We start from the raw sequence: 144,179 nt of genomic DNA, 5'->3' as shown, positions 1-144,179 counted from the left end.
CCAACATACCCAGATAATCTGGAAGCTCTCCCAACGTCAGCAGTCCTCCCCTTAATCCTACTTCCTTCGTCTCTCACCTTCCATTCACAGACCACTTCCTTCTAAGGGGTGGGTTGTTGTTGTTTTTTCTAATATATTTTTTAAGATTTTACTTATTTGAGAGAGAGAGCAAGCTTGAGCAAGGTGGGGGAGGAGCAGAGGGAGAGGGAGAAGCAGACTCCACACTGAGCAGGGAACCTGATGCGGGGAGATCCCAGAACTTGGAGATCACAACCCAAGCCGGAGACAGATGCCCAACCGACTGAGCCACCCAGGTGCCCCTAAGAGTTGTTAGGCTTAGTGTTTCCTCTTCCTCACCTCCTACTCCTGGTTAACCAACCACCATCTAGCCTCCAGATTCACTACTGCAAAAAACTTGCCTTTTCCAAGTTACCAGTTACATCCTTGGTGCTCAATCTAAGAGACATTTACAGGCACACCTTGCTTTACTGTCCTTCTCCTTCCTGCACATTGCAGATGATGTGTTTTTTTACGGACTGAAGGTTTGTGGCAACCCTGTGTGGAGCAAGTCTGTTGGCACCATTTTTCCAACAGCATTTTCTCACTTTGGGTCTCTGTGTCATATTTTGTTTCAAAATATGTTTCAAACTTTTTTTATTATTATTGTATTTGTTATGGTAATCTGTGATCAGTGATTATGACTTGCTGAAAGCTCAGGTAATGGTTAGCATTTTTTTTTAAGAGAGAGAGAGTACTCATGTAAGAGCAGGAGCAGCGGGGAGGGACAGAGGGAAAGGGAGAGAGACGATCGGAGGCAGGCTCTAAGCCCAGCACAGAGACAGCCCGATGTGGGGCTCGATCCCACAACCTCGAGACCATGACCTGAGCCGAAATCAGTAGTCGGATGCTAAACCAGCTGAGCCACCCGGGCACCCCAGTGGTTAGCATTTTTTAGCCATAAAGTATTCCTTAGTTAAAGTATGGGGGCTTTAGACATAATGCTGTTGCACACTTTGCAGGCTACATATGGGGTAAACACCACTTTTATACGCACTGGGAAACTAAAAATTCATTTCACTTGCTTTATTGCAGGATTCGCTTTACTGAGGTGTTCTGGAACCCATCCTGCAATATCTCTGAGATATGCCTATACAGTCCTTTCCTTACTTGACCCTTGAATGTCATTTAACAACACTGGCAAATCCTTACTCCCTAAAACACTTTACCTGCTTCCATTACTACACTTACTTCTCTTTAATTATTTTCAAACAAAAGATCTCACATATTTATTACTGAACCAGCCTTCTAATACAGAGGCATAGAAACAAAGAGAAAAAAGCCATTTTCCCAATGAGACTTATCTGACTGCCCAGCTAGTAGTAGTATTTTCAGCTTGATACAGAGAGATAGATGCTCGTGACCTTAATATAGCATAAATATTTAGGCAGTTCTTATAAACCCAGTTGGGTTCTTCTCCAATGTCTCCTCTTGGAGTCATACCAAATTTTCTTACCAGGTTTCATGTGAATCCATTGCAGAATACACAATCCTGTTTTTGTTTCTTGGCCAGAAACCCTGGATCCTGAAAGTCTTGTGAGAAGACATGGCAAGGAATAGAGTCAACCCTCTTTTTTTTTTACCCCCTACTCTTCTGACTGGAATTTGTGAATCTCCTTTGTGATTCTTTTGATTTTTTGCTTCGTTTTTAGGTTTTTTGTTTTGTTTTGTGTTTTAACATTAAGTGGTGTTCTTCAGGAATCAGGTTTTTCTTTAACTCTATATACTCACTGTCTCTATTTTCTTATTCAGTCTCATGGCCCTATTTATTAGCTATGTTGTTGATAACTATGAAATGAGTATATCAAGGCCGCAGCTCTTTCCTAAGCTTTCGGCCAATGTATGCAGCTGCCAGCTGAACACCTACTTTTGAATGTTTATCAATCACTTTAGATATGGAATATAACAAAGTGAAATCGTCTACGTACGCCCAAGCCTGCCCTCCTTATTCCTGTCACTCAGAGATAGAGTGTCCAGTCCTTGTTTACCTAAGATGCTTCCAATTCAACACTTGTCCTTTCATAATTCGTATAAGTGCTGCCTTTATAAAGTGACCCAATTAGTGCTGCACTTGAAAACTCGCATTAGAACTTCATTTGGGCACCAGTTTATGCAAATAACTCTTTAAAGAGGAGGATAGAAAGAGAATATTTTCTTTCATGAGGAGGATTTTTAAAACACATCGTATACTTTGCAACACGCTGGAGAAAACTAAAAACAAAGCAAAAATTAAAAGCAGTCTGAAGTCTGATAATAAAGGAAATAACCAGAAGGCATTAAGAAAATGGCGAAATAAGATAACAAAAGAGAGATTCAGCATATAGCATAAATGGAAACTGTTTAAACTTCTCTGTTAGAAGGCAGAGACTTTGGGGCCTCTGGGTGACTCAGTCGGTTAAGCATCTGCCTTCAGCTCAGGTCATGATCCCAGGGTCCTGGGTCGAACCCCACCTTGGTCTCCCTGCTCAGCGGGAAGCCTGCTTCTCCCTCTCCCACTCCCCCTGCTTGTGTTCCCTCTCTCCCTGCCTCTCTCTCTGTCAAATAAATAAATAAAAATATTTTTTAAAAATTAAAAAAAATAAATAAAAGGCAGAGACTTTTAGGTTGAGTCCGAAAGGAGTAACGTCAATTGCTGTTCATCCAAAATGTGACAAAGAAAATAAATAATAAAAAGCAAGGCAAAAATAAGCCAAATAAATGAAGCAAAAAAAAATTAGGGACTGCATGGTAATATCATGATGAGGATATGCATTCAAGGAGAAAGAAAACATAAAATAAGTATTCTTCCAATTTTCGATCAAGGGTACAATTTCAAACAGAAAATAAACTTATGATTTTGTATATGTCAAATAATTCTTTCAAATACAAGCAAAAAAATAATAATAAAGAAGAAATTGAACAAAGACGTGGAGGGAGAACTTAACACAGCTCTCCCAGTATTCCAAGGTATTCCCTGAATCTGTGTGACAGACAGGTGTTTTAAAAATCATGATTATTAATTCTTACCAAAATGTGCTTTAGAAGAATATTCTTATCCAGCATCATACAATGCATACTGTCTTTATGTAGAGTCTGCCAATAAGGATACTTCGCGGTTAAAATGAAATTTTTTTCTTTGTGCAAAAAAAACCCAGGTTTTTTTGCACAAAAACTGTACATTCATTCTATCTACCCCATGGTGACTTTTGTTTTCATTTGGGTATATTCTTGATTATTTACATATGTGTTTACATTCACATTTATTAATTTTTAAAATGAAATTGAAACTACATTCTATATACATATCTGCTTTTTTTCACCTAATACTACTTTTCCTTTTTCCAATTTATGAATATACCATTATTTATTTAAAGATACTTCTGTTTTTGAGCACCAAAGTTGTTTAAAATGTCCTATAGTATTAAAAATAAAAACTAAAAAAAAAAAAAAAAACTAAATGGAGCACCCTTTTTCAAAGATCTTTTTCACCTCTCTGATTCTCTGATTATGTTTTTTGGCTAGACTCTAATAATTGGAATTTTGAAGCAAAAGTTATTGATATTTTAAAGGCTCTTTAACACTGGCTATTATCTTAAAAAATAAAAATGTCAATTTATTAGGCAAAAGTGTTATCCATTTATTTACATTTATTTATATCTGTAGTTGAATAATTTTTCATATTCATTAGCTGTTATTTTAGGCTTTTATTAATTGATCATGTCCTTTGCTATTTTTTGTTTGTGTCTTTAATAAATATCCAATTAAGTATCCTTTTAAAATTAAGGATAGTAACGCTTTATCATCTGTGTCAAAATATTGTTTCATTTGGTCTTGCATTTTTGTTAATGGTGTCTTTTAAGGTAAATAATGTTTACTTCTTATACATAAGAAGTAAATCCATTAATCTTTTACTTTATGTTTTTCCCAGACCTTTAGTAATTGAAAACGTCCTCTTTCTTCCTAAATTAGATAAATATTCACGTGTATTTTCCTCTGATAATTTTTTGTTCTCCTATAATGTAATTCAGGATCTAACTTCTTCCTGATAACCTATTGTCCCAGCACCATTTATGAAGCAGTAATAAAAATTCACAGGATTTTGTTTGTAGAGAAGCCTAAAGATACCACCAAACAGACAGACAAAAAAGCCTGTTAGAACTGATAAATGAATTCAGTGAAGTTGCAGGATACAAAATCAATGTATAAAATTCAGTCATGTTTCTATATGCTAATAACAAACGTCTCCAAAAAGAAAATTAAGAAAACAATCCCATTTACAGTAGCATCAAAATAATAAAATACTGATGAATAAACTTAACCAAGGAGGTGATAGACTTGTACACTGGTATTGATGAAAATATTGATGAAAGAAATTAAAGAAGACACAAATAAATGGAAAGATATACCATGTTAATGGATCAGAATAATTACTACTGTTGAAATGTTCATACTTCCCAAAGTGACTTACAGATTCAATGCAGTCCCTGTCAAATTCCCAGTAGCATTTTTTACAGAAGAAAAGAAATTCTAAAATTTATATGGAACCACAAAAGTCCCAGAATAGCCAGAGCAATCTTGAAAAAGGAAAACGAAGCTGGAGGCATCACACTTCCTAATATCAAATTATATCACAAAGCTGCAGTAATTAAGCCACTGCAGTACTGGCATAAAAACAGACATATAGACCAATGGAACAGAATAGCCCATAAGTAAACTCATGCATATAGGGTGTCTTAGTCCATTAGAGCTACTATAACAGAATACCATAGACTAGGTGGTTTATCAACAACAGGAGTTTATTTCTCATGGTTCTGGAGGCTGAAAAGTCTAAGATGAAGGCATCATCAGATTCAGTGTCTGGTGAGGGCCTGCTTCCTGGTTCATAACTGTTTTCTGGCTATAACCTCACATGGTGTAAGGGGCAAGGGAGCTTTCTGGAATCTATTTTATAAGGGTACTAATCCCATTCATTAGGGCTCTGCACTCACGATGTAATCACCTCCCAAAGGCTCTAGCTCCAGATACCATCATCACACTGGGTTTCAACATGTGAATCTTGCCGGGGGGGGGGGGGAACACAAAACATTTAGTCCATAGCATATGGTCAACTTATCTTTGACAAGATGCTAAGAATACACAGTGGTGAAGGATAGTCTCTTCAGCAAATAGTGTTGGCAAAACTGGATATCCACATGGAAAAGAATGAATCTGGACCCTTATTTTACAACGTACACAGAAGTCAACTCAAAATGAAATACAGATAAAAACATAAGACCTGAAACTATAAAAGTCCAAGAAGAAAACACTGGTCTTAGCAATGATTTCTTGGATATGAACATTTAGCAAAAGCACAAGCAATCAAAGCAAAAATAGGCAAATGGGACTACATCAAACAAAAAAGATTCTCCACACTAAAGGAAACAATCAGCTGAGTAGAAAGTCAACCTACAGAATGGAAAAAATATTTGCAAACCATATATCTGATTAGGAATTAATATCCAGGGGCGCCTGGGTGGCACAGCGGTTAAGCATCTGCCTTTGGCTCAGGGCGTGATCCCGGCGATCTGGGATCGAGCCCCACATCAGGCTCTTCTGCTATGAGCCTGCTTCTTCCTCTCCCACTCCCCCTGCTTGTGTTCCCTCTCTCGCTGGCTATCTCTATCTCTGTCGAATAAATAAATAAAATCTTTAAAAAAAAAAAAAAGGAATTAATATCCAGAATATACAAGGAATTCCTACAACTCAATAGCAAATAAACAAACAAACAACCAAAGTGGCAAAGGACGTGAACGGACATTTCTTCAGAAAAGACATACAAATGGCCAACAGGCATACGAAAAGATGCTTAACATCACTAATCATCAGGGAAATGCAAATCAAAACCACAATAAGATGTCCTTTCACACTTATTAGATTGGCCATTTTGACAAAAAGCAAAATATAACTAGTGTTGGTGAGGATGTAGAGAAATTTGAATCTCGTGAATTGGTGGGAATGTAAAATAGTGCAGCCACCATGGAAAACAGTATGGAGGTTCCTCAAAAACTTAAAAATGAACTACTATCTGATCCGGCAATCCCACTTCTAGGTATATAACCCAAAAGAATTGAAGTTGAGATGACAAAGAGATATCTGCACCCCCATGTTCTTTGTAGCATGATTTACAATAACCAAGATGTGGAAACAACCTAAATGTTCATTGATGAATGAATGATAAGGAAAACATAGATGTACATACAGTTGAATCCTATTCTGCCTTAGAAGGAAATCCTGCCATATTAAGAATGAGCCTGGAGAACATTATGCTAAGTGAAGTGAAATAAGCCAGTCACAGAAGGACAAATATGGCATGATTGCACTTATATGAGGTATCTAAAATAGTCAAATTCATAGAAACAAAATGGAATGGTGGCTCTGAAGGGCTGGAGGTAGGGGGAACTCAAGAGTTGTTCAATTGGTATAAACTTGTAGTTTTACAAGATGAATAAGTTTTTAGAGATCTGCTATCGTTAACAATTCTGTGTTGTTCTCTTAAAATTTGCTAAGAGGGTAGATCTCATATTAAGTGTTCTTACCGTAGTAAGTAAATAAAATCCATGGATTCAAAATTCTATATTTTTTATATACTAAATTCATATATATCCTATGATCTCATTTTGGGCAGAGGGGAGAAATGTTTGTTTCATATTATTTTTATGTCTAATTTTTGCTACAGCTCTTTGGGAGTTTTTAGGCAAAAAGAGCTCACCATTTAAGAGTACCACTTCCCTAGGATGACAGTCTTCTTTATTAATTTTCTTAAGGTACATCATACACATCGTGCTATGATATGGTAATGTTCCATTTAATATAGTGGTTCAACCTATACAAGTTTTAGTGTAAACAAAACGAATGAGAAAAATGAGGCTATGTTCTTTGATGAAAAAATTGTGAGTAACTGTGAGGTATGGTTATGTAATTTTTTACTATGAGAGGCACACCAATGTATTTTTCCATGTTTAATTCATCAGATCTACTGGGCATCTTCTTTGTGTGTGAAATATTATTGAAGACCAGGGATAACAAAAGAGAATGAAAGGGTGTCCCTAAAGCAATCGTTGGACTCCTTGACTTGGCACTAGCATGAGTTTGTCCATGAATCCAGAGTGTCCAATACATCTGGCAACCAAGGGAAAGCTTTACTGTCCGATCAAAATGTTAGTGCAAATGAGTAAATCGAGATTTTACCAAACAGGATTATTATAGTCAATGAACAATATGTTCCTTGACTTTCTGAGGTTGACTTAACCAAATCTGTCATGGGACATTCTCTCCTCTTGAGTCTTCTTTTATTCTAAAGACCAGGTTACAATTCTTAAAGAAAGAGAGAGTGGATGCCATGAATCCAAGGCCCTTGTGAATCCGTTATGTTCTTTGCATCTCTTTTCAGAGAAGATATATTGAGGTACTGTTTAAATGCTCTGTGGGTGTTAACACATAAAATTATCCTAACAACCATATGAAATTGTATTACTATTTGAAATTTATGGATGAAGAACCCAAGGCATAGAGAGATTAGATGATTAATCTACCAAAGCTAGGAAGTAAGAAAAGGTTTGAACTGGGCAGTCTTTGTTTTTCTCTTTAATTCAGAGCTCTCTACCCACCCTCCCCATATTAATGTTGGTTTTGTTTATAGTCCTAGCCATGGTCTTCCATGGCATGTGCTAGAGAGAATGTGAGTGACTTGGCTATGCTACGAAGACTAACATTGATTTTAGCACAAATTTTTACCCGAATTTGTAGGGCTTTCCTCTCTTTTTCCCCCACCAAGTTCTCAAGCTGAGTTTAACCCACTAAGATTAAATATTAACTTTTAGGTCAGCACCACCATGCGTCACAGGCCAGAGTCTAAATATCAGGGAACTTTAGTCTCTTCCTGTGTCTGCTCTCACATGGGCAGAGAAAGACAGAAATGCAGCCTCGGGTATTTCTCTACAAATGGATAGATGGTTGTGCCACTTTATTCCCCATTTGATACGATCAGATCGTGCCTTTGTAGAGATGTGGGTAATGCATACTAATTTTTAATGATCAGAATAATCAGAGGAATTCCACAGTTGGTCATCAGATCTCTATGGGTTTGTTTTCACAAGTACAGAAACATGTTCAAAGAAAAAATGCACACGTAGGGGTCAAGGGATCTTAGAAATTATTTAATGCAAGCCTTTCAATTTATAAAAAAGGAAAATGAACACCCAAAATATTATTTACCAAAATCACATAGATACTATTTTGAAAAATCACTCACATGTTCACTGTCTATATACTTAAAATTATTTTTTTTAATTTTTTGTCAAAGCTATATAGTAGGGTACAGTGAAAGGAGCTGCTATTCTACAAGGGTTCTCAAGGGAAAGAACAGGTCCCAGTTCTCCGGTTCCTCAGTTCCTCTTCCCCAAAGAAACCACTTTCAACTCTTAGCCTGGAATTATGTCCACATATCTTAATGGCAAGGAAGTGTTGCCACCTCCTGATGTTTTTAGTTTGGGGCATCGTACATTGACGTTCCCCTACAGAAGATGAGGTCTTGGCTCTTTATTCTTCTTATCCACACCATGCACAATCCATTTCTATCCTCACAATATAGTTATATATTGGTTTTGATTAGAAAAATAGTCAAGGTTTTGGGTTGCCTGGGTGGCTCAGTCAGTTGAGTGTCTGACTCTTGATTTCAGCTCAGGTCTTGATCTCAGGGTCGTGAGTTCAAGCCCCGCATTGGACTCCATGCTGGGCACGGCGCCTACTCTAAAAAAAAAAAAAAAGAAAGAAAAACATTCAAGGTTTACTTTGTGCGGTTGACCTTTGAACAACATGAGTTTGAATTATGCATGTCTACTTGTATGCAGGGGTTTTTTTGACAAGTACACTACTGTAAATGTATTTTCTCTTCGCGTTGATTTTCTTAATAACATTTTCTTTTCTCTAGCCTACTTTATTGTAAGAATACACTATACAATGCATGTAACATATGTGACATGTGGTAATCAACTGTTTAAGTTATCAGTGAGGCTTCGAGTCAACAGTAAGCTATTAGTAATTAAGTTTTGGGGGAGTCAAAACTTATACGTGGATTTTCAACTGCACGGGGGGCCAATGCCTCTGAACACTGTATTGTTCAAGGGTCGGCTGTTTATGCTCTTCAGAAATGGGGCCTATACTAAACTATATTTTTTCTTGCACAACTTATCCCAAGAGTTAATAATTTTCTTTTTACTTATTTATTTTTGTATGTTTGTTTCTCTTGAGTGTGTGTTTTTTACACTTAACTATTCATCCAACACTAAAATATTTACTAGTTGTCTAAATATTCTCTCAGGATGTTTCATGATTCTGTCAGTTTTATGTCAGGTGTTATATCACTTCAACTGAGGTGTTTATGTTTTTAATTTCTAAGAGGTTTTCTGGTTTTGTTTTCTGAGTGCCCTTTTCTTACGGCATCATTTTCTTGCTTCATGATACAGTGTATTCTCTCATGTCCGTAAGGGGTTTTTTTCCCCCAAGATTGATTGACTGATTTTAGAGAGCAGTGCAAGCGGAGGAGGGAGGAGGGTAGAGAGGGAGAGAGAGAATCCTCAAGCAGACTCCCCACTGAGCACAGAGCCTAACACAGGACTTGATCCCAAGGCCTGAGCTGAAATCAGGAGTCGTACACCCAACCAACTGAGCCACCCAGGGGCAACCTGCATGAGGTTTTTAAAAACAATTTTTGAAATTTTCTTTTTCCTCCATAGTTCCTGATCCCTCTAGATTGTTTCTGGTTTTCCCCAGCTATTTGATAATCATTGGTGTCCTTCTCATATGTAAGAGCAGAAAACTGAAAACTGATTTGAACATGAAGGCGATGAGGCGGGGGAGGGAGTGCTCGTTGATGGTGACTTGTAATAATCTGGCCAGGCCAGTTGTTGGGAAACTTCTAGTGTCAGGATCTTTAGGGCTTTCCTCATGGATTAGTCACATCCTCTAAGAAAACTCCTCCAAGCTCTTGCCTGGAGGGTAAGAGCCTGTCTGCCAGTGTGTGTTTGGGCGATGAGAGTGGGACATAGACCAGAGGAATCTTATCTTAATGTAGTATCCCACCCTGAACATTGCCTGGCACGTGCCCCAATTCAGAGACCTTCTGGCTTTGCCCGCACCGCAGGATAAACTTCCAGGCTCCTACTGACAGAGTAGGTGTTGTCACCCAGGAGACAGAGGGTGTCACTGCTTCCTAAACATAGTTCAACCACTACTGCCATTCTGGCCTTAGCCTCCCTGTCTGCCTGAGACACCTGCCGCCACCAATCGCTGAGCCTTTTGAGGACCATGCAGTGTAAATTGGCAGGGCACATCTGGCCCACTTCCAGTTTCTGGCCCAGCTGTCTCAGGTCCACTGAGTGACTGGTCACTATTCACCTGCTTTCTAGCTTGCAAAATGCTGTTATTGTCACCTCTCCTGATTCTATTATTAAAAAGATATATCTATCTCTCTCTCTCTATATATATATATATATATATACATATATATAATTATTTTAGGTTTTTTTAAAGATTTTATTTATTTATTTGACAGAGAGAGAAAGCAAGAGAGCACAAGCAGAGGTGGGGCAGGAAGAGAAGGAGAAGCAGGCTCCCCGCTGAGCAGGGACCCTGACGCCAAACTCCATCCTAGGATCCTAGGATCATGACCTGAGCTGAAGGCAGATGCTTAACCGACTGAGCCGCCCAGGCGCCCCAAATTATTTTAGTTTTAATAAGAGTCAGGAGTAGACTAAAATTGATGAGTACGTTTAATCCACTGTCTTTACCTGATGTTCTACCAGTACATATTCAAATAAAGATAGTAGGGCGCCTGGGTGGCTCAGTCAGTGGAGCTTCTGACTCTTGATTTCAGCTCAGGTCATGATCTCCGGGTGGTGAGATCGAGCCCTGAGTCTGGCTCTGTGCTCAGCAGGGAGTCTGTTCAGAATTCTCTCTCTCCCTCTCCATCTCTTTCTTTCTCTCAAATAAATAAATCTTTAAAATAAATAAATAAAGATAGTATTTACCAGCGTATTAACCACACAGAGGTCCAAGAACATGTAACTATCCACTCTCATTAGGGATGAATTACAGGAATTAAAAAATTAAAAAAAGTTTTTAATTGTTTATCAGAAAAAAACCTAATTTACTTGTGACCATAAATTTTTCTTCTCTCTCACTTCTTAACATATGAGTTGAACAGTCATCCTGGGCTTCATCAACAAATACTTCCTTGCGTATCTGTGGTCCGTGGCACCGGAGCAGATTCTGACCCTCTGTCTTTCCCCTCGCGCTCTACCGAGAGCGATTTATCACGACATGAGTGATTACAGTGTGAGACTGTGTTTCATTTATAAAATGGCTTGGGAATTTTTACAGGTGAGAGAAACTATTCCTTTAACTACAGATCGTGTCAAGAAAGTGATGACTGGCATCTGTCGCCTGCCAGAGTCACTTTATAATTTTTTCTGTTTCCTCAGTGGGGTACAACTGGCATTTTGAACAAGGGAATTTGCTGTTGTGTTGGACAAGCCCGAGCATTACAGTTTGGTTACACATAAGCATTAAATGCCGTTAGTGTCCTGTCATTGAGACACTAAGATACGAATCCCCTCACACATTTCCAGATGTTCTTCCCATATTCCCAAGTGTCCCCCGTGGGCCAGTAACCTCTCTCCCCAGAAAATCACTGATTTCTCGTTATGTTTTAATGGATCTCATTATGTTTTACAACTAAGATCACAAAAACTCTGAGAGGTTAAGTAAGTTCCTTATGTTCACCATAAGCCAGCACCTGATTTGAAAAGTCTGATTCCAAAGCTTGCTCTGCCTGTCTGCTCCCAGTTGCTGAGGGAGTGCACACAGGTTGTACAAGTCAGCTTGGCCTCCATAACAAAAGATCAGAGACTGGGTGGCTTAAAATATAGTAATTTGGGGACTCCTGAGTGGCTCGGTTGGTTGAATGTCTTCCTTCAGCTTGGGTCACAATCTCAGGGTCCTGGGATGGAGTCCTGTGTCGGGCTCCCTGCTCAGCGGGGAGTCTGCTTCTCCCTCTCCCTGCCGCTCCCCCTGCTTGTGCGCTCTCTCTCTGTCAAATAAGTAAATATAATCTTTAAAAAAAAAAAAAAAAAGAAATTTGTGTTCTCAAATTTTTAGAGCCTAGAAAGTCCAAGGAAATGGATCCCAGTGAGGTTCAGTTTCTGGCGAAAGCCTTATTCCTTGGCTTGTAGACGGCCATTGTGTTGCTCTGTCCTCATGTGGCCTTAATCTTTGTGCATGGAGAGTGAGACAGCAAGAGCCCACTGGTGTCTCTTCTTATAAGGGCACAAATCCTGTCAGACCAGCACCCCACCCTTATGAGCTCATTTAACCATAATTGCTTTCTTAGATGCTCCTTCTCCAAATAGAGCAAACTGGGGGGTTTAGGGCTTCAACGTGTGAATTTAGAGCTCACACACACGTTCCGTCCATAACAGAATTTGAGGACTGAGAACACATACACGACTGGCTGGAATCCAGTCCTGTCATTTGTATTCATCGTTTACTTGTTTGTTCAAAGGAAGTTTTTGAGTACAGACTCTGGGTCCTTGTGACAAGATCTCTGATGAAGTGAGCACATGGTACCATGGAAGCCAGAGGAAGAGTGATCTAAATCCTTGCTCCTCTGAGTGGGTCTGTGGACTAGTCGCAGTGGTATCACTTGAGAGCTTGTTGAAAAGAGAATTTGGGCCCAACCCTAAACTTTTAGAATCAGAACTTGCATATTAACAAGATGCCCGAGAGATTCTTGAACACATTCCAGTTTGGGAAGCAGTGATCTAAATCAGTGTTTTCAGTGTTTGGACCATGCAACGTATCAGTAAAAAGTCTGGCACATGTGTATGTTTGTATAATACACATACGCTATACTGATATTTTTTAAACAATGTTATACACTGAGGAGACATTTTTAAAAGATGAGATAAACAATGATCAATAGGAGCTGTAATGTTTTTCTCCCAATCCCCAGTGTTTTACCTTAGTAACTCGCAGAAGTACTACGAGCACCCCATCTGGACACCCACTGGCCTAAATCATACCAGCAGCTCACATGGCTCAGTCCTGTGTCAGTCCCACTGGCCAGACACACATGGATACTCTCATGACACACTGTAGTGGAATGAACAATTCACAAGGTGTCCTATATTTAAGATCCTCTCCTCACATGCTTAGCAAATATTTGTTGACAAATCTAACAGATCATTACATTTTGACTTTCTAGAAATTAATTTAAGGAACCATGATAGCCAGTGTTCCTTGTGGGAAATGGGTACTTTTTTGCCTACAAGAGGATAAATCGGTAATGACTTTTAATAGGCTAATGTAAAAAATTGTCCAGAGCTTCCCATTCTAAGAATTATAATCTAGCTATTAAAAATTATAAAGTGCTTGTTTTATATGTTCTGATATGGAAAATAGTCATGATATCATTTTAAGTAGATAAAAAGGCCAGACGTAACTACAGTCAACGATGACCGTCTTTGAATGGTATTTATGACGCTTTAGCTTCATCTGGATTTTCTAATTCTTTTGCAAGGACTGTATTATTTGTGTAATAAAACAATCGCTATCAGTGACCTCACTGGCACAACTTTACCCTTGTGTGCCCAACAGGCACAAAGAACCGTCCATTCTTTGCATTGTCATTGGAGTTTGCAGTCTTCATGTAAGACCATCTTAGTCTTTTGGGGCTGCTGGAAGAGGATACCGTACACTGAACAGCCCATAAGGAACACACATGTATTTCTCAAAGTTCTAGACGCTGAGAAGTCTAAGATCCGGGCACCAGGAGATTTGGGTCTGGTGCAGGTCTACTTCCTGGTTCACAGATGGCCATGTTTTCCCCATGACCCCACCTGGCAGAAGGGGGGAGGGAGCCCTCTAGGACCTATGTTATACAGACTCTATCTTGATGACCTCATCACCTCTCAGAGGTCCCACCTCCAAATACCATCACATGGGGGTTTAGGTTTCCACATATGAATTTGCGGGGGCAGGGGAGGGGGCAAAAATATTCCAAACGTTCTGTGTAGAGTTAAGACCAACGGGAGGGTTATATGCTGTCTATGTTTTCCTCCACGAGTAAACAGAAATTGCACACTCGTGTGTTACATGCATGTGTCTTGGTTGGGGCTGCTACAACAGATCACCATAGACTGGGTGGCTTCAACAACGAAAAGTTTTGTTTTCGTTGTTCCAGAGGCTGGATGGGCAAGATCAGGATCCCAGCTTGGTCAGATTCCTGGGGAGGGTCCTCTTCTGGGTTCTGTGCTCACATGGCGTTTCTTTGCTTCCTGCGCAACTTGTCTCTTCCTTTTGTAAGGGCACTACTAACCCTTTCCTGCAGCCTCACTCTTCAGGACTTTATCTAAACCTAATCACCTCCAAAGAGGCCCCACCTCCAGATACCATGGAGGTGGGGATTAGGGCTTCAACCTGTGAACTTGGGACACAAATATTTAGCCCTTAGCACTTCCCTCACAGGTAAATTAGCATTTACATTTCCAAAAGAGAAAGTGGCAAAAGGAGTAACCAGTCAAGTAACAAGCGACTGGTTGTTTAAAATCGACAGCATGAGGCCATTTGAGAACAGGAAGTGCATTCTTAATGTGTTGGCTGTTAATTACGGTGTAAGTTCTCCCCAAAGTAGTGGTTTCAAACAACGGTCGACGTCATCTCGGACAGTCTCTGTGGGTGAGGAATGGAGAGTGGCCCCGGGTGGCCTTTTTGGCTCAGGATATCCATAAGGTTGCAGTCGGTCATCAGCTGTGGCTTCAGTCACTGAGGCTTGACTGGGACTGGTGCACACACTGCCCACTGCCAAGGGGGCTCAAGTCGGTTCCTCCCCCAAGGGGCCTCTCCGCTGCTCGTGTCCTCAGAGCAGAGCAGCTGGTTTCCCTCAGACTGAGCAACGTGAGAGAGCATCCCAGAAACTGTCATGCTCTTCTTAACCTAGACTTGACTTACCCACCCACTGCCATTCCTGCCATATTGCTTTGGCCACACAGGCCAGCCCTGGTTCAGTGTGGGAAGGGGACCATGCAGGGGTGTGAATCGGGAGGCAAGGACCACGGGGGGCCAGCAGGGAGACTGGTTACCACACCTAAGAACCGTCCTGCTGTCGTTTCTCACCTTCTATGGCTTAGTGAAGAGAGGGCTTTTTTATGAAATGGAGGGTAACTAGGTACCCTCTTGTTAAGTGTGTCTAAGGCAAGTGATGAGTGATGTTGAGAGAGGCCAAAGCCGTTGTCACTCTTGGAGAGTCCAAGAGGTGTGAAGCAGCAGAATTTGGTTCCAGAAGGGTAAAGAGGGATGCTGGGTACTAGAAAAGAGAAGAGAAGGTAGAGGCCAGAGGACTCCAGCCTCTCTGATGATTCAAGGCATCCAGATTTAAGATGGAGTAATTATAGGTGCCAAATTAACAATTCCAAAATTTGTTCAATCCAAAAACACTAAAATTGGACAATAAATAGAGGTTATGCATTTCAGCTCTGCAAACATTTGTATATTGCCTTTAGGACAGGAAAATGCGACAGTAATGGGACAGCAATGGGATAGTAATGCAGAGGAGGGAAACTAGCAATGAGTAGCTAACTGGGGTGTGTACACAATTGTTTTTAGTTTCTATAGTATCCCTGGGAGGTAAGTGTTGTTAATGTCATTTGGTGGGAGTAAAATTGAACCCAAAGGATTTATGGTCAGCCACATAGCCAGTTAGTAGGGGCCAAAATTGCACTTCACTTTAAAATAGGTCTTCCCAACATTGAAAAATCAAACTAAATTAGATCAAATATAGGTAATAACAGCCACAGGAAAGCTGAAAGTGGGTGAGAATTAGCCACTCTCCAACATCATCCCTGCCAAGACCTAATGAGAGCAAGTCTCAGACCAAAGTCCCCACACACGTATTTTTAAACCACGTTTACTAGCAAGCCAGCACAGAACAATACATCAATCCATTTTGTAAACTTGAAATCCCAGTGCTCTAATTTTTCAGGTTCTCCTCCCACCAACCTGCAGAAAAAATCCTTGAGTCAGACCTGACAGTATTCCAGACATAGTATTCTGTTACTCTTGGAGTCAGCATCAGACACCAGAAATCAGGTAATCCACTGGCCGGCTACTGGACCAGGAATCCAGCTTCAGGCAACACGCTCAAGGGTGTAGACTGCTAGCTTCGCTAAACTCGCACTCCCTGTTCACACAGGGCCAGGGAACACCACCTGCAAACCTCAAACCCCACAGATAGCGTCTCTTTCTCACATTGAATTTCCTGATCAGTAAGCCATGAATTTCACCAGTGAAAACCCACTTACGCCTATTCACGAATTAGTATCTTAGTCATTTGGTGTAGTCTTCCTGATTAGATACCAGTTGATCACCCCTGGAGTGTAAAATTCTTACTACCCCTAGGGTTGAATAAGCTAAACATTTATATCATACTGTTTACGGTGAAGTTAACTATAGACATCAAAGCAAAAGAGACCCGTAAACTCTTAGCCAGAGTGGCCGCAGGCAGAGCTGAGTTGAGGACTGACCCCTACTATCACATCGGTATCCGGGGCCATATTTGACGTACAGTTACCTTCACGTTGCTTTCATGTGTTGGATTTGGCTTCTTAATCACATTATGAAATTCTTGGAAAGAGTAGGTCGTACATACACATTTTTATTTTTCCACCGTGGCTACCACGGTGCTAGATACATATAGGTATGTGTGGGTGTAGAATAAATACTTTTTAATGATTAGAATCTATGGCAATATCTTTTAAAATATTTGGGCCTGAGGATTCTGTATTTGCTTTGAAATTCTAAGGTGCCTCAAAGGACTAAAAGACCTAATGACATTTAAAACACTGCCTGGCTCCCTTGAAATCATTCCGTGCAATTTAGGTTTGCAATGAGTAATGGAAATGTTCTATACATTTTGCATGGTTTTCTTTTTATGTCAGTTCGCAGCCTGGGTTCCAAGATATATTAAGCTTCATCAGGCGATAAGCATCATGTATGAATCATAATTTATACATATGAATGGTAATATTTGGTTTCGCTTCAGAATTTTTTTAATCCAGTTTGTCCTTTACCACCAAATTTAATCATGTCGGTTATCAACGCCAGGGAGACAGAAGTTAGGACTCGGTTTGTTTTTATTCCAAGTACTGCTTGAATGCTAATAGTTGAAAAGCACTGTAATATTTGACCCCAGAGAGCTTCGACTAAAGGGATTTCCTGTTTTCACTCCTGTCCCCAGCAAGGGGAGGTACATAGGTCCTTGTATTTAATTTGTAATCACCACACCTGGGAGCAGTTAGTGCTGAGTGTTTGGCTTTGTTAAGCAATAGCCCTGAGCCCCACAGCCAACCTGAAGCCACACCCCAGCCTAGGGGCTCAGGGCTGGATTTGCTGTTTGGTTTTTAACCATTGCACAACTGTGTAAAGTCCTAGGGCCCTGCTGGGATTTTAGCCTAGGGATGTCAGTTTTGGGGGCGCCTCTGGCATAAAGAAAGGAAAGGATCCGCAGAACAGCCCCAGTATAGGTCTGATGAGGTCGGAAGACTGGCAAGGTAAGAAAATGCTTCAGAAAACACACACAGGTTTTTGCAATTGCTCAGAGAGAGGAAGCAGCCCATATTGATTACTGAAGCGCTCTCCTACGCAGGAAAGCTGCCCATTAGTTTGGGGAAGGAAGAGTTTGAAATTGAATTAGCAAGACTGATCCCATAAATGTACTTTGCGTTCCTTCCAAAGTCACATAAAACCATACAGCAGTACATTTTCAAATTTAAAAATACCGTAGTTGAAGGAGCTGTTGTCATGAATAGTTTTAGCCCTAGTGTGCGAACTCCACCAGGAGAGAAAAACTTCCTACTTTGCTCCAGTTTAAGTTTGCACATAGAAATACACACACATGTACACACACTCATTTTAGGATTATTAATTTCAAAAATTCGGTGTAGGTAATCTGGTTCAGTGCTCATGGTTTGAGATCTTAATTCTAACATATTTGGCTTATCATATTTGGTTTACATTTGGTTTATCATATTTTGAAATTTTTTTTCCACGTAGAATGTTTTCTACCCAGGAACCTAGCTTGAGTTTTTATGAAACGGGACGATTTAGCAGCTTCAGATGGAAATCTCTGAGTTTGACTAATGCTGAACTTAACAATATGTTACCTGAAGTCCGTATACCTTACAGTGTTTCTAGGCTACGTTCTCTGATTTCCCCAGAAACCTGTTATCAAACTGCCTTCAGTAATGTGCCACCTAAATATATTTATTGTAAAGAGTCATCTTTTTAATTATTTTTTAATATTTCTAGCTTTGAGACTCAATATGTACCCTTCCTATGTATTTCCTCCCCAGCCATATGATGATGTATTATTGATACCATAAATATCTTATATCGGAAGGCAGTGCTGACTCTGGTCGCTGTATTATACCTTCTGAGCTCGAAACACTTAGTATTCGCCGAAATTGCCTGTGAGTTGTCAATTAATCCTGTCCCTGAAATCCAGAATAAAGAATAGGGTTTATAAGTGTACATAAATAACAGGACAAGTGAGATTTTAGAATCTCTGACTTCCTTGAGATTTGATCTGGTTAAAAACTATCCCAAGTGGGCCTGTTCTTTTTATTCTTTTTTTTTTTTTTAAGAGTTTATTTATTTATTTATTTGAGAGAGAGACAGCCAGCGAGAGAGAGGGAACACAAGCAGTGGGAGTGGGAGAGGAAGAAGCAGGCTCCCAGCGGAGGAGCCTGATATGGGGCTCGATCCCAGAACACCGGGATCACGCCCTGAGCCGAAGGCAGACCCTTAACGACTGTGCCACTCAGGCGCCCCTGTTCTTTTTATTCTTGGAAAACAATAACATCTTCTAGAGAGGGGGGGAAAAATGGAGCCAATTCAACCTGCTTACCCAACCATGTAGAAGACTGGAGGAAGCTGGCCTCTTCCTATGTGTTTTGTCTGTGCCCTGCCCCCCCAAACCCTCCCCACACACCCCCCACCGTTAACCTTAAGCTGATTTTGAAAGGAGGGAAGAGTGCAGTCTGCTACACCCAACAGTTGCCCTTTGGTGTATCCCACCCCCGCCCCAATGTGCTACATCCATTCCACGCACTAAATCCTTTAGTTCATTAGTACAACCACCCGGTAAGATAGGTATTCTCACCCCGAGTCTGTATATTTAAAATGTAACGTAAGCCTTTTTATATTTGTATTGTTTCACTTGGCTTTTTACATGTCTGCGTGAAGGGGGGAAAAACCCAAAGAGGTAAAGAAAGGATCTGAAAAGGCTGGAATCTCAAAAGTCATGATGAATGGTCTAGGGCACCATATTTTTCAAAGTGCCAAAAACTCCTTAAAAGATTTTATCTTTTATCTAAACAGGACGCTCCCCAAGAACTGCTGTCTCTGTTGATGTCACAGGAGACAAGTGAGTCGTCCTAACTTCTAGCCCATGATTCTGACCTAAAATATTGACTGTCAGAAGTTACCCTTTGGGGCCGCCTAGGTGGCTCAGTTGGTTAAGCGCCTGCCTTGTCTGCCTTCGGCTCAGGTCATGATTGCGGGGGTCCTGGGATGGAGCCCCACATAGGGCTCCCGGCTCAGTGGGGAGTCTGCTTCTCCCTCTCCCTCTGCCTCTGCCCCTCCCCCTGCTCAGGCTTAGGCTCTCGCGCTCTCTCTCAAATAAATAAAATGTTTAAAAAAATAAAAAAGAAGTTACCCTTTGGGTTCTTTGGGTCCTTGCTGAAACTCTCTGGTGACAAATTTGCCTTCACTTTTTTCGGTGTTTCCAGAGAAGAGGAGGAAGTGGTGATTCTTGGGAGCTGGGTGACAATCTTCCACAGACTCAAGAAATCTGGCCATGGCTGGTCTTGTTCTCCAACTCCCTTTTCCCTGAATCCCATTTGAAAATTGCTTCTCCGTTGGGAAGGAAGCAGCTTGCCTGATGGACCCAGGTGTGTCCAGAAAAGGAATCTTTTATAGTGATTCTGCTCTGGTCTTAATGATCAGCGCGTAGTTACCCCACATCTGCTGTCCTTGAGGCATTATTCAGGGGTTTTGGTGCATTCTCTCGCTAATCCTGACAGCAGCCCTAGGCACTGTGCTGTCCCCATTCCACAGGTGGGGAAACTGAGTACTGTCTCAAAGGCACATCACTTTCTTGAAGTCATTTCCTCTCTTACTCAGTGTTAATATTCTGCTGGGAACTTAAGCAGACATCCACCTCTTGAGACTGATTAACTCACAGCAGGGGAAGTTGGGTCTTGGGGTGACTGTTAAATGGAGGTTAGTGGTGTGTGGCTGAGGGAAAATTGTCTGAGAAATGCATTTGCCCTTCCGGCCCAGAACCCCGAAACCTTGTGCTGGAGCCAGCTGGGGCTGGCTGTCGAGTTTGGGAAGTTCAGAAATTTTGTGAGACGATATTAAACATTAAGGTGTATTAAAGTATAATTAACTTATATTGAAGACAAAATTAACAAGGACTCAAAGCTCATCACTTCCAAATTATTTTACTGTTTTCTGTGCTGTGGAGGATATTAATTGAGACTTCTCTTGGGTCTGTGTGGTAGAAATACTGTAAAATGGCGTACAGCTTACATCGCTTTCCAGCTCTGTGTTCACTGACTTCACATTGTGTCTTGAAATCAGCCACAGGAGTATCTACACCGCGGAGATTAGCAAATACTGTCAGTCAGGGCTCAACGTAGTGTTTTGTTGCTTGACTACACTTAAGAATGTGGTAAAGAAAAGGTTAACTCAAACGAAGTGTGGAACTTCACTGAGTCTGTAGCTGTTACATGGGAATAACACAAAAAATCCTGAAGACATCTTTCGTCCGATATTCAAAACCTATCTGATTCAGAAAAAGAATTTGCTCGTGTCATTAACAAACAAGTGACATTCCCACACATGTGTTCCATGTTTCACTTTTGTCTAACTGGTCAACTTAAATAATTCTGTCAACTAACATTCATATGAGAACTATACTCGTCAGTTGTAACCATAGGTTAACTACTGATAGAAGAGTCTGGCAAAACTCCCTTAAAGCATTCTGCGAAAACCAATTGCCTACAAAGAAGTTATAATAGAAAGTACTATAGAACCGGTTCTCGAATACTTGCGAGCATCCCACTGCCTGTGGGGCATCACTGGTCTGCACACTTGGCACCTGCCAGAACACCTCCCAGAACCGCAGAGCAAAATTCATGCCTCCCCCCGGAGCACTGACACCCTTTTGGACATGATTGAAATAGTTACACAGCTTTTTATACTGCTGTTAAAAAAGAGAAGCTAACAAGCACACCGACTCCTTCTGGTATTGAATTTTCTGCATCTATCTACCCGCAAAAGAGAAGAATGTCAGGAATTCTTTAAACTACCGCAAACCAGGTCACAGATAAGTGTCTCCTGAAATGGGGTGCATTTTGTCACTGAGGGTACATGTACCTTTTCTTGCTAATGAAGATGATAGGACCCATTCCCAGCTATCTCTGGCTGAAGCAGTAGGATTTTTACCCCCGAAGACCATAAGCTAGTAGACATTGCATGTTAGTGTACCACACTAAGGAAACAGTAAGGATGGAAAAACCAAGAATTGAAACTGGTCTCACATTGACATCGTTGAGTGAATTAAAAGTAGGTTAAGAGCTTATCAGTTTCTGGTTTTGTTGTACTTCTACCCTGTACCACTTTCTAGAAATACTCCAGAAATCTGTGGATTGTCATGCATATTTTTATATTCTCATTTACTTAAATCTACTTTAATTGGTTTTGGACCATTTCCACAAACTGGGTTTCTGCCTGACATTCCACAATGGTCTAGAAGATGGGACTGTCCTGTCGATTTTAGCTTATAAATAAGTGAATTTTCTTTGACCAAACCATATTTTCTTTGAGCAAACTGTAATATGCAAAATTTTGAGAATTACCATCCTTTTCACCTTACTATTATGAACATCTAATTTTTGTTAATGAAAAAAAAATGAAGGAAGGTAGGTAGAAAGGAGGAAAGGAAGGAAAAAATAAAAAAACAACAACTAGGGACCCTTCCAATATTTTGTGGAAAATTTCTTGTATAGGATTAGCAATGCTGAAGTAGAAGGGATAAAAATAACTGGGCAATGTAAATACGACTTAGGTTTGAACGGTCATCTTAATGGAGACAGATCCCGTCTGCAGAGTTCTTGGTTCGCTTAGAAAAGTAGGTGGGTTGCCAAGTAATGGTGGGAAATACTTACAGTGCACATTTTCCTGGTGACTATTAGGCAGGATTTTTTTTTCTGGTTTTATTAAGAATACATCAGGTTCTTTATTTTCTTGGGATGTCTGTTTTACCTAATTCATCAGAAATGATGCTGAGAAGAAACCCTGACAAAGTTTTTGTCTCTTGGGATTTTGTTGGTTGAAGCAATGTGGATGTTTGTTTGTTTGTTTGTTTGTTTGTTTTGGTGACATTGAAGGAAGCAAGATGAAGTCCATACAGAAGTAACAATCTTTCTTTTTTTAACTTTTGAAACTCACTGCTGCAAGAAACATACAACTTAAATCCAAGGTCATTGGCTGCAGTCTGTTCAGAATAGATAGATGACACTTGTCCTAGAGGATGAATGAACCCCCCTGGTGATATGAAATCATGAAGAATTTAAGTCACAAGAGCCCATGTCCAGGAAGATCCTGGGCATCCGTTGTAGTGTGACCACAGTTGAGACCTTGACCAGAGTCAGGTGTCTCTTCGTAACCTTGAAGCCCTTCTCTGAACTCTGCTTTCTTTCATCTGACCATACTGTCCTGAATCTAATAGGATGAGGCCAGATTTTTAGGTTCAGTCATTTAACAAATTGAGTACCTACTACCTTATGGAATTTACATTCTAGCATAGAACAGCCGAGAAGCCAGTGAAAACCCGTTCCTTTATTCATCTAAAATCAATCGAATGCCTGTTGTATGTCAGGCACTCTTCCACAGACCAAGGATTCAGCTGTGAAAAATCCAGTCTTGTGTCAGTGGTACAGAGCCTGCAGTGAGAGTTAAAAACCAGAGCCTCTAATCCAGCCTGGAGGGATCCAGGATGCTTTCCTTTCTGGAAGAGGCCGAGCTGGAGTGAGAAGTCAAAGTCAGTCAGGTAATACAAAGAGGACTTTGCAGGGAAGAGAGAGCTCATATGTAGTCTTAGTAAAAACTCCCACAGTGGACGGGACGTCGGGTGGCTCAGACGGTTCGGTGTCGCCTTTGGCTCAGGTCACGGTGCAGGGGTCCTGGGATCGAGTCCTGCATGGGGGGGGGGTCTCCGCTCAGCGCTCCCCCTGCTTGTGTGCTCACTCTCTCGCTCTCTCTCTGACAAATAAATAAATAAAATCTTTAAAAAACAAAACCAAAAAACCCAACTCCCACAGTGTAAAAATCTGAGCTGTTTTTTAAGTAATTGAGGATTTCTTCTCATTGACCTGGGTAACCACCGTTGTTTAGGGGATTTCTGCACATGGGGTGGGGAGCCACAGAGATGCCAAGAGCAGAACAGGCAAGAACAGGAAGTGGAAAAGGGACAGGAAATGGGTTTCGGTGTCCCTTTCCCCTTCCCTCAGGCTCTTCCCTTAAATACCCTCTCACCTCTGTCCACCTCTGCTTGTTTTCCTAATCTTCTCTCAGGTCTGCCACAGTTAAGGGGTGTTTGGTCCAAAGGTCAGTAAATCACTGTTTTTGATTCCACATTTACCGTGAGCTAAAAATCACTATTTTAGGGCAGGTGCTTTTCCTCACAACAGTCCTGAGAAATAGGAAAGGGGTATCATCATCATCGTCGTCATTGTCACCGCTTTATAGGTGAGGAAATTGGTTTCCTCTCCATGAGTGACTTAGCCATGTCCACAGTTAAACATGGCGGTGCAACATATCCTGGAACTCTGGGTTCCAGGCTATAGAGTGTGGCAGCTTCAGGATCTGTCAAAGCTCGAGTCCTGGCACTGTCACTTGCTGGCCAGGTAGTATAAGGCAAGTTCCTTAACCTCTTTAACTTCCACTTTTTCCCTTATTATTAAATGGGCTTTAAAATAGTATTACCTCCTAGGATTATTATAAGGGTAAAAAGAGATAAGGTACATAAAGTGCTTGACAGATAGTAAGCACTCAATAAATATTATTATTATTCTATTATAATTACTAGGCACTAAATCGGATTCTGTGATGACAAAACTGAGTAACATAGCACCAGCCAGCCAGACAGACAGCGGCATAACTGACCGCATGGCTATGGGATAGACTTGGAGTGAGCAGTTGGCACGATGCATTGATGTGGTCTCACTGAGAGTTGGGGACAAAGGGTCCAAAAGTCCCCACACCGCAGATCACAATGAGACTTTGACCTTGGAGAAAGAATTTCACTCACCTTGAAAGGGTGAGCCCAACCAAAAAGATGTATTAGTTATCTATTGCTAGGTAACAAATCACCCCAAAATTAGCACTTCAAAACAAGAAACATTTGTTATCTTACAGTCTCTGCGGGTCGGGTCGGGAACCCAGGCATTGCCTAAGCGGGCGTCTCTGGCTCAAGGTTTGTCATGAGGTTGTAGCAAGCTGCCGGACAGGGCTGTGGTCATCTCCGGGCCGGACTGGAGCTGGGGAATCCGCTTCCAGGCTCACGCAGGTGCCTGTTGGCAGGCCTCCAAAGATCCACTTCCAAGTTCACTCACATGGTTGCTGGCATCCTTTGGTTCCGCCTCACGGACTCTGTTTATCCTGTGGGGCTGGAGTCAGCGCTTTTTCTGGGGAGGGCCAGATAGTAAATATGTAGGGCTTTGCAGGTCAAACAACGTCTGTTGCAAACATCAGCTTTCTTCTGTGTAGCACAAGACGGCCCTAGACAACTCGTAAGTGAACGGGCATAGCTGGAGTCCAGTAAAATTTAGTTTACCAGCAAAAGGTGGCCTAATCCCTGCTCCAGATCTCTACAAGGACAGCAGCATGGTTTAGCAAAACTTAGCTTCTCCAGGCTTCAGTTCCCAATCTGTAATACGTGTGGGTTAGATTAGTATTTTCTCGGGGACTTCTCACCCCACAAATGCTGTGATTTTAACGTTAATCTTTATCCAGAGCCACTTCCTAGCCATTTGTTTGTTCCCTCTCTCTCTCTCTCTCTCTCTGCTAAAACTAATAGCTTAACCAGAGTGTCAAAATCCTTTACAAATCTCCATTTAGAATGAAAGAAGTTTAAGGGACAACTTCACTGACATGTTCAAGTTCCTCCTATGAAAGCCTGTATTCTCAGTGACTCATGGTGTGACAGGCCAGCTTTGGGGCAGAGGGTGATGGACTCTGGGCAGCGGGTTCTTGCCTGCCTACAGGAGAAAGAAGAGGCCCAGAAGCTGGAGGACCAGTCACATCGTAATAATAGCTACTGGGGATTGATTGCTTACCTGTGCCCATTTAAAGTGTGTCATCCATAAGATACCAGCTCTTAAGGTTCTTAAAATACAGATACTTAAGGAATCACAAGTAGTGGAGTCTCTACAAGAGGTGAGAGGTGACCCCCACCCCCAAGAATTTCCCTTAAAGTAATTGCTCAGAAATCTGTCCCTAATATTTACTTTTCCATTACACTTAATGGTGGACATACAACCTGGCTTTTGTAGAATTATAGGATCAGATCGGGGTCTCTCAGACATTGAAAGAGTCCTGGATTACTTTTTTGGTTTTTTCGGAAGCTCTCAATATATTAAAGTAGTAAAATAGTGACAAAACAGGATTACAAAAATTAATGTTTTAAATGCTTGCATGTGCTAATGTGCGGTATTGCACACATGCATTAAGGTGATAGAATTTTCCCATTCTTAAGATAAAATATTCGTTCGTGGGGAGCTCCAGGAGATCTGTTATGGAAAAAGGAGACTGAAGTTCAAAGCTGCGTGATGAGTATTGTCTTCTTTCAATCCTGTCAGTACAGATCTGGGCATGGACTTGGAGACACTTGTCAAGAGTCTACATCTGAGGCCCCTCATGAATGGGAAGCCCAAGGAAATTGGCCTCCTGTATCCCATATTCCCTGCCTGCGCCCACAGTGCGAGGCTTGGTTGCATCCATCCCGTCATGTGAAAGACTCCATGGTGTCAATGAAAAAAACTTAACCTCTGAATCCTTGCCTCACCATGTGCTGGTTGTGAAACCTTATGTGAGTGAGTTAAGTTTGCTGTTCATAAAATGGAGCTAGTAATGCCTGTGTCAGAGCTGCTGGAAGAAAACGAGGTAGTGGGTGTATCATATCAAACACGTAATGGATGCTCAAGCGTCAGGTAGCATCATTACCTTGCATGCGCGCGCACACACGCACACACGCACTTTCATGCATCTGATCCATCCAGAGCCCCACATTTGGGTTTTGAAAATCCATTGATTTCAAACACTGCCTGCCAGGGCCCAGGGAAGAGTGTTGTGGCGACCACTGCCCCCGAGCTCCCATTGACGCAGGAACTGACAGCTCTAGGCTGGGGTGACCTGGCCCCAGGCTCTGCCTCCCTCCCGTCCTCCCCTGCTCCCCTGCTCCCCTCACCTGCCCCTGGTAAATGAACATGTGTGAGACAGTTTGCACATCTGAGACAAGTTTTTATGCCACAAATGTGAGAAAATTGAGACAGAATAGGACTCTACAAATAGCAAACATCATCTCCAAAGGGCATCAGAGCACCTGCCTACAGATTTACAGGATGACTGTGAGCCATGGTGGGGCCCCTGCTGCTAAGAGAGCCATACCTTCCTCCCTCCTCCGGAAGAGCTTGTGTGCAGAGAAAGAGAGAAGAGATTCAGTTAGTAGAAGTTAGACTCCGATCTGATTCCCTGGGGTCTGTTGTGTGCAGTGCTGTTGGGGAAGGAGGATTCCTGCCTGGGACCCGTCTGTGCTGGGCTGAGTTTTCTTGCTCTTTTCCTGGACTTGTGAGTCTGAATAGTAGTGATGCCTTGTGGAGCCAGCGTTTCCTGGTTCACAATGGAGACACAGTTTCCTGGCTGGCCTCTCACAGCTGGGTCCTATGGGGTCATCTTTGCTTCACATCAGAAGAAAATTTTAAAAACGAAAGGCAAAGAAAATCAAAATCATCTCACACATTATAATTACATCATGTTTATTTTAAACTTGGAAACTGCAAGGAGGGTGACTTGACCACAAATGGGAAGTTCCAGAAATGTTAAGTGTTGGAGAAGAACGGTTAAGTAACTGGCTGAGGGTCACTCTCCGAAGGATTCACACTGTTTAAAACAATCATTATGGACCTTATGTGTTGTCATGGGAAAGGCTAGAAACAAAATGTTCAGTGAAAAACAGGGCGTGAAGTTATTTATATATTGTGTAAAATCAGTATGTAGATGGACATAAACTAAAATCCTGGGGGAGAAAGTGAACACATAACACAGGGTTAGGTTGCTATGATAATTGCTGACATTTTTTGCACTCTTTTCCCAAATTTTGTGCTTTTATGTCTGTATATCGTATCTATTTTTATATATGTGCATTATATGAATATGTGTACATACGAACTATGTATCTTTTATTTTTTATTTTTTTTTAAAGATTTTATTTATTTATTTGACAGAGATAGAGACAGCCAGTGAGAGAGGGAGCACAAGCAGGGGGAGTGGGAGAGGAAGAAACAGGCTTCCAACAGAGGAGCCGGATGCGGGGCTAGATCCTAGAATGCCAGGATCACGCCCTGAGCCGAAGGCAGACGCTTAATGACTGAGCCACCCAGGCGCCCCTACATATCATTTTTTAATGAAAAACTTCTTTAAGCATTTGGAAAAGATTGGAGATATTTGTGAGCAGAACAGATGCAAAAGAAAAAAAGTTTTGATACTTAATAGTACTTAGAATTTGTACCAAGGACTAAGCTTTAAAATCCGTCAATAGATGAGTTAATTTTACACTCTATACTGTAGATGATTGCGCTTTCCTGAGGTAACTCGGATCTCTCTTTTTTCTGTAGAGATTCTAGATATAAATCATGGTTTTGGTGTGGGGTGGTTTTTCTTTTTTGGTTTTTTTTGGGGGGAGGGGTTTTTTGGTTATTTGTTTCTGTTTTCTTTTTGTTTTTCTGTTTTGTTTTGGTTTTGGTTTTGGTTTTTTTTGGTTTAAATGGCATTCCTCTTTGATCAGTGCTTCGCACAAGAAGAAGATATTTCCTTGTGCGAAGTCCTGGTTAACTTCTCATAACCTCAGACAACAAAGGGCCCCTGTGTGAGGACGCAGAAAATTCCTCTGGAACACAGGGAAGGCCCCCAGCTGAATTGCATCCAAGGAAGATGTTGCAAAGCTTGCAAAGCTTGTTCGAAGAAAGGAGCCCAGCTGGAGATCTTTTCTTTCTATTCAGATATTGGCCCTGCCTGGGGGTGGGGGTGGGGAAAACCCTTAAAAGAAACCCCGAAAACAGGCCTGAATGCACTTACAAATTACCAGGAAAAGTTAATTCTTGCAACCAGTGTTGGTGCCAACTCAGGCTTATCATATTTAGAGTTTAACTCCACTTGGAAAGAAACTTTGGTTTTCTCCTCATGGAAGTTAAAGAAGATAGGAGGGACGGACTGTCCACCACGTAGTATAAGCTCTGAGCGAAGACCGTCTGCGGCTAAGAGACGGCCTGGCTCAGCTCACCTCAGCCACCTCTGCTCTGGGTCCACCCTCGAGCCCAACACGCTGCCCCCGCCTGTTACTATGAACTGCAGGTCTCATCAAGGGGGGCCCTTAGCGTGGCATTCAGTCCCTCCCCACAGACCTGCATCCATATGTCCCACCATGCTGTCTGTCCAGCACCCACAAGCCTTCCCCTCTACCTCCCTCACATCCTTCCCCTTCTCCAGACCACTGGGTCTGGCATGTCCTGGGCTTTCGATAAGTGTCAGTGCCCTTCCCCCTTCTTCTCTTTGCCCCCCTTGAACAGAAATTCCCCTTCCTGTTATAGGTACTTCCATTCCTGATCAATGATAGATCCTTTAACAAAAGCCAGAAAACAGGGTAGTGATGCGATGAAAGAGCCAGCCCTCTCCTCCAGTGCGGGGGGGCAGGGGGGGCAGCCTCTTCAGCAGCCTACCTATTGCCTTTTGGAGATTAAGAACAATGAGAAGAATGGCGACTGCCATCTTTGTGCTTCTGCCGCTTGTGTATCCCAATCCACGACCCACACTTTCTCTACGCTGCTCCTCGCATCTAAAAAAAACAAAGGCCCAGAGAGGTTGAGAGACTTGCTTGAGGCCACAGAGCTAACAAGTAGTGGTGCCAAAATTCAAACTCGGGAGTTTCTGCATTCTCCAGAACTTTTTCCTCCTTCCACTATGCAGAAGTGTTTTCCCAAAGACTCACAGAGTCTGGTCACCAGCAGCATTTGCTCCCAACATCCGTGCGTGGTCAAATAGGATCAGGGGACGTAAGAAATGTCCTTTACTAGCTCCCTGGGTGGCTCCAGTTGAAAACTAAATTTCTAACAGAGTAAAAATTCCTTTCCATGTTCAGGTAACTTAGTTGGTTAAACATCAAGCTCTGCAAAGCTTTATTTACTAATAGACCCATGGAATGTGATTCCCTTCAGGGGTTTCGTGTACTTGAAAACACTGTAAAAATCACCATTTAAGAACCTCTGGATCAGCACCATCCAATAGAACTTTCTGCCATGGGGAACACGTTTTATGTCTACATTGCCCAATATGGTAGCTTTTGAGCACTTAAAACATGGCTGGCTGGTGTAACCGAGGAGTTGAACTTTTAATGTATTTAATTTTAAGTAATTTAGCCACAGGGGGCCAGTAGTTACCATATTGTACGCAAAGCTCCAGAATATTCTGAATGGCTGGTCCCCACATTTTCATAATACTTTGCCTGTAAGTTCTGTCATATCACTGGGTCATGATTATTAGTGTTTTGCCCACCTGACTAGGTTAGAAGCTTTATGTCTTATCCCATCTGCTGTGATCATCTGCTAGCACATGGCCTGGCCCACAGTGCTGGATGTTGAATAATTAATGTAGGTTAAGTACATGGATCTGACTCCACTTTCTCAAAAGCATCGTTGTTACTTCTTGCTATCAGCTTACCCTTTCTTGAGATTTTGCTCTTATGACTAGTTTGATTCCCACATCTTCAAATGAAGCCCAGACTGCTCACTTGTGACCACATTTTTCTTTCCTCCAAGGAAAACCCTCTTTTTTTTTTTTTTTGGAAAAATCACTTTTTTAGCTGATTATTTGGGGTATTTGCCTCTGTTTCTCTAAATGAATGCTTCTATTACCATGTCTTGGTTTTCTTTTCTGTTTTAGACATTATCTTCCATTATGGAAGTGGATTTAGCTTCCATCCCCTGCCCCACGGCACCTAAGAAATGTTCCCAATCCCCACTGTGTACCTCCTCCAGTTTTAGTTTGGTGAATCTCTAGTATCTACTAGAACTCTGTAAATGCTGTTCACAGCCAGTCCAGGTATAGAATTACCGTTCCCTTCCCACATAGCTTTTTCTCTGGAGTCATAAATGGCTCATTTTTTCAGTATTTTGCATACTTCACTGATTCAACCCCCGAATTCTTTTCTTACTGTATGTATCTGTTCCTTGGGTTCCGGAACCCAAAGTGATTCTATCGATTTCCTCTCTTAAAACTGCCTGGAGCCTTCTTGCCTTGTCCAGTCTGAACAAGCTGTCCTTGTGTCTGTGTCCACTGCTGGCATTCTGGGATCTCGGCCACCATTGTCCTGGGGGACACATTTGTCCTTCTCCTGTGCTTAATGTCCTCTTTCCTATATCCCTTGCCTCCCCTCTTAGTTTACTACTTCATTTGTTACATTTTCTAATAGCTTCATTCCCAGAAGGGGAAGGAGTGTGAATGGTACATTTTTTGAGACCTTTCATATCTGAAAATATCTTTATCCTACCCTCTCATTTAATTGGTCGTTTGGCCTGGTTTAGAATGGTGTGTGTGTGTGTGTGTGTGTGTGTGTGTGTGTGTTTTTAAGGAGTCTAAAACCATTCTGATCCCCAACTCTTTAGATATGATCTGGTTTTCTCTTTCTAGAAGCCTATATAGGATCCCAGTTCTGAAATATCACAACGGTGTGGCTTGATGTTGAGTCTGGTTTTGATTGTGTTGGGCGCTTGGTGAGTGCTGTCATCTAGAAACTCGTGTCCTTCAATTATGTGACGTTTTCTCAAATTACTTTGTTGATGAATTCCCTCCCTCCTTTTATTTGTTCTTTCTTTTTGGAGCTCCTGTTACTTGGATGTTGGACCTCCTGAACTGGTCCTCTAATTTTCTTTTGTCTTTTCTATTTGATTTTCTATAACTTTATCTGTTTTGCTACTTTATATGAGATTTCCTCATCTTTTTCTTCCAGATTCTCTATCGAAATATTCATCTTTTTTTTTTTTTAAGATTTATTTATTTATTTGAAAGAGAGAAAGAGAGAGTCTGGGGTGGGGGAGAGGGACAGAGAGAGAGGGAGAGAGAGAGAATCTCAAGCAGACTCCCTGCTGAGTGCGGAACCCAACGTCAAGGGGCTCGATCTCACCACCCTGAGATCATGACCTGAGCCAAAATCGAGAGTCAAACACTTAACCAACTGGGCCGCCCAGGCGCCCCTGTTGTCTTGTTTTAACTTCCAATTTGGTTTTCTTCTCCCTACTTCTAGTTTTAAGTGCTTTTTTGTTGGTTCATTGGCAGGTTGGGTGCTTTCAGTCTGTCTTTCCTGTTAGAGACTTTCCTCAGATGTCTGGAGGACAGCTAGACGGTGAGTGCCAGCATTCCCGGAGCCGAGCAGGGTAGCAGGCTGAGGCTCTCTGTGCTGCATGTGCACACGTTCACTTAAGCCCCAGTTTTGGATTCAGCACCCCTGCCCGCTGCTGTGTGTTCTCTACTATGTTCCTAGTCCAGAAACCCTGCTCTACCCTTTCCAGACACTGAACTTACATTCTTCGGATGAGAGAGAGTGGAAACCACCCCAAGAGCTGGGCAGGCAGAAAGAGATTTAGGAACCTAACTACTTCTTACACACCTTCCAAATCATTCTGATTCTCGCCCTCCCCTCTTCGTCCCTACTATCCAAAGCCTTTAAGGATTCTGCTAAATTGGGCTGGTTCCTGGCTTCGCACACTGCTGATTTCCACACTGCTGACGTCACATCCGTGGGCTTTCTGTTTTTATTGACTGTTGCGCTCCCTGGGAGCATATGTAGCGTCTTCTTGTTTTGTCACGGGAGGTGGCTGGCTGTGCTTGTCCTGCCTGCACCTTTCTCTTACCATCTCCCCACCCATCACTTCAACTCAGTCAGCTAAATGGTGAACTCGGGCTCTCTCAACTACTGCAGCTGCTTCTCTTTCCACCTGCCCTATTTGTGGAACCACCATTCCTCCCATTTGTCGGCCTCCAAGCATAGGAATAATTTCACTAATTCCTTCTTTTGTTACACAAATCCTTTTGTCACACAAATCCAGATCATGGAGATCTGGCTTTTTTTTTTTTTTCCATAAAACTCAGTACATATCTGTGGAAGTCCCACTTTGTATTCCTTTTTGAAAAAACAAAGACAATGTGATCATTGGACTCAAGGAGCTTCCAGTGAGTGGCAGGGAGAAAAACAGAAACTGACTGGTAGATGATGATAATGGTGATGATGGTGATGGTGGTGATGATGATGGTGATGATGATGATGGTGATGATGATGGTGGTGATGATGGTGATGGTGACGATGGTGATGATGGTGTTGATGATGGTGATGATGGTGATGGTGATGATGGTGGCTATGATGATGATGGTGGTGATGATGGTGGTGATGGTGATGGTGATGATGGTGGTGATGGTGATGATGATGATGGTGGTGATGGTGATGAGGGTGATGGTGATGATGGTGGCTATGATGATGATGGTCGTGATGATGATGGTGATGGTGATGGTGATGATGGTGGTGATGGTGATGATGGTGATGATGATGATGGTGGTGATGGTGATGAGGGTGATGATGGTGGCTATGATGATGATGGTGGTGATGATGATGGTGATGATGGTGATGGTGATGATGGTGGTGATGATGATGGTGGTGATGATGATGATGATAATGATGGTGATGGTGATGGTGATGATGATGATGGTGATGGTGACAATGACAATGAATGAAAAATCATAGCTAACGTTAAGATTACAGTTTGTGCAACACTGTACTCCATACTCTACTATGTTCTTTTTTTAAAAAAAAGATTTATTTGAGAGAGAGAGCATGTGCGTGCACAAGCAGGGGGAGGGGCAGGCAGAGGCAGAAGGAGAAGCAGGCTCCCCGCTGAGCAGGGAGCATGATGCGGGGCTCTATCCCAGGACCTGGGATTATGACCTGAGTGGAAGGCAGATGTTCAACTGACTGAGCCACCCAGGCGCCCCTATATTCTACTATGTTCTTTCACTTAACCCTAACTACTCTCTGAAAAAGGTACTATCATAATTGTTATTTTACACATAACAAAACGGATAGTGAGGCAACATAACTTTCCCAAGACACTATATATAGTAAGTGTATAAACCAAATTGCTAAGAGAAACCAGGGCCAGTAGAAATCAATGCCTAACTCAAAAACCAAGGAAACCTTGAAAAAATAGTTTTCCAAATTTGCTCTTTGCTTTGGATTTCTCTTTGACACCACCACACCAGGCTCTTTTCTTCTCGTCACTTAATTCAAAGGATCAATTCTTAGCAAGTCTCTCCGTACATAACTCTTGTAATTTTCCCCATTTGCTGCTAGCTGGTGAGGCTTTCTAATATATTGCTACCATCCTGCCATTTGCTGCTCGAGAACCTACTCCCATCCCCAATCATGTCACATTTGGCCTTCTGTGCCTACTTTCAAGGGCACCAGTAACCTCATCACATATGCCATTTCCATCCCCAAACCCACAGCATGGGCCTTTCCATTGTCTTTGTACAAGTCATATTCTTTCCTACCCTTTTGTTTTTATTAAAACTGTCCTTTCTAATTTCTACCACCTCTCATGTCCCTATTTTTCCATAAAGCATTTCCTGGCATCTCAACTACACTGGGATTGCTGCTTCTCCTAAACTCCCATGATACGTAGAACTGAGTAGCTTTACTAATCACTGGGTCCTCACCATGTACAGCCCAGTGTAATGTCAATGCTATCTTGCCCAGCAAATAAATTAGTCACGTACCTATGGCACCAGCAAGGCAGGTGTCCCAAAATATTTTCTTTTGAAAGAATTTATTTCAAAAACTCATTCTGGGGGAAAAACAGAATTTCTTTGAAGTGTCTTATTTATGGTTGTTGTTTTTGTTTTGATAGATGGTCTTTATATAAGTGCTTAGAGGTGATAAAATTTTTACTCCATCTCTGGATATTCTCAGTTTTCATCTTAGAAGGTTCTTGGGTAAATGGACCATGTCTTATACTCATAAAATATTCATATAATTGAGTCTAAGGCTGACACTCATTTAACATAGGATATTATTGGTAAAGTGTATGCGTACTATATTCCCGAGATAACAAACAATAATTAAAATACCATATTTCATTGAATATTAGATGTCATAGATTATAATATGTACTATTATTTTATATACCACAAAAATAGAAAATAATGCCACCAATTTAACCATAATGTGCCAGTGATTGTAAGATGCATTTCAGTTTTAGAAGTGTTAAAAGGCAGGGTATCAGGGTGGCTCAGTGGGCCAAACAGACAGCTCTTGATTTCAGCTCAGGTCATGATCTCAGGGTCCTGGGATGGAGCCCCACGTCGGGCTCCCTGCTCAGCGGAGAGTCTGCTTCTCCCTCACCCTCTGCCCCTCCCCCTGCTCTCACACTCTCTCAAATAAATAAATAAATCTTTTTTAAAAAAGTGTTAAAAAGCAAATGAATACATGTACGTCTTAGATTTGATTAAATATGTACACTGTTTAATAATACATTGGCATTAAGCGTCTTAAAGTTTTCAATGATACTTATAACTCGCACTGTTAAAAGATATGCCATGTACCATCTATGTGCAAGTCACTGTGTCAGAGGATGCCACATGTGGCTAAACAATGACAAAGGCATGACCCCTCCCTACTACAAGTTTACAGTCTAATGGAGGGAACGTTGCATAAGTGAATCACTATAATCCAGGGCAAATAGTGATCAGAGCCATCCAAGAAGTTAAACATTCTATAGAGATGAAAAGAATGAAGTAATTACCTTTAATGGGGATTTTTAAAATAAACCTTTATGGAGGAGATGGTACCTGCAATGAGGTGTGAAGGGTCAGAATTTTGCAGATTATTAATGGGCAGAGAGGCATACCAACTGGGAGAAATAATATGTGCAAAGGCATAGAAACAGGAAAATATAAGCAAGTTTAGAAAGAGCAAAAAATCCAGATGGTCTGGAAGTAGGAGTAGCTGGGGAAGTTGCAGAAATAATCCAGCAGAGCCACTGGTGCCATATTGTGGAAGGCCCTGGGTGCCTAGCTGAGGTCATTAAAGACTGGGTAGGCAATGCAGAACCACTGCAGGCCTCTGAACAAGAGGATGGCTTGTTGAGAGCTGTTATGCGTGGCTGGCTCCATCTCATTCTGTGGATCCCAGTCTAAATGCTCCGTCTTCAAGGTTCATTCCCCACTCTTCATAGGTTCTCACCTGAAACTCCAAACTGCCACATCCAGCTGGTTTCCTATGAGGCACTTGACACTTGGCAAGTCCACCAACCACATGGCAAGTTCCACGTTCTTTAAACACCAAGCAATCCAGAATATTCCCTCTTTTGCGTATAGGGCTATGATTTTATAAGGGGACAACACAGTGTCCCATTCACTGCAGTTTCCTGGTGCCTGGCACACAGTAGGAATTCAATTATTTGTTCACTAAATAAGACTCCATCCTTTCCCATCTCCTCTTTGTCCTGTTCTCTCTACCTGCAAGGCCCTCCCACCACATCTCACCATCATTATGTTTCCATCTACCATGGTTTCTCTCAAATTCCAGTGAATGCCTGCTTCAGGTGCTGCTGGCCCCGGTTGTACAACCCCCTAGCCCTTTAGTGTGTGTGCCTCTGATGGCATAATTTGTACCCTGCATAATATTTTAGTGATTTGTAAACTCCTGATATCTCCTTGCCCTCCACAACCAGATGGCTAGCTCCCCAAGGGCTTGCCTTTCTCGTGTCTTCCTTACCAAGTAATATTTGAGTTGAATTAGGAACACTGTGGTAAAAAATTAAGAATAATAGAAGCATGGGGTGCCTGGGTGTCTCAGTCAGTTAAGTGTCTGCCTTCGGCTCGGGTCATGATCCCAGGGTACTGGGTTTGAGCCCCGCATTGGGGCTCCCTGCTCGGTGGGGAGTTTGCTTCTTCCTCTGCCCGTCCCCCTGCTCGTGTTCTTCCTCTCTCAAAAAAATAAATAAAATCTGAAAAACAATAATAATAATAGAATCATGTGACATTTGGGCAATGTATTCGATTTTAACAAATTATTAAGCAATAAGAAATAATACTGAGTGAAAACACATTGCTGACAAGAAAATGAAAATGAATTACCAAAAGGATATAAACATTCTGATATTATATGACAAATTTGAGGCAGAATTCATGATCTCAAGAAGTGATTTACTTGGGAATGGACTAAGAGCATTTCTTTGAAAAAGTTGTGTCCATATATAAGTGAATTATTCTAATAATCACAGAAAAGTTGGTAAAAATCTGAACATTAGCTTTACTTTCTCAAATCTCACATATCATTAGTTTTACTAGGCAAAACTATTTTCTAAATTATGAATTTTATTAAAATATTGTACATGTATTCATTGAAATTTGGACTGTTTGATATATCTCCTGGAAGCAGATTCCTTGAATTATTTTTCTGTTTACTTGAAACTTCACCCATCAGAGAAGAGGCGTATGGTCATGTGATGTTTATTAAATAACAACTGTAGTTTTCTGTTATTGAACAATTACAGCATGCCCAGCATGTGATAGACTGCTTACGTGTTGCGCCATTTAAATTTCACTACAACATTATTTTATAGAAGAAAACACTAAAATTTGGCTGGATTGTTAATTGATTGCTGATAGTCAGCAGCTGGGCTGCAGACCCAGGCCTGGTGGGTTTCAAGACTCTGTGTTCCTGAGCCAGGAACTCCATTCCCCCACAGCGCTGCCTAGCCCCCCCTCGGGACACGCTGTCTGCTGTCACTTTCAAGGTGTGGCTTGGCTGGGAACAGGAGGCAACTTGCAGACTCAATTTGCAACTTTTTTTGTTGTTGCAGGAAGAGAAGTTAAACTTGGAGAGAAACCTAATGGACAATCTCCACAACAGGTAAGCTATTTTCTTTTCTTCTTCATGCTTTGGGAAAAAGGTCTCTTCTTTCCGTTTTCCATTAAATTTTCCACTACTCAGTCTTTCACTACAGTTTTTATTACCAGAAACATTAAAGCCAGTAAACCAAGCAATCCCTAAAGTCTGTTTCTTTCTGGCTTCATTCGGGTTTGAGTAGAATGTCGTTATTTCCTTTTTACTTGTGTTGTTTCGGTATACAATTCTAGAGCATGTGAAACGAGCATGACCCAACTAAGTCTTCACACTGAAAGATTTACAATATGAGGAACTGAAACAAGGTGGCGGAACATCGCCTTGTTTGAGCTTAGCTAGAAACATGCCCATCAGACAACTCAAACGTATTGCCACTCAGCCCGTGTCCACAAGTGGCTGAAAAAGCACAGTGAGTACTCATTTGGGGATTGCAGATAAATTTTAGCAAGTTAGATGAGTTAAAGCAAATATGGAATCCACAAATAATGGGGATCAATTAGACCCATAAAGCAAGTAGATTCCCAGGTACCTGGGAAGCTCTGTGTAAGTTTGATATTTTTATCATCATCATCATTATTATGTGTTATTAAATATCCTGAGGGCATTGGGCACCTTTGAAAAGCTTTATAGGCAGGGAGAGTGATATGATTCAGATTTGTGTCCTAAAAAGATCACGTGACTTCTGTATGGCCAATGTCTCGGGTGGATAATGTTGTGGGCAGGGCAGGGCAGTGCACATGGAGAGAAGAGGGTGGGTCTAAGAGAGACAGTGTAAGAGGCAGCATTCCTGCATTCATGTTGCATTCCCCCTGGAATGTGGTTCAGAACTCCACCAGCACCATTATCTGCTCCCCTTTGCCCACAAGCCTTTCTTAGTCTTCCCAAGATTACTAAGGGGCTCCTTATGTAACAACGGGTGACGCATTTTAATCGTGTTAACACGAGTCATCTGCTTGTATGGTTTTTTTTCTTTAAGATTTTATTTATTTATTTGACAGAGAGCACGAGCAGGGGGATCAAAAGGCAGAGGGAGAGGGAGAAGCAGACTCCCCACAGAGCAGGGAGCCCAACATGGGGCTCGCTCCCAGGACCCTGGGATCATGACCTGAGCCGAAGGCAGATGCTTAACCGACTGAGCCGCCCAGGCGTCCCCTAAATCACGTGGTCTTAATAGGAACGCTGAGAGATTACATGTTACTGTGTTCCCCATCTGATGGCTGGCAAACTGAGAAGTTAACGGGCTCACTGGAGATCACCCAGCTTTGAACAGGCCAATCCAGATTTTGACTCCAGAGCCCATTCCCATAATTGCAACACTAGACTGTCTTCTACATACTAGATTTTCAGGTGTCTTCCTCCTCTTCTCCTAGACCTCCCATTGATTTTATACATGTTCTTTGGCCAGTCCTTCTGGTAATGTGGCCAGAAAAATCAAAGCGATCATGTGCTAATGCCAAGGGCATCTCTCATTTTTCTAAGCAGATACCCCACTAAAGATGGGCGATGCTGAGCTTCCTATGCAGCTTGAACCAAAGTCAGTAGGTGAGCCCAGCAAACTGAGTCGAGATGAGTTTTGTCCAATGATACTGTTACCGTGGTGGTCAAGACTGTGCCAGAAGGGGGTCCCCTGAGCGCTCGTGAGAAAAACAACTACACGCGTTAAGTAAAAACACATCATCTTCATTTCAGATTTTAAAAATCTTCTCGAATAAGCTCTATTCCTATTATTTGAAGGTGCTCCAGAATGCACCTGTTCAGATTCTTGGAAAGTAAAAGCCATTCAGAAGGTCATGGTTTCCCCCTCATCTTCAGTTGGGTCTGAATCTTGGTGCCGTGGTGATTATCCCTGAACAGCACTCTTGCTTTGGTTTTCAGAGGCATGGTCTGTTGGTTCGTCAACCAACAAGATTCTACCCAAGGAGCAGAATTTGGGGGAAACATCTAATTCCACATCATTGATGAAAATCTGTTATTTTAAATGAGATTATGTAGATATTAGTTGGGATCTGTATATGGTCCCGGTCACTTTCTCCTCCGAGCTGTCTGTGATAACGTGCATTGACTTCTTCAAGATATACTTCGGAAGCACTTTGATAAGCACGGGGGTGGGGGGGTATCTGGATTACCAACGCTTAGAGTTTTAGATGTTTGTCTTAAGCTGTTGACTTGGAGCCTCACCGAAGCATTTAGGGGCATATTACAAATCAGCTTCCTGACACTATATTGATGATGGGGAAAGGGTCCGTACGGCCGGTGCCTATACTGATAATAGGGAACAACTTCCTTATTTTACACCCGTGAAGAACATCTAGAAGTGTACTTATTAACCACCATCACCCACACCCATCGACGATGTTGAGTCTTTCCGTGAGATTACTAAAAATAGCAGGAAGGGCCTTGTGCCCCTCTTCCTTGTCCAGCGGCAGTTTTCGAATACGCCCTGTATAGATGCAAGGGGGGCTCAAGAGCTTGGAAGGGAAGATAGAGACTTGTAAGGAAGTTACATTGTACAGGAAACAGACTGATTTGTGGTGAGAAAGGGAAGAGAACTTGATGGAGATGATGGAGGGGCTTCAGTCCCTTCCCCAACCATTGACATCCCCCATGACGGGCCCTGTGTCAGGTGTGCAGCAAGCAACAGCATGCGCTTTGGAAAGTACCGGTTTTTGCGGAGTCTGATCCTGTCGCCGTGTAGTCTTCTGTAGCTTAGCTGGAAAGCCTTTGACCAGGATGCTGTTTGTGTTAGGCTAGGGCCAGTCACAACCAGGAACCTCTCCTTTCAGACAGAGGGAAGTTAGAGTCAGTGCTGGGAAACCAACTGGTGAGGCCACACAGCGATGGTCAAGGCAGGAAGACAGGAGCACCGTAGGGGGAGGGGCAGAACCGGATGCTGGGGCAGTAGCTGAACCATGGAGGGCTGAGCTGTTTGCATCCAGGACTGTGAAGGAGATGCGGCCAGTGCCAGGATGGACAGGATACTGTCCAAGCAGAGAGAGAGAGAAAGGGAGAAATAGCCTGGCTTCTCCCATCTTCCCCCTCTGCTCTTCTACCAGCACCTTCCATGGGTGGGACCCACCCAGATCCAGAGGGCAGGGACTCCTGAGCATCGCAGTGCCCTGGGACCCGGAGCCAGCAGCAGTTGGCAGGCACGGATCTCACAGCAGACAGGCAGTGGACCAGCCCACCGTCGTAGATTTGTGCCAGTTATTTCCCAATTAGTGAACCTTAGGTGGTTCAAATTGATCCCATATTTCTAGACACTTGGTTATTTTAACTTTTCCCTGTTAACAACCCCATAGAGAAGGATAATAGACCGAATATAATTTTAGAAAGTGTTTAAAAGAAAATCCTGGAAAACAAGGTTTTTAGAAACTTAAGAAGATTGGAAAACTGCCCCAGTTGGGGATGGGATTAGGAACAGTGATGACAGGTATGAGTTTTGACCAAAATTAAGAGGCCTGGACTGCCTCGGTATCCTTACAGCAGTAAAGCAGCCGTTCTCGAAGTGCGGTCCCCAGAAAGGAACATCAGCATCACCTGGGTGCTTGTTAGAAATGCAAGGTATCCGGCCCCATCCAGGCCCAGGAGCCCTCTGCTGCCCGGTGTCCACCAGGATCCCCACACACACCCCAGCCTTGATTCTGTAATGAATAACATCGCATCTGTTCCAAACAGAAGCCTGCTCTTAGGAGTTTATACCCCAGAGGATAAAGGCAGAGCTACTCAAACTTTTCCCCTACAGCAGTTCCCACCAAGGGTACGGGAGGATGGGGGACTGGTGAGGGATCTAGAGGGGTGACCCAGGCTAACAGACGTGAAACTTCTGTATGCCTTCTGTTTAATTCCAATAATTCATGCAGTTTTTGCCTTTTCAAACACACAATATTCTGAATTTATTTTGTTTTTCTTTTTTTTTTTTAAGATTTTATTTATTTATCTGAGAGAGAGATTGAGAACAAGTGGGGGGGGGGGAGCAGAGGGAGAAGCAGGCTCAGGGAGCCCGACTCGGGACTCAATCCCAGGACCCTGGGATAATGACCCGGGGCCAAAGGCAGACACTTCACTGACTGAGCCACCGAGGTGCCCCTCAATTTATTTTTAAATAAAAATAATGAGCTTCTTCCCCCTAAATGTTCAAATTGATCCATGTGTTACTTTGTGGCTTATCTTCGCTTCCTAGTTCATGGCCACGTACCCTCATCTGAAAGACAGATCCCCAAGACCAGCTCACACATGGGCTAGCCCGCAGGATCTGGGGGGAGCACGGGATGGCCACGGCGGAGAGGTGGCCACGTGGACAGCCCAGCAGCATCATATCTAACCTGGGGGTGTTTGAAGGAACTCCACTCCACAGGCTCCTTCCTTCCTGGCCACTTCCACAGAATTATTGTGCAGACGTACAGGTGGGAGGGAACAACCCAGACTCTCTGATCTGGGCGTCTGACGAGCAGTCACTCTGTCAACAGTGGTCTCTGTATGATTGCGGGAGCCTTTTGACCCCACCATGATGTGGCCAGAATAAAGCTCGTGCAGGGCCAGGGTTGGAGGAGGCCCTGCCATATGGTGGTGCCACGGTCACCGAGACTTAAAGGTGACGGTCCACGATCTGAAATATTTACCACATCACCTACTCCCTAACTTTGCCACGCGTCAAAGCACCTACAGTATTTATGCCCTAAACCTTGTCTCGGGGTCCTTTCCCATACCGTCCCTCCCTCTATAATGTAGATTAAACAACCGCTATGTACTGCCATCTGGTGGTCACAGAAGCAAGCACACCAATAAAATTCTGTTCGAGCCCAAATTAAGAGGATCCAGAGTTCCTTTTGCAAAAGCTACTGGATCCCCCAGCTGCTGCTTGCTGTGTAATCCAGAACCTACCCAGACAGACGCCAGGAAATGTTAATAATAATGAAAATTAGAACAACAGCATTAATAATAGCTACACTGTACCACTGTCTAACTTACATCCATTTACTTATCTATAAAACAGTGGTTCGCGCCTTAAAGGATTGTTTCAAAGTTGAAATTCATGAGTACATTAAATTTCTTAAAACAGTTCTTGATGCATAGTAAACACGAAATGTTACTACCTATTATAAGTATTAATAAGTATTGGCAGTATGCCGCACACTGTGGTAAATGCCGTACGAACTTCTAGATCATTTAATGTTCAAAACAGTCCTGGTGAGGGGAACAGTTATCCGTCCCATGTTGCAGATTCGTCAGCTGAAGGTTGAAAAAGCTAAAAAATTTGCCTCGAGGTCACAAAGCTAATAAGTGGGGGAGGGAGAATTGAAACCGGCCACTCGGAGCCTAGATTGTTCCTTTAACCACCAGGCTGAAATGCCGGTGTGGTGTGATGAATCGTCCCAAATGCTTATCTAAATCCCGTCCCGCCCCACACAGAGACCCTACCACCACCACCACACACACATTCAAGACGACAAGTTCTCTCAGGGAGCACCCGGGTGCCATTGTTTCCCCAGAACCTGGTCCGGTGTCTGGTATGCACTAGGGATTCGTTGGAGAGCCGTGGAATCAGTGGAGACACCGTGTGATGACTGTGACCATTCATGAAACATCTGTCTTAAGGACAGCAGACTAATGACCACATCCGAAAAGAAGAAATGGTGCCAGATTTTGAATAGAAGGAAGGGCCGTAGAAATGTGTTTTTTTTTTTCCAAAAATTGTTTTTTTAGATTTTTTTTTAATTTTATTTATTTGACAGAGAGAGAGAGACAGCCAGTGAGGGAACACAAGCAGGGGGAGTAGGAGAGGAAGAAGCAGGCTCCCAGCGGAGGAGCCTGACGTGGGGCTCGACCCCAGAACGCCGGGATCAGGCCCTGAGCCGGAGGCAGATGCTTAACGACTGTGCTACCCAGGCGCCCCCGTAGAAAGGTTTTTAAGATCTATCAGAGAGATTGCGATTTGCCAGTCTATGGACTACAAGGAGAGAAGAACAGAGTGACGTTCTCGCTGTTGGACAAGTCTTGTTTTCCCACATTTCACACGGACACCAAGGATCCTGTGGCCCCGGCAGCAGTAAAGCTACGGGACCAGGATGTGGCTTGTTCCTCAGAGTTCATGCAGTGGACAAACCACAGCAGTGTAGACACCCTCCTCGGGTGAATGTACCGGCAAAGACAGCCTTGGGAAAGGCCAAGGAGGCAGCCCTCTCAATAATAAGATTGGAGTGAACAGCCTTTCATCAAGAAATACCCGTTTCAACACTGACAGTCATCCTCAGAGACTGACTGATTCCTTGGCTCCTGAGAACTTAACCTCCAGCCCCGTAGCCCACACGTCCCCCTCCCCCATTCCATTCCAGGGGGGAAGGGGGTCCAGCCGCACACCTCCTCCAGCCTCACAGGGTGATCTCTGAGATGTGAGTCCTCACCCCTCCCAGGAGGCTTTGCTGTTACACAGCCTCTCTCCCCTGGGACTCCCTGGAAAGAGGCTGAGGAGACCTCTGCCAGAGAGCCGCACACATGAGGGAATGAGCCAGAGAACTTGGGGCCTGAGGGAGGACCAGGAGGGGAAGCTTATTGTATTCGGTCAGGATCATGGGCTGGGGCGAGTGTAGACCCGGGACCCAAACACACCTCAGCAGTATGGCCCTGGTGTAGTTTACAAGCCATTGAGAGAAACCTCGCCTGCACCAGCATCCTCCTGGTGCCTGCCTTGCCTCAGTATTCAAGGGGGACAACTGTGTGTACACCGAGTCGAGGAGGGGGTCATGAGGGAAGTCCCCTTTCTTCCCTGAGTCACCTTTTAGGGTATCAGATTTGGAGGAGAGCTTTGAGGTCGTGGGCTCCTTTTGCAGATAAAGAAACTGAGGGAATCGGGAGACCACAAAGTTTCCCACGTCTGTGCAATTGGTGATGGAGCTGTTGCTCACACGTCACTTGGCCTGGCTGGTTCCCCCCAGACACCAGATGACACTTCCAGTTTGAGGCGCAGAACTCCCCCTGAACTAGGACTGTCGTTTCAACCATTGTTCTTCCCAAAATATGTCACAAAACACAAGTCTTGTTGGTTGTTAGTAAGTCTTTTATGGGGGGGAAATTCTGTCATCAAGTAATTTTGGGAAATACTGAAGTCAACAAGGTGAAATAGTTCTTTTTCATAACCACGAATGTGTTCATCTTTAATCTTTTTTTTAAAGATTTTGTTTATTTGAGGGGGGAACGAGTGGGGAGAGGGAAAGAGGGAGAGGGAGAGGGAGAAGAAGGCTCCCCACTGAGCAGGGAGCCCTAGGCAGGACTCGATCCCAGGACCCTGGGATCATGACCTAAAGGCAGACGCTTAACCAACTGGGCCACCCAGGTGCCCTTCATCTTTAATCTTTAATCTCTACTGTTCCCAAACCTATCTGACCAGGGACCCCTTTCTGAGGAGAAAAACCTACCAACACGTCTTTGCACATAAATATCCCACCAAACCCAGTTCTGGGTGACACTAACATATGTCATAGCACGTCAGCTATTGAAGATTTTATTTATTTATTTGAGAGAGAGAGAAGGAGGGGGAGGAAGGGGAAGAGAGAATCTCTAGCAGACTCCACACTGAAGGCCGAGCCCAACTCACGGTTTGATCTCACGACCCTGAGATCACGACCTGAGCCGAAACCAAGAGGCAGACGCTTAAGGGACCGAGCCGCCCAGGCGCCCCGCACATCAACTATTGAGAATGTATAAAATAGGCTGTTTGATGGTGCTAAGACAGGTCCTCATATAGTCTTTCAGGTTCTCCAAAATCAGCCAAGCTCAGCGTCTTCAGGAGAAAAGGAAACACGCCAAGAGTTTTCAAAGGCTGTCCAGAAAGGAGGAAATGGATTGTGTCATCTTAGAGTTTAGCTTCTTGTCCCTTTTCTGTTGTGAATTCAGTCGAAGTTGGGTAGGCCGTCTCTTATTTATCCCGTAAAGCACCTAGCAGTTTCTTCAGCACCTGGCAGTTATTTTCCTTCATTCCTCTTGAGCCCAGGAACTCAGTACCCAGAAAAGACTCACTAAATATTTGTCAGCTTCACCTGCTGCCTGGGCTGCGTGAAATCCCGACTGTTTCGTAGACACTGGCAAGTTGGTGTTTCAAAAACGGAGCTGGAAATTTAAGCGTTTAATTTTGTGTCTCCCTCCCAAGCATCCCAACTTCGATCAACTCAGACCATGTCCCCGCAGCTGCCACTCCCACCTGTGGACTAGAACCCTCGCAGTAGAACACCCTTGACCCTGGGAATGGCCCAAAGGAGGCTTTGCTGCTTGCCAAGCCGTGAGGGCGGAACCGAGTCCCACCCATCTCTCAGCTCCTGCGCCTGGCTCTTTGTTCTGGACCAGTGGGTAGTATGGTCTTGGAAAGAAGCAGGCCCCATGTTGGAATAACTTAGAAAATCTACTCATCCTTTATTCACTCACAGCGATCCTGCACCAGTCATTCCTTCATTTGAATAGCAAGTACGAAGAGCCCCCTGTGCGCTGGGCGCTGCCGTGAGTCAGGCATTGCCTGCCAGGAGCTTGGGATGGGAAGGGGAGGCAGACAGCTGAGGACACCAAAGCATTAGTCCCCTTGAAGACAGGGCAGTGGAGGACCAGAACCATCCCTTCGTGGCCTTCGGCATTCCGGTGCCTGGGACTGGCTATTCAGGAAAGGTCTTCAGAACGTACTCGGAATAACTAAATCCAGAAAATATCGGTGGACTTTTGGGGAGCTCCTTTCCAAAACCTTTTCCCCTGTGCTTCCTCATAGGGAATATCTTAATATCAGTGATGTCCCGTCGGTGTTTGGTTCTAGGCCAGAGATACGCAGAACAAGAGCTGACATTAGATTGGTGCTTTTTTTTTTTAATTTCCCACTTTTTTTCTTTTAACTTTTCATTTTGACATTACATCAGGTTTACTGAAAAGCTGTCAGAAAAGTACAAAGAACCTTCATATACCGTTCCACTCACAGTCCCCAAAAGTTAATTTTTACCACATTCGCTTTATCCTCTCTTTCTCTACGCACACACACACCAATTTTCTTTCTGAATCATTTTAATAAAGTACAGATACCATGCCCCCTCCTCCTTAATACTTCCCTGTGTGTTTCCTAAGAACAAGGACGTTCTCTTATATACCCCAGTGCACTGATCAAAGTCAGGAAATTAACATTGACTTAATACTGTTACCTAATCTGTAGGCCTTATTCAGATTTCAACAGTTGGGTCAATCATGACCTTTTAGCAAAAAGCGTATGCATTTCATTTGGCCATCGTATCTCCTTAGTCTTCTTTAATCCAGAATGGCTCCTCAGTCTGTCTGTGTTTTTCGCACTAGCACGTTTTTTCAAGAGTACACACCAGCTGTTTTGCAGAATATCCCTCCATTTGGGTTTGAGAGATGTGGCTTCACTCTTCCAGCCAGGTTACATTCTGTTGGCAGGAAAACCAGAGAAGTGATGCTGCGTTCTCAGTGCGTCCCATGGGGGGCCCCTGGGGCTGGTTAGTCTCGTTGATTGTGGGCAGTGTTCCCTTTGGTTATCGGAGGCAGGTGCAGCGTGCCCGGTTTCTCCACTGCCCAGATACTGTTTTAGCCTTCAGCATGTGGCGGGAAGATGCTTAGACTAACCATTCTGTTCTCCTCAAACTCTTGCCCACTAGTCTCAGCACCCATTGATGATTCTTGCTTGACTCAGTTACTGTTACGATACACTGTTGTGGTCCCATTATTCCTCGCGTGCGCACGCGCGCGCGTGTGTGTGTGTGTGTGTGTTAGCTGGCTGTCTACTTGTAAGGCAGAACTTTCCCTTTTTAAATTTCCATCAGTGTGGATTCATAGGTCCTCGTTTTATGCAGTGGGTTATAATCCTTAATATCGGTAGTATTTATTATGATACTCCAGTTGTTCCAGATTTCAACAGTTGGGTCAGTAGAACCTTGCAAGCTGGTTTCTCTGTCCTTTGACCTGCCTCTGTCACTCTTAAGGACCGTCACTCTTCCATGGCAGCCTTTGGCAGCCGGGTGGAGCCTCTTTCTGTATCTCAACTTCCAGATGAATACTCAGTGTGTCTGCTGGTTAGAAAACGGACTCCCATGGTCTTGCCATCTCCCCCCACCCCCACCATGCCCCCACTCGTGGAACAGGATTTTCCAGCCAGAAGACTTGACTAGTAACTGACAGAGCGTTAGCGTGTCCATCCTCAAACACAGGACTGTTTAACTTCAACACAGAACACAGGGCAGAGTCAACCCCCAGCACAGGACTCCGGGAGCGGGCGGGCGCCTGCGGTGGGTGGACATACCATCCTAATGGTATTTGCTTTTCCCCTGTGCAAACCAGCTGATGGTTGCAAAGGATTTGCCCTTTGCTTCTCTGTTGCTTTTTTATACTCCAAAGAGAAAGCAAATTTCGATTCTACTAAGTAATAAAAGGTACCTGACAACGGAGTTCTCGCCTTCCAGCTAGCTCTTGGGGGTGGGGGACAGAAAGCAGGTAGACTGCCCATTTGGAACTCAGTCTCACTTCAAAAGAGCACATATTCTGCCCCAGCCCCGCCCCCTGACCCCCATTTCCATGCGTCACACCGGGCAAGGAATATTGCCTTTTCTGTCCTGGAAATGGGAGAGCTCCTCGCTCAAAGCCAGATGTGGATGTGGAAGGGACATAGGAAAAGAGAAAGAAATCGGATTTGTCATTAGGAATCTTCACATAAGGAAGGAAATTGTAGATAAGGGCAGGCAGGGGTTGGGTGTAAATACATTAGTCCCCACCCTTTCCGTCCGCGGTCACACAGCCTTGGACGCAGGAGTTGCCTCAGTGAGGGAAGGAATGCCGCTGGGCAGGGAAAGCCCCGGGCAGGTGCGAGAAGGCCGAGCCCTGACCAGGAAGAGGCTGTGTCCGCTGGCCGGAGAGGCTCGGAGCATGGCCCTCAGGTAGGAGACCAGGGCCGGAGGAAACCCATGCGGTGTGCCCCGAAGGCCAGCGGTGGGGGGGAGCAGCCAAGCTAGACACTTGCTCTTGAAAGGGGAAAACCATCAAAACATCCTTCACGTTCCATGACTTTGAAGAAAAATAGAGATCCTGTGGTTTTCCTAGGGGAGGAGGGGCACCTGAAAGCCGCAGGTGACTTGTAAATTCTAGAGTGGCTCTCCAGCTGGCCTCTTAAATCTCAGCAGCCACTGCATTTCCGTGTCAGCGGCTCACGGGCCCAGGCCGGGGCCGCAGAGGCTGGGGGCTGCGGCCTGGCCAGGCGTCCCCACGGTCGGCCTGGGTTAGCCTCTGAGACCTGAGAACACAAGGTGTGGCTCAAGGCCTGACCCTTCCTCACCTCCTCCCTTCTCTCCTCTCTCTCCCTTCCCTCCTTCTTTCCTGAAAACCTTCCCCTCCTACACCTCTTGAACTCCCCATCCGAAAATTGACCTCCTTGGTATTTTTACGATGATTAATATTTCACGATGGCTTCGATGGCATTATCATGACCCACAGTCTGCCCTCTCTCAAAAACTTCAAAGCCTGGTTTTTCCTTTTTTTTTTTTTTTTTTTTTTTTGCCACCTATCCTCCTGACTGATTGTGTTTTTAAACAGAGTCCAAGATAAGTAAAAATACTGCAAGTAGGCAGAAGGGCAGCGTTTTTGAGCAAGGTGGGAGAGGGGGGGAAAGGGGGAGCGGGGCTGGTGGAGGGGAGGAGATGCACGTGGTATTTGTTATCTCTCCTGTTTGTCCAGCTGATTTGTGAATTATTAGCAGAAAATAGGCCTAAGTGGGAGCAGAGACTGGGGACAAAATTCCGGGCTCTGGAAATGGGGTCATTTAATTGAGAGTGCTTTGAAGAAGGAAATGCTTGTACACACAAACTACTGGCCAAGGTCCCAATGATCGCTCCCCCTGAGGAGTTTCTGTGGCACTTGGGGCTTGTATCTGTCCGCTGGTTCCGCAGTTGACAGAAGTATACCATTTGGCCCCTATTCCCGAAAACAAGTATTACTTGGTGTTGTGAATACGTTTGTTCATGTGTGTGTGTTGTGGCAACTAGATTTTATCTCTCTTCAGTGCAAGGTCTTCATCCCCCTTTTTTTTTTAACATGCTGTGTCCAAACAGGTCTGAGTAAGAAGTAGGTGCTTCTTGTGAATACTAACTCATATAATCTCCAGCGACGCCATCGGGTAGACATTATCCCCATTTACAGATGGAATAGCTGAGGCCCAAAGTCGTACAGCCGGTCAGAAGCAGAGCTGGGCTCCGAACCGTATAGTCCACGTAAACCTCCCCGTCTCCAATCTGTGATCACATCTGCAAAGACTTTCTTTTTTTTTTTGGTTGTAAGCAGTAACATTCACAAGTTCCAGAGATTAGGATGAGGGTATCTTTGGGGGGCCATTTTTCAGCCCTCCATGGGAGGTTATTTGTGGATTGTGTAGGGCCGGTAAGATTACCCGTCTATAATCTCTTAAAGAGCACCGGTCATGGGGCGCCTGGCTGGCTCAGTTGAACGGCATGCAACTCTTGATCTCGGGGTCGTGAGTTCGAGCCCCACATTGGGTGTAGAGATTACTAAAAAAATAAACTTTAAAAAACAAAAAAAGAGCACTGGTCATTTTCTGTGTGGGTAAAGGCTTGTGAAGCAGTTGTGAAGGGCATCCTGGGAATTCAGCCATGGCTGAAAGAAGACAGAAGAGGGGCCGGGGAGGCAGCGAAACAGCCCACAGTGAATGATCTCTCCCTGTTCCCAGTGCGCACAGCTTACAGAGACGGAGGGACCGGGGCTGTAGCTTCTGTCATTGGCTTGTCTTTCTAAAGGTTGTAGGTTTTAGAAATGGGAAATGATCGAGAGGTTCCTCCACACCAGCGTTTAGGCTCTTCAGAGGAAAGATCAGAACATGATCAGTTCTACATGGAGGGAAGATTTGAGGCAGAGGGCAAGCATCAGGAAACATGAAACTTGGAAAGGGGCAGGTGGAAGATAAAAGAAGCACAGAGCTGAACCCACCTGCTGCCAGGAGGGCCCCAGGGGCATATCCTGGACCTGTAAGAGCTTAGGACCTTAGCCAGGTGTGGCCCCATCATGGGAAAGGCAGCCCAGGTGCAGTTTAGTCCTGGGTAAAGCTTGGAAGGATGACTGCAGCTGTAACCGCCTTGGGTGTCTACCGTGGAACACACAGGTCAGCCACCCTACCCAGATGTCCTTAAATACTTGAGTAGCTAATCCCCTGGGTGAGGAATCCTCTCTGCTCTCTTACACCTCCCGCTGGGGCACGGTGGCTACACCCTGGTTGGGTTCCCGCGTCCCCAGCACAAAGCGATGAGATAGGAAATGGCACGGATCCTTTTCAATCCTGCCTTTCTCCCCCTAGCATTCTTCAGCCTGTGTTGCCTCCTTTGCCAAATGGAGACGACGCAGGTAACTCCCAGGGTTGGCAAAAGGGCTTGGCACAGAGACCGGAGTCAGGAGATGTTTGAGAACTCTGAATCCACAAATGGGATAAATGATGGGGTTCCGGGAACCATGGCCTCCCCGACGCGCTTGTTATCTTTTTGCCAAAAATTGTGACTCGACAGACTTGGGAGTATCTAGGGAAGAGAAAGCAAACGTAATTCCTATTCACGTGTCATTCACTGTGTTCTCTCCTTTTTTAACTTTCTTTTCCAGATGGTAACAAAAAATAATCCAGATGGGGTGCAGGTGCTGTAAAATGATACAAAGGTAACTTTGAAAAAATGACCTCTGAGTGGAGGAATGTGGGATGACCATGGGGGCCCTTCCAGAGACCATGCGTGGATTTCGTGCATTTATCCAGCTTGGGGCATGGCCAGTGTTGCCAAGAAATTACGACTTTGGAACTGCTTTGATACCATTTAAGAGGACAGGTGGCCTAGATTGTTAAACTTGTTTTGCTCACCGCTCAGAGCACGTTGGGAACGACATCATGCTCTGCGAGCGAATCTGGTTGAGGTTGAATTTCCAATTCCCCAGAGAGCTTCAGTGCAAAGAAAAGCTTGGGTTTCAGAGATGGTGCCTGACATGGCATCGCTGAAGATAAATCACGCCCGTCACGTTCGTGTCTTTAATTTTGTCCAAATTCTATTTCAGAATAGTTTGGATCGCATGAATAGAATTCTACACAAAATAAAGGGGAAAACTTAACCGATTTGCTTCCTTCACAAGTAACACTTTTTATTCTAGTTCTCCGTCTGTAGCTAATGGCTCTATCGTTTATTCACATGTATGTGTGTGTGTAAGTTCCATTCCAGTGTAATCACAATGTGATGGTAGGCTTTATTCAAAAAACATTTATTATGATAAATATTTATTAGAAGTATCATTCATGTCAGTCCAGACTTCATATTTATTGTTTTAACGACTGCACAATATTCCGTTAAGGGGATGTGCTTAACCACCGAGTCCCCTGTTATTGGACATTTGTTTTATTCCCCTGTTGGGTTGTTTTTAAACTCCATGAATCACTTTGTACTTTACTCTGTTCCGTGCTCTCTTGGATCTCTTCTTAGGATCTGTTCCCCGGGGTAAAACACGTTTACACCAACTCTGTCTAATTGGTTTAGACACACGTATAGGCTTAACGGACTAATCACAGAAATTAACAGGAATAGAAGGAGGCAGAGCCTGTAGTAGAAAGTGTTAATGATGGAAGTTAGTGATTCATAAAGGTAGAAATGAATAAAGTGAATGAGTGCTTAGCCTGACCTTCATTCTTGTCACCCCCAGCTATCTCTTTGATCCGGTTCAGGTGCCCTCCCCTGGCTATGTCAACGAGGTGAACAGCTGCAAGGTGGATGAAGGTGACGCGGGTAAACTGAAAGGCAAACAGAGCGGCCAAGTCCTCGTGCACAGAAATGAGCTGCAGAGCGAGGGCCTGAAGAGGACGGCCAGTAGAGGCAGAGCCTGCGAGGGGCAGGAGCCCCACCGGCCTCCTCCAGGACCGCCCCCTCAGGGGGACACCGTGGGGGGACACTGTGTAGGCAAGGCTGGCAGTGCCATCAACGGCATTGGCCCCACCCTCGCCCCCCTGCAGCCCACTGGGGAGCATGGGCCCCACCAGGGTGACAGGGGCTCCTGCATCACTACCGTGAACAGCGTCCCCCCAACTCAACCCTTCCCGGAAGGAGGGGGCCCCAGACAACAGGACAGTGTGCTGCCGGCCTCGCAAGAGACCCAGGTCGTCCGAAATGGGGACTCCAGAGCTACTTCCAGGGCAGAAGGTCCTGCCTTGCAAGTACAAGACGCCTGCCTCCAGATACCGCCCCCAGATTACCCTCCCTTTCGGGGCTCAGCTGTAGACAGAGCTGATCGGGAAGAAAAGGACTGTCTTTCCCAGAGCCAGACTGAGGAGGAGCCCCTGGCGGGAATTGCCCCCGGGGTGGCGGAGCACGGTTTGAATGTGCCCTTCCCCTTGAAGAGAAGCTGGGATTCGTTACATGAGGCCGTGGCCACAGAGGGCGTAAGTGTCCACTTTAAAGAAGAGGGTGCTGCCCAGGCCGCGCCCGTGGTCGATTCGAGAACCGGGTGGGAGGAGGCACCTGGCTCCGCGGGAGAGCCGGGTGGGGACGCTGAGGACGAGGATGCGGCCGTGGCCGAAGCCCTTGCGGCCCTAGAAGCAGCTACCGCTGGAGAAGACGTGGATGAGGCAGAGTAGGGCCCTGAGCGGGTGTCGCGGCGCGCGCGTGGGCTGCACGTGCTCCGTGGACAGAGCTGGCGTCCCGGGCAGCCTCGCAGGTGCTTTACGTCGGCGTCTGTTCTGGTGACCGCGGGGTCCGCGCCAGGCCACTTGTTGTTAAGTGTGGGCAGCACCACTGTGTCGACGGGCTGGCACTCAGGACGCCAGAATAAATCCGAGTGGCAACGTGCGTGTGCCCGCGGCACATGCAGGAATTAAACCGCCTGTTCGTCAACCCTCCGATCTCCCTCCAGACCATCTGGGACAGATGTTCTTGAGAATGCTCAGAAATCCCAGCGCTGAATACCCCCTCCCCCCAAGGGCACAGAACATTCTGTTTGTAAATTCTTTGTCTTGCTTTTGAGAGGCAGACATTGTACCCAACCTGGAAAAGGTAACTACCCTCACTGAAAAGTGCCTAGTGTGTCCCCAGAGCACTGCTTGCCTTCAGGGACAGTCACCCAGGGAACTAATAACTAACCACTTGTTTGACATCGAGTGAAGCTCAGCAGCTTTCAGGATGGAGCAGAAGCCACCAGTAAGCAAATGGTTAGTCATTAGCTGTGATACTAAGACACCTTGACCTTAACTTTTTTACATTATTACTTTTTAATCTCCTTTGGGATTGGGGAGGCCAGCCAAAAGAATTCTGAAAACTGCTTGTGTTGTATTTGAGTTTTAAGTTCGTGAGATTGGGAAGAGCAAAGAGATGGATGTTTCATGCCACTTAATGTCTGATTCTGATTAAAATATAACAATATATGTGTCTGTCTGTCGTAACTCAAAGGTGGTTCTAATTTCCCAGACTGAGTGTCAGTAAGCCTTGATATTTCTTTCCATTTCGAGAGCTGCGCTATGGAGTTACAGGTGAGAAGAACCCAGTCCGTTTGCTGAGAATGGCTTTGGCTGTCTGTCCCTGCCATTCAAACTCAGGACGCCACGTGCTCCGATCTCACCTAAGGATGAGCCGCCGGCCTCTCTGGATGTCAGCCTTCTAATTTATAAAAACAAGAACTGCCATTCTGACATGACTCAGTGGAGAAGTTAGAGGATGGTCCAGTCTCTAGAAAAATACGAACATGGAAGGTGCTCTCGTATGGCATTTCATAACACAGGCTCTGAAATCTGACTGACCTTGGTTTGATTTCCAGCTTTGCCACACGACCTTAGGTAATTTATCCCGTCCCTTAAGTGAGAATGATGGTATGTATTTGTAAGGATTAAATGAGATTATGCAAGTGTTTATCCCAGTGCCTGGGACACAGCAGGCACCCAATAAAATGCTAAGTCTTATCTGTTAAAACAAATCCTTGAAAAATGGTTTTATGTCCTCACAACTGAAAACTCTAATACTGTCAAGTATCTATAATGTCATCACTGCACTTTGGTAATCATTCAAATAAAAACATGATTTCTGAGCTTCCCAGCATCTTTAAGGAGGGCACCCTTACAAATGCTTTACAGACATACTTTACCTGGGTTTGTTTGGTGACATGCCATCTCTACATACAAGGTCACACCAAGCGCTTAAAATACAAACTGTTGTCCTCGCTAAGTGCATTGTAGGTAGATTTGCTATTGTACTTAATACACCGGATGCTTCCTGTTTGAGAGCGATCCCTTCAACAATTTCCCAAAGCGTATCTGTTGGGATTAGGTTCAGCTGCATGTGATAAATGGCTTATATAAAAATAGAGATGTATTTATTTACCTCTTATGTAATAAGTCTGGAGTTAGCCATCCAGGGTGATAGAGTTCCATCCTATCAGCCACCTGTGCTTCTATCATCTTGGCTTCCTTCTCAAGATTACTGTGTATTCCAGTCATTACGTTTGCTTTCCATGCAGAAAAAAGAAGGAGGAGATCTCCCTCCCTCCCTGTTAAGGACCTCCTGAAAGTAAAATTCACCCCTTCCATTTTTACCTCCTTGGTCAACATCTAGTCATGTGGTCACATTTAGATGCAAGAAAGGCTAAGAAAACTTATCTATTTCTGTCTGTCGGGATTTTCCAAATGAGTTCAGTACTCGCTTACTGAGAAGAGGGAGAATAAACATTGGGTCAGGCATCCTGACTTCCCGCTGCTGTCTCTACAACAGAAGGATGAAAGAAGAAAATTCAGACGAAAAGGGGTAAGGTGAGGAATTCATGCAGACAGGTCTGTTTGTCTCGCACAGAAACACCCTTCTGCACTTGGCACGTGTACATAATTTCCCATTTTGAGACCCCTGCGGATGCTTCACCATGATTAACAGTTCTCCTAAGTTTTAAATATTCTTTTTGTGCAAATAACTGCTTCAGAAAAGTTAGCAGATGACCAAGATTTTTCTAGTGTTTTGTTGTGTTTTTTTTTTAAAGCTATCGTGGCGCCTTTTGTCTACACCCATATCCAGGCTCTACCCAAGGATGTCAGAGGATAGAATCTTCAGGTTGAAAAGAAATTCCAGAATTTAGCTTAATCCACCAGGTTGTCTAGCAACTAAGTATCCTGCTCTGTGTGGGGTCTTTATAGTCTGGTGCCACCCCATATCAGAAGAGTGATGATTGGCAATAGTGAACTTTCCAGATATTCTGGACAACTTGAAAGCACGAATGCACTCTGAATGGAAGGCCCTGGCTCTGATGAGGAGGGGATATCCTGCTCTTTCTTTCATGATCTGAGCAAATTGCATCATGTGGCTGTTTACCACATTAGATCTTGATTTCAATTTAAGATTATTTCTATATTGTGTGCGTGTGTGTGCACGCGTGTGTATATGTTTTTTACTGGGGGACGTCGACCTATCATGTAAATAGGCAAGTAAATGTTTTTCTCTGGTTTCCAAGGCAGATAGTAGCAAACTGTTATAACTGTCAGACCAGATCTTTAAAGGCACGAAGAGAATTTGAGGCTGCCTCGCACACGCGCATCTTGTCCGTGCGTAGTGACTGCGGGCCGGCCACTGTCTCTCCCTTCCTGCCTCACTCTGCGTCTGACCCAAAGGACCAGACTCGCTCTTCCTACGTCTTCCATCAGTGTCTCCAGGCAGAAGGCCCTCGGAGGGATGAAGGAGGCATGGAATCCGAGCATGTGAGCGGGCTTCCTTCGTTTTGTCTCTGTGAAGTCACGGGAATGAGGCCTCCGGTCTTGGACATGAGCTTTATGATGAAAATGTGGGAGTCCTTGCTTTCTGGGTTTTTGATTGTTTGTTTTTAAACTCCAGAGTAAACCTCAGCTATTTTGAAACGCTCTCTTTTGGAACTGGTGATAATTAAACAGAGACAAGCTGACATTTGTTTCTCGTGGTAAACGCTTTCCCTGTTAACGTCTGGGAAAAATAAGTCGCACGTCGACCTAACTAAATCGGTCCGTGCTCCGCGGCAGGAGCTTACAGTAGACGGTTATAAGCCGTCGGGCCTTCAAAGCACCCTCGGCCGCCTGAAGACCGACACTTAGACACCCCTGGTAAACATGCCGATGACCGATGGTTCTCACCTGCCACGTTGAAGCCGTGGCTGCGGTAGACCACTAGCAATGGTTTCCAGCCAAAGCAGCCGTAACGAACCAGTGCCGCTTGCCTCGATCTAGGACAGCGTAGGGCGGGAGCTCAGTACGTGATCTGTCGAGGGGATGAGGAACACTCCCCACGGGAGAGTTAGGACACGTCCTGCCGCTGAGCTTCTGGATGCTAATTGGGAGATTGTCGTGTGTGGTCATCAAGGTATAAATGCAGGGCCGCGGAAGCACAAGTGTCTGTGAATCCGAGAGAAAAGAAATTGCGTTTATTATTCATGCTTTTCAGTCTCCCACTGCCCTGCTCTGTTGGAACAGTGGCGATTTATAGTGGTCCGTGGAAAGGTGGTCAGAGAGTAGAGTTCCAGGAGATGGTGAAGGTTTGGTCTCTAGACTGAGGCCGTGGGACTCTGAGGAGCTTAATCCCCAATTGAGACAAAACGCTCAAGAAAAAGCAGTGTTTGGAACCAAGCAATGGGAAACTTGGCTGACCACATTTTTCACTCATTTTGAACTCAATCTTTAAAATCCTGAGGGAGAAAGAAAGGAAGGATGTGTGTTTGCGAAACGAGACTCAGATGTCCCTCGGGGCTTGGCTCTGCAGCTGTGCATTCTGACCTCTGGGTCTCAGAGGTCATGAGCACGTGGCATGGGCCAAGCACTCACTACACGCACACCCCTGTAATCCGAAGAAATGGGGGTGGAACCAGTCTGTGCCTCTTGCTCACGGTGCAACCTGGAGTTTACATTTCTTATCTTTCCTGACCCTCACTTTCCCCACCTGTAAAATGGGGATCCTTCCTACCTCCCAAGTTGAAAACAGACATTCTCGAATTTCAGGGTGCTTGTTTCCAAACAACAGATTTCTGGGCCTCACCTCCCAGAGATTTGGATTGCAACGGTCTTGGGGGGAACCTGGCATCTGCGTGGTTGATGTGGATAATTCTCCCAGCCACGTGGAGAAACACTGAGACTGTAGGCAAGGAATCGCCACATCTTCCCCAGCTTGCAGTGGTTACCAATAAAAAAAGTGTGTGCCCTCACCCCTAATAGGCGCACACTTACAACTACACGTACTGGGCCTCTCGAACTACTGTCGTATACCCAACAAAGCAATATTAAGACGGGTGAACAATCAAATATCAGAGTTTTAATATTTTCTTCCCATGCCGCTTTGTTCTGTGAAACCTAGGTTGAAAACCACTGACTTAGAAGCTCAGATGAACGATCTATAAAAGCACTTTGTAAACAGACAAAGCTGAAGTGATATCTTTGACAACATATATGCGAGCCTTACACACTCAGAATCCACACTTAGCGGTACACAAGCAAATGTGAAAACGTACACCCCAATACCATTCATCCTCATCCTTTGAGCCTGACTTTTAGGAAACTGCTGTATTTTCTGCTTTTAGACACTTTGGAGTAGTTAATATAAAACTGGAGTAAAATAGGACCTAGAGGCTAGAAGGTAAACAGAATTTTACCCATCTCCCTTAACAAAGCGGCACATTCCCAGCCAATCTGAGCAAGACAGATGGGGGACAGGCCAATCAGAATGGGTAGTAAGGAGGGCACGTATTGCATGGTGCACTGGGTGTTATACGCAGCTAATGAATCATCAAACTTTACATCGGAAACCGGGGATGACTGTATGGTGACTAACATAATATAATAAAAAAAATTAAAAAGAAAAAAAGAATATTTGTTTAGTCGGGATCTCACTATTTTGAAAGCAAAACCATAACATTTTCTCTTGCTATCAGTCACCAACTTTTAAAAAAAATCACAAAAATAATTTCATTTCCAGATCTTACTCATCCTTTTCCATTCTCCAGAATAGTCATAAAGCTATGGAGAATGGTGCGTGTAAATGTTGGTACTCATATAAAAAAAGACAATTTCACAGGTCAAAAAGGGTTAGTATTCTCTTCCCATTAACGAACATACTTTCCCGGTCTTAAGTATTGACGCTTAGAAAGGAATCAAAAGTTTTAAATTACCCATTTATAAAGCCGTAAGGCTCTCCGATTTTCATGACATCAGCCATTAGCCAGGACACAAGCCAAGGACTGTTACAGTATTTAAAATTTTCTAGAGAATAAATTCCTAACCAGAAAAATTTATCAGCAAAGACACCATTTCAAAATAATTTGCCAAATAATACAATTATTGATACAGAAATCTTATTCAGTATAATTTATGGGAGCCATCAAGTTATGGGTTAAGGTTTCTTATAGGTGCAAATATAACTTAACTTTTTTTCAAAACGACCATTTGTTACGCATTTCATACAGTCTAAGTTGTGCATGTATCATCTCATTTAAGTCCTACCACGTCCCCATGAGTTGGAGGTATGATTATCCCCATTTCACAGATGAGGAAATGGAGGCTCAAAAAGCTATATAATTCATCCATGGTCACCCAGATTGAATAACCAACTGGTCCTAGTACAGACTACAGAACACAGCCTCCTCGTGAAGACAGGCATGTTGCCATCAAACAAAAAACTGGCTGAATCAAAATGTGAAATTTCTAAGAAAAGAAAGCCTTTGGTCTCCGTTATTCCAAGGAGCACATCAGTCACGGCAAAAAAGTGAATCTGAGATCTGAAAGGTGAGGGAACGTTACTTTGTTTTTTAAGATTTTATTTATTCATTTGATAGAGAGAGAGACAGCCAGAGAGAGAGGGAACACAAGCAGGGGGAGTGGGAGAGGAAGAAGCAGGCTCCAGCAGAGCAGGGAGCCCGATGCGGGGCTCAATCCCAGGACCCCGGGATCACGCCCTGAGCCGAAGGCAGACGCTTAACGACTGAGCCACCCAAACACCCCTGAGGGAAATTTGAAACAAAATGGTGGAGTGAAAGACAACTCAATTTTGGAAAACTAAAATTATGTGTACTGTCAATTGCGAAAGAAAGTTTATTTTCTGGTTCTGAGGAAGATTTTTTTTTTTTTTATGTTATGTTAGTGACCACACAGTACATCCTTAGTTTTTGATGTAGTGTTCCATGATTCGTTGTTTGCATATGACGCCCAGTGCTCCATGCAACACGTGCCCTCCTTACTACCCATCACCAGTCTATCCCAATCCCCCAACCCCCTCCCCTCTGAAGCCCTCAGTTTGTTTCCCAGAGTCCATAATCTCTCGTGGTTCATTCCCCCTTCTGTTTACCCCCCCTTCATTCTTCCCTTCCTTCTCCTACCGATCTCCCTGCTATTTCTTATGTTCCATAAATGAGTGAAACCATATGATAGTTGTCTTTCTCTGCTTGACTTATTTCACTTAGCATAATCTCCTCCAGTCCTGTTCTGAAGAAGATTTTAACAAAGCATTGAAAAATTAGTCAAGCCCTCTATCTATAAAGTCTCTAAGACTGTCTCTTATCAATGATACTTATGTTTTTAAACGATCATAGGACCATAAATTTCTTACCCTACAAAGTCTGAGGTGGACCCATGGCCATACCTGTTGCTTGTCACAGGAACAGCCGGTACGATGTATGTCTTTCCTCAGTTTGGCTTCGGGACAGTGGAAGTGACGGCTCTGCCTCCCCCTGGGCTATCATGAGACCTACGTGAGAAAAAGTGTTTCACGCCTACCCAGCACTAGATAAATACTAAAAGTTCAATGTGATTTTACTACCCACTGAATGTCATCTCCCACCGGACCACCTTTTCTTTATGAGTAACACTCAACACTAAAATTCCTGAACCACTTTTTTTTAAGATTTTATTATTTTTTTAAGTGATCTTTATACCCAACGTGGAGCTTGAACTTATAGCCCCGACATCAAGAGTAGAGTTGTGTGCTCTACCGCTTCAGCCAGGAAGCTGCCCCACCCCTTCTAATAATTTTAAATAATTTCCAAACTGAGTAAATCTTTTTCTGCCTACGTCATCAACAATCATCTCAAAAATGCATCTTGGGGGCACTTCAAATTTAGTATATTTTTTACTCTTACAATTATTCTTTATTTTCATTATTTTCCTCATTGTTAGGACACAGTAATTTATGCTTCATTACAAATGTAAGTCATACTGTGTTTGAGGCGAATCGTCATGGCATGAAAACTGACCTATTTCTTTTATCTTTCATTGCCCCAAGTAAGTTTTTATAAAATAAGAAGCACTGAAGGTAAGACAGACCCCGTGGGAGTTCGATACGGAAGGTTTGTTATTTGAGGATTTGTTTGGTTTGGTTTTTGTTTGATTTGGTCAACATTAAGATATTCATTTGTGATAAGCAAACCCATAAATTTTATGATTTGGGTATCGTGTTATGATTCCAAGAACATTTTTCAAAAGATTTATTTATTTATTTATTTGAGAGAGAGCGCGAGAGCACAGGGGCGAGGAGCAGAGGGAAGGTGAGAGAAAGAAACTCAAGGCGACTCCACACTGAGCACGGAGCCCCGCTGGGGCTCGATCCCATGACCCATGCGAAATGGTGAACTGGGCCAAAATCAAGAGCCAGAGCCTTAACCAACGGCACCACCCAGGCGCCCCAATTCTAAAAACATTTTAACCTATAATTCCTCAGCTAGATTTAGTTGTAAAGAAGAAGAAATCAAGTTCTTTTTTTTTAAAGATTTTTTTTTTTTGAGAGAGAGCGCGTGTGCACACGCACACATGCAAGCAGGAGGCGGGGCAGAGGGAGGAAGGCGAAGGAGAGCAGCAGACTCCCGCTTGAGCGTGGAGCCCAGTGTAGGGCAGATCCCACCACCCCAAGGTCAAGACCTGAGCCCAAACCAAGAGCCGGATGCTTAACCAACTGAGCCACCCAGGCGCCCCGAAATCAAGTTTTTTCAAACTCACTGAGATTACTAGGTTCATGTCTTATCATGGGAGCGATAAGATTAAATGGCAGCCTGAATAAACACAGAGAGAACAATTATCTTGTTCTTGTCCTTATCTTGTACATCTGTGGCCTTTCAGTATCAAGGCAAAGAGAGAGTATTTAACTTAAGGTATCTAACCTGGGGCCGAGAGGATGTTGGGACTGGTAGATACCATAGCTCCCCTCTTCTACCCAGGTCCTCCTACCCCCCAAACCCCCCTCCCCTCCCCGAGCTCATCTCCAAATGCTAAGTAAAGTGAATATGGCAGAAACATCAAGAACCGACTCTCAAATGGCCTCTTGCCTCATTCTATGAGCTATTTCATGGAAAAGGATCTCAACTTGGCACGTCTGAGGCAGCTCACTGAGTCCACGCTGGCCGTGCCTGGCCCTGGGCTAAGTGTGTGACACCCGCACGCTCATATAACCCTCACGACCACCCTAAAAGGCTCACTCTCTTCCCTCCAGAGGGAGAAGATTGAGGTCCCAGGAATGTAAGGTCACGGATGGCCAGAGGCACCCAAAGGCCAAATCTGAACCCTTCTGGGAGGTTATCCTAAAGCAATAAAGGGGAGAGGGTGGCAAGGGCATTTCAGAGCAGACGCCACCGCCGCTGGCCTCGGATCCAAGCAGCTCTGGGAAATCCCAGCGGGGGCGGATGCCAGGACCTCCCTACCCACGTGGCTCTGCAGCTCCTCTTGTATCTATTCTGTGAATACGTGCATTAGTCCCGGGGTTTGGTTGTCGCTGTTGCTGCGCTGGGAACTCAACCCACACGAGGTAAGACAAAAGAGGAGTGTCCTTGGAATGTTCATGAAACTCAGAAGGGCCGCCGGTGCTCAGGGACCACGGAGTCTGGGGCTTGAAAGCGACCACGACTGCCTCTCTTCCCCCCGCATGTGTGAACGTGGCAACCGCTGGGAAGTCTCTTCCTTTCCTCAAGCATTTCCACACAGCAGGGAACGTGGCCTCCACTGGCCTCCAGCCTCAGCCACTTCCTCCAGCGGCAGCTGGCACACATCCCCAAGGGGCTGCATTTGGCCGGGTCACGGAGGGTGTCCCGTGCCCACTTCGGGCCAGCCCGGCTGCCGTCAGGGGAGCCGGGCACACGACTGGGGTCTAAGAGGGAGGCGAAGAATTCTCCAAAGGAGGAGACATCATTCGCAGAAGGGAGAGGTGCTGGGCCGACCGAGCCCCAGCTGCCTCTGCACACGCTGCCTCTTCATCCTCAGATCCCCCCCCACCCCCGCCCCGGGCTTCTGCCTCCCAAACCCTGGACCCTTCCCCATCCTGTGGCTCTTCTGGGAGGTGTTGAACTCTAACTGTGGTTCACCGGCAGAGCAACACACTTACTGGCTCAGCTCCACTCTTGGACCAAGCTGTGGGTCGGGCCGCTTCACAGGCCACGTTGGTCAGCTGTGGTGGGACGGGCGCACACAGACCCTTTGCCAAGTCACCCTGTGTGGCCGCTTACAGCGGCAGCGCCCTGGGTCCCGGAGGACACGCAGACCACAGCAGGCACCATGACTTGCGTGCTTTCTCTACCCCTTTCATTGCCCTGTGAGGGGTCATTTTATAGATGAGGACATTGCAGCTCAGAAAGGTTAGGTAATTTTCCCAATATCACACAGCACTGAGTGGTGGAGCCGGGATTCAAACTCAAGAGGAAAGCCTGGGCTACTTCTCCATGACCACACTGCTTCAGGTCACACCACTTCCATGGTGTGGGGCACGGGGTTTCCTCCAGACTGGAACTTGGTCGCTCCCACCAACACACAAGCGAACACTTGCAGGGACCTGAACTCCCGGGTACAAAACTGGTTTCTGATGAGAAAGAAATTAAGACAAATTGACAGAGTCAGGAAATGGGTGAGGAAAAACCCAAACTTGCATTTTTATTCCCATAAAATAGCTAATGATAGTCTTTCATTTTTAAAGGTTGACTTTTGTTTATTTATTCATTCAGCAAATAATCATGAATGCCTTCTGCGCGCCAGGCCCTGAGAAAATGACCGACGGGGGACCTTAGAAACCCTGCTCCCTGCAGTTCTCCCAGTTGGCCAGCAGAGGGGGCGAGTGCTGGCTCTGTGCAAGGCAGAAAAACAGCAGGTCCGGACGCCCGCTGATCCCTGAATGCCAAAGTCCCAGGGGTCCTTACAGGTCTTTGGAGTGACGATTAGGGGCCCCCAGGAAGATCTAAGACCAGTCCTGAAGAACGGGTCTGGGAAGATGAGGAATGTGCAAAGGAAGCCCTGGGTAGAACAATCTATTCCACAGAGGGTCAGAGGATCCAGAAACGGGCAAGGACCTCGGGTGCAAAACAGTCCCCTTTGATCACAGCCAAGCCCTCCGTGACCAGGACTGAATCATGGGACCCTGCTTCCTAGCCTCTAATGTTCTGCTGTCCTCAATGGGAGAGAAGGAAGGGTTCCTCGCCTTTTTGTCAAACCAGGTTAGGGTGGAAGATGCTGGAGATACCAAGGATGCTGTGAGGACGTGCAGGAGCGCACGAGGCCATGGCCGGTCGGCAAATTCACTCGGGACCTGTGGGTGCCGGGAGAGAGCTGAGCTAATTGTTCAAGCTGACATTGCAAGGTTGGGGCTCTGCCTTCACATGGAACCAAACGGCCGCAGGCACCACACGTCCAATGGCTCCTTGCTCCCCTAAAAGCCGAGAGAGGCATGAAAGCCCAGGGACTCGGCCCACCCACTCTGCAGGGCCCTTGTGCTGGAGGATCAAAGGCCGCCCAATTAGGGGCGCCTGGGTGGCTCGGTCAGTTAAGCCTGTGACTCCTGATTTCGGCTTGGGTCATGGCCTCAGGGGTGTGGATTCAAGTCCTGCGCCAGGCTCCCTGCTCAGCACAGAGTCTGCTTCGGATTCTCTCTCTCATTCTGCCCCTCTCCCCACCATGTGCTCTCTCTCTCTCTGTCAAATAAATTTAATAAAACAAAGGCTGACCAGTTAAGAACAAACCCCATCACCCCAAGTGACCCCTTCTGACTATAAAATGAGGAATTTGGAGGGAATTTCTAACATTCTCCCTAGTGCATACATTCTGAACTTCTCAGTTTTCACAAACTGAAATTATAAAGGCAGCTTTTCCACTTCCTTAACATAAGCCATCATTGATCATCTTGTTTTCAAGGCCACAACAACAGAATCCCACGAAAATCCAAAAGCCAAATCCAAGGAGGCACCAGAGTGAACTTGGCTGTGTACAAATTTTAGAAATTCTAACCAGGACGTAAAGGAAAGATGGCATGCCGACGATGACAAATGACTCTGTTCAAACCAAATCACATCACCACGCTGAGGGGTGGGGAACCAGGGAGCTGGCCTACGTCCCGGGCGCACAGGGTTCGCTGCTACCGCAAGGCGGGGAAACTGGATGAACTGTACGCAGACACTACGCTCTAGCTGGTACATGTGTTTCTCCCAGGGCTCTGTATTCAAACGACTTTATACGTGTGCTAGGATGGAACTACGTAAAAAGATTTTAGACGGTAAGAGCCAGGTTTTCTCCCTGTAGGAGAAAAATTATAAACGAGGAAAGCAGGAAGTTTGGAATGAGCTAGACTCCTGTCAGAGTACCAGTCCCAGCTTGCACTTGTTCTACAGACAGAGAACGAAACCGAAGTGTGTGTGCACACACGGGCCAGTAGTGGGTGGGTGTGCATGTGTGTGTATGTGTATATACACATGGAAGCCTAGAAGCGGTGATGCCCCTGCTTCCATGAGCAGTCCTGAACTTCTTTTTCTTTTTTTTTTTTAAGATTTTATTTTATTTGACAGAGAGAGAGGCAGCGAGAGAGGGAACACAAGCAGGGGGAGTGGGAGAGGAAGAAGCAGGCTCCCAGCGGAGGAGCCCAGCGCGGGGCTCGATCCCAGGACCGTGAGACCACACCCTGGGCCAAAGGCAGACGCTTATCGACTGAGCCACCCAGGCGCCCCCTGAACTTTACTTCTAAACCCAATTCTACAGTAAAAAGGAATCAGGGCTCCTTGGTTCGTGGTCAGTCCTAGGGCTGAGGTGAGGAAAATACAAGATGACAAGATGAGCCTGGAGCATCTCGAGTTCCACGAAGTGAGAATGAGCCGAAGGGTAAAAGAAAAAGGAAGGGATGGAGAGAGAAGGAGGGGAGAAGGGAGGGACGGAAGGAGAATAAAGAGCATGGAGCTCTATCCAAAGGACACAGCAGGAGCCCCTCCCACAGTCATAGTTGTGGCCGGCAAGATCCACAGTGGATGGTGGTGTGGGTTCAGTTGTGTTCCCTAGAAAGAGGTATTGAAGTCCTGACTCCTGGTTCCTGGGAATGGGATCTTATTTGAAATTGGGGTCTGGGCAAATGTAATGAAGTTAAAATGAAGCATACTGGATGCGATGGGCCCTAAATCCAGCGACTGGCATCCCCAGGGGAAGAGCAGACAAAGGCACACACACGTGGAAAGACAGGGGCAGACTTGGGAGTGGAGTGGCCACAAGGCAAGGGACGCAAGGCTGGCCAGCAGCCGCCAGCAGCTCGGCGAGAGGCACGAACACATTCGCTCTCAGGGACTTCAGTTGGAATCAAGCCTGCGGACACCTCGGACGCAGCCTCCCGGCCTTTACTAAACTGTGAAAGAAGACATTTCTGCGGTTGCTGGTAATTTGTTACACAAGGCCTAAGAAACGAATACAGATGGTAAAATTAATAGGTGAAAGCTTAAGTGGAAACAGGATACTTGCCTAATCCCAGAGGATCTCCTCTCAACATTAACTGCAAAAGGAAAGACCCAAGTGAAAGCTGGTGGCCACGGCCTTGACCAAACGATCAAGGCTATCACCACTGGTGACAGGTATGGACATCACGTTTCCCTGCTGTGATGCAGTGGGAAGGGCACGTCACCTCGGCGGATGCTTTCCATAACAAATCCCCCAATGAATCGGGGGAAGTAGCTGGCAGACTGAAGTTGAAGGGCATTCTACAAAGTTACAGCAGGGCACACTGTAAATCATGGCATCATGAACCCCAAGAAAAAGAGGAGGGACCATCACAGCTAACTGCAATGGGCGATCCTAGGGCATGATCAGAACAACTAGTGGGATCCGAACAAAGAGGCGGCTTAGTTAGTACTATCGTACCGGCGGTTCGAGTCTTCGTTTTCATCATTGGTCTGTGGTGATGCGAGATGTTAACGCGAAGGGAACGGGGGTGTAGGGCACAAAAAACCCTTTGTACCGATTCTGCAATCTTCTGCACGAAGTGGGCTCTGAATTTTAAAAATAATTATCAGGTGGTAGGGAGTGGGGTTACTGGGTAGGGGAAGGGGGGACTGACATCCCGTGGGGGGAGTCCGCCAAATCATCCCTGGTCGACTCAGACCTCAGAAACGAGGCACGGTAACCTAAGTCTCAATATGAATCGTACCACCACAATCGCATTTTCAGTCGACCAGGCACTGACAAGGTGAACCATTCAAAAAACAGCACAACGTGTTTAACATTTTTATTTTTAACTCTGCTTTGGTAGTACAAAAGTCGTAAAAGTACAAACCAGACAGTTAAAAATACATTTGACACTCAAAATGGTGAAAAATTTCCTTTACAAATTTTTACATCAAGGTGGTAGCCAACCCACTTGGTATACCAGAAGTCAGCCCATCGTTAGTGTTTTGTATAGTAAGTTTGCTGTGGACCCCAGTCCTTCCACAGAAGGAAGAAAAACACAAGCCCTGTAAACATCAGTTGCTTTGGGAACACTTAAGAACTCTTATTAGTAAAAAGCTTATGTGTTAAAATATTGAATGCTTAACTTTTGGCATGTTTGGAAGCCAGCCAGACAAAAACTGCTCAAGTATTAGAAAATATTTAAAACGTACTCTTGGTATAAACACAATTTTAAATATTTTTGAGTATTCTCTTGCCTGTTGTATTGCTATAAAAAAAAGTGCTCTGACCTGAATAAAATTAAAAAATAATTAAAGCTGAAGAATATCTTACGTTTTGTCCCTCACCATTTGAGGGCGTTATATTTTTCAAGCCAAAAATGATGTTGTTTTTTTTAACTAAAGCTATTGGTCTAGACTGCACATGTAGTATTTACACTAATACGCACCCCCAGAAGTCTTCTGCTCCTTTCCGGACGCCAGTGGAATTTCTCTCCATGCCGACTGCCCCTAGTCCGCTATGTAGATACAGGGACACATACACAGCTCTTATCAGTTATCAGAAAAAATTCACATGAAATTGGACCTACCATTCATTTTCAAAGGTTGGAAATTTGTAGTTTGATGCCAGAAACAGAATGGAATGAGTAAATTTACAGTAATACCTTAAATGACATTTTTATGGAAATCCTCGGTAGGGGTGAAATGAGAAAGATGCTCTTTCTCTCTGAGAGAACAGAAGTGCCCCGGGCACCATACCAACCACACCAACACTGACCCGGGGGCAGGGGTTGGAAACCCACCTGTAAGTGGGGGCTCCCAGCCCCCCACCCACAACGGTCAGAGAGGCGCTAACTATCTCCCCCTCTGGTTCTCATGGGGGTTCGTACACTGTATAGCTAAACATATAAATACCTAAAAGTGGGGTTTTCCAGGCTCCAGAGGAAACGTAACCCTCAAGAATCATTTCAATTACGAACCTCGGTTGCAAGATGAGAAATAGGAAGTGTCGAAGGAAAACAGGCCAGAGGACGGTACGGGCCCATTTTACAGGGGAAGTTGGGTGTGTTTGTTTTCTTTTGGCCTTGGGTCGTCAAAACATGCATTTTGTTGTTTAGTTTTTAGTCACTTGAAACTATTGTCCCCCTTTATTCAATGGACTAAGTAAGAATTGCTTAGTGCAAGTTTAAAAAAATATATATATTCTCAATATTTTATCAGCGACCTAGGAGTGGCACGGTGGTGGTGAATTAATGTTGACTTCTTGGTCCAAGATGCAAAGTCTGGCAGCCGGTTCCATCTGACTCCATGACCTCCTGGGGGGCTGATTTCTCAGGGCTAGACCAGACTATCTGCAGGGACCTTTCACCACGGAAGCTTCATCTTTATCTTCTGTAACAGTTAAAGTGCAAGAGGATCTTCTTGCAACGAGTTGCAAAATGAGACCTACGGGTTGGGAGAACAGAGGCACGTGCACCCAGATGTGTGTGCGTGTGTGCGCACTCCCACACACTAACACATCAACACCCCCTAGCATCAGCTTGGACCGCACACAAATAGTTCCCCTGCACAGAGTGATCATGCTGGAAAAATTGCAAGGTGTACCAAGGCCAGGGATGGGGCATTGGGAGGTATGGTGGTTGGGGAAAATTGAAAAAAAATGAGCTCTTTTCTTCACTGGAAATGTAATAAATTTTCCATTAGACTTTTTAACCCAAAACTTGTTTCCAAGCAAACTGAATTCTGTATCCAGCATAGCACAAATATTCCCTTTTAGCTTTTATCCCCATGTCTGCGGGCCCCTCAATAGAAACTGTATAAAAATTTTTAAAAACTCCTCAGGCAACATCTTATCTTGTAAGTCTTCAGTGTCTTAGAACTCTTCAAATCAAGTCACCCCTGCAAGAGAAAACACAAAGGTAAAGCTTTCCAGAAGGTAAACATCGTATCACATATTAACCTGCGTGGGTAGTTAAAAACACAGAGGAATTGCCATCCATCCTCACCCCACCTCACCCCACCCCACTGTGTTCCATCCCCAGCACACATCTCTTCTAGAATTTAGTCTGAAGAAATGTAAGTCCCACAATTTCAAAAGGACCTCATTATCAAAGTTTTATAAACCGAGAAAGAAGAAAATTTGAGAGCCACGGTGGACTAAGGGTATCTGTCCAATTCCACAGGAGTTTCTAAAGTGACGGACTAGCTGAGCATTCTCCCCTGAGTCACGTAACCCTTCTTCGCGGGAACGTGTTCTTTAACTCCTCGGCCACATTCTGCCAAGGAAGGAGCGGTAGGGAAAACATGCTCAGGCACAATGGAAGTTCTATGCGTCAGATAAGGTGTCTTTCCCAAGCCACACCAGACAGAGTTAACGCGGGTCTCTACGGTGCGCACGAGGCATCTCGGCTGGGATCTCAGGGGCGAACAGGAGCGCGGTGACCAGATGGCCCATCTCCCATCTCCGGTGTTCCTTGTAACTTGAGGGCGGGGTTGTGTTTTTCAGTTCTAACAGCCGGCCCCCTTCATTGCCTACATTCTCATCACAAAGGGAGCCCCCTGGTATACTCCAAAAACAGTTTTTTTATTTTCCAAAGCTGTTTTCAATTGTTGTTTTTACGAATGTCTCATCTAAGGGACAGACAGCTGTGTCCCCGTGTGCGGTCCTATTTTGAAGATGGTGATAACTCAAGGCAGGACTGAGATTCTAGCACTGCCTGTGTGTGGAAGCATACACACCATGCAGGCCGCCCTGCACCAAGTTAAGGAACGAAGCATTTTCCCGTCTGCCGACAAACGCTAAACAAAACCGCATGAAGCCAACTTGCAGGAATAGAAGAGAAAAAGTCAAGAGAGATATCTTGATTTACATGTTACTTTGTATTTATTTTACAGCTCCTTCTTCAAGATCTAGAGTGTAACAGTATTCATATTATCCTTTTCTGTCATTCCATCATTTGGAATATTCATCATAGTTATGAGACAGAGACAGAGAGGGAAGAGAGAGAAAGAGAGAGAGATTGCCCAAACTAAAAAGTTTGGGTAAAGGATCCTTATCCCCTTCGCTAAAAAGGAAATAAAACACTGTCCCCTAAAACAGCAGGCATGGAGTTTTTAATTATGAATGGAGACAATAATTCTCTGCCCGCCTTGCTACCGCCCAGCGTGGCCGAAGCTCAGATTTGTACTGCAAAGCGGAACAGAAGCAAGTCTGGGAATACTTTCATTTGAGAGTGGATGAGGATGAAAGATGCCACCAGGGGGAAAAGGGAGAAAAGCCAGAGGTGGAGAAATAGAAAAATAGTCCTGAAAGACAGAACAGTAAAAAAAAAAATGAGGAGTGAATTTTCAAAGCCAAACTTCAAACTAGGCCATTATCTACACAACAGGTGTTCAACTATTTTTATATCTCCTCCTTTTATCATCTGCTCCCTTAGACCTAGACTTTTTTGCATCAAGGAAAATAGGAAGGTCAAGGTCGAGGAATGTCAGGCCTAGAATGTCATGTTCCATCACAGTCAGAGTTTTTGATCCAATGGAGGAGAACTTCCCATTTAGAGTTCTTTGCGCAGATTTAACAGACTTTAAAGAGCGGGCAAGACGGAGGGCTGGGCTAAGGAAGGATCTGGAGCCGGACGCCGGGATTCTAATCCAGACCCCCATGACTAGCTGAAGAACTCTGGTGCGCTCTGGAGCGTTTCCTCAAAGGGTGTTGGTTTCACAAAAGATGACCTACAGACAATGTTTCACCCAGGGCCAGCAGTCAGTGTGCTTCCAAAGCCGGGCCATGCGACCGCTACCGCCCTCCAACCGCCCTAAACGCTCACGCTGGCTTCAACAGCTGCCTTCTGTGGCCGATTAAAACTGCACTGGGCGCAGTTTGCGAGAGGAAGTGAAAAATACAAATTGCTGCTTCACGTCCTCACCCTTAACACTAGACACTAAACAGAAAACAGAAAGTTAACCTTTCTAAAACCCCAGCATCGAGGTGCGGCTCTGGGCTCTCCCTCTTCAAAAACACGTGCTTATCAAAAGGCAGCACTTTACCAGCTTAGCTGCTCTCCATTTCCAGGGAAACACCTCTTTTATCAGAATGACAATCTAGGGGAAAGAAGACACCACATACTCTGTGGCTCTCAAACTTCCAGCTGTGACCTTACAGCTGGGGCGGGGTTCACAGGTGCATTTCCGCATTGTTAAATTTCTCCTCATTGCATCCGACAGTTGTGAATATATCCATACTGATAAACAAACACATACTTTTAAATGGTATTTCTTTAACACAGCACATTAATATTAACGGGTGCCTTCCTTAAGGTCTTACAGCAATCAGAAACCACGTGTGGGCTGGCGTAAAAGCCAGGGGGGAGGGCAGCAGCAGTGGGTGGACTGGGAGAACATTCTCCACCCACCCATCGTTCTCAGTTCCCATCACCAAGGGATCTACCATATTGAACAAGTCAGACCCTTTCCTCTCTCTGGGGAAATACGGTGATTACGGTCTTACCTGTGAGTGCTCAAGCTGGAAGAAATTAAACAAAACTTCCTTACATTTAAAAGATGATTCAGAAATTCCCAGTGTGACTGTTTCCCTCATAAAATGAGACTGATGTAGAGAAATTAAGAACCTCAAAAAAGGTTTATCTGGAAAGAAGGAAGAGGTCATTCTAATTATACAGATAAAGCCATAATGCCATGATTAGATTATGGTTCCACAGAAGCCACAATACAATGTATCTTTGATGAGGACACATATGTGCCTTGTTAAAAAGAATTCTCCAGAAAAAACTATCTGGTCCCTTTAAAAAATTGAAACATGTATTAAAAAGCTAGACTCCTGAGCAGATTAATAGACATTGGACACTAAGACCTCCAAGGACAAGGTGTCAAGGAAGGAAAACACCCTCTGATTAATAATAACAGTAGCTGACATTTACAGAGTGTTTCTATGTGCCAGGCGCTGCCACGCTTAGCACACCAGATTTGTGAACTCAATCTTTCCAATGACTCTATGAGTCAAGGACGATTCCCATTTTCATAGGAAGAAACTGAGGCTTCCAGCCTCAATCACTTGGCCGAGACCACACACTTAGTAACGGCGAAGCAGCAAGTCCGCAGCCCGCAGTCGGACCTGGAAACCCACCCACTCATCCCCAAACCACACCAGCGCACTGGTCACCACGGAGAGGTCCACAGCATCACTGAAATCTTCTGGTTTCTTCGCTTTCCTGTCCCCCACCTGTGTGGGGGCAACAGAAGAGAAATGCAGAAATAGAAACCCTGGCAAGGCCACTCCCTAGGGAGGTCATCTTTGCGGCTACACAGGAACAGAGAAATGATGCTGAAAACCTATATTCTACAAAGGATCGGGCCGTGAGAAGATCCAAAGTGCACCTTGAATGACATGGCACGACACTGGATAGATACAAGGCTACAGTGTCACATAGCTGGATTAAGAATTTGCTAGAACACATTTAAAGGAAATAGATGGGGAAAGTTGTTCACAGAAACAAGAGTGAAGAGTAGGACAGTAATATTCCTACTCAAAGGCCTAGAGCACCACGTATGTGATCTTTCACCAGTAATCTGTGATCCTTCGAGACTCGAACTTCTTAGTTAAAGGATTATCTTCTGCCAGGCTCTAACTCAACGTTCTGTGGTCATGGGCTTGCAGGTTCCAGCTGCTGAAAATGTGCAGACGGTGCTGTCTCATAGGGTGGCATCTTGGCAGGTGTAGATTAATGGGAAGATACCAGAAGGTACTTGGTGTTTTGTAGTCCTTTAAATCTTGCTCTGATCTAAATCATGCATTAAATTTTATGAATTAATATTAATGCCTTCCTATTTTAATAAAGACTCCATGTTTATTAGAAAGATAATCTAGGCTGATCGATAGACTCCTGCCAATCTAGCTGAGAAGCAACTCAAATGCTATGAAAACTGCCAATTCTCCGGCCTGCACCCTCAACCTACTAATCAGAACTGATGGGATTGGGGCTCAGGACGCTGCTTTCTTACAGGATGTCTTTATGCATATATAAGGGTTTAAGGCACGAGATAAAACTCAGTACTGTTTGTCAACTGATAATAACCGCAAGAATTAAATTCACCTCCAAAGGGCAAAACACAACACTACAAAGTCAGCTGAGGTCAAAAACTATATGAAAGAAACAGAGGAGGAAAGAGACGTGACAGAAACATTTAAAGACTCAAATATTAATAAAAATCTCGGCAACTCAATCAGAACTGCAAAATTTTGTAGTTTAGCAATATGAGACCGAAATATTAATTTTAAAAATCTTAATGTAACCTGAACTACCAAATTTCTGGATTACAGAATCCTTTACTAACCTCCTTCCTAATCATTTGGAACTAGCGTTCAGCTCCTCTGCAGAGGTCTATCTTAGGGACCAGATGAGTAAGCCAGCATCACACGTGTCACGGACTTGCTGAGGGCCAACTATGTTCAAACGGTCACCTGAAGGCATGACAGAAGGTGGGAAGACATGGTCTAAAATCACAAAGCACTTGGAGCTTACAGAGGCAAGTTTAAGTGATCGACTTCCATCTAAAACAAAATGAGATGAGCCACGTATCATTTCTTCAACAAAACTGGGGTATTTTACAACTTGCTTTCCCGTCTAATGATACAGAGTAGACGCTCTGCCTCTGGGTACCAAATAGATGTCCCTACTCGGGTGTGTGACAACGCCCATCCCCCTCCACCCTCTTGGACACAGAGTACTACCCCTGGAGACCGTGTGAACCAGCTGGCCTGGGAGGTCTCGGCTTATACATGTTTATTCTATGAATAAATATGAATAATTATTTACCATGTCCTGTTCATTCTGAATGTAAGTTATATCGTCTTGCTAGTGTTAGCATTCATCTCTGCCGACAGAAAAGCAAAGAATGATCTCAATATTTAATTTATATTCATGTGATTATTAGTAAGTTTGGCATTTTCCATGTTTCTTGACCACTGTGTCTTTCATGCATTGTAAGGGTTCTGCACCTGATTCCAGTGCGTGTGTGTGTGTGTGTGTGTGTGTGTGTGTAGGCAGGGTTTCTCAGACACCACCAAGTAATGCTCAGACAACTGATGGGTGTCCTACAATTCAACTCAACTTTAATTCTAGCCACCTAATGATAGCATCCGACCCCACAAGTGGACGGCCTTCCTCTCCAGACGCTGGTCACAAGCCCAGACTGTTACCTGTATTTCTGACCAACTGGCTATAAGTCAGAGGTTCCCCCCTCAAGACTGGCTCATGGGGTCCAGATAACCAGTTTATTCACTAGATTACCGGTTTATCGTAAAGGATATTAAAGGACATAAGTCAACAGCCAGACGAAGAGATACACAGGGCAAGGTCCCGAACAAAGGAGCTTCTGTGGAGTTTGGGTCCTGGACACGCACGGGGCCCAGCAGGATGGCATGGGGAAGCGTTCTGGTTCACAAACCTGGAAGTCCTCTCCTTTTGAGTTTTTATGGAAATTTCATTACGTAAGCATGAGGCATTAAGTCACTGGCCACTCACTGGTGGTTGAACTCAATCTCCAACCCCTTTCCCCTCTCTGGAGGTGGGGGAAGAGTTCCAGCCCTCTACACACATGGCTGGCTCCCTGGCAAACCACCCCACCCTTCAGTTACCTAGGGGCTTTTCCAAGGTCATTTCATTAACAGAAAACAAAAGACCTTTATGGTTCTCATCCCTTAAGAAATACCAATAGTTTTATTAGCTCTGTACAAGAAATGGGGACCAGCTGTATATTTCTTCTTATAAATTATAGTATCACACATTACCATATTACAACCCCTAATTTGGGAAGGGGTTTAATAATCAAAATTTCAGTTTTTTGTTATCAATAGTGAGCAACTTTTTAACGTATGTAGGTCAATGCAGGAAAAATAAAAATGCTTGTAGGTATTTTCCATTCAAAATGGAAATAGCTTTTTTAAGTAGCATAGAGAGAAAATATATATTCTTACAAGTTATATTATCTTCTTTATTGAATAAAGCCAATAAGAAATTTTGCACACCTTCTAGCTTTGAAACTTCTGACATTAGATCTGGATCTTACCAAAAATCTGGAGGTTGCTCTTTACTAAGTTATTATACCCCTCGCAACTTAAACGTGTTCATATATTTAGCAACAGTGCCGTTTCCCAAGTGACAATACGTGAACGCTTGTGATTTACCAGCCCTTGGGATGGGGAGATTCAGAGCACTTTATTCCAAGTGAAATGTACTTGACATCAAGTTACTCTGTATCTGGAAAAACCAGGGCTCCCCTGGGAATGACTTAAATGCAATTCGGCAGTTCCTTATTAGTCTCGATACATCTATGATTCCACGTCCACACTAAGCTACAGGTAGAAGACCCTAGGACTCTGAATAGTCCCACCTCTTTCTAATAAGGAATCCAGATGAATCAGACATTGCGTTTACCGGCTTGTGAGCCAGAGGCTCAGCTCGCTGGCTGTCAGTAAGCCTCTCCATGAGAATCAGATGAACACCACCATAACACCCATGTCTCACCCAGGCTCTCTGCGCTGCCGGAAAATTAAGAATCTCAAAAACATGACCTTCTCACACTTTTATTTGCTAAATAGGACTTGCCTGATAGATTGCTAATATCCAGCATTTGCCTAGTTAGCACCGACTAAGTGCCGAGGAACAACATCCCTATGAGGCAGGTGATATTATTACCGTTATCCCCACTTTACAGATGGAGAAGCTGGGGCATCAGAGGCTTCGATGTCCAAGGAGACACAGCTAACAAGGGACAGACCAGGACTGGAGCACAAGGAGTCTGATTCTGGAACCTACTCTGTGGAGTTACCTCAGCATCTTGTGTCCTGTACTTATAGAACACAGGCACTGTGACTTACTAGGGGCTTAAGGTTGGCAGCTTCAAAGCCTCGAGTTCTAAATTCAGAAAAATAAAAGTCCTGGTTATAACTATTGATTCCCTTTGCTTTCTAGTTCTAGGCAAACATGTCCCTGAAAGCCTTTCATTGCCTGCCCCTGCCGAGGGCCTCCAGGAGCCTCCCATGCTGCAGTGTCTCTGCTGAAAAGGACAGAGCTCACAGCCCCTCTTTCTTAAGTCCTGTCAAAGGGCTGCCAGGCTCCCGAAGAAGAGGAGCTGAGTTAACGGGGGGTCAGTGGGTCAACTTCCGGTCAAAAATAGGAGGAAACAGGAAGGGCCCTGGAACAGGTGCTGCCCAGGGAGATGCGTGCGGGGGAAAGATGGCTGGCTTCGGGGGGCAACCAAAGCCAAACCAACGCGAATGCCCCGGACCCCCCGCTGTCCGAATCCTGAGAGGACTGACAAGTATGTGTGTCACAGCAGGGCTGTGGACGAAGAACGCTGAGAGAACAGCACAGCTGCTGACAGTGAAGTAGGTTCTTGGGCCCACCGAAACCGCTCAGATGATCTCCTTCCATGTTTGGGAGCTAGTCCCGATGACAAACAGGGCACACAGCTTTTTAAAAACATGTCCAGCATTTTCACCCCTCACGGCTCAATCGGCGGGGGGTGGTAAAAACTCGAGAGCCCACGGAAGCTTTTAGTCATCAACTTCAACAAAAGCATCCATGTTCTCGTTGGAGGAAGGGCACATGAGGGAGCTGGACGTACATACGTGTGTTGCGTAATTATGTATACACATAGAATAATCCGGAAAGGATACAGAGGACGCCAGTAACCATGGCTCCCTCCTGGGAAGGAGATTTCGAGATTGCGGTGAGGGAGAAGGGCTGTAGATAGGGTGAGGACTTGCTTTTTTCTTAAGGCTTAGTTTTCACCCTGCAGGGCTTTTATGCTACTTGAGTATTTTAGTGTGTGCATGTCTTATTTTTCAAATCTTAAAAAAAAAGTAATTCAAGTTCAAACACTTGTAATAACCAATTCACCACAGACAGTGAGGGGAATGAACCGTCAGGAAGTCCAAGTTCTGGAGTCCACCAGCAGCATGACCTTGAACAACGTACATAACCTCCAAGGGCCTCCTTACTCCGAAAGGAGGGGATGCCTCGGAGGGGTGAGGAGGCACAGCGAGCAAAGTCTACGTAAAAACTACAACCGAAGCTCCGAGAAAGCACGGCCCTGTACGTCTACTTCCGCGTCCTTCAGGCCTGGCACTGCGCCTGGCACATCGTAGGGGTTCCATAAATACTTTTAGAAGCTGTAACTGTATCTGAATTGATCTGAATTAGCAATCGCAGCTCCTCTGAGAACTCAAAGTCTACGATCTTAATCTACCTGTAAGAAAACAGAATTGCTCACAGAACTGAACTGACGCAGGCACAGCACTAATAGCCCAATGACATCAGACGGTCCCCATAGGAGACCAAAGGAGGCCACACCTGGTGAAGGCCGATCACACTGTCATGATAGCTACTTTGAGCCCCTGGGCTAAGAAACTGAATGAGGACTTTTTTCACTCAGAGAAAGCAAAGCTCCCTCAAACTCCAAAGCCACTGAGCATGTTAGCTCCCAATGTGGATTTCTGTCCATCTAAGCCCTGTCACTGCCTGGCCCCCAGAGCTGGGAAAAAGTCATCCCTCTGAGCCTCGCCCTTCATTTGTCACGGGGAGAGTGGAGAGATTGTTACCCATAAGGTTGCACTGACATGTCGGCCCCTCACTCAGGTCCTGGGCGGGTGTCGGCTCCCCTCCACTTCCACACTGAAGGTGGGCTCAGCGGGAGTGATCTCCCACATAAGAACACAGGCATCAACCCATGTACTGCTTTTCCCCTATAGAAATGTGCTCAGCAACTGCAAATTAAGGCAGGTGTTCCTACCTCTTGCCTATTCAAAGCACACTTTCTTCTTATCAATTTCTCTGCCATTGCTCTTGAAGACCAGTGAATCAAATTAAGGGGCTTCCATCAACCTGAGATAACTTGCTTTTTAAAAAATGTACATTTTGCCCCGAAAAAAATACACGCTATTGAGAAAAATATTAGCTAGTGGGCAGTGCCGTAAGCTTCTCACCATCCTCTCCTTTCTTGGAGAGTTAACAAAAGAACCGTGATGCAAAGTCATGCAAATAATACAGCCCAACCTCAGGGGAGCCCCCACAGGGATCCTCCACTACACCCCCATCATGGAGTTCAAAAGGAAGGCACCAAAGGTCAGGGAAGCGGACCTTGTGACCGGCCATGACACTTGGGAGGGAGGGAGCATGATCCATGAACGAGTCTTGGCAAAAAGAAGATTCTGATCCCAGGACAGAGGTCCAGCATAGCAGTTTCGCTCAGAAAACTCAGTCCACACTATCTCTTAATTTAACCAGCCCTCTGATCTGTACAGCACAAAGAACTTGAGCCGGCAAACTTTCCAAAGGCCTTGTTACTAATTCGGATTCCACCTCCGTTAGGAGGGGAGTGGGTATGGATGGCGAAGGCCTCTTGGCACAGGCAAGAGAATGGTCCAAACTCCTAGGGGACCTGTCCAATGTCAACTGTCAAAATGTCATGAGAATCCAAAGCTCTAACAGTCTTAAGAAATAAAAAGGGACTCACAGAACCTCAAGTCGACGTCTGAGGAATGGGCTAGTGCATAACTAAGACCACCAAGAATGGGATGAAAATTATTGCTAATAGTGCCTATTTAGTAAATACTAACTCTGTACCAAGGACAGAGTTAAAAACAACATGTCTATGTTACATCCCTGAAATCCAACAACCCCCTTGTAAAGATGAAGACCCTCAGGCGTGGAGGGGCGAGGCGATTTGCCTAAAACCCCTGGACGTAAGTGACACAGTCATAATGAAACCTAAACAGTTTAAAACCCAGCTTTTAATCCTTATAATAAATTACTAAGATAAGAATGAACAGTATCACTTCAGTAATAAAATAGTATAAAATAAAAAGCCATGTCTAATATTATACATTTTTATTTTGATGTAAAAAATATTGTTAACATACACTTCCCAAATCAATGCCTCAATGAGATCCTACCAGAAGATGCAAAAAGAAGCTCATACTGCAGAAGCGTGTGATACCAAATGCTTACCACAGCTTCATTTTTAAAAAGTGAAAGACCAGTGATCATGAAGACAAGGCAGTGGCATTTGGAGGCTGAAAGCAATTTGATTTATTTAACTTCAAAGAACAAAAGCTTATTCTTCTGAGAAGAAATCAAAACACATTTTCTGTGAAAAAAAAAAGAGACCATTTTAACTGCATTGCCAAAATAAATCAGGCAGAGAGCAAGTGAGATCTAACTACAAAAAAACACAGGCCAACGAAACAGGGGGAAAAGAATAAGGGAAAGAAGAGATGCCAAACAACAGATTTTGTTTTTTAAAAAAGAGAAGGAAAGAGAGAGAAAGAGAAATCCTAAGACTAGTTTCCAGTATCGATCTCTAATTTAAAAAAAAGAAAGAGGCCAAGCCAATGAGTAGATATGATTTTGCATGTGACTATTTAAATCAATTCTACACTAAAAAATCCAAATTTAAAAGCATTTTTCAGGAAAAAATATAACTCTAAGAACTATCTTAAGACTGTATGAAAGATGCATAACAGTCCTGTCTTACTTTATTAGCTATATTCTAGGGTTAATCTTCCGATTCAGCCCAGAACCAGAGATTTGGGGCCCAGAGAGAAAAATGTCAGGATTTGTCTTCCTGGAAAATCAAGTCATGTTAAATACCCAAAACATACTCTTTTGGGGGGGATGAGAAATGTAAAGACACCTAGCAAGAAAAATTTTAATGAGTAAGTTTTTTAAATGCCCATGAATATTCCTTCCCTTTCTTTTTCAGAGTCTATTCTCTATTGCGGTCATCTGACTTGGCCACTCAGCAGATCTCAACCCCAGCAGGCTCTGACCTCGGGATCTGCTTTGCCCAGACCCAGATGAGGGGTCAAGCCTGTGACTCCCAAAGCCAAGCTGCCCAGGGTGGGCTCTCAACTCTATCCTTCCTGTTGCCTCTTGCCACTCTGAACACCCACGTTGCTTCAACTCTCTGTGCTTAACACCTCCATTTGCAAAACAGGGTACTAACTAGTCCCTTCCCATTGCTGTTGTGAGGATTAAATCAATACATGGAAAGTGCCTTTCAAAGACTGCTGAGTACATAGGAAACACTCAATACACAGCAGGTATTATAATGAAATTATTCTATGGCCTATGAGCATCCACGATATAATTCTCTCCACCTTTGAGTTTGTTGGAAAATTTCCATTAAAAAATTTTTATTTTTAATTCAAAATTAATTATAATCGAAGGCTCAGAATATCCACCCCCCCTTTCTAAGGTCATTCAGGAGCTAACACAATACAGTTATCCTCGACCAAGAGCCAACTACATGCCACACATTCTGTTGGCACTTGCCTTAAATCAGTGAATTTAATATCCTTATGTCATATTCAAGGAAACCGGGTGGAAGTGGGCTTAACTGAGTAAAGTACAATTTCCAAGTGGTAAAGCTAGCATGTGAGACCACATCTTCTGATCAAATGCAATGCAAAATCCAGAGAATATCAAATTGTAAATCAGACGTGGTCAGGACTTCAGATGATCGAATCAAATTCTTAGAGTCAGATACAGAAGAACTTGGACCGAGAAAACCAGCTGAGCAATCCTACTTCTTTTAACCTTCTCAGAGCTCAAGTGCTTCTCTCTCTGGGCAGTGGAGGCCAGAACCTGGCAGGCCGGAGGCAGGGCAGTGTCTTCTTACACGTGGTCTGCTCCAACTCTGACACATGGCCGGGCCGATGACTCAGAGGCAGACTGTCCCCTGCAGCTCAGAGGGCTGGGCCTCCTTCACCTCACACTTGGGCAGCCAGATGCTTCTCTTCTCAGGATTAAAGGCCTCATGACTTTAATCAGGTTGCTCCTCTTACTTACCACAGTCACTCAGGATTTGAATTGGAATCCCTAATGTAACATCTACTCTGTTCAATAAAGCTTTCTGAGATGAAGGAAATGTTCTGGATCTGTGCTGTCTCATAAGGCAGACCCTAGCCAACTCCGGCTACTGAACACATGAAATGGGACCAGTGCAACTGCAGAACTAAACTTTTAATGTTAATTAATTCAGATTTAAGGAGCCACAGGTGACTAGTGGTTACCATATCAGACCACAAGGTTCCAGATCACTTGGTGGAAATGCCCTCCATTCGTGGGTCTAGGGCTGCCTTGTCACGAGCAACCTAGGATGGTAGAAGAGTACAGCTGGCCTTGAAGTCAGAGACCTAGGTTCAAATCCACTCCTCTTTCTAGCTCAGTGACCCTAAACATGTAACTTACCCTTTCTGTTCATTAGTTCTCTCATCTGTAAAACCGGGATTATAGTATCCACCCCATTAAGAGATGTTGATAACGGCGACATGCGAGATTTGTATCAGTGCAATGCCCAGAAGACCAGAAGACTGAATTGACATCAGTTGCTTTTATTATTACCTTCACCCTCCTCTTCCTTCTCCTAAATCTCTCTTGGTCCCCTTCCCTGGGCACCAGTAACTGGCTAAGAAGTCGAAGATAGACTTTTCTGCTCTGTTTCCTCAAAGAAAGCCCCTAGTTGGCTCCTCAACTCAGGGGAGCCAGATCTTCCCAGACGCAAGACTGCAAGAACAAACACTGAGAGCTCTCAGAACCCCTTTGTCCTACAGAATTCAGGGGCGCAACTCTTCCAGATCATCCTCAACCCCTCTGGGCCTGGGCAGATCATCAGAGACGCTGCTTTGAAAGCCATTCCTCTCAGACTCCGCCACACCAGCCACACCGCACTTGACTCCCGGGCTCAGCTTCAACCTTGCCTCTTTCCCGTACCTTCGAGGACCCAGCCAGTCCACCTTCCCAGCCCCCCTCCCCTTCCTCAAATGTCACCTCCTCTGCCTTCCTGTTCAGGCTCTGATAGTTCCAGTGGCGTTTTCAGAGCATAATCACTCCGGAGTCCTCACCCTCGCCCTCTTATACGTAATAAGAAACACGAAAAGGGTGAACACTCCTCAAGCCAGAACAGAAAGAAAAGAGTAAAATGAAAGCGAAGCCAATATCCAATTATCAAGCCTTTTTTCTTTTGCAAGCACCATCTTCCGAAATGAAAACTGCCCAACCAAGAAGCATTCGCTTTTGCTTTTTAGATCACTTCAAAATATTTGGTTGGAAGAGTAATATTCCTAGTGGGGCTATTTTAGAACTGTGGCACATCAAAGAAAACTGGTTTCCAACTCAATTAAAGGAAATAGCATTAGATTGTATGCTCCAGCCTTTTTCGAATCACAGTTTTCCTAGAAATGACGACAAGATTATATTTCATTTGGCCTGCAGGGTTTTGTAAAGCACATTTCATTAAGCTGCCAACATTTAAAAAACTGGTGGTGATTTCACATTTCAAAAGTCTAGATTCCATCTTTTTTTTTGCGTAAGATCTAGCAACGCTTAAGAGCCTTCTGCCTTGTGGTAACGTAAGCCCGATGGATGGGCTGGGGGATTTCTAGTTTGCCACAATCCCCACCGTTCCACATTGGTCGTAAGAAACCCTCTCTCATCTTCACGCAGGCCAGGCCCCTGGAGGCACCCAAGTTTGTGGCCTCTTTACCAGAAGCTCTAGACAGACGAGTGATCACATTCAGTCCCCTATGGCCCTACCAGTTCTCACTCCCTGCCCAGTCATTCCTACCTGCCCGCCCACCCAAGGAGGTTCTCAGCACCTTCTCCCCACCGTGCCCCCCCCATGTCACCCAAACTACGACTCACCTGCTACTCTGTGTCACTTTGGTTTCTCTTCACAGGTGTCACAGGCACCTCTCCATTGACGCTCTCAGTCCCACTGACTGACATCAAACTTCTCCGCTCCTTCTGATTTGACTTGGGTTCCACTTTTGTCACTCTGAACCTGAGGGGGTAAAGAGCAGATGTGACAGGTTTTGCTTTTCCAGGAAACAAGAATCAAGAGTGAGTTAAAAGTCTAGAGGATTCCAAATGAACTCGGCCAAATGTTGGGACACCAATGAAAAATGCCCTATTCAATAAGGGAGGGGGCATTCCTACCCAGCAAATGCCCCTGTCCTCTACCAAACTTTCCAGCTGACTTTCCCTCCACACATCACACACTATGCTGGATACTTTATAGAGCATGAAAAATGCATTAGAAAGCCTGGGGACTCAAATTTTAAACAGCCTCAGGGTTGTGGTTTCCAACAAGGACATGGGTTGACAATCGCTTGTTTTAACCACAGAAGGCGGGCTAAAGGCACAGCTACTTTGCAGTTAGACTGATGCAAGCAGAAGGTTCACTCAAGAGCTGCCTTATTCAAGTGCACCCCTCAGACCGTCTTATCTCCGCACACACACGGCCAGAACAGCCCCAACCATGGCTTTTATCAGCATCAGTTGGCAGGAGGCTTTCTGTGTGTGTTCAGTTTTTGACTATTTTTTTAAGCAAATGTGGGTTAATTTTCAGTAAGGATTAAGGGAAACGTTAAGGGATTAAGGAAGAGATTTCCATTAAGAATTCAAAGAGAAATTAAGGAAATTTACTCAGTTGGACCAAAGTCTTTCATAATAGCTTCTCTCTAGTTCTGGTCTAAAAGTCCCTTAAAACTATCTAAAGAAAATACATTCTCCTTCTTCACCCAAATGAGCTCACCAACCACAAGGAGGAGGGAGCCTCTGAGGAAGTAACAGAAAGATCAGGGAAAAGTTGTAACCCCAGATCCACTCAGTCAAAATGGAGGTCTCCCTTTAAGCAACGCCAGAAGCCTGTCATAATTAAACGCTCACAGTGTTCTACGTCCAAGAAACAGAGTTGCATTTGGGGCATTTACAAGAGCCATGCTGAATCTCAGATGAAAATTTCAGCAGATTTTTTTTTAAAGCAAACAAAATATGCTTTGTCTAAACAAGCCCCAGGTTCTCATTACATTCCACATTCACAAATTCCCATGACTCTGCTTCTTAATAAAACAGTGTGGTCATGAGTTGTAGTCTTTTGCTGTAAGTGGGAAAAGCCCTGCAGTCTCCTCGTTGCTTGTACAACACAGGATAAAACTCGACCGAATCAAAATAACAATAAGGAGAGTAGCCAACAGCTGAGTGCACAGTAAGTACCAAAAACTGGCCTAAGACCTTTCCGTGAGTCAACTGATTTATCTTCTGAGCAACCCAGGGAGGTGAGTGTTACAGTCCTCCTCGTGTTACAGAGGGGGAAACCAAGGCAGAGAGAGACATGAGTGTTTGGAAGCGGTCGTGCCAGCACGCGAACGCAGGACATGCTGTGAGTTCAGGCTGCTCTCCCCAGAGGGTGTCCGTAGAGAACTCAGGACCACGTATGCAGCACTGTCAGCTCCTGCTTCCCCCCGCCCGGCTCCAGCACACGCGCTCATCACCATTACTTCCTGCCGCCTTTCCCAACGCAGCCTTCGCCAGGCGGTTCCTGCCTGGGATGCAGGGGACACCGCAGAAGCATCCCCTGCACGAATACTCCCCACACAAACGCATTCATCGCTGGAACTGGGAGCGCTCCACATCGCAGAGGTGCCCCAAGGAAACGGTACCGGAGGACTGGGAAAGCCAGGACACCAGGGAGGGGACCGAAAAGAACACAGTCGCAGGAATGCACATGGCAGTCCACGGCACACACTGCTGGGCAGTGGACCAGCTCCACCTCGTCTCTTCTCCCTGCGAGCCGGCAGTGAGGGATGGCCGGGGAAGTGAGGTCTAGACAGTCTAGACAGCAGCCTGGGAGCCGAGATGAAATGTGCCCCTTCCAGGCCTCCCTCATCAAACCTCTTATGAACAGTCCTCCTCGTCCTTTCTCCCTCTACCGGCCAACGTGGCAGAGCCACGAGATGGAGAGCACCTGGGCCTCTGGACGGCTGCTTGAAGAGCCACGCACTGATCTGCGGTCCGCACAAGCGGAAGACAAACTTTGGTTCTGTGTAGAGCTGAGATTTGGGCTTCATCTATAAGAACAAGTGTGCTGGCGAATGTCGCGTGTCAACCCGACTGACGAACAGATGTCTGGAGAATGGGGACCACATTATTTGTGGGTGCATCTGTGAGGGTGTTTCCAGGAGAGACTCATGAGCTCTTGAGTCCGTAGGCTGAGTAAAGAAGATGGCCCTCACCAAGGAGGGTGGGTGTCCTCAAATCCCTTAAGAGACTGAATAGACAACAAAGCCCAGGACAGAAGAATTTGGTTTTTTCTTTACCTGCTCTCGAACATCAGCCTCCTGGTTCTTGGGCCTTCAGAATGGGGCTGAATCACACCATCAGCATTCCGGGTTCTCTGGCTTGCACATGGCAGTTTATGGGACCTCTTGGCCTCCATAATTGTGTAAGCCAATTCCTATAATAAATCTCCTCATATGTATATATATATATATATATATATATATATATACACACACACACACATATCCTATCAGCTCTGTTTCTCTGGGGAACCCTAATACGGCAAGTAATTAATTTTTTTACCTTAATAAACACACCTGACATCTGATCTAGCATAGCTACCTCACAGGATTCTTCTGCTGCTGGAAAAATGTAGGACTCAGAGCGGAAGACATCTAAAAAGCCCAGAGCTAGAACCCGAGCCAGGCTTAGGACATACTCTATATTTAACAGGATGCACAAATCCACACCACAGCAAGCATGTCTCACAAACCCAAAGCATCCACGGGGATCTTACCTGCCAACAGAGAGGACGGTGACCTCTCCCTGACGCCTTGCATGGCCCTGTTTGGACTTGTTGGTGGGTCTTATGAAGTGCCACCGTTTGTGCCGACACCGATGACACACGTCCCTCTCGACAGCACCGCCCACTGTGTGCAGATGGTGGCCGCAGATGTGCTTCCCCGGGGTGCCTCCTGGAGACAAGGGCCCAGGGCTCACAGGCGGGCTCCCGGGAGTGCTGGGAGTCACTGGGCTAAGGTGGGGAAAAAGGAAAAGGTAGAACTGGTGACTTAAAGAAAGTACCAGCTGAGGCACTCTCTTCCCTACAGGCAAGGAGCGGTTATTCGCCAGTGTCTGCCTAGGTCTCTAAACAAAGAGATCCCCTGAACATATGTGCCTCGAAGAAGAGAAACATGTAAATTCCACTCAAATGATCAAATGACTTAAAATAGAAGATTTGATCCAGACTGACTATTGCATCAAAGGAAGAAAGCTTTTAGGGCAAGATATCAAAAGCCAAGCTCAGAAGATGCTGATGGTGTTGAGAACATTAACAGAAATAGCTAACGCTTAGTATTCTAAGCATTCGATATATGTTAATTCCATTAATCTTTTCAAAACCCTACGAGGTTGGTATTATGAATTTCCTCATTTTAAAAATGAGAAGTTAAGTAACTTGTCCAAGGTCACACAGCTAATAATTGATGGATCTGAGATCCAAATCTGGAAAGCCTAATTCTAGAAACCATGATCTTAACCACCATGCTATCGTGCCTCAGAAAACAAGAGAGACTGCATTCTTTGATAGCCTGGAAAAAAATCCAGCCAGACCAACCAAAATATAAAAAGCAGATGTATGTAGGTCAGATGTTGGCCACCTTCAAAAGGCACACCAAGACTCCGGTCCACTAGAAAAGGAGGCCTTAAAACAGGACAGGGCCGGCCTGACCAGGAATCAGCCCTCTGATGTGGTGCAGGTGGGCGGAGGTGGGGCGGCACGTCACTGCGGAGCCTGAGCCCTGAGCCTGAGCCAACAGCCCCAGAGGCACATGGAAGTCTTATGACAGCATCAACCAGCCTTTCTGCTCCCGGAAACCGACCCACTTGCACTTTTAAAAAGAAGTGTGCATGGTTGAGGAGACGGTCTCAAACATCCCAGACAGCCAGAAGTTTTCCAGTGTTCTTTAGGAATGCTCCTTAGATTGCTAAAATAAAAACACACAGCAGCAGCTTTCTGAGACCAAAATATGTGAAATTGACACCACGTAGCAGAAAGTTGAATTCACCAGTTTAACAACATTCACTCGACAAACGTTTCTCAAGTCCATAAAACCCAATGACGGGCACTATCCATTGCCCCAAAATAACTGAGGCCTACAAGCCAGGAGACAACATGGTCCAAACACCAGGGAAGTGTCTGTGGTCAGGGCTGGAACCCAGCTAGTGTGTCTCTCTGAACTACACTGCCAGAGCTTCCTAGACTGACCTTCCTGCACCCTGAGTGACCTTGACAAAGGGCAAATCTAGTTTGACAAACACACTATAGATTATCTAAGATGTGCCGGGTGCAGCAACCGCAGAGTAAACAGGAAAAGGTCCAAACTCCTTGCTCTGTCCCTTGGAATAACTTGCCTTCCTGGCCCTTCTTGCTACTATCCACAGAGCATTCTCTGGCTGCCCCAGACTGAACTCCCTCGGGTGTGGCCCACACTTTTACGCTCCAGTGTTTGTGCCCTGGGCTTTCTCCGCCCACAAGCAGGCTCTGCTTGTCACATGCCCGGCTCACACAGCGCTTCTGTGAACCTTCCCTGACTTCCCTCTGGCCCCACGGAGCCCCAAGAGCATCAGTGTTTGCTGCTCCTACAGCATGGCCGTGTTCCCCATCGTAAGGCCTCACGCCCAAGGCTCCATTCCCCATTAGCCTGAGCCCCCACCCCCCGCCCCGGGCCAAGGATCTGTGAAAACCCACCTCCAGCACTGTGCCCAGCACGGAGCAGGCATTCAATAAATGCTCCTTGCTGAAGAAATAAAAAAAACTATATAGAAATACAGTTCTCTGTAATTAATTAGGAGGGACTATATGTCATCAACCCAACCAGCCTGATTTTCGCTTCATCGTCATTATTCATGGAGGTCTTTCAATGCCCCAGGCCCCTTGTCTTCCTTATAATAACCCAAGGAAGTGGGTACAATGGTTATCTCCATTTATAAATGATGGAACTTGAGCTCAGAGTGGTGAGTTAAGTTGCCCACAAAGAGATGGTCAATACATGGTGGAGGTGAGACTCCACCGACGTGCCCAACTGCAAAGCTGTTACTTCGTTATCATATCTCCAACACTGCAATCCTCAGCCAGGGCTGAATTCACCCCAGGGGACACTGACGATGCGGGGGGACATTCTGGGTTGTCACACAGAGTGAGGGAAGAGGACACCAACATCTAGTGAACAGAGCCCAGGTACGCTGATAAACCTCCCGCAATGTACAGGACAGTTGCCCACGGCAAAGAATTATCTGGCCCAAATGTCAACCATGCCAAAGCTGGAAAACCTGCTCCCGCAGATAACTGCAGGGAAAAAAAAAAAAAAGTGCCACTAAACTGGGGGAGATGCGCTCACCTTTCAGGGTCACCCAGGCTGTTATCTGCTACCATTGCCTTTAAAACATCAACGTTTGCTAAGGGGAAAAAAAAAAAAAAGAAAGTGAAGAATTAAAATGGAATGAATCACATGAGCAATCACAGAATTATCACATCAGAAAAGCTGCTGGAAGAAAAATAAAGAGAAGAAAAGCTGTTGGGAAAAGATCTGAGTTCCTTCAGTTCACAGGGCCCAGGAGTCCCAGAGAAGGTGGGGGAGTTTCCCAAGGGTTACCCCTGAAAACGGCACCATCTGCAGATAACTTTTACCACGCAGGCATTCGGTATGAGTGACAGAGAATCTACACAAAGGAAAACGGATCTACCCTCGAGCTGAGCTTCCCACACATCATTCCGATAGAACATAGAAAACGACTTTTCTTCCCCCTCCCAAACAAAAGGGAAATTTACACGCTGCTATTCCCCTGATTCAACTCACTTGGCTAAATAAATAGGGAGATGTATGTCTTAAGAGACCTGTGTTCTAATAACTTGCATGTGCCCAAACGATTAGCCTTAACCTCTGGATACCCATGTATTTGTCAAGTCTATCCCACATATAATCAGGGATGAGAGACGGTTAATTTTCCAGGTGGGCCATTTGGCTTAGCTCAGCTTCGGGACCATACAAGACCTTAACTCTGGCCAGTTACCTTAAATTTCCAAGAGTTGGTCACATGTAGAAGTTACCTAATATGGACTGGATTAAATTAGACTTCTAATAATGTTAATTTAAAAAATCTGAATTTTTAGGTTGGGGGTAGGCTGTCCACCGAAGCAAATTGAATCTAAGCTTCTTGGGTCCTCACTCCACGCTCCGACTCCCCAGACACACATGTTCCTTCTGCCTCTTACAGAAAGACAGTTGGTCAAAGCCTCAAGGATGAAAGACTAAGTGAGTGTTCAAGTGTCTCTTGGATAGTTAATTGGCGAGGCCAAATGTTATTACTGACTCCTAACCTTTTCACTGATTTTTTTAAGTGCTGTTCTCATGAGGAACCACAAATTCTCCAGAGACGAAAGAATAAAAAATCACTATTTGCCATGTGAGCCAACAGCAACATTTCACATTTCACAGCTCAAATGACATCCCTGAAGGAAGAAAATTAACTCCAGTTTCAATGCTTCTGCTTTCAGGTATTAACAGTTACAGGTTTATATGGCACTTCTCAACCTTTTAAAAATTAAATTTAAGGGGTTTTTTCCCTAAGATTATATTTATTTATTTGAGAGAGGGAAAGAGTACAAGAGGGAGGGGGAGGGGCAAAGGGAGAGGGAGATGCAGACTCCCAGCTCAGCAGGGAGCCCGATGTGGGACTCGATCCCAGGACCCTGGAATCATGACCTGAGCCGAGGGCAGACGCTTATCTGAGCCACCCAGGCACCCCAAAATTTAAGTTTTTTAACTTAAATAATTATTGCCCCACCCAGGAGCCTTTTGCAACATCTTTTGCCTAATCACCTTCTTGCAAAACTATAATACTGCAGATATATATCTGTTTCTGTACTATACGTGTATCTGCTTTTTATATACAAAATAAGGGTTTTTGCCCCCATGATCCATTTTCCCCCTTCATAACCCTTGCAAATGCATTGGTTCTTTAAAAAGAAATAGCATACCATCTTTTCTGAAAGAAATACTCTTTGCCCTTCATGACTACCTGTGATGATATCCAAACACATTCCATAACATAAGTTTTGACCTAAATAAGACTCCTGTCTTATTTAGATCACCGAAAAAGTACTGAAATGGATTGGCAGTATCTTCTCCCATACAACAAAGACATGCTACCCTCTACTAGACAAACTTAAGTATAATCTAGTGATGTCAATCATTTTCCCTTTTAATTAATAATAAGGATTCAGAAAATTAATTTTTGTTTAGACAAAAGGTTTAGGGAAGACACACAATAATTTGCCAGTTGACACTTATTCTCTGCCATCATTTACTAAACTTCAAGACATTAAAAAGGGAAAACAACAAAAGGTATGAAAATAAAGATAGAACCAATAGCACTCACTTATCAGAATGAGCTTTTTAAAAATGAAAGCTTAAATAGTTGCCAGAGAAAATTAATCACCTATAAAATGATGACCTCCCTTAGAAACATGGGATCAGAAAATGATCAAGGAAGATTATTAAAATATATTAAAATCACTCCTAAAACTGTTTTTTAATAGACTTGTGTTGTTTCTTCTATATTCATGTATTCCTGGACCTCGCCCTATCTCTTAGAAAAATTTCAAAATGGCCCCTTGTTTGCGATGAGTGAATTCTTTTTAAGAGTAGGCTCAAGTTTCTGTGTAAACACCATTCACACCCTCCCTGTCTCAGGAGGTTTCCTGGGTTGAGAAAACTTTCTAAAGCAACCTTACCATTTGGACAGAAACACATGCTTTAATTTGGCTGTAACATTACTATGAAAGAGCAGTCATCTGATTAAGTTCTATTGAATACGTATCTCCTTATTACTCATTATTACAATAAGCAATAAAAGATCGTGTTCCCCTGCACTTGTCAACATCCTGTCAACTAGACTTCCCGTCCTGGGTTTCCAGAGAATGGGAGGAGTTAGTTACAGGGCAGACCTGTCAAGAACAGGAGAAATTTTCTAGAGGGTAATAATTTCATAAAATGCTTCCTCTCTTCTGTCCTGAATTTCTGCCTCATCCTAGGTATAAAGCAGTCAAAATCAGGCAAGAAGAATGCCATGTTTTCTCTCCTACCACTTTTCTCTTCAAAGATTCCCTCATGGAGCGCCCCAAATCTCCCAGGCAAGAACTATGGCCACAACCAAAATTAGAGTGCCACTGTGTGCCAGTTACTGCCGAAAGCTTTACAGACCTTATCGTGTTTGACTCTCCTGACAACTCCAAGAGAAGACAGAGTCATCATGCCCATTTTACAGATTCAGAGACTGAGGCCCTAAAAATCATAACTGACTGGCCAGAGTCACATACCAGTGTGAGAGACCTGGACACAAACCCTGGTCCATCTGACTCTAGGGTGCATGCTTTTGACCCTGATGTTCTCCTTTTTACTCCTTCAGTGTCCAAGTCTCTACCCAAACGGTTAATAGTTTAATGCTTCAAGGACGTTTGCATAATCGTTATAGCAAGTTTCGGAGACCTACTCGGTACTGATAATTCGTAACGGAATCCTTGCCATAATATAAAGTGAGCCCAAAGGTAAGAATTTCACAAAAGGATCCCTCTGCCTGGTGTGAATAACCGGGCGCACCTGGAGAATAATCACAGTACTCTTCGTTGTTACCAGATGAGACAGTTTAAGGGCCTGGCCGAGAGGCTGAGCTACGGACTTGTAGGTACTTTCCAAATGCCCACAGAACTCAAGAAAACCCCAATGACCACCCACACACTTTTCAATTCAATCTATTTAGAAAGATAAATTAAGGCTAGCACTGTGGTTAATCCAAGCCTTGAGATTAGCAAGAAAGTAATCAGTATGCAGGTCAGCTGATAAATTTATCCCTCAAGAGATTTATATAAACCAACCTGATTTGCAACATTTGAGACATGATATATTTAAGTCATAAACAATGTCACCATGAGTACAGGTGAACTATTACCCCATTAGCCAAATTAAAAATGCAAAGCAGAAGACGATTCATAAATCACGATTGCAAATGTTTTTAAATATGAAAATATAGGCAAAGAAAACCTAAATAAACATGGCAAATGGTAATGGATGGGTTGTACTTCATTCTATTCCTTTTTTTTTTTTTTTCGATTTTAAAAGAAAAGTTATGGTAGGGTGTGCTTGCAATTAAAAAAATGGAAAATTAAATTAACATCAGCAGGGAAGTCTAAATTGATACTAAGTTCAGAGACTGTTAATGACAAAGACAAAAAGATTAAAAATGCATTTGTTACACAGAGGATTCAGGCCTCAAAGCAAACTAAAAAGCTAGGTTATAAACTGGGAAGAGACCCAAGTATGGATCTAATTCTGCAGCTGTGGTTTGGGCACGGATGGAAGCTAGAGGTGGCCATGTCTGGAAAAGCGTTCCGGTGAGGTCAGATATCTCCTGGAGGCCAAGCAGAACCAAGGGCCACACAAAGGACAGAGCTGCCCCCCATCTTCACAGGTCACTGGACAAATCACAGGTAGACAAGTGAAAGCATGGACAGGGGAAGAGGGGAGAAAAAACTGGGGACCAGAGGAGGGAGAAGGAAAACATTGCCTTAGGTGTTATCCAATGGACCTACCGGTCATCGACGCAGAGGAAACAAAGAGGCTATTTCCCAAAAGGAAAAGGACAGTATTAAAATAGAAAAGGACAGGGGTGCTTGGGTGGTGCCGTTGGTTAAGCGTCCTCACTTGATCTCAGCTCAGGTCTTGATCTCAAGGGTCAGGAGTTCAAGCCCCACATGGGGCTCCACAATGGGCAAGGAGCCTACTTTTAAAAATAATAATAATAGATAATAAAATAAAATAAAATAAAATAAATAAAATAAAATAAAATAAAATAGAAAAGGACAGACCTATTTGCCCATGAGTGTGGGAGGTGAGGAAATTACACAGCATACTTGTTCCAGAGAGTCAAACGCTTCTCCTCTGGCTCAGTGAAGAGAGGGGGCCCACTGTTGGCACCACCCTGCCACACGCCGGCCGTGTGAGCTCTGGGCCTATTTCCTTATCTGCAAAATGGGATGGCAAAAGGGCCTACCTACCTCCATAAGGTAGTTCCGAGAATTCAGTGAGTTAATGCTTAAGGAGTTTTATCAACTATCCCAGCTATACACTTTATCTCTTTGAACGGAAGATGCTGCCCATCCCCCCTTCCTGATACCAGGAAAGAGACGGTAACAGCAAGTGGTTCAGTACAAACTCTGGAGTCAAATCTCAGCTCTGCCACCTACCAGCATATGACATTGGCAAGTTAGTGTCGCACTGTGGGCCTCGCAGCTTCTCAACTGTAAAATGGGAATGAAGTATCTGAATCGTAAGGTTGTTAGTGCCTAGAAAGCCCTGAGAACAGGCCTGGCACACAGCAGAGAGTGCATAGTAGGAAGCTACACATAAGAACATCAGCCCTGGGGCGCCCAGGTGGCTGGGTCAGTTGGGCGTCTGCCTTCGGCTCAGGTCACGATCCTGGGGTCCTGGGATCGAATCACCTGTTAGGCTCCTTGCTCATCTCCCTCTGCCCCTCCCTCTGCTCGTGCTCTCTCTCTCTCTCTTTCTCACCCTCTCAAATAAATAAAACCCTTGAATAAAAAAAGAAAAAAAAAGAACTTCAACCCCTGCAAAGTTTTCACGGTTTACTTATTTCTGATTCAACAGTCATAACCCACCTCACCCCACACTCACTAATTTAGCGGCTGGTCCAGCTCTTAGAAGCTCTGGTCCCAAAGGCCCAAGATCCCCAAAGCCATGTGAGTCAATGTCCAATGCACAAGGCACTCCGTGCCTCACTCGTGTACTGCTGTAACGGCTGGCGTTTCTACACCGAGAACGTATTTGTGTATTGCTTGTGCAAATTAAAAACCATTTTTTATGCAAAAGAAACGCACATCATTGAGTAGTACAGAAGAGCATCCCCAAATACTGTTCCTGAAGGAAGATCTCCGGAAGACAGAGATCCAAATCCAGGTGTTCTGGTCATTTTTGTTCTTACTTTAAACACCCTTCTATTAAAGTTGATGATCTGGTTTCACATCCTGCAGAAACGGAAAGCCAGCAATTATGAGAGAGAGGTCATGTTGTGTAGTTGAAAGTGACCCAGCGAGGGCCAGGCTGCTCACTAACCATGTGAACTCAACTACCTGGAGCCTTCATTTCTGCACCTGGAAAATGGGTGTAACAGTACTAACCTGAGAGGGCTATTTTGAGGATTAAATGAGATGACACCCATAAGGCGCACTGTAAAGAACAAGGAAAATTCTGCGGAACCATTTGAAATTGCTGTTTCTCTAAATCAAAAACACTGACCCACAGCCTGGGCCGCGCAGGTGCTCTCACTGACAGTGAGGGTATCGGGGTGGGGACCCCCAGGGAAGGGCTGCGGGCAGGACAGGTATTTACCGAGCAGGACAGAGGTGTATTACCTTTTGGACAAATGGCGTGGCTGCCTCAGCACACACGGCAGCCGTCAGCTCTGACGAGAGCCAAGCCAGAGCCCAAGGAAAATGTGTTCTTTTCGATTCTCAGGAGAACTCGAAGTATGGCGATCTGCAGCTACTGGGGATGTGGGCAAGGAGTTCCGCACACTCCAAAAGTTCCTGAGGGCCTCACCCTGGGCACTCTGCAATGGCATCCTACAGAGCTAACAGCCAGTGTTCAGAACAAGGACCCTCATTTATCTAATCAAGATTCAATTCATCCTCCATTTCTCAAGACAGGAGTTTACAGTACATTTCGGAGGGAAAAAATGCTTCCGTCCACAAAGGTTAAACTTTTTAAAAGTTTGAACACTTAAGAATAGATGACAGAACAGGCAAATCCTAGAGACAGAAGCAGAGCAGGGTGCGAGACGACGGCTGGGGGAGGGCAGTGGGGCGGGCGACTGCGTCACGGGTACGGAGTTCCAGTTTGGCACGATGAAAACGTTCTGGAGCTGGGCAGTGCTGACAGCTGTACATCATTGCGAACGTACTTAATGCTGCTGAACGTTTTTAGGTTTTGTGTATTTTATCATAATTTTTTTAAAAGTACAAAAAAAGGAATACACAACATTTGAGCGCCTACCATCCTAAGCACCTTACGTGCAGGATGTCACAACTCTGCAATGAGGTAAATATTATTTATTACCCTCTTTTTACAGAGGAGGAAATGGAGACTCCATGAGGTAAAGTGACTTTCCCCAAATCAAGGTGAGGCCAGGATTTGAAGGTGAGCCTCCAGGGCTGGCTTTCTGCAAACACTCACACGCACGCACTCTTCAAAAACACACCTAGGTGAAATCCTCCTGGTGGGATAATCTGGAAGCTGACGTATTCGTGAGCTTAGGTAAAAGGTGCTGCCAATGTCCAGAAAGATCGACAGGACAGTTCATACAAATTCTGACTTTTTGAGGCAGGTTTTTAATAAAACATGAATATTGAATTGTTCTGGAACACTAGAACATCCATACCTTCGTTTTTCATGATGTAGTGGACAATCTGCCCAACGGTGTCACTGTTTTCATTTACACTGTCATTCAACTCTGAAAGAGAAGGGGGAGGGGAGAATGGGTTACAATCGGTCCCCTCTGTCGAGGCACTGAGACCTCGCTCAGCAGTCTCCAGAAAGGCCCGCCGTGGCGCTAAGGGATGAGGCTTTCTTGCGTCAGCCCCAAACTGCCTGACACACAGCCCAGAGTGACTTCCCTGGCATGACAGGCGTACAAGTCCCAGAATTACCCATCAACCTCTTCTCAAGTCCAAGCACCCACTCCCTTTCATGCATGTGTATCAGTCCTTACTACTATAGTTCTCTCTCACCACTTCCTTAAACCCTGAGAGGAAACAGGACGAAAACTGTTAATCAAAAGATGAAATTCTCCTTGGATTTTATTTTAATTGCAGACATACTATATAAATTTAGAGTACGAATTTCTTTTTTAAATTCGGTCATTATTCACCCATGTTTGGGAGATTCTCCTTTCATTTACATACACTTCCAAATGACCTAAATTTTGGCTGTGGTTATTTGCCCACAAACTCCGTTTACCGTAGGAGACTCTGTATATGTGACAGTCTCTGAAGAAAAATCAAACCTCCACCCTGAAATAATTTCAGGGAGGAAGGAATAGGGAGGGATCCTAGTTCTCAGAGAACGAATCAAGGTGTGCAATGTCCTACTCGTGTCCCTGGAAAAGTGTCTTCCCCATTCATAGTCGGCTTCCTCCTCCATGAAAATGCACATTTGGTCGGACCGTGCAAATGCTGCCGGCTAAGCCAGCCTACAGAGCGTCTGTGAAGCGGGGGGAGGCTCCCTTTCTGTTGACAAACACTCAGCTCTGGTTTGCTCATAAGCTACCCATGACTCATCCTGCAACTGGGTGCTTTCTCTGCTTCAAAGGTCAGTGGGGGTGGGAAAAACCAACAGGCCAGCAGGCTGGCAAGGAAGGAAAAATCTCCCCCCACTCTACCCGTTGGCTCTCTTGAAAGGACCCACTCCAAATGCCCCCTTCTGCAAAAACAGCCCTTTGAGGAGCTGAAAGGATATGGAAGGTTAGCTACTCCCCAAAATCCAAGTCAGAAAACGTCCCTAAAGGATGGTTGAAAAGAACATCTATAGAGAAAACAGGATTTTATTTCTTGGGTTTTTCCCAAACACTACCTAACAACTCCATGTTAAGAGGAAAAGGGAAGACACCCCCAAATTAATACTAAGGCACCATTTCTTACCGTACGTTTACAGCACTGTTGACACAACTATTTACTTAATAAATATAAATTCCAATCCCAGAGATTTAAGATAGAACTCCCCCAGCAAAAGTAATACCACAAAAGTGGTGAGAGCTATTTAAATTCCCCATTATTCTCATTAGAATCTCTCTCAATAATAATAGTAAGGATTAATATTTACTGAGTGGCCATATGTGCCAAACACCAAATGTATCTTCTCTCTAAATTCCACAATAATCCTACAAGATGGAGATTGCTGCCCTCATTTAAATTAAATTAAAATTTTAATTAAATTGGCATTAAATTAACTAAGATCAAATTCCAGTTAAACTACACATAGCAGAAGTTCGGAGCATATGTAACTTGCCCAAAGCCACAAGGAATGAGCTGGTAGGTGTTTAATAAGTGAAAGCCAGGTTTCAAGCTCCAGGTGTGGTTACTACGAAATCTATAGTGACATGCCACCATACCACCTATTATTAAGATAGACCATTTTGGGGGCACCTGGGTGGCTCAGTTGGTTAAGTGTCTGATTTCGGCACAGGTCGTGAGATCGAGGCCCTAGAAAGCCTCCATGCTGAGTGTGGAGCCTGCTTAAGATTCTCACTCTCCCTCTGCCCCTTTACTCCCATTATCTCTCTTCCAAAAAAAAAAAAAAAAGGTGGGTCATTTTGCTTCCTAGAGATGAAAGTATCTATGACTGATTCCTCATTTAAAAATCGCCCTCATTTGGGGCACCTGTTGGCTCCGTCAATAGAGCATGTGACTCCTGATCTCCGGGTTGTGAGTTTGAGCCCCACGTTGGGTGTTCCAAATACTTAGAAATAAAATCTTTAAAAAAAAAAAAAAAAAAAACGAAACCCCCCCCCCCCCCATCTCCATAAAAAGGATGCAGGTATTTACCTATCTTTTCAACCTTTTCCTCTTCCACCTCTTGCTCGGCTTCTGTTGTACAACGATAGCCCTTCTTCTTAAGCAGATGGCAGATGAGGACGCCAAACAGACCCATGATGAAGAACACAGGGACCAGCGCATACGCGATATACTCTGGGTGTCCATTCCCAGTATTGTTGGTGGGCGCCGGGGTGGTCTCTGTTCTGGAGTGCAGCGTGCGGCTGCCACCGTTGTCTACACAAAGAAACACACGCGGTTGCGTCAGACGTCTGTCGGGGGCAAGAAAAACCTGACGACCCTGGGCAACGTTCACACAAGTCGGCTCCCAAAACCACGGGCCGAGCAGACACTGGCGGGGCTGGCAGCGCAGAACGCAGGCTGAGGGCCAGGCTTGGCTGAAAGTCCGAGTTCCCATCCTGTCCCTACTACTCACGAACTACGTCCCACCCGGTGTCATTTCTTTTAAAACCTCACAAGCCAGCCTCTGCTTCTTCGCCTGCAGCAGGACCTACCCATCTCGGAAGCATGTTTAAGCGCAGTGTCAAGCACAAAGGAAACACAGAAGCATTTGGTGGCATTATAGCAGAGCGCTGAGTAGTTGAGAGCATGGACCCAGGAGCCTTGGGTTCAAGTCCTGACTGCCATCTAGCAGCCGTGCAATAACTTAGCACCTACGTGACTCGGTTTCTTGTGAAATGGGCATACTCATTAGAACCTACCCACCCTTCCAGGGTGTCATGAAGATGAAATAAACACATGGAAAACACTGACAACCATTTCTACAACATAATAAATGCTCAACTACACGGCAGGTACCATTCTAGGCACTTGTGAGATGTCACTGAGACAGACAAAGATGCTTGTCCTCATGGAGCTTATGTTTTAGAAGGACTTAGTGAACTGACAGATCTAGAATATGGAAAAGAGAGAAAAATCCAGGACGGCATCAAGATTTTGGCCCAGGGGGACAAACACAAAAATGGAAGGCTGTGTATTTTTGGTTCGTGCACTTATCCAAATTAAAATTCATCGTCTGCCCATCATGTGAAAGGCACAAGGCTGGGCACTGGATATAGTGAGAAACAACATGACTCGGCCAAGAACATCTCAGAACGTGTAGAGGAGCATCAGAAACGGTCCCAGAAGAAACGCGTGGGCAGGTCATCACACACTAAGAGAAATGCTGTCGAAGGTATACACGGGGCAAGAGGAGAAAAAAAGAACAGTGAGGACCTATTTTATGACTTCAAAAATAGGGCAGCTAGGAAAGAGCTGACTATGTAGAAAAGCAGCAAAGTACCAGCTCACAGACACAAAATGAGAAGAGAATCATCAAACGAAGGAGAGGGTCAGGTAGGATGAGGAGTAAAGAAAAATGTGAGATTTGACTGAAATGAAGTGTGCTTATTTGGAATACTCAGATTCTAAAGTGATGAAATAAAGTTCTTTCTCTACATCAGGGAGATTCATAATGTTGCTTAAGAAACCCAGAAACTGGAAAACTAGATATGTTTAATTATAAGCTCTCTCAGAGTGTTTTGGTTAAAAAAAGGGTCTGTGTGGCAATGACTGTATGGGACAAATGTCAGGTGTGAAATAACCACATTTCATCACCACAAACGGTATCAAACAGAAGCCCAATTTGCAAACCAGAGGCCAAACAAGGAAGGGCTATCAATCCTTCAAATGGAAATACACATTACCTTTGAACAGGAAAGGAAACTGCTGGTTTCTGAGGTTTGTACAAGGTTCCATTCATTATTTTATCAGGCAACCTCTAGAATTGGAGATAACCGATATCTTTTTCTGATTTATCTTCCAGGAATCAATATATTAAATGAATGAACAAACAAATGGAAGTACACACACACACACACACACACACACACACACTTCCCTAAGTATATGCAAATATATCATCTAACTTAGGATTTACTACCAGTCTTTTAGTAAAAACCAGAAACATTTCTTTAGTTCCTTTTACAATTCCAAGTCAGTCTTATTTATTAATTTCTTTTTAATACCACATATTCTACGCAACAGGAAGAGGTGAAGCAGACAACCTCTAAGACTGAGAGAGTTTTACTCAGAGTCAGTCTGTTTCAATCTGGAGGTGATAACCAATGCTCTTTGGGGGGCACTAGGAACGGAGGAAAGCAGAAGGGCTCGGAATTGGAGCCAACATCTCCTCCTGAATCAGGTGGTTGAGAATGTGTCTTCATTAATTCGACATGTAGCAAACCCTTGCAGATACTACATATTTAGAGTTTGTGATTTACAAACAGGTATCAGTCACTTAATCTCGTAATTATTGTACCATGGAAAAGCTGAAGAAGGTATGAATCTAAATTAGGGAAACATGAATTACAGAGAGATGCCATATAGCACTGAGGTTACAAGGTCAGACTGCTCGGCATAAATAACAGCTTGGCCACCTCCAAGGGACGTCACCTTGGGCAAGTTATTTAACTGTTCTGTCCTCAGTTCCCTCATGATGAAATAAAATCAGAATGACTGTACCTTTCTATGATGATTTTAAAACATGGCCCCATATTCTCTGATCTTGCTCCAATGGAAAAGTCTGTATCTCCTCCCCTTGACTATATCCTCTGAGCTCTGCCTGACCAATAGAATAGGTTGGAGTGATGCTTTGTCAGTTTCCAAGCCCCAGACCCTAAGAAACTGACAGCTTCCACTTCCTGCCTCTTGGGGCACTTGGTTTTGGAACGCAGTTACCATGCTGTAAGGAAACCCAAGCTTCCCCAAGGAAAGAAACCATTAACAGTCATCAGCTTGCCAACTATGTAAATGAGCCATCCTAGAAGTAGACTCTATCGTCCCAGCTAATGCCACATGGAGCAAACGTGTGGAGCAAACATGAGCTGTTTCTGATGAACCCTGCCCCAGGTGGAGACTCCTAAGCAAAGTGAGTGACTGTTGCTGTTTTAAGACACTAAGCTTTGAGATGATTTATTACACACCAATAGTAACTAGAAGACTACCTTATGGAGTCATTGTGAGGATTTAAATATACTAATATATAAAGCACTTAGAAGAATGTTTAGGAAGACACAGCAATGTAAAAGTATTTAGCCACCATCTTGATAGAACTGTACTATCCAGTATGGTAGCCACTAGCCACAAGTAGCTATTCAAATTGAAGTCAACTAAAATGAGATAAAATTAAGAATTCAGTTTCTCAGTCACATTAATCACATTTTAAGCATTCAGTAGTCACATGTGGCTAACTGCTACCATACTGGACAAGTCAGAAAAAGAACATTTTCATCAATCCCAAAAGTTCTAATGGACAGCCCTGTCATAGGCTACAAAGAACCACTGTAAGGCAGTTGACTGGACAATCTAATGTGATCTACCGTAGCAATTCAATAAAAATAACTTTAAAAGCACAAAGGAACTATTCACAAAGAATGCCTTATAACACCTGTCAACTTAGGTAAGCTCAGCTTTCCTTCCATTTACGCTAATAACTTGTTTAGAAACACTGGCCATCTTTCTCGTTCACCTCCAGCTGAATCATAGCTGAATTACAAACAAATTATTTGAGTCCAAAGTCATAGCAAAGGTTGTTGCCGCATTATTTATAAGTCAAAAGAAAATGACAAAACCTCAATATTTGACAGTGGAATAATAAGAAAATATCTAAGTCAATCACTGTCTACCCATTTGATGGAATAATATTCATCATTTAAAATTATTTATAAAGATTTTGTGAAGATATGAGAAAACACTTAAGACACAATGTTGAATTTAGAAAGCTTAATTCAGGGGTGCCCAGGTGGCTCAGTCAGTTAAGCGTCTTGCTCTTGATTTCAGCTCGGGTCATGATCTCAGCATCCTGAAATCGAGTCCCACATTGAGCTCTGAGCTCAGTAGAGTCTGCTTGGGAGTCTTTCCCTCTTCCTCTGCCCCTCTCCCCACTCTCTCTCTCTAAAATGAACAAATAGGGGCACCTGGATGGCACACTGCCATCAGCTCAGGTCACGATCCCAGGGTCCTGGGATTGAGCCCTGCCTTGGGCTCCTAGCTCAGCAGGGAGCCTGCTTCTCCCCCCCCCATTCCTCCCCTTGCTTGTATGCTTGTGCTCTCCCTCTCTCTCAAATAAATAGTCTTTAAAATAAAATTTAAAAAATAAAATAAAATAAATCTTTAAAAAAAAGAGAGAAAAGCTTGATTCAACATTTTACATACAGTAACGTCCAACTAGTTTTTTAAAAAACCCATGAAGGCATAAAATGTACAAAGCAATGACCAAAATATTAAGTGATTCCAGGTAATTGAATAAGAGGATAATTTTAAATTTTATTTTTATACTTATCTGTAATTTTCCAAAATTCATATGTATTACTTTTGTACCAAGGAGGTGGAAAGATATAAAGCAGAGATTGTCAGCCATTTGGGAATCACAGACCCCTTTGAAAACCTATCTTCCGGGGTCGCGCCGTCGTTAAGCGTCTGCCTTCAGCTTAGGGCGTGATCCTGGCGTTCCGGGATCGAGCCCCACATCAGGCTCCTCCGCTAGGAGCCTGCTACTTCCTCTCCCACTCCCCGTGCTTGTGTTCCCTCTCGCTGGCTGTCTCTGTCTCTGTCAAATAAATAAATAAAATCTTAAAAAAAAAAAAAAAAGAAAGAAAGAAAAGAAAACCTATCTTCCTATGAAGGTTCCCATTCCAAAATTATGCCTCCAAGTTCTATGAGCTCTGAACCCCAAGTTCATATACGGGCAACCGACTTGATAAGGACAATGCTCCAGTTTCTGCTTGAGTAACATGGTGGACACGGATGCCATTCATCGAGATAGGAAATAACTTTAAAAAAAAGGAGGTTTGCTTGGTGTTGAATTTTACCTCCCTTGCAATTCATATGTTGACAGGCACAAAGGGAAAACACCATGTGACGATAAAGGCAGAGATGGGACGATGCTTCTAAAAGCCAAAGAATGCCAAAGATTGCGAGCAAGCCACCAGCAACTAGGAGAGAGGCATGAAATAGATTCTTCACAGCCCTCAGAAGAAAGCAACCCTGCCAATCTTGATCTTGGAATCCTAGCCTCCAGACTGTGAGATAATAAACTTCTCTTGTTTAAGCCACCCAGTTTACGGTACTATGTTACAGCAGCCCTGGCAAACTAATATACTTGGCATGGAAAGGACAATATCACGAGTTCGGTTTTGAACATGTGGAGATAGAGGTAAGCGTGGGGACAACCAGATGGAAATATCCATTGAGCAACCAGATCTAGTCCATGAGGAAGCTGAGGAAGAGAAGCCAGGCTCTTCTCTAGAACACAGAAGATAGTCTGAAGAAGAAATGAGCAGTCAGCTAGGTCAGATGCTGTAACAGAGTAATTAAAATAGGAAGGAAATGGAAAATGGTGCAGCCGCTGTGTAAAACAATATGGCGGTTCCTCAAAAAGTTAAAAATAGAACTACCCTATGACCCAGCAGTCCCACTTAGCCTATTTATCCAAAAGGACTGAAATCAGGATCTTAAAGAGATATCTGCCTCCCATGCTCACTGCAGTATTTTTTACAATAGCCAAGACATGGAAACAACCTAAATGTTCACTGATGGCTGAACAGATAAAGAAAACATGGTGTATACATACAATCGAATCCCATTCGACCTTTAAAAAAGGAAATACGGCCATAGGCAACAATATAGATGAACCCGGAGGACATTACATTACGCGAAAAAAGCCAGTCACAGAAGGACAAATACTGCATGATTCCACTTTAGGAGCCATCTAAAATAATCAAATATATCGAAGCAGAGAGTCAAACGGTGGTTGCCAGGAGTGAGGGGAGGCGAAAATGGGTAGCTGCCATTCAACGGGTGTGACGTTTCCGTCATGCTTTATGACATGGTACCTAACTCTTAATACTGGATCCTGCACTTACAATTTTGTTTAGAGGGTTGATCTCACGTTAAATGTTCTTAACACAATTTAAAAAAAGAAACAAGAAACAAACAACCTAAGAAGACTCTTTAGAAAAAGAATCGACAAGTCCTCAGACAAATCAGGCAACAAAGAAGAACTCACGGGAAACCATTAGTTTCTAATTTAGGAAGCCACTGGAATTTTTTTAACTTTCTCCTTGTTGTACTTTACTCTCTGTTTTTCTGTACTATCTTGAAGTAAACTTAAAAATTCCAAAACAAATAAATACATACATACAATGAAAAAATAAATTAAGTAGAAAGGAAAAACGATCCACAGGAGATCTTCGTGGTCTCGGAGAGCACAATTTTTCAGTTAGCCTGGAAGGTAAGACTAGATTCCCTGAGTTGAAGAATAGAGACTAGGCTGTTTACTCTTTCTGGAAGCCCAAAAGGAGCAAAAAAAAAAAAAAAAAAAATGATGAGAGGAAGAAATTTCTGTTTGGAGTTTTGTTTTGCTCTTAAGTGGCTGAAACCAATGTATGTATAGACAGAAGGAGCAAGAGGGAGAGCCTGAGAGAGAATAAGGAGTGATGGTCTTGAGAAGATTTCCATACGAAAAAGACGAAACACTGGAACAGAAAAAAAATAAAAAGACCCACTTCTTCGTGAAGCCGCGGGTCTGTGAGTTAGAGCCCTCACTGGCAGGCTGAAGGACGCTGAGGGGGCAGGGTGCAGGGTATCCTCCATTTTCTCTCACAATAAATGAGAAGAGATGACGTCTGTTGAGACTGGGGGGCACAGGGCAGAAGAGCAGCCCGCGGAGGCAGGGAGGCCTGGCGGAGAGACTGAGGGGACGGGAGAGGGCAGGCATTCAGGGCACAGCCCAGAGGCGCACCCCAATGCTCCGGCCTGGGTAACCGTGCGGAGAAGTCCAGACAAGGTGGCAAGCCCAGCACAGTCAGGGGACCAGCACAGTCCAAACAGAAAGCAGACAGAGCCGTGGTAAGGAAGGGAATGGTTTGGGGTGAGCTGATGTTCCGGAAGGGATGGAAGTATGGCTCAGAGAAGTTCGTGTCTCTATTACCACTAACAACAACCACCACATTTACGGAGCATTTACGAGCCAGCACTGAGCTAACCCCGAGTCTTCCCAATAACCCCAGCACATGGTTAGAGCTCTGTCCTCACATTACAGATGGGAAAAGGAGGCGCAGGAAGGCAGAGCAGCCTTCCCAAGGTCACACTGCTACTCCGTGCCAGTGCCTGGATTCAAACCAGACAGCCTGTCTCCTGCCTGCATTTCTACTGTTTCCTCTTACCTTCTGGAAGCCTTGGTCTCTGCACACGTAGAACTGGGCTTCTGACTGGGCACCATGCAACTACAAATGCCTGCATAAGGTCTACTTTAATTCATTTTCTTTCGACAATATTTCATCACTTAGCGACTCTTCTGTTAAAATGAGAAATGCTGGTTTGCTCTCATATTTCACAACTTAGATTCGAGGCTCCCCAAACTTCAAAACTATGGGTTCCAATGAGCCCAGCAGGAAGTAGGATAGGTGTCAAAAATGTCCAACACCAGACTCCAAAGCAGTTTACAGGATGAACAACTACAAAATTGCTTTTTGGCCCCCATCGCTGACCCCCCTCCCCACTCCAACATCACGGCTCACCCGACAGAGTCCATAACCCCACGTCCACTCAGCCTATTCAAACACAAGCCCGTGGCCTCATCTCGAGCGCGCCCTGGCCACAGCAAGAGCCAGTGAAGCAGGAAGCTCTTGGCTCTCACTGATAAATGTGATTCCCTTCCACAACATTACAAGAAAAAAATGTTCAACCCAAGCCAGCATTTATCAAACTCCTTTGGGTTTTTCCCAGACCTGGTCAGGTTTGGTTAATTCACTGCATTTTGAGGACCCACTCAACTGTATTGTGTTCTGCCCAGATCCCATTAAGAAGGTCACAAAAGAAGACGTGGTATAAAAAAGCTTGTAGACGCCAAGGAACTGAGGAAGAGGGCTCAGGAATGGCTGCAGGTCAACCCCCAAAATCAAAAGCAGTTTTTTTAAGCTTGTTTCCAAATAATACTTATATTTCCAACTGACCTCAGGGGTCACAGGAGCTGAGAAGGAATAGCTTGGAAATGGCATTCCTCAAACCCAGTGGGCATAGCTCGAGGTTGCAAGACAATGGGGAAGATGGAGCTAATAACTAGAGACTACAGATAAGAAAGTCCTTGTGACCTCTCCCAAGCAGCTTTGTTCCAACCAAGGAACATTTTGATGGTTCTGATAGCTATCCTTCCCCTTTTATCAGGAAAGGGTATGCATTCTCAGAATCTAGGGTTTCTCAGCAGAATGACCCAACAATTCTGTGATGGAAAAGGCACTTGGCTAGTATGTAGATAACCCACACCAAGCTTGGTTGGAAAATGGCTTTTAAACACACGCACAGACACACACACACACACACACACACACACACACACACACCCTATTTTGTTTTTAGCAAAGATTCAAATCGCAGTGCCCAAGAACAATCTATTTTTGGTCTGGATTACTAAGATCAATAGACAGACACTTCCCTAAAAGGGTTTTTCTTCATTCAGTTTTGCTACTGGCCACCTCTGCGACTTGAACAAGTCACTGTACCTCTATGGATCTCAGTTTGCTCAGCTGAAAAAGGATGAGCCAAAGCCAGTGGTTCTCCATGGTTCTCCACATTCCCAGGCTTCTCCAGCCCCATCCACAAAGTGTGACTCGTGATCAGAACACAAGCCCACCCACCCTCTTGGGTCCATAAGGCAAAATCCCAAAAGCTTTTATAATTCATTTCATAGCAAAACCAAATCTGACAAACTCATCAGTAGCAAAACCTGTTCTGATCTGACATGAGGCTATTTACTTCTATTTCAGTGAGTTGGCTGCAGAAACATTAACATATTGCATTAGACCTCTGAAGGGCGGAATTACATAGGTCGAGTGTCAGCCCTGGGCCCCAAGGGTGTCAGATGGTCACGACACTAGGAGGTGGGTACTAGCCTTTTAGAGAAGGGGAATCGCAGGTTCAGAGAGGGTATGTCACTTGCCTGAAGGCACACAGCCAAAAACCAGGCAGGGTGCTGCTCCAGGACGGTGCTCACGAGCAGACCACACGCGGCCCCTCCGCACCATGAGCAGGACAGACCTACCAGAGTCTGCAAAACCACCTCCTTTATGACGTGAATGGTTTAAGAGCAGTTTAAATCAATTACATACACGCATATAAGGGGCAAACGCAAAACCAATTCTACCAAACTCAATCATCCCCAAATGACTTCTATTTTTGGCTACAGAGAGAACCCAAGTTTCTCTTTTAAGACCATCCCCGACAATGCCAGTTATCGAGACACGGCATTCATGCAGACAAATTTCAAAAGCTTAAAACATAAGGGGAGAGCAAATGAGTTTATAGGGATCCGGGAAGACAATGAAGTCAGTAGATAAAGAAGTGTTAAACTTTGTCGTGAAACTTCAGGCAGCTGCCAACTTCTAAACAGCTCCCAGATAAACAGCTGCTACAGCCACCCCCCCACCCCTGAAACTGTGACCAGGCAGGGAGGGGACATCCAGATAGGATGCAGCTGCCCAGTCTACCCACCCGCGACACAAAATCCCTCCCAGGGCATACAGTCACTCAGTTACCATTATTTTGTCAAAGTGCCCCCATGATCCTGGAGCCCAGAAATCATTCTGGACAGCAAAGACCACTCGGGGAACAGACAGAGGCCTAGACAGCTTCCCCCAGCAAAACGTGCATCATCAGCAATGCCCAGCTAGGAATCCCTGATTTACGGAAGCCTTCAGTTAAGAAGTTCCCTGAAAAATGCAGCTGTCCCTGAGGTTTCTGCTAATACCTGTGTGAGATCAGCTGCACCCTGGAGATGCCAAAAATGGAGGGCTCAGGGCAGCGGGGGCACCCCAGGATCTGGAGACCGGCACAAAGAGTGGGAGAGGGAGACAGGGAGGGACCCGTAGCCAAAGATTTCAAAATACTGCCGGGGGCAAGAAAGTTTCTTCCCTTCCCCAGTACTTGGCTAACTGTTAGCTTTCGTTAGAAACTAAAATAACCAAATACAATATGTAAACCTTGACTGGAGCCTAGCTCAAGATTTTAATCAATAATAAAATTTGCAAAGCGGCCGTAAAGTATATTTTGAGGACAACTAAGGAAACTGGGTTAAGGCAGTATCAGAGACGTTACTGTCTATTTTCTTAGGTATAACGATGGTATTATGGTTATGTAGAAGGAAGTCCTTAATCCCACAAGAGGCACCATAGAGGTATTTAAGGAGAAAATGTAACAATGTCTGCAACTTGATTTCAAATAGTCCAGCAAGGAAGTAGGTAGACCGATAGCCAAGCAGATAGGGTGGGCAAGCGGATATGGCAAAATGTTGACTCTAAGTGGTCAGGATACGGGGACCCACTTTATGATTCTTTCACCTTTTCTATTAAAAGTTCACCAAGTCCCATTTTATCATTTTTTAAATAGCCTTTGCGGGAGCCTAATTATTATTTTTAATGGGAAAGTGCATTTGAATTTCCAACCCAATCACTCAAGAAGCAATGTTTAGAGCTCAACCTGTCCTTCAGCTCCGGGTACTTTGTGTATGTATCGTAGGTGTGGGAAGGGAAGTAATTAGTGTGATTCAGGAAGAAAAGGGACTTTACATTAGGTTTCAAAAGAAAACCTGAATTCGGCTGGATAAAAAGGGAACAAATATTCCTGACAGGTAGGAGACTGGGGCAAAAGGGAATCACTCCCGAACCCCAGATAGCTGCCAGAACAAAGGACTGAAGCTAGGGGAAGGTCAATATAAAGAAACAAAGATACTTAAAAATAATGACAGATACTGTAAATATTTATCATCATAGGTTTCAACTGAAACTAGAAGGGGAAAACTAACTTTGCAGAGTCAGAGAAAGTCCCTAGCATTCTCCACAATTGTGTTGGATTCACCATTTGAAAGTTATTTCTAAAGGCTACAGAACTCCCTGACCAAACACAATTCCCCAAGGGCGTCAGAAGATTGAACACAGACAACAGCCACAACCCCATAGCTGCTCCTTGAGAGAGTATTAACTTTAGGATCCCACTGTTTAAAAGAAGCCAAGGACCTCAACTTCTGGATGATTCCTGAAGCTTCCAGAGTCCTTCAAACAATGGTCTGCATTCAGAAGACAACAGAAAGTTCATCTGACCCGGCCCCACCCCAGACTGGAAGGTCAACTTGCCAATATCTGCCTTGGGACACAGGCCAGGAGGCCACCAACCACAGCTCCAAGGCAGGGAAGGCTGAAGAGCCCTCAGGAGACCCCGAGCAGCAGGGTACCTCTTGGGGTCTGCAGAGAGGGGTATGAGAAAGGGCAATGCTCATGGTCCAGGGCTCTGCAGTTCACACCCCAGATGAATCCCCCTCCTCCTCATTTTGCTGTCTCCTCATTCCCCTGCCTCTCCTCCATCTTTCACTATTTTCAGTGTCACCAGGGTGGGGATTTTTAAAATTTTTAAGTCTTTGGCTACTGACAGCACTGTCTCTCTTCCGTGGAGGGGCTGGATGGCTGGAGAAGAGGAGTGAGAGACACTTTTACTTTCCCCTTCTGCACCTTTCAAACTGTAAATTATATCCAAACAAGAAAGTAATGGAATTTTTTAAAAGTCATTTGTTTGAAGTGACCTTAAAGCAACGAAACTTCAGAAATCTAATCTTCACTTTAGATTCTTTGTGACAGGCGGTATATTTTGAGGAATGAGTTGCTACATTAAAATAATTGTAACAGCAGCATTTACTGAGTGTTTGTTCTGGATGCTTCATGGACAATGTCATTTCATCTCCACAACATCTGTAGGGTAGGTCCTCTCATTACCCCCTGGGCCCTGCACTCTTAGCCGCCGTCTCACAGGACCTGGAAGAGTGGAGGCAGCCTTCAGTTTTATCTAGTGACACACACCTCACAGTAAACAGGTAGCTTCAACCATCAGCAGCTGATCACAGAGCTGGGCTGGAGCCCAGGGCCACATCCACCCACTGTAATGCCCTTAAACCCTAAAAAAGGCTGCTTTTCTCCAAATGACCCTAGTATGTACAATCAATACTGAAATCTGCATGCAACTTTTTTTAATGTAAAAATCATCTTCATGAAAAATGATTAAAACCAGCTAGAGCAAGATGAAATTTGTAATAAATTCATTTTTTAAAAAAGATAGCATAAAATTACCCAATATTAATTTTTCACTGCAAAAACAAAAGATCACTCTAAAGTATGACACTGTTTTACCCCTCTATAACTATGAAGGTGAAAGGAAAGCCTTTTCCTATCTGTTGAAAAGCATCTTGTTCACAAAGGTATGTTTTCACATTATTAGTAAGTATTGTACTTAGAAGCAAATCTATAGTTTGACACAAACATAATATGTACTAACCGTGTTAGTTACGTGGCATCTGCAAGTCTTTCAGAAATAGAAGGAAGGGAGGAAGGCAAAGAAAGCAAGGGACAGGAGGAGGAAAATCTTCGATCATACACATTAGCTTGAAATACCATACACGTTCCTACCCAAATGACACTTGAGGCTTTTACATTCATTATTTTATGGAAACCTCTAATCCCAAGGGGGTAGCCAAGAGGGTGGATGAGATCCTCGTTTTGCAAGTAAATCAGTGGCCTAACATGACATCACTGGATGGAGGAAGAGAAATGAGCCAGACAGAAGAACCACGACTCACACCCGCTGACACCTTCCCAACCCCCTTCACTACAACACACATCACCAGGGCATACAACTGTGGTCAAAGTTAGGAAACCCAAATGTGACACAGAACTCACAGGAAGGGGCGCCTGGGTGGCTCAGTCGGTTAAGCTTCTGCCTTCGGCCCAGGTCATGATCCCAGCGTGCTGGGATGGAGCCCCATGTTGGGCTCCCTGCTCAGTGAGGAGTCTGCTTCTCCCTCTCCCTCTGCCCCTCCCCCTACTTGTGCTCTTTCTCTCTCTCTCTCTCTCTCTCAAATAAATAAATATAACCTTAAAAAAAAAACCTCACAGAAAAACCCCAGTTTAAGTCAAACACACTTGTCTCCCCAAGTGGAAGGGAGGGTGTCCTGTTTCTGCACCCCTTCATCCCTCTCACAGTTCTGGAACATGGTGCCGAGCACCTTAACCATTTGCTACATGGAACCTGTGAAACTGGGAAAGCAGACTCTATCCCCTTCCAGAAGGGCTCCTGGGTAACTGAGTGTCCACTTTCCCTGTAACTTGATCAGCTGTTTGGTCAAGATGCTATTTGTAGGACAGAGTGTCCAGTGTACTTAAACACTCATTTGCCAAATACTGACAGTTTTTTAAAAACAGAAATGGATTATTTTCAGAGCTGGACAACTGATATAGCCTGTAGCTTTTACACACTTGTGGGGGAAAGCCTTTCTGAAAGATTTTAATACACCAGCAAGCCCCTGTGCTCATCAAAATCAAAAGAAGGTTGCCGTTAGCAAAGATTCAAAGAAGGCTGCAAATAGCACATTCCTAAGCCCAGCTTGGGGAATTGGCCCTCGACTAGATTTTCATGGGACTCCATTACATTCCAAATTGCTAGATTCGTGAAGGGACGATAAATTAGGAGAGGTGTTTACATACCCTTACCAAAGCCACTGCCCACTTTTCACAGGGTTGCAATTCCTAACAGATCTGTTCGTGTACATTCCTCACAAGAGGCCAAGCAGGGATGAGGTTAGAAATTATTTAAACTACGGGAGAAAGCTAACGGCAAGTGTCAGGACGAAACCACCAACTAGGAAGAAGAGGACAAGCCCAGCTGGCCTGTTTCCAGCAGAAACAGCAAGAGCGAGGGTGAGGAAAGGGGGTCCCTTAGGAACCAGTGTCTCCTCCAGAGCTTCACAGAGAAGGAGCTGGCACAGAGGACCAGGGCTCTGGGATTTAGGTCCCTGGTTTCTGGTACAACCGCCCCTGCCAGGGTCGGAGTTCAGCCAAGTAGTTACCACCATGCAGAAGACAACACAAACTAACCACGTGGGAAAACAACGGGGTGCTGCTGGGCTGGAGCGAAGCAACGGCTTCAAGGAGGAAGACTGGCAGAGGCTGGGAGGCAGGTAGATCTTATCTCCTGTGGAGTTCTAGGGCTCACCAGGGAGGGTCAGCCACTCTATCCCCAACTGCTGACAGCAGAGGACATTTACTGAGCGCTTATTACGTGCTAGGCATCTTTACTCCCATTATCTTTTTTTTTATTGTCATGATTCTGAGATAGGTGTTATTACCAAACCCATCTTAGAAATGGGGACATGGAAGAACAAAATATTGAAGTCAAGATCAGTCATCTGGGAAATGGCCAGGATCTGAACGGAGGTCTGTGGCAACGCTGAAAGAAAAGAAGAGAAGAGAAGAGAAGAGAAGAGAAGAGAAGAGAAGAGAAGAGAAGAGGAAAGGAAAGGAAAGGAAAGGAAAGGAAAGGAAAGGAAAGGAAAGGAAAGGAAAAAGAAAGGGAAGGGAAGAGAAAGGAAGGGAAAGGAAGGGAAAGGAAAGAGCAAGCAAGCAAAAGTAGGAACCAGCTTGTTCTCAGCTGCACTGTGTTCATTCGACTTGCTTCTTAGCTCTGTGACCCCAAGTAAGTCAATTCGCGTCCCCGTGCCTCAGTTTCCTCATCCCTAAAATGTAGATAATAAGAGAATCGTTTCTGAGCATTAAATGAGATGAACTCGGGTTTACCCACCTGCCTAGCACAGAGTAAGCGCCCAATAGATGTTAGTTTTTATCGCTGCGGCGATCGTTCTCAGGGGTAGCAAGTGTAAAGGCTGCTAGCCTCACAAAGCTTACAGCTTACCTGGGGAAACGAAACCAACACGTAGGAAAAGGCGCGAACCCCGGGAGCCACACTGGAGGAGGCCGTGTTAAATGTACAGGACTGCATCACTGCACAAGCCCCGCAGGTGAGGAGCACCTGCCACCACGGGGCTCCCGATGGGGGACGGCGGCACCGCTCCCGTTACCCCCACGCCGGCCCCGCGCTTCCCTTCCTTCCAGGAACAGGAACAGGAGTGTGATTAAACGGAAAGCTACAAAAGTCCTCCGCACAGGATTTTCCCATTAGTCACACTCAGGCAGGCAGGGTTCCTGCAAGACAGGCACGTGGCCGGCCTCCCGGGAACACAGGAAGCGGGAAGCCCAGAGGAGTCAATGTGGAGCACCGAGGTCGCGGCCGGGTTGAAGTCCTCGGATGTGAAGCCTCCCCAAGGGCGGCTAGAGAAAGAGCAAAGCAAAGCTGGGCGAGGGGGACGACAAAATAAGATCAAAGGCAAAATAAGATCACTTTGCAAAAAGGCAAAGGAGGGAAAGAGTAAACAGAAGTAATTAGGAAAACCCTAGACATAGAGAAGCTGAGTTTAAGGGGAAGACACAATGTGAAGGTCACTCGCACAAAACTCAGACAAGAACTCTGAAAACCAGCCCCAAGGGTTCGACCCAGAGAAAAATACTACTACTAATACTCAAGTATTGATACATACTTTGTATAAATACCATTGGGAGTACGTGACAGGGATGAACTCATTTAACCCTTACAATCACCCTATGAAGCAGGAACTATTGGTTCCACTCTATTTTGCAGATATGAAAACTAGAGCACAGAGAGGTCAGGTAACTTGCATTAGGTCACACAGCTGGTAAGTAGCTGAGGTAAGATTTTCATCGAGGCAGCCGAGCTCTAGGACACCATACTCTGTGCTCTACTGCCTCTGAAGTGTGAGTTAACAGCTCCGATGTGCAGGAAAGTTCCACAAAATGGGATTATCCATAGCTCATCTCTAGTTGAGTTAGAGTCTTAAGTAGACAATCTGTAAGGAATCATTAACTCATCTAATTCAATAATAAATCTAGAACGACAGAATGGTTTTTCCTAGTGAGCCAATCATTTGGAAGGAAAATGAATTTAAGTTATATTCTCTAAGTCGATCTACCTATTTTTTGGTATTCAGTACTAAATTAAAAAAAAAAAATCCTGCTACCATTTATAAAAAGCAAAATCAAAAAGCCATTCTGATCCACATTTAACACTGTTATAATTGTTGATTACTCGGAAATCCTAAACCTCCCTTTGACTTTCAAAACAATAGAAACAATCCGTGTGAAGGGATCAGCTCCGCCATACCTCTTTGTCTAAAATTATATCAACTGTAACTGAAAAACGTTAATACAAAGCAGGATTTTGAGCTAACATGATCCCATGAACTAATTATCTCTGTGTGGTAAGATTGTAAGCTATTTTAGTTTTCTTTTTAGTGTTTTGTATCTTTTGTTGGTGGAACATGGGAAGTACCTTTTTCTTTTTCTACTTCTTGCATTTTCTAAAATGTCTTGATGGTAATCACAGTTATTTTTTTTAAAACTGCAGATAAGTCAATAAGAAACCTTCGTTACTATTAGGTTGAACCATATCAAACTATTGTCACTATAGGTCAAAAATAGTCAAATATTGGTGATATCATATGGTTCAACCTAGCAGTAACATTAATGTGGTAGCGGTAAACCATAATTCTGGAAATCCCTTAGGAAATGACTTGTAAGTGCAATCCCTAATATTTACATACTAGATATTTCCACTGACGGGAGGCAGAGACAATGCTATGAAATCTCTGGGTTACACCAAGGACAGAAGGGTCAAAGAAAACCACACAGTGGTATAAGTTCTACTTTATTACACTATAAAACACAATGTAAGTACATAAACAATAAGGCACTGGCCTGATAATTTCTTTTCTTTCCCCCTGTATTTCTTTAAATGCCTTTTGAGTCCTTATCTAAATAGTAAACCACCATAATTTCAAAGAGGTTCCTCCAGGCATGATGCTTTCATATCATGAGTTGGTTTTTCCAAACAGGAAAGACTTGACTGTTTCATTTTCCAACAACCAATTCTCCATCACCCCCTGAGTGTCCTACAGTGCAATTCGATTCTGACTCCAACCACTGGAGCTAGAGCCAAGCCCACGGGTTTAAGGGCTCAGTCCCACAAGACTGCCCCACTTCAGCCACCGACTGCAAATGGCGTCCCCACGCTAACCAATGACAAATTCAGGGATTTCCATGATCTTCCTCAGGTTCGACAATTTTCTGGAACAACTTACTCTAACACTTAGGATTATAGTTTTATTATAAAGGATATAAAAGAGATGCACAGGGCAAAGTATGGGGGGCGGGGAAGGGGGTCGTGCGCGGTGCTTCCACGCTTTCCCCAGACACACCACCCTCCCAGCACATCCCTAAGTTCAGAGTTTTTATGGAAGTTTCTCATACAGGCATGATTGATTAAGTCACTGGCATGGATTAATTCAATCACCAGTCCCTCCTCCTTCCCTGAGATCAGAGGACGGGACTGAAAGTTCCCACCCTCTAATCCTGTTGTTGGTTCCTCAGGCAAACAGCCCCCATCCCTAAACTATCTAGGGCCGGAGTCATCCATTAGCATAAACTCAGGTATAATAAAGGGCTCCTTATGAATAACAAAAGACACTCCTATCTCACAAAAAATCCCTAGGGTTTTAGGAGTTCTGTGCCAGGAACCAGGGACAAATACACTATTTATTATTAGCAAAGTCTAGAGTCTTTGCTCATTTATATATCAAGATACAGCACTGAACAGCATGGAAAAGATCAACTATCATATGGTTGAAGCAAAAGAATTCTCTTTCTCTTTGTCTTCTCCCTTCCCACTCCCACCCAGGAACTAAGTCACACCACCTCCACTGTCTATGAAATTACCACTTCCATAATATATAGGCGCCTAATGTATACTAGTACTTTCAAGCAGATTACTTTCCTCTCCCAAAATCAACTTGGTCACATTATTGTAAAAAAAACAAGGGACAGAAGAAAATGAACTTGTCAGAAATGACAAGGAGATGAAGCCCTTAGCCAAGCAGGGTTTTCAAAATCACCCCAGTGCTGATCTGCATGTTTTATTTGAAGGCACTGCTCTATACATCGATGGCCAACACTGCCCTCCTGACCTGAAGCAAAGCGAAAACAATGAGAACCTGACCAACAATGGGGGGAAAGAAACAGAAATGCACAACAGTCTTCTGAAAACAAATGCTTAACGATGAAGAATTCACGAGTCAAGCTGATTTGTACAATTTCAGAGGATTTACTGTAACATAAAACAAACACACAATTAGCTAGCTTTCACCATTAATGAACACTTCCTGGCCCTCACACCATCAAGACTGTACGCGGCCCTTACTTCATGATTCCAGCTTCCCAGCACTCCTCAACTTTGAAAAATTGTTTTTCTCTGTATGCCAGAGGTATTTTATTAAACCTATACACTATGTGTCATATTTCTATCACTTCCAAAGAACTATGTTATCATCTTCTATGCCAAACAATTCTGAGATGCATAAAGAACAGATATTCTCCTCACCCCCGGTCCCCCAACCTTTGGTCCTCCCCTCCCCCCATCTCTGTCTCTGTCTGTCTCTCCAAAGCAGCAACTTGGACACAACGAGGAGGAACAGCTGTATCAGCTGCCTTGCTGAGGTACCGGGGCCATGTCTCAAACTCGGGACTTACTGAGCTCAGCCTCTGCCATCACATCCCAGTGCTGGTGGACCTCTTCCAGTCCCCCATCCTCCACTCCACCCCGCCTTAGTTCCCCCACTGCCTACACAATAAAGTGTATAGTTTCTGGAGCTCCACAGCCTCGCCTCAGCCTCCCCTCTGCAATTTTCATTGAGGAACCCTCTGTTTATACCGGGTCTACACTGACTTCTGTCCTGCCTCTACACCTTCGCATAGGCTGTTCCTTGTGCTGGCCCGGCAACCCGGTCTACACTGACTTCTCCTGTCCTGCCTCTACACCTTCGCATAGGCTGTTCCTTGTGCTGGCCCGGCAACCCTCTACTCCCTTTAGGGTCCACTTACAATGCCAGGCTTCCAGCATGTTGAAGTCCTTTCCACCTCTCTTATCAGAAGGCAAGTCCCTCTTCTGGGATCCCACGAAGCACTCTGTAGTTCTTGGATTGTACCAAACTCGTTCTCCACTATTCTACAATGATTTGTACTCAGAGCTTATCTTTCCCTTCTGAATCACAAGTTTGCCGAGGACAGAAACCAAGCTTTTTTTTTTTTTTTTTAATTTACATACCTACACAACACCTAATAGTATCTCAAATAAGGCCCTTTGTTTTTTAATGAATCACACACTGCTTGTAGGGAGTATCTACCTGGTTCACCTGCAAAGACTATTAAGACACTAACTTGGCAATGCTGTGTAGGAAATAGACTCTACCCTCAGAACCCCGCTTCCTGGCTCTGTATCACCTAGCTTCCAGCAATCTTCAATGCCTCTCGCTTCTAGCCATGCTTGTTTTGTGTTTTGCCTTTAATAGCGGAGGAGGACGTTGGAAAGAACTGAGGAAGCCGCAAAGGAATTAAGGCTCTACACGCATATGGCACAAACATGCGAAGAAAAATGAAGGAATGCCTGTTCATTAAGCCATCTGCCAGTTCACCAATGCCAGGAAATTCCGGGCTGCTGTTTTTATAATGTAGATAATTCACACGATTGTGCTGGAGACTTCCAGCTATGAAGAGCTGTTAGAACGTTTGAAAATTAGCGTTCCCAAGTTACATTGTGAGACAGAAAGCCCAGTGAATTCTTCAAGCTGCCGCCTCTTACAAGAATCTCACAGAACCACGTTATGTCTTTATATTTGCACGGGGGAGGAAGGCATGTTACTGATAGTGAAAAGGTTTTTTTGTTTGTTTTTTTAACTCTACCTATCACATGACATTTTATGTATAGGTTCTTTATAAATCTTCAACCACCCAGCTAAACTTATCTGGCCTGTTAAGAAGGTAATGGCATAATTGTCTAATTTGTGTCTTTTTAGGAAACTGAAGTCCATTTTTCCTTAATATCCCCCCTCATGCCAAAACTTTTAAAAATTCATTTATAAACCTAATGATATGTAAATTGAATTACTCCATTCCAAGGTCTACTCCAAAAACAAAAGGACAATTCCTAAAAAACAACCCATTTTCCACTAAAAAGCAAAATCTACATTCACTTTCTCATGCCTTTGTTTCCTCTGTAAGTAGACGGACCTACGATGAAAAAGGGGAAAAAAAGGAAAAAAAGATTAAATCTACAACCTTTCTTTTACCTGTGGTGCTGAGCATACAGTGCCTACAATTTCATATAATACTGTTAGAGAACACTGGAGAAGGAACATCCGTCTAGCTGCGGTTTCCCCTCCTCTGTGACGTGAGTGAGACATTTCACTTCTCTTCACCCTGGTGATGCCGCAGTAAATCTGTTTCCTCATCTCTGCGAGACAGAGAAGACAGCAGCCCGCTCCTCAGAGAGCTTGCGAGAATCTGATCAAGTAGGGAAACAGAGGAGCATGTCTTCTCTGCTCTGCTGCCCCAAGGAGCACTGGTCTGACACACACAGTGAGAACAACTGCACAGAATTTCATGTTTAATCACACAGAACGATGCTACAGGACTTCATGGACTCCACACGTCCACTCCCAGGAGTTAGAATCAGAGGCAAAACCCAGGGAAGTTTTCCTGGGAGTGCTACCCTTGATCTCAGCTTGAAGGATAGCGGGGAAAATAGGATGTGGACAGCAAGTGAAGAGGGAAGGGATTTCCTGGTTAAGAGAAACACAGCCCCCTGGGGCGCCTGGGTGGCTCAGTGGTTAAGCGTCTGCCTTCGGCTCAGGGCATGATCCCGGCGTTCTGGGATCGAGCCCCACGTCAGGCTCCTCCGCTATGAGCCTGCTTCTTCCTCTCCCACTCCCCCTGCCTGTGTTCCCTCTCTCGCTGGCTGTCTCTATCTCTGTCAAATAAATAAATAAAATCTTTAAAAAAAAAAAAAAAAGAGAGAAACACAGCCCCTATTTCTTCACCACTCAGGTATGATACTCCAGCAGCATCACCTGGGACATGTAGGAAGGGAGCAAAACCTCCATTCCCTTCCCACCTCTACTGACTCACGCACTCTGGGGTGGTGCCCAGTGGTCCATCTGTGTTTTAACCAGACCTCTCGCCTCCTCTCTTCCACTGACCACTCGTTCTCTTCACCTCGCTAATGCCAACATTTTCACCAGTATCAGCTAAAACTTCCTTTCCTCCCGAAAGTCTTGCTCAACCTTTACTGGCCTCTCATCCCACCCACAGCCCCAGGTTAGGTACTTGGGCCACGTGCCACACATACTAAAGATACTTGATCATTATTGCTGGTTTTACCATCTTCCCAGAGAAGCTGCTAGCTCCCGAAAGGCAGAGACTCAATCTATTTTGTTTGCATCCCTTCATCCCCAGCGCCTTGCGCATAGTAAGGCACTTGACTAACATTTGCTGAATTAATAGACATATCCAAGAATTAACCTGTGAAACAAAGGCATAAAGGAAAGATATAAAGTATTATGGAACATAATAGACACACATTAATAGATGCCTTTGGTATACTGATTCTAGAAACACAACTGGATTTCGTTCACCTTTGAAAACAGTTTCATGAATGGATTCGGGTTTTGAAAACTTTTGCTTTGAAAATTTTCACCACCACTTCCAAACATAGCAATGTCCTACCATACTCACCTGATGAAGCAGTACTTGCTTACTTTATTGTCATTCTTTTTTTTCCTCAATGACCAGATATTTCCACCTCAGGCTTTGGGAACAAAATGGCCCATAGAAGCTGGCGGACAAAACAGCCTCTTATTAATTCAAGCAGGGATGGAGAGAGGAGACTATAGCTAATATTTGTGGGTGAATATTGGAAAGCCTAGCCCTTCACTTTATTGTAAACAAAAAGCCGAGTCAGACACCTGGATTCCAACTCTGGCTTCCTTCCTTCCAGTATTTAAGTGTCTGCTCTGTTCTAGGTCCTGTGCTTGGATCTTAGCCGTGGACAGTGCCCAAGACACATACACAGGCCCTCCCTCACCAAACCTAATGGTATGCTCTAGCCAGGCTAATGCTGTTCCTGACTCCCACAGGCCACTGAACTCCTCAGGGCTCGGTTTCCCCATCTGCAAAGAAAGGGGGTTAATTACAAGATGACCACCAAAATCCCCTCTGACTCTAAGGTTTTACGGCTAAAAACACCACAGTCATTCCATAAGTCAGCCAAAGTCATGCATCTCCAGTCCTGCTCACCCAGATCCAGAGAGCTGGGAAACCACCATGAGGACCAAGGGCAAATGTGGACCAAGGAGCCTTGTCAGCAAAATGAGGGCCACTTCAGTGGACAGGCAGCTTTAATGCAATGGGAAGAGTGCTAGACTGAGTAAAGGAACCCGCTTAGGTCCTGGCTGGGCCAACTTAGTATCCTCAGTTGCTAAATAAGCTTTGAGGAGATGGTCACTGTCCCTTCCAGCCCTAATGCTACAGAATTCTACTTCCTCATTCCAATATGTGTTTTTCCCAGCACCACCAAGCAATAATTTCATCCTGAGGCTATTTACCTGGATAGAGCATCAGATCCCACAAGTTAAGGGCTCAGTCCTACAAGACTGCCCCTCCCCCCACCTTGGATGCCAATTCCAAGTCCAGGTTGTCACCTCGTGCTTCTGACCCACAGGCTATAAATCAAAGGTTCCCACAACCCCCTCCTTGGGTACAATTAATTTGCTAAAGCAGCTCACAACGCTGAGAGAAATATTTGACTTACTGGATCACCGGTTTATTAGAAAAGATACAGCTCTGGAACAACCAGATAGGAGAGACGCGTATGGTAAGGTGTGTGGAAAGGATGTGGAACGTCCGTGCTTTCTACATGTGCTACTCTCCACATACCTTCAGGCGTTCACCAACCCAGGGGCTCATCAAGTCGTGTTGTTCAAGAGAGTACTTAATCAGAAGCTCTCCCCGCTAACTCTTCCCCTTCCCAGAGGTTGGTGGGTGAGACTGTAAGTTCCAATCCTTTAATCACATGGCCTTTCAGAGGACCAGCCCCATCCTGAGGCTACCTAGGGTACCACCCTGAGTCCAGAGCATTCGATCCAAGGGGGCCCCTCATGAATGACAAAAGACATTCCTACCACTTGGGAACTTCTAAGGGTTTGAGGAGCTTTGTGTCAGGAACTGGGGGCAAAGACTAAATCTATTTCTTATGAAACCACATTCATCCTAAGATTCTACTTCAACACAACATTCACAAGTCAGCGATGAGAAGAGGAACAATGTTCAGTCCAACCCTGAATAATCACAAAGTATGCCAGGAGAATAATTACATCAAATCCTAGGAGAACACTGTCAAAATTTTATGACTATACTTTTGGATCAACTGCCTAGAGATAACCGGGTAACTCAAGAATCTTCCAGAACTCTTCCAAAACAAAGTGTCACATTCTACCCTTATAAAGGCAATGGTTTCTTTCCATTTGTCTTTCTCTCCTTCCTTGCCTAATTTTCAGTAGCTGACGGCTCAGCCCCACATATCCCCTGCATCCCAAGAGGACTCCCAGCCAAGCCCACTGGTCCCTAATTCCTCCCCGCTTGCGGCCTCAGGTGCTGCCCAACATTGCTTCCTCAATCCCCACCCCTGCCATTACACAACCAGCCTCATTAGGGCTGGGAAGCTAGATGAGATAGGGGATGCCACAGGCAATAGCAGAGGCCCTGAAAGGAAAATGCTGGAGCAGTGAGGAACTTTGTCTGCTGGATAGTGGTGGTTGGTGAGTACTTGGTTCAGGACAAAATAATAATAATATACTTTTTTGGCACTTACTATGTGCCAAAAGCTGTGCCACGAAATCTCATGTTTTAGCTCCTGTAATTGTCACAACAACCCCATGAGGCAACTCCACCATATTTTCTCCCTAATACAGGTGAGGAAAGTGGTTCAAAGATTTTGTTTTCCCTCCGTACAATGGCATTTTATTTCGTGGTCGGAATGCATATACACAGGAGCGTGCAAACGGAGTGACTAGAGGGGAGAGTTGGTAGAGCTGCAGCTGTTGAGAATCCTGGGATGAGCGGGGCGCCTGGGTGGCTCAGTCAGTCAGGCGTCTGCCTTCGGCTCAGGTCTTGTGGGATCAAGCCCCAGGTTGGGCTCCCAGCTCAGCGGGGAGCCTGCTTCTCCCTCTCCTCCCAGCTTGTGCTTTCTCTCCCTATCTCTATCTCTCTCTAATAAATATATAAAATCTTAAAAAAAAAAAAAAAAAGAATCCTGGGATGAACAAAGACAAGAAGGTGGGGGCCTTGAGGGATGGCGAAGGAGCAACAGAAAACCAGGTGCCCTGAGTTCCACAGAGTTTGGTAAAAGTATTCTCAAGGTGAGATGACTGGCACAGAAACTCGGTCTGCCTGGGGTATCTGTCACCTTCTATCCGTCCGTCCCTCCCCAAAAAGCCCCTGGGCAGAACCTGGCTTTTTCCTCCCTTACAAAGAGAGCCGTGTCAGTACCTGGCAGAGGAAAGCAGAGAAGAAACGGAGCGGGCTTCTCCATGAAGTTGCCATTAGAGCCAGCATCCATCCCCAAAGCCGCCGAGAAGAAACAAAACCTCAGCTTTGCCCAGGTATCTTGATTTTAGCAGATCCCACACTAGGATACCAAAATAGGGCTTCTCTTCGCAAGGTGCCACTCACTTGAGGAGTTCCTTTTATCCATAGGCTATTTTACTAGTTTAAGCAGTTGTATATCCGGCTGCCCACAGACCAGAACAAATGAGTCATACAAGAGGAAATGCAGGACGAAAATCCTCCACCTGAAACCCTGGAGGTCAGACGGGCCTCGGAATTCAGACTTTTGTGATTCTAGAGAGGTAATGCAATGCATTTAGCACACATTATGTAACACTCGGAAATCAAATTTATTGAGATTACTGCAGTAAAATTCAGCAATATTCAAACTAAGTGAAATGAACATACGATAGAATCTCATATTGGTTCTGGTTAGGTTTTACCACCCATGGGGTATGCAAAAAAACTTCAAAAAACTTTTGGTGTTCAGAGCTTTTCAGACTTCAGAATTGTCCAAAAAGGACTACAGGCATGTGCAAATGGCTCAAATAGTAGAAAACATAGTCAGCCTACCAGTAATCAAAGACATACAAATTAAAACAGTCAAGGTACCACTATCTGCCTTACGAATTAGCAAATGTGTTTTTCTGAGAAAATGCCAACGGTGTGAAAAGTGAGTCCTTCAACCACTGCTGTGAGAAGTAAACTGGGACAACCTTCAGACCACCAATACTGGTGTGTCATCAAGGGCCTCAAAACCATGAATACCTTTGACCCCAACATTGCCTTCCCAAGAACTCATTTTCAATGGACATCATCAATATCTAGACAAAGCCTTACACATATATATTCATTGAAACAATTCATTTGAGGGGCGCCTGGGTGGCTAAGTCACTTAAAAGGCTGCCTTTGGCTCAGGTCATGATTCCAGAATCCTGGGATCGAGTCCTGTGTTGGGGGTGGGGGGTGCTCCTTGCTCAGCAGGGAGTCTGCTTCTCCCTCTCCCTCTGCCACTCTCTCTGCTTGTGCTCTCTCTCTAATAAATAAAATATAGAAAGAAAGAAAGAGAAAAAGAAGAAAGAAAGAAAGAAAGAAAGAAAGAAAGAAAGAAAGAAAGAAAGAAAAAAGAAAAACACAGGCTACAAAATTATATTTGCATTATGATCCTATCCAAGCAAAAAAATAGAAAACTAGAAGGAAATGCACTAACAGTGGCAAGTGCCTTGGAGTAACAAGATCAAAGGGTGATTGTCTTCCCTTTAAATCTTTAAATCTTTGGGAGAATTTTCCAAAAGGACCAAGAGCACTGTATTTTAGCTGAAGGGAAATGGAAAAAGAAGGCCTGTCTACCTAACTCCCGGTCAATGGCAGCAAATTCATGAATCTGAGGTGTCACTCTGGGCTTTTACAAACATACAATGAACCTATCTTTGCAAAACCACCGCCACCCGCAGAACGACAACCTTCTAGGACGTGTGGTCTACATTTATTAGACAATTTGGCTGACATTTTAAGTCCAGCCTAATGGACACCAGGGGGAAGAAATCCAGAAAGAAACAGTATAAAGGATAAGAGATATGCCACTTGGCCATTTGCAAAAACCTTTCAGAGACAGCAGCTCATCTGATGCTCGCTGGCAGTCTGTAAGGCAGATAATGATAGGAGCTGGCACATACCCATTTTACAGGAAAGAAAATGGAGTCATAGACAGCCACACTCCCCGAAGTGGCAGGGGCTCTCCCTGACTTCCAGTCCAGGGCTGTCTTAGAGCTTGGTGCTCTTTCCACTCTATCTTGCCGTTAGCCTATTACTCAGTGATTCTTTATAAAAATCTTCGAGTAAAAAGAAATTTCTCACTAGCAAGAGAACCAAAATGACTTACTAATAAGAACAGGCTTCAGAAGTAAACAGATCTGACTCAAGGTCAAAATCCAACTTAAACATTTGAATGACTTTTTCAAGTTAACTTCTCAGATACTCCATTTCCTCATCTATAAATACAGGAATAAAACCACACAGCTGACAGGGTGTTGAAAAATTAAATGATCTGAGTACTTAGATCAGAGCCTGCCACAAAACAGGTATAACGAATGCTGCATTCCTTCCTCCAAAAAGAGTGAAGTGTCTGCAATGAACGAACTCTAATTCCAATTTTACTCCTTGTTGGCACACCAGACTCCTTATTCTACCTATCAGGAGCCCACCACATCTTTACCAATTACTGACGTGCCTTAAAATAATTAGAAACCACTCAACAGAATAGTTTTCACCCATGACAATTTAAATCATTTTTTGTCAGTTTTAAATAATTTCTCTTTTGTCTTAACATGTAAGCAAACTTCAACATCAGAGCCAAATTCTTTAAAAAGTAACAATGAAATTTTTTTTCTATTGCCTGGGGCTTTGGCCTGTCTCATTTGAATTCAACTACTGAAACTCCCATATCATCTGTTTGATTAATTTCTTTTAGGGAGGCAAAAGGGGGAGAAGAGAAGGACAGACACGTCTCAAATTTTTCATTTCCTCTTTAAATTAGATTTGGACATGGAAACCTAAGCTCTCAGGATGCTTGCTCAAAACATTCTGCCCACTGACTATGCTATTAAGTGGCCGCACAGCTCAGCCGCTACCTGGCCGAAGGAGAACCCAGAATTTAATAAAGCTTATCTTTAGCATCAGATGAGGAGTCAGGAGGCTGGATGGAAGCCCACAAAGCTCTAGGAGAGTGCCATTCTCTCTTCACCAGCCCCCGAACCTTTTCCACCCACTCCTTTCTTGAAGGCCAAGTCCATTGTCTGGTGGAGAAACTAATAAGCCCAAAGGTTGAGTAACCAGAGACCTTAAGGGCATAAATAAGCCAAGATGTGGAAAATCATCCCTTCTGGTGCCTGTGGTATACAGTTTCAAATGCTGCTTCTAAGAGACAGAAGTTTAATGAGATTCTTCTAGTAGGCAGGAAGAGAAAGAGACATTGTCACTACCCACTATGAAGTTATCTGTCCTTTTCTCTGCTTCCCAACTTCCGCCAACCACATGCTTACAATTTTAGGATGTCCTACACTCCCTATCTTAGAATCTCAACAAGACTGTTGAGGTTGATTTCTGTTCTATTTTCTCTCTGGGGAGAAGTGGGGTACGGTAGAGAGAAAGAACTTTGGAATCAAGCAGGCTAGGTTATCAAAGACAGATATAAAGATCCACACACACACTTCCTACTGGTTCTGCTTCTCTGACTGAATGCTGACTGATACATCAGCTATGTGACTGGGCCAATTATTTAACTGTTCTGGGCCTCAGTGCCTCACCGTCAATAAGAACGTCATAAGGCTCTGCGAAATAAGTGTACAGAAAGCATGTGAAGTGCCCAGCTGAAAGCTTGGCATACAGCAAGCACTCAACACTGCTGCCTAGCTCCTTCTCCCTCCTTTCCTAAAACAATCCCTACAAATATTAATACCGTCATAGATTTCAAGAGGACCCGATGTTAGCTGGTCAGGACATCTTTTCTTCATACAGGCCTCAAGTCACACTGGCAGCTTTGTACTCAGTACTCTTTCCTTTTTAGATACTTTGTTCTTCTTCAATGGTAAACTTTCAGCAAAAAAATGTCGCTCTGCAACTTGATGAGAACTGTTTTCATCACATGGCAGACCTGAGAGCTGAGTGTCGCTCAGAGAGCCATTGAAACACAAACTTACCGCAGGAATGGACATCCCTGGCTGATGGCTATTACATGCATCCAGTGTTGATTCCTTAACAATTTTACTCCCAGGTTAAGCTATTCAAATTCTGGCGCAAGTGACTTGCTCTCTAAGTACTGTCTACAACCCTGAGTCCAATTTGAACCCAGTGAGGCACCTGCTTGTCTCAGCATTGAAACACAGGGGGAAAACCAAAATCTCCCATCCAGTAATACCTGTCACTAGCTTCCATTTCCCCAGGAGGCATAACTGAAGGAAATATGGGTCTGCTAATAAAGGCTCAGGAGACATATTCTCCATCCTGTTCCCTTCTTAAGGTGTTCTGTGTTCTTTGAAAAAGTGAAGGCCAAAGTGATAAGCCAGTTTAAAAACTGTAAGCGATTGGAATCTTCTCAGGAGTAAAGAGCAGTGTATGTGTTTTTATGGAGGAGATAGTCACTGTTGGAAGGCTTCCAGATGCTTATTATTTGGACGTGAAGAGGAGCCGCTCAAGCTTGGAAGAGCTTGCTGACGTAAGATTCCAGGCTGTGGTAACCCCAATTGGCCAAGAAGGTATGCGTTTATTATTTTTTTTTAACTAGTGCTGTAAAGTGGCAATTAAGAGGGAAACCGGTGGCAAGGAATCCCTGGGGTCTACAGCCGTAAAAACAAGAGTGTGAGACTGGACTTCTGTAAAAGTTACACCTCCTCTTAGGTTTCAATTAAAAACTCCTGCTCCAAATTCGTCATTGAAGACAACACTTTATGGTCTCTGCTGGTGGCTTCCTGCTCTGACCACAGAAGGTTCCTTTGTGGTGACAGGAATTGACTCAAAGAAGAAAAAAATGTAAGTTTACAAACGCGCCTTCCCTTTTTCCAAGCCTGATTTATCCAGGAAATGTGGGAAGACATCTGAAAGCCCCAACCTGTTACAAGAATCCATCAAACACTAAATTCAATGAAAACTTGGAAAGGAAAGAAATGGAACTCCCCAAGGTCTTAAAATATAAAACAAAGTTGGGGGGGGTTAGCTACGACAACGCACCGGGTCGCTTGTGTCGATCTTCCGCTTGTGGGGCTTTTGAGGACAAGCGCTGCAAGGGGTCCGCGGGGCTTCAAGGTGCGCAGCCCGGCGGGAAGCGCTCGGGAGGAAGCCAAGACCAGGCCCGGTCCCTACACCCCGGATAGCTCAGAAGGGCGGGCTAGGGGTAACAGGTCGTCAGAGGAGCGGGAGAGAGGAGGGAAGGCGGGTCCCCGGCAAGCGGGAAGGGAGGGACGGGAGCCGTCGCCTCGCGCCGCACCCGGCCCGGGCCACCCTCCAACAGCCAGATGTTCAGCGTTGGGATCCCGCGGCTGTGCCAGGGCAAGGGCAGCTCAGGGCGCAGCGGGGCTGCCGTCCGGACCCCTTGCCTCCTCCCGAGCGCCCAGGCCCTGATGGGACACTCACCCGGGGCCACTAGCGGCGAACTCACGGTGCCTCCCACGAAGACAGCGGCTGCCAGGACCGCAGACCCCGAGAGTTCCCCTGGGGCCATCGCCGCGTTCCTTCGCCCTCCACCCCCCGGGCGCCGCGTCCCGGGATCCGGCAGGCAGTGCAGCTCGGGAGCCCGCAGCGGACAGAGTAGCAGGGCTCTGCCCCCGCGCGCTGTGAACCCCGCCCCGTAAAGGACCCTCCCCTCCGGCCCCACCCACCCGGCTCGGCCCGGCCTCTCCCCGCCAAACCCCGGGCTCCGCCACAGCCCCACCCGTGGCCCCGCCCTTGCCCCCGCCCATCCCAGCCTGGCCCCGCCTCGCCCCGCGGCGCCCGCTTCCTTTCTAAATTCGACCTCAGCTTCGGCCGCCCGGATTAGGCCATGACCCCGCCCCTCCTGTCCCGCCCACCGATGTCCGACCACTCCTCCTCCGGTCACGCCCACTTCTGCCTGGCCCCGCCTTTTCTCGCCGCGCCCGCTTCGTTTCCGAGTCCGGCTTCAGCGCAGACTCGGGGATTGCGCGGGAGCGAGGCGAGGGGGCAGGGTCTTCGCGGCTCATCCTGCCCTTCGCTGAGAGCAGGCGGGCGTAGGAAGAGGAAGAGGGAGAGCGGGGAAGGAAGCTCTAGATGGCCTGACCATCATCGGAGTGGGCGCGATCTTAATTCTTCGTTGGCATTTCTATACAGCTGGCATTCCCCTCCGTGACTCTTCCAGAGAGGGGCGCTGCGCTGTACGTGAAGTTTCACTGTTTGAAAATTGAGGAGAAAAGGCAAATCATTTAAATTTCTTCTGATCTCCTGTTTCCTTTAAGCTGCTCCTTTTGGGGAATAAACCTACACATACCTGCAGGAACAAGTTGCTTTTCTTTTTGAAATCGTATGCCCATATTGCACTTTGCAAATACTTTCACGGAATAGCTCTTTAAGTGCCTCGTCACTTACAATCTCCTTACATCCTCACGTCAGCTCTGTGAGCTGAGTGGTACCCCCATTCCACCAGCCGTTGAGTAAACCCACGGGACTGTGATAAACGGGAATTAACTGGTCTAACATGCTCACTGCTGTGCCCTCAGCGCCGTGCTCAATGACCACACACACGAAGAGTCGGAAGTGGCTTTGAAGTTGAATCATCACGTGCACAGATTAGACAGGAGTCTTTCTGAGTAGTTCCCTCTTTACTGCACTTGAGAGACCCCTGAAGCCAGCTGGTCAGTCCTTCAGTGACGCTCAAGGTCACAGGCATGGTGAGGCAGGTGAGGTCTGGGGGTTTTCTCTTCCTTGGCTTGACTGTCACCTTCCAATTTTCAAAAGACTATTTATCTTCTTGTTGAGTCCTCCCAATGGAGACTCTTAAACAAACACAGGCATCGAAGTGGGAATCCCCAGGACAGAAGCTTCGGCCACTACAGATAGCTGGGGCTGAGGGATGCGAGCCCCCGCCCTTGTGTGTCCTGTGCGCAGTTGTGGGCACATCCTGCAGTCTGGAGGGGGAAGCGGTTTTACACCACCCTAAAAACTGAGAATGGCTGCAGAGGGAAAAGGGCCTGTTGGTTTCTAACTTAAAAAAGGAGAGAGTCCTGGGCCTAGAAATTAAACTGTAAACTATAAGTTGTAGCCAGAACCAGCTATATAATTTGCAGAGCCTAGTGTCAAATGAAAATGCAGGGCCTTTTGTTCAAAAAGTGTTAAGAATTTCAAGATGGTAGGGGCGCCTGGGTGGCACAGCGGTTAAGCGTCTGCCTTCGCCTCAGGGCGTGATCCCGGCGTTATGGGATCGAGCCCCATCAGGCTCTTCTGCTATGAGCCTGCTTCTTCCTCTCCCACTCCCCCTGCTTGTGTTCCTTCTCTCGCTGGCTGTCTCTCTCTCTGTCAAGTAAATAAATAAAATCTTAAAAAAAAAAAAAAAAGAATTTCAAGATGGCAATGTCAGGGCCTTAAAGCAGTTGTGGAGCCCTTCTAAGCATGGAGCCCTGTAAGCCAGTCCTGTAAGCCACCCATAGTCAGTTCAGGTTTTGGCCCTTAGAATGCAGCAAAATGCTTGAACCAAGATATCTATGCAAAATATAAAATATCATTTGAAGAATGAATAATTTTCCACTCTTTTTTTTCACAGATTGAATTTACTAGTAAAAAGACAGGACTTTTTTTTTTTTTTTTTTTTTTTTTTTTAGTAATCTCTACACTCAGTGTAAGGCTCAAACCCACAATCCAAGATCAAGAGACACACACTCCACCGGCACCCCAAGACAGGGTCATTTTAAACAACGTATTTGAATTGGATGTCTGCTCATGGCTCTCCAGAAACAAAAATACAACCCTGTAATTAAAGCTGGATGAAACCTGAGTAACCATCTATAAAGCCCCCTACTTTAGAGACGAAAGATAGTTCAGTGACTTGCCAGGTACCTCATACCTAGTATGAACCAGGGTTGGAACCCAAGGCTCTGAAATTTCCCTTCTCGGACTTTTTGTAACACTTAGCTGCTTCACACCTTCTCTACAGACAGCTTCCTGTCACATGACCCCATATATGCGCATTTGCACATTCCGATAAAGGGAGGGAAGGCGGGAGGGAGAATGGGAGGAGGGGAGAGAGGAAGGAAGGAAAGAAAATCAAGCTCAAATTATTCTCCAGGTACTTACCACTACAGATTTGCTTGCACAATTTAAAAAGCCGTTGTTTGTTTGATTTTAAATGCGAAGGCTTCAACGTGATGGAAGTTCTCTTTCACGTGAGGAAGGGGATGTCACATTTCTTCTGAGGAAATAAAAATCTTGACACCATGACACTAAGTGATCTTCCCATTTTTTTTTCAGAAATAAAATTAACAGATTAAAAGGTAGAAATAGCTGTTAACAATAGCTCTCCTTGACTCATCCCTTAGATTCAGCCTCATCCCATGGTGAGCGCTTTTCTTGTGTTCCGTCATCAAATCCTTACGACCTGTTATTGTGAGAGGCGTTGCTGCACTTCAAAGCTGAGAAGACCCGGATGTGAGGAATTAAGGCATTTACCTAAGTCACACAGCTGCTCCATGGTGTTGCCGGGATTCAAATCCAAGATGAGCTCGCTGCAGGCCTGCACTTGAACTTCTGCTTCCACTGCTCGGCCTCCAGAAGGCAAAATACTAGCCAATCAGCTCTCCTTTTCCAATACAAAGTCTTATTCTGTCTTTGCATGCTTAACCTAGCCTTTTTGAACTCTGTGTCAGCAATTACATGTTTTTTTTTCTTCAAGGAGCATGTTTATGGGGCTAGGTTATAAGTAACAGTTTGGAGGAATCAAATTTACAAACTTATACAATGTGCTGTCCTTCCTGTTTTTTGTTTTTTGTTTTTTGTTGTTGTTGTTGTTGTTGGTTTTGTTTTGTTTTGTTTTGTTCTGTTTTGTTTCCAGTGCCTCTGTAAGAATTCAGTTAATCATTCCCCTTAGTAGAAACCTTTCCTGTTTTCCTCTGTGCCGCTAAGGTGGTGATTTTCATCACCATCATTTAAATGTAAGACTCCGCTGGCTGGTATTTACTTCAATTAATGTTAAAAAAACTTCCGCAGAAATCTCTGTAGAATTTCTTCTTTCTGTGATTTAGATGTAGTCATGTTTCCTTTTGAGAGGTTTTATCTAGGAGAAAAGCTGATAATTTTATATATATATATTTGCAGGGGGATAAAATGTTATTTTATAAAACCTAGGGTTATTTTGATCTGACAGCAAGTATGTACCGTGTTCCTACCGTGGGCTGAGGGTAGAAGGCCAGAAGGGAGAGTCACTGAACATTTAGTAAAAGATGCTAACCTTGCTTCAAGAAATTCTTCAGCTTACCTGGAAAAAAGAAAACAACAGTTTGGTGGAATGGAAATGGTCTAAAGTCCCAGGGGTGGGGTGGGTGGAGGGGGCGTCCTGCAGTGACTCACTCTGTGACTTTTGGCAGCTTCTCTTTGGTAAGTCTTCTTACCCATAAAATTCAGGCAAGTGACAGAATAATCTCTGAAGGTTGCCATCCAGCCCGAAGATTCTACGCCGTAAAAAGAAATAAGCTGATAAGGGTGAAGGGTGCCAGAGTCAGGCTCGAATGAAGGGTTTCTCAAAATTATCAAAACATCATGGACCAGATAGTTCTGTGTTGGGCGGCTGTTCTGTTCCCCAGGTGTGACAACCAAAAATACCTCCAGATAGTAGCAAATGTTCCCAGGGGACAAAATCGCCCCCCATGGAGAACCACTGGGCTAGAGGAGTTCCAAGAAGACCAAAGGATTGCAAATGGAGGCTCTGAGCAAGACTTCACGGAGAAGGTACAATTTGGGCTGTGTCTTGGGATTCATGGAGACCCGAGGGAGTGTATGAGCAAACGGACAGTGAGAGAATTTGCATGGTGTCGGCTGCACAGTGATGAGCACGCTTGAGGGAAAGAAGCAGAGAATGGGTTGACAATAACGGTGGGTCAATGCTGAGCCTAATAGGAAAAGGAGAACCGAGAGCTTCAAATGCCCACGAATTGTCATAAATTATAATAAATTTTTCTATCACCAAAATAATTTTTTTTTAGGGACGGTGAGAAGCATTTCCATTGTTCAATGAGATCATTTTCATCCTAAATTAGGAGCTGCAAATACAGAAGTCCTAATTTTGCCCGTGTGCCGGGTAGATGTCGGAAGAATCTGATTGCTAGGTGAGCGAGGGTGTCCATAATCTCTGCTTCCTTTCTGGACCACCACGGTGTGTCTTGTTTTCATGGGCACACATTCTTTTGTGTGTAAGTGACTCGGGCCCTTTGCTGGTAGAGCCTCAACACCAGGTGGATAGACATTGACACGGTTCTTCTCCATAAATAGCAAGAGAGAACTATAGTGAGGAATTGTATGGTTTGGGCCCCGCAAAACCCCCAACGCACATTGCAGAGGACACATTCTACAGGGTACAAGGTACTTAGGCCAGCTTCCTTCTGATCGCAATCAACAGAAACTTGCATAAATAGTAAATGTATTATACGGGTAAACTCTTTCATGGGTATGAGAGGAGTCAGGCCCCAAGTCCTCCAGCACATTAGATCCGGGACAGTAAGTAGTAGATGTGGGAGGTGAGGCTCCTTCTCCAGCTCCCTGCGCTGCCACATTCTCCTCGCTTTTACCTCTTGGCAAGTCTATGCTTCCTCTCTGTCTCTCTGCTATCTCTCTCTGGTTTTTATCTCTGTCTCTGCCTGTCTCTCTCGGACTCTCTCTGCCATCTGCTGCTTATTACTCAAGTATCTTGGCCAGGGCCTCCCACGGCTGCCTCACCCCCAGGCCCCGCTCAGCACGACCTCCACAGCTTGGCTGCAGACCCATTTCCCGTGTCTCAGGAGAACACGGGGCCACCCAGCTGAGCGCAGCTGTTCCTCCCAGATAGGGACGTTGGGCACGGTCCTCACACTAGCTGATAGGGTCTGTGCAGAAGCAAACAGAGGCAAGATTTTCCTGAAGATAGCAGTGATCATCCGTGTCAAATGTACAGAGTAGGCCGGTAAAATAAGGACTGGAAAGTTTTCCAGATAATCAGGCACCGTGGAGGTTGCTGAGGGCCCCGTGAAAGGACACAAAGAGGCATGGTAGAGGGGAGGCCAAAGTGCACTGGGCGAAGAAGTAAAAATAGTCCTAGAGCGTTTTCTTCCCAGAAGCTTGGCTTGGAGAAAAAAGAAAAGGAGGGGGAGTAGGGCCTTAGGAGTCAGAAGAAGGCTTTTATGAAATGGAGTTGATAACATGGGACAACTGGAAAAAACACAGAAAGGAAGATGTGAAGAGGGGGATAGCTAATGCAACGAGGTCCACAGAAGACCCCTGATGGGATCAATAGCAGAGGAGACAAAAAGGCAGACACCTTATGCTCTGAAATTGAAGGGAAATGGCAAAAAAGCAAAAAGGTACAGATCTGTATAAACTTGCAGGTGGGAAATAGAAAATTGAATGGAGGCATGAATGGAGGCAAAGCCATGCTCTGACAATGGAAGGGAAGGCATGATGTAAGAGTTTTGAGGAGACCATGATCAGAGGTATCAGTACAGGCGTCTGGGTTGTGTACTGCACAAGGGCACCATTTATTAACTTATCCCAGAATATGAAGGCAAGAGATTCTGGCTTCCTGGTCAAGTCTTGGAAAAGCAGAGGAGGGCTTCTTCCTGTAAACTCACACTGCCCACAAGGCTGTGCACACACACGGAAGAGTAGGCATGTACACTCTCCCCAGCACTCACGCACACTTACACACTCATGCATGACTGGATCCTATGTCAGTCATGCTCTGAGCATTCCTTGAGGTTTTTTCTTCTCGCCCACAGAAACCTGACTCATACCCACCAGGAACCAAGCCTGCTCCTCTCTCCCTGGGGATGAGGGGTAGCTGCTGCCACTGCGCTGAGCAGGGGGTGTGGACAGGTTTGAAGTACTTGGGCCCAGGAATGCTGCCCCCTGGGACCCTGGCAATGCCACTTCTTCCTATCCTGAGGACAGAGCTCTCTAGATGGTACAATATCAACACAAACTAACTGGAGGGAGGGGCACTTTTTGCTAATTCTTGGAGATCCTGAGAGGGATGAGGGTGCACATGGTCGCTGGAGGGAACAGGAGAGTGGCCCGATGCGTGCAATGCTGCATATCACTGAGAATACAGCCAGAGAGGGAGCCCATGAATTTTTCATGGGCCAATCTGCTCCATTGATTGATTCTCCAAGGGTAGGAAAAAAGAAAGCAGCTCAGGAGATGGATCCAGGTTTAGGGTTTTTCCAGGAAAGATCCTGACATCTGAGAGGTTTTTCAAGTCATTTGGCAGCTCTGAAGGATAATGGGCTCAGGCAACAGGCTTCAGCGTAGGCTGGTTAGGCATGAAGGGCTGGAGTACAGGGAGAACTGGAGGGGTCTGGTGAAACATGAGGTGCAGGAATCAGGGTGCTGGGATGGAGGGAACAGGAGAACCACAGGATGGGAGGGCCCTTTCGTGACACGGAGATGCTGTCAATGTCTTTGGAAGTCTGAGAATCCCATATGGGCCATTCTGTTGCCAAGACCCAGGTCAGGAACACCGATGCTCCTTTTTTCTTCCTTCCGGCACAGCCAAAAAGTCCATCTGCTGGCTAGAAGGCTAGGACTCTGTCCCTCTGTGGGGGATGGTCTTCTCAGTCCATCCTGGGTTCAGTGTGGACCGAACACCAGGCCCCATACAGCCCCCCCCCCCATCATGCCCAGGAAATTAGCATGTGCCCTTTGATGTGAAGGGTTTTCCTGAAATGGCTACAGAGAATCTGAGAGAAAATAGGAAAAAGGGGAACAGGAGGACAGTACAAAGATTACAGAACGTTGCATAGTGGTTGCATAACTTAAGCCAGACTATGGTTATATAGGTTATATGAGTTAACTCTGTGATTATTTCTGACCATGTGAAATAACTACAAGTTATTTCTCCTAGTAGAAATATAGTCCAAGTCACACATGTTTTAAATTTTCTAGTAGTCATATTTAAAAAAAGAGTAAGAATGTGGGTGGCTCAGTCAGTTGGGAGGCCGACTTTTGGTTTCTGCTTAGGTCATGTCCTCCGGGTCCTGGAATCAAGCTCTGAGTCAGACTCCGTGCTCAGTGGGGAGCCTACGTGGGGATTCTCTCTCCTTCTGCCCCTCCCCCTGCTCACATATGCACGTGTGCACGCTCTCTGTCTCCGAAATAAATACATCTTAAAAAAAAAGAATAAGAACAGGTGAAATTAATTCTAATAGTGTATTTCACTTAACCTAATGTATCCAAAATATTATCATTTCAACATGTAATCAAAATTTTGAAATTACTAACGAGATGTTTAATGTTCTTTTTATTGTGCTATATCTCCAAAATTTGGTGTATATTTTCCATTTATGGCACATCTCAATTTGGACTAACCACATTTCAAGTGTTCCATAACCACATGAGACTGTTGTACCGTATAGACCCGCGCTTGAGTCCCTAAGTGACTGAAAAGCCTCTTAGACTCCTACCCTCTGCTTTTACTCCCAAGGGTCATGTTTATCAAGATTCTCCACCCTTCTGAGCCTACAGGAGGCCCTGGGGACCCTTGCCTCCTAAAGTGTTCCTGTGTCCACTCTGTCTGCAGGTACCGTCAAGAAGCAACAGTACAAACTAGCTGACGTGTGGGAGGGACGAAATAAAGCTTTAGGATTCTGCCGGGTCTCAGCATTCGTGCATAACTCTTTCTCCAGAAACATGCTTGGCCAAAAGGGAGCTGAGTGCAATGAACATCCCTCCCCCGTCCAGCCGCCCACCCCCAACCCGTCCCCACCGTGAGACTTCATGAGGAACTTTGAATGCTGACGTTCTAATCCACCTTTTTTTCTGTAACTACACACTAAGATGGAGGAACTGGGTAGGCCAGTTTCATCTCCTTCAAAGCAATCACACGAGTTTTTTCTTGCTCGAAGAACTTTGTGTTTGACTTCGGAAAGGCAAGCTATGTCAACAATCGCTTCTCACTAAAAGGCATGATTCTAAGGATGCTCGTATTCCTGCTGTGCTGCTGGTCGTTCTAAGTCATGCGATCCCTCTGAAACAGTCTGTGTCCAGCCTGGGCCCCCCGCCCCCCACCGTCCACTGCCAGAGTGCTCTTCCCAAACCCTGATGATAGCAGAGACTCCTCTGCTCGACACCCTTCCAGGAGCCAGTGCTTTGCTGCCTACGGGGTCACATTAAAACCTTTAGCCTGATGTAACCTAACTGTCTACCTCTGGGTAGTTCATTCCATGCAGGCACAATGCAGCTCCCCCTCTCCGTACAGGCTCACTCACTTCTCACGTATTTGGGTTGAAGAAGGTTGGTCTTTGGTCTCTCTGACTCGGTCCCACTGCCAGCTGCTTGTTCATGGTCAGCTGGCTCCTAACTGCTCTCTATGTACAACACTAGGACGGCCACTCTGACCTCTAGGAACGGCTGCAGTCCTCTCCGTTGCCTCCTCCCCAGACATGTCTGCTGCCTACTACCCCCTCCACTGGCGACATACTAATACAAAGCTGCTGTGTATAACAGACTTCTCCTGAAGATTTGGCCGGTATCATCTGTGCATCCAGCACAGACAGAACAGGAAAGGAGGCAGTTCTCATAATTCTCTCTTGGGAGTACTCTACACTCCTTGGGTCTCCACTCACCTCTTTGCTTTTCAGATTAGAGCAAAGAGCCCTCACCTCTCCTCTTCTAGAATTCCAAAGTCTTCCACCCACTCCAGTGCTGGCTTGCTTCCCCTCAACAAGATCCTAAAAATGCTCGTTACTTTATGATGTAGCTGATCTTATTCCAGATTGCAAGGGTTCTAACATGGAATCCATGGGCCCCCAAAGGGCCTATCAATAGAAATAAGGGGGTTTGTGGATTTAGGCGGGGAAAATGTTACATCCTTATTAATTTTGCAATTATTCATTCAATTAATCTTAAATTATTCATCCAATAAGTATTCATTATTTTCAATAATCTTTAAGTGAAATTTAGCATTGCTTTTGATAACACCCACAGTGCTTGCAACACTGGCGTCAAGAGAAATCACAGATATATTCATACTTATTATAGTTGTGCAGATATCTCAAAATGTTGCTTATACCCATTATTATTTTGAAATCACTTTGAGGTTTAAAATTTCAAAGATTTAAAATAAGATCTTATTATTTAAACTGTGAAGTGGTTGAGGCGCCTGGGTGGCTCAGTCGGTTAAGCGTCCGCCTTTGGCTCAGGTCATGATCCCAAGGCCCTGGGATCAAGCCCCATGTAGGGCTTCCTGCTCAGCGGGGAGCCTGCTTCTCCCTCTCCCTGCTGCTCCCCCCGCTTGTGTGCTCTCTCTCTCTCTCTCTCTCTGCATTAAATAAATAAATATTAAAAAAAAACTTTAAATAAATAAAAATAAAATGTGAAGTGGCACATATCACTCTACCACAATTTTTAAAAATTTTTCTGGATAATAATATTTCACTGTAACTGGTTCCTTCGTAGTACTACATATTTTATTTCATGTATTTGAAAATACGGTATGGAAAAGAGATTACACAGGCCACACCATACTGCCAAAGGTATCATCCACAAAAGCACACACCAAAAAAGTATGGAACCCCTGCTCTAGGGGCTGCCTTTGCACAATCCCCCCCACGGTGGAATTTTCTTATGTAAAAGAATTTTTACATAAGGTAAAAGAAAAAAATGCTTATGCTGCTGCTTCTCTAGAAACTGCTGCGGTTATAACCAAGGTTTGGAGGGGGTGTAAGTTTATTTAGCTGGTTAGCTAAATACACATTTCTATAAACTTATTCTGTGGGGATATTTCTGTCTTCACCCACGGGTGACATTTAGAGCAAGCCCCACGATCTTCCTGGTACCTTCAAGGTAATAAAAGCTACTCTGGACGCTAATTAGAAGTCTAGTACTCTGTAATGATTCAAAACTCTTCTCCCGCCAATGCTCATGTGTCTTTAGACAGGATGTCTGCCCCGGAAGGTTGTGTTGTCCATTTACCGAAGCAGTGATGTGCCGTCCACGGGCATGACTTAATTGTCCCTCGGCTGCTGGAGGATGGGTCCCAAAGGTTCTCAGCTGAGAGGATATCTGGAAGTTGGCCTCAGCAAAAGAGAACTAGCTCCTTCCCGGGGACGTGCCTTATCCAGGGGCTGGTTAATGGGGCTGGGGGGGAGCACCGTCTTCCCAATGGGGACAACTTCAGACCAGCCCCCGCTCTAGAACTCCCTCTGCTATGGAAAAGGCTGGAGCCTCTGTAGCAACTTCATCCCAGTTCAGTGCCTTCCTCTGCCCAATCCTGATCACACACACACACACACACACCCCACACACACACCCCACACACAGCCCCCACACTGTGTCAATGTGGGGGCACTCCCTAATGCTCCCCTTACGTGCAAATCCCCATCTAAGGCTGCATGCTGGGGACCCAATCTTTGCTCCTCCTTCCCTGCCAGGTCCTTCTGTTAGTCATTCCCCCTCCTGCTGACCACTTTTTTTATCTTCACAGACGTGGGCTATGAGGGAGAGGAGAAAGGGCAAGGAAGTTCTCTTCGCGTATTCTCATCAGAGCTAAATAGAATGGAAGGTGTTTAAAGCAGACTTTTTTTCTTGTGTGAGTTTTCATTGGTTCTTCAGAGACATCTCCTCCCGTACTGCCTCCCAGCCCTGGGAATCTATCTTCCTCAATTCTCATCAAAGAGGGAGAACATCTACTTTGCTATCTCTTCACTTATTCCTCAGACTTGAGGCTTCTTTTCCCTGAGGGCTGCTCGCCCCTCCAGACCATCCTTGTAGACAGGACCTAAGACCCCTTCCCGGCCTGTCCCACAGGAACACATTCTTTGCTTCAAAAAACTATGGGAGTCACAGCCCCTCCTTCCCCAAGTGAAGCCATTTCTTTGCTCCATTGTCACAGTAGCTGACCGAGTCATCCCTCACCATTTAGACTTTCCCGGTAGAAGACAGGCACCAGAAAGAGGGCATGCATTAGGCTGAGTGGCGTTGCCCAAGACTCCCCCTTGCCTTGAAGGAAAGAAAGAAGAACCCCTTCCCTCTCCTCCTACATGATGGTGGTCAGAGCCTAATGCCCCAGCACACCAGCCCCTCTTTCTGAAACTCTTCTCTTCTCGTCTTCAATTATTGCCAGCCTTTTTACACCTCCCACACTGGTGAGGAACGCGGTCATGTCACTGGTCTTCGACCACCTCATTGATAAATCAGCAACCCACGGCTTACTTTGGAACATAGTATCGATTACATCTTGATGCCTTCTTGGAAACAGCAAACTGGACCTGTTACAATTGAGCTTCCCTTTACCCTCTTTTTCCTTCTTTATCTCTCTCCACAATGTTGACCTCTATTGCCTTAATCTCTCATTATTGCTTTACCTAAAGTCCATGCTGCAGCAAAATGCATCTACTTTCAAGTTGACCGAGGGCCCCATAAATATTCCTACCTGCTCTTTCTTCAATGTCTGTCACCCTCCAGTGTTCTACATGTTCTCCACATTTAGGTATCAATCCATGTCCTGATTCCTCTGGAAATGGTACTCTTAACCATGTCTGTCATTGGTTGCCATTCTGTTCCCAGATTGAACAACTTACTGTACTCTGTTACTTTCTGATCTATGGGATGCCCCCTCCTTCCAAAAGATTGCAAACATTGAGGATACAAACAATGTTTTATGTGAGTAGAGAAGTAGAATTTTTAAAATGATACCAGCACATTCTCTACCTGGATGTTAAGGGAATAAGTTCTTTGAAATACGTATGCCTTATTATGGGGCATGGAAAAGGTAATGAGTATGCTCCATTGACCCAGGATAAGGGTGTGACTGGACTTTCGTGTCCTGAACAAAGGTGCCCTCTAACCCCTATGGTATGCAGGACTCGTAATTACAAAGGTGGTAGAAAATTACAGAGGGGAGCCTCTTTGGGAGAAAGGGATCCCCACATTTCTCAAACTTTAATATGAATATATAAAACACCCAGGGATCTTGCTGAAATGCAGATTATGATTTAGCAGCTCTGGGATGGTGCCTGGGCTTTTCCATTTCTAAAAATCTCAGAGATTGACAACGTGGCCATAAGCAACATTTTGAGTAACAAGTATCTACACTTCAAGCTACACTTTTGAGGTTCAACATTGTGAGAAACTATTTTATGGATTAAGATAGTCCCCACTGAGGGGCGCCTGAATGGCACAGCGGTTAAGCGTCTGCCTTCAGCTCAGGGCGTGATCCCGGTGTTATGGGATCGAGCCCCACATCAGGCTCCTCTGCTGGGAGCCTGCTTCTTTCTCTCTCACTCCCCCTGCTTAAGTGTGTTCCCTCTCTCCCTGGCTGTCTCTATCTCTGTCGAATGAATAAATAAATAAAACCTTTAAAAAAAAAAAAAAAGATAGTCCCCACTGAGATTCTCCGGCAAGTGTATTAGATACCGATCACTCTGTAACAAAAGCATCACAAACCTAGTGCCTTTGAACAGCACACATACATTATCTCATGGTTTCTGTGGGTTTGCAATCCAGGAATGGTTTAACTGGGATCCTGTTTCAGGATCTCTCAAGAGGCTGTAATCGAAGTGTTGGCCTGTCCCACAGGAACACGTTCTTTGGGGACACATCTTGTAAGGCTTGACTGGAGAAAGACCCACTTTCAAGACATTTTCACAATACTTATTTTTCCGATCCATGAGCATGGACTGTCTTTCCATTTCTTTGTATCCTCTTCAATTTCCTTCATCAGTGTTCTATAGTTTTCGGAATACAGGTCTTTCCTGTTTTTGGTTAGATCTATTCCTAGGTATCTTATGGTTTTTGGTGCAATTGTAAATGGGATCGATTCCTTGATTTCTCTTTCTAGAAGGAGATATTTGAAACACACACATACCTGACAAAGGATTAACATTTAGGTTAATCATCATCATCATAATAATCTCTTTTGAATGAATAAAAAAGATAAAATCTTGGTATAAAAATGGACAGAAGACATGGAGAAGCATTCCAGAAGAGGAAATACAAGTGACCAACAAATTTTTGAAAGATATTTAACCTCACTACTAATCAAGGAAATACAAATTCAAATCATTGAAGAGAATTGAGTGTGCCCACTGCCCCCAGTATGCGTGCCTCCCTGGGTCTGCATTCTTCGATAGTGTTCTCCTCACTGCTTCCGGACTTGACTGTGTCCAATCTGACAATGGCAAACTTACTGCAAGCAGAGCTTGGACGAGCACTTGTGTATTTCTGCTCTTTTTCTTACTCCTCTGTCTGAGTTATGAGAACCAGCCTGGACTGTCCTACCCAGTGACAAGAGAGGCCCATGGAGCAGAGCTAAATCACGAGGCCATCCTAGAGCAGCCAACCCAATGGTCACCTGCCAGCTGTCTGCAGGCCGTGAACAAGCCCGGGTGAGATCAGCAGAGCCTAGCCCAGGTCAGCAGAACCAGCCTGCCTACCCTTGACTTATGAGAAATAGTAAATGGGTGTTGTTCTAAGACACTAAGTTTGGTGGTGGTCAGTATGCACCAATGACTAGCTGATACTGGTACTATTTTACACCCATGATCCTGTCAAAATTCAGAAGTCTGACAACGCCAGGAGTTAGTGAGAATATAAAGCAATGGGAACTCCTAACACACTAGTGGTACAAACTGATAGAACCCCTTTGGAAAATAATGGACCTATTATCTTATAAATATGACAATACCTCATGGCCCAGCAGTTCCAGTCTTCAGTGTAGGTATGGGCACCTTATAAAAATGCATATTCCTGAGATTTGTGTAAGAATGTTCACAGTAACATTGTTTGTATAGCAAAAAATACAAACAATCCAAGTATCTGACATCATAAAGGAAAAATAATTTGTAGTATTTAGATAAAATGGAGCAGTGAAGGGGAAGAAAAGAAAACAAAATGTATCGATATGGATTAATCTTACAGACATAATAGTGAGTGAAAAAAAACACATGAACGAAGAATGCAAGCAATAGAATACTATTTATATAAAATTCAAATAGATATAAAGCTAAATATATTGTTTAGAGATACATACAAATGTAGTAAAATTATAACACAAATTATTATCACAAAATTCAGTAAGGTGGGTTCATTGGGAGAAGATAGACTTCATCAACTTTGATAATACTTCATTTCTTAAGCTGGGTTAATAGATACACATGTATTTGTTTTAATCTTTTTTTATATATAGAGAGAGTGTGTGCACACACACGTGAGTAGGGGTGGGGTGAGGGCAGCGGGAGAGGGAGAGGGAGAGAGAATCTCAAGCAGGCTTCACACCCAGCATGGAGCCCAATATAGGACTATCTCATGACCCTGAGATCATGACCTGAGCTGAAATCAAGAGTCATACACTTAACCGACTAAGCCACCCAGGAGCCCCTGTTTTATTATTCTTTATATCTTATCTGCTATACATCCATTCAAAAGAATCTATCATATATGGGGTGCCTGGGTGGCTCAGTCATTAAGCATCTGCCTTCGGTTCAGGTCATGGTCCCAGCATCCTGGGATGGAGCCCCACATCAGACTCCCTGCTCCTCTGAGGGCCTGCTTCTTCCTTTCCCACTCCCCCTGCTTGTGTTCCCTCTCTCCCTGGCTGTCTCTTTCTCTGTCAAATAAATAAATAAAATCTTTAAAAAAATTTATCATTATCTATCTATCTATCTATCTATCTATATCTATCTATCCAGGAATCCACTCTTTTGAAACATTATAAAAAATAAAGAGGTAGAGAGAATTGGAAGCATGTCTACATCACTGTTGTCAGAGGTACAAAGCAGAGCCCAGGGGATCTCACTTACACTGTACTTCCTTGATGTCCTCATCAGGGAAAGATGATAGGTATATGCTTTGTTTCCTGCTGGGTATTCCCCCCACCCAAATTAACAGTTTCCAAAATATTTCATTTTGTTATTTGAAGCACATGCCCTTTCATGGTGACTTCAGATGACATTTTCTGAGCACGTGAGCAGTGTGCTGCTTCCTGCACTAACAATGATATGGAAAAGCAGATGATTATTAACTACCTGGAAAAATGAATATAAGGAGACATTATGCATCAAACATAGGAGAGCTACAGTTCTCTCAAGTGTCCGAGTTGCTCCCTAATGTAGGAAATGCTAGCCTTTTCAGAGGCTAGGGTTGCTTTTCACTTGCAATCAATCAACTGATATCCACCCTATGCCTTGAACTGTGCTGGACGATGAGGGTACAAAAATATATAAGTACATACCCAAGAGAATTGAAAACATATATCCACACAAAAATATTTACAAGCATGTTCATAGAACCATTACTGTAATAGAGAAAAAATGGAAATGACCCAGATCCCATCATCTGAGGAATAAACAAAATGTGGTGTCTGCATACAATAGAATCTTTTTCAATCGTAAAAAGAAATGAAGTGTCGCTACATGCTATGACAGGGATGAAAGCAGCTGAACATATTGTATGATTCCATGTATATGAAATTAATGTCCAAAGAGGCAAGTCAGTAGGGACAGAAAGTAGGTTAGTGGTTCCTCAGGGGCCGGGGTAACCAGAGGGGTGATGGGAATGACGGCTAATGGGCATGGGGTTTCTTTCATAGGTGATGACTATGTTCTAGAATTAGATAATGGTGATGGCTGCACGGCTTTGTGGGCACCCTAAAAACTACTGAGATTTTTCACTTTAAAAGATACATTTTCTGGTATATGAATTATGACTAAAAGAAAACTAGAATCCGTTCTGTTAGGCAGGGTAGTGGCTCCTGGTGATGCAGGGGGCAACTGCCTGGCAGCAAGCAGGAGAAGACTTCGGGGTACTGATCATGCTCCGTTTCTCCATCTGAGTATTGGTTACACTGCTCAGTCCTCTTTGAGGTAGAATTGTGCACCTAACTGTACATTTTGGGGTACATATTGTTAATGGTTGAATGGTGTTCCTCAAAAAGATACGTTCACCTCCTGCTACCTCAGAATGTGACCTTATTTGGAATTCGAGTTGTAGCAGGTGTAATTCGTGATGATGACGTCACACCAGAGCAGAGAGAGACCTTCATGCCTATGACTGGCATCCTGGTAGAAGAAGAGAAGAGATACAGGGGCGCCTGGGTGGCTCAGTCGTTAAGCATCTCCCCTCACCTCAGGTCATGATCCCAGGGTCCTGGGATCGAGCCCTGCATCCGCCCCCTGCTCAGTGGAAGGCTGGCTTCTCCCTCTCCCACTCCCCCTGTTTGCATTCCCTCTCTCGCTGTGTCTCTTTCTGTCAAATAAATAAAATCTTTAAAAATAAAAAAAGAGGGAGAAGAGAGACAGTCACAGAGGGAGCACAGCCATGTGAAGACGGAGGCAGAGAGCAGAATAATCCCAAGGCAAGTCTGGGATCACCAGACGCTGGAAGAGGCAAGAAAGGCTCCTCCCCTGAGCCTTCAGAGAAGAGCATGGCCCTGCAGGTACCTTGATTTCAGACTTCTCACTTCCAGAACAATGAGAGAATGCATTTCTGTT

General features: G+C 44.6%; 2 protein-coding genes across 4 annotated transcripts in view; one reads left to right on the top strand and one right to left on the bottom strand.

Moving 5' to 3' along the window:
* The window catches only part of CUNH4orf19 (chromosome unknown C4orf19 homolog), a 65,918-nt gene extending 12,083 nt beyond the window's left edge, over positions 1–53,835 (top strand). The window contains exons 2-4 of the mRNA XM_008701378.2: positions 37,380–37,429; positions 51,050–51,103; positions 52,127–53,835. Of these exons, the coding sequence (XP_008699600.1) occupies positions 51,072–51,103; positions 52,127–53,054 (960 nt within the window). The 5' untranslated portion in view covers positions 37,380–37,429; positions 51,050–51,071 and the 3' untranslated portion in view covers positions 53,055–53,835. The remainder of the gene's footprint in view (positions 1–37,379; positions 37,430–51,049; positions 51,104–52,126) is intronic.
* A 13,044-nt stretch (positions 53,836–66,879) lies between these two features.
* RELL1 (RELT like 1) lies at positions 66,880–127,358 on the bottom strand. 3 transcript variants are annotated; one of them, XM_040625164.1, is made up of 7 exons: positions 127,141–127,357; positions 97,592–97,816; positions 95,431–95,502; positions 88,317–88,374; positions 85,715–85,951; positions 82,780–82,918; positions 66,880–68,953 (listed from the first exon to the last, which is right to left on the bottom strand). In XM_040625164.1, exons 1-6 carry the CDS (start codon positions 127,226–127,228, stop codon positions 82,783–82,785), a joined length of 816 nt encoding a protein of 271 aa, XP_040481098.1. In that variant the 5' UTR covers positions 127,229–127,357; the 3' UTR covers positions 66,880–68,953; positions 82,780–82,782. The 3 variants fall into 3 exon arrangements, with proteins under 3 accessions (XP_040481098.1, XP_040481099.1, XP_040481100.1); XM_040625165.1 differs by lacking the exon at positions 66,880–68,953 and adding an exon at positions 79,020–79,222 and having other exon boundaries at positions 127,141–127,358; XM_040625166.1 differs by lacking the exon at positions 66,880–68,953 and adding an exon at positions 81,113–81,230 and having other exon boundaries at positions 127,141–127,358.
* Positions 127,359–144,179: the final 16,821 nt, after the last annotated feature.

Source organism: Ursus maritimus, unplaced genomic scaffold, assembly GCF_017311325.1.
Source record: "Ursus maritimus isolate PB19 unplaced genomic scaffold, ASM1731132v1 scaffold_8, whole genome shotgun sequence".
NCBI lineage: Eukaryota > Metazoa > Chordata > Mammalia > Carnivora > Ursidae > Ursus > Ursus maritimus.
Note: the sequence above shows the minus strand (reverse complement) of the source record. Positions and strands in the feature narration are given on the sequence as shown.

Excerpts from the sequence above, each read along its gene's own strand:
- RELL1 (XM_040625165.1), bottom strand. The coding sequence starts at position 127,228 with ATGGCCCCAGGGGAACTCTCGGGGTCTGCGGTCCTGGCAGCCGCTGTC. Across the intron at positions 97,817-127,140 it reads TTCGCCGCTAGTGGCCCCGG|ACAACGGTGGCAGCCGCACG; the intron begins GTGAGTGTCCCA and ends TTCTTTGTGTAG. Across the intron at positions 82,919-85,714 it reads ACCGTCCTCTCTGTTGGCAG|GTTCAGAGTGACAAAAGTGG; the intron begins GTAAGATCCCCG and ends TTACCCCCTCAG.